We start from the raw sequence: 144,179 nt of genomic DNA, 5'->3' as shown, positions 1-144,179 counted from the left end.
AGGCTTGGTTAATTTCTGTAAATGTTTTGAGCTCCTCTGAGGTGTGTGTTCTGTAAATAGGAGGTATTAATAGCAGCCGTCAGAACTGAAACAAAACTGAATTGAGCTGCAGTCATTTTCCGGGAAAGAAACACAAACACCCATAAAGCATGAAGCCCATACTGGATCTGTCACATTGGTCCTCCTTTAAAAGGCAGCCTGGGTCTCATATAGGACATGGTGACAGCTCAGGCCCTAATCTCAAGTGGGAAAATTCAGGAGACTAGCTGGATTTTCTAACATTTAATTTCCCAGCTGATTACTATGATTAAGAGTCCATCTGGCACAGCCCATTTGTGATGTATGTGTGTGCAGGGAAGTGGGAATCTAGTAAAGGCAAAGATCTAACAGGAAAAAAAAATAAAAAAAAGAAAATGCACAGTAGAGACAGTGCCATTTTAGAGCCCTCCACTAAGATGTTTAAATAGGAATTTCGTCGTATTAGCATTAGTGAGGCCAGTTGGCCATATGTTATAAGAAAGGCAGTTAGAGAGAGAGGGGTTTCTGTTTTCAGGGCTTTTATGTTAGCTTAGTGAGGATTTGGTGATGCCTTTGTCTACCATGGGTCTAGAGGGGCTGTGAACTGCTAAGAAGAAAATCTAGCTCTGGGTTTCAGCAGTAAAATGCCAACATCTCTACCTGCAAACTGCCATCAACTAAGCAGTTGCTGGGGAGACACACAGCTATACTTCTGCACATGGATGGGAGGGTGATAATTTAGGATGGGGGTACCCTGGGGCTCACAATCCGCTTGCTCACATCCCCCCAAAAGGAAGCTCTGAGGAGAGGTTTGAGGCAGCCATGTGTTAGCTCTCATATTGTCATGGCCCCTTCAGGGTAACTGCATTTCCCACATCTATCCAGGGGCAAGTCAATCTTATAAGCACTAATAGGAATTACAGATGTGCAGACACGAAGGTTCTGATGCTCAGCTCAACTCCTGGATGGAATTTCTCATAATTTTTTGTTACCCAGGGGATTCTATGTAAACCTGTTCCAGACAGAGTTTTTATTGTACTTTATTTCTAATCTCCAACCAGGCTTCCCCTTTGGAGGTCAAGCCTCTAAGTCTCCTTGAAAATTCCTACCTCAGAGGTAGGGGCTCCTGTCTCCTGTGGTCATTGCTTTTGCTGGGGACTCCAGGTCCACCAGGAAAACTCATCAGCAACTTGATCTTAATCCCTGGCTGCATGCACACAGGTCACTGAAAAACATCTGGCGGCCCTGACCCTTCCTGTTCATTTACCAAATGTACTGAAAGTGGGGAGGGACTGGAGAACACATTTTTCTTCCTCCCTGGTGACAGAGGGATGAACTAGGTGATAGTCCAGCTTCATGAGGACCTGTGAGTCCTATCTATTTTGCTCATAAAAAGGACCGATGACCTCTGTTCAATGGCTGGAAAGTCTCCATCCCTGTGGGCCATTATGGTAGCTCCTGAGGGCTAAGGGGAAGAAAGCGTCCTCTGCCTCATCTTGGAAATGTGAAAATAGAGTGGGTTTCCCTGCAGGTTGGAATCAATAACAAACTGCCTTGTCTCTGGGGAAGGTGGATTTCATGGCCCACCATATGAGTTCAGCAGAGAAATCTAGATCAATAGGAGTGAGAGAGTCTGTAATATGGTACCTTTAGGCATCTGTATCTGAAAAGGGACTTTTATTTGAATTACTTGGACCTTAGACTGGAGCTTCACCTCCATGTAGGAACAGCAGTCCATTAGTGATCCTTTGAATTTATACTGAGACCTCGTTCACAGTGATAAAGCTTCCTTAGGGCCTAAGGTCTTCTGGTGCCTCTGTTTGTGGCTGAGTGTCTTAAATAAAGGGCAAGTCTGCTACTTTTAAGTCCTGTTCGGCCATAGCTGTCTAACCTTGTAGCGGGAGGGAGCCTGGCAAAGTCAATAAGGTAAGATGGAAAGCATCCACAGCTCATTACAATGGCTTCTCCTCGCCCTTGCTTGCCCTCACTCATCACCAAGAGTTTGTTTCCCAGTCTTCCCAGAAGAAATAGTCATGCCAGTCTTGTCATGTTGCATTGGCCTGAGAGAGGTTTTTGTTGTAAAATATATTGTCTTACTTAGATTCTAAAGAGAATTAGACTTGGGATTAATGGATTTGAGGGTCCTGGCTGCACCAGACTTTCTCTTTTTCTTGATTTTTTGCTTTTAACGGAGGCTTAGCTATCGGCAGGTTTGCGTCTTCCAGTGATGGGTGAAAGGGGATGCGAATTGTTTTGTGTTTTTTTCTACCTTGCTCTAGTAACTTAGATTGTGCCCTAAAGATTGTGTGAATAAAATGTGTCAGACCTGGTTAATGCAAGATAAAAGTCAACCTGAACTCCTTCTTTATTAGCAAGGATGTCCAGAAATGATATAATAATAAAAATATTCTTCTCAGGAATCCAAATATTGATCACAGAGAAGCTGCTGATAGCTTTCTCCCATTGTCATGGGAAAGATAAAGACCTGCCAATACAGAAAAAGTTTGGGATCAGCCAGGAATGGCAAATATTTGGTCTACATTTTATCATCAACCTTCTTCCCCATGGCAGTGATAACTTACTAAGTGCTTATAAAACTCTTTCCTACCAAGATCAGACATGATTTCAGAATACTTCTCACTTTCCAAAAAGCTCCAATCAGTCCGTTAGAGTTGGAGTAAGTGGCTTAATTTTTAAAAATAAAAGTAAAAAATGGTGGCATCTCAACTTCTCATGGTATAATTAAAATGTCTCCAGAAGGAGTTTTGGACTGCATCTGTGATTTTTCCCAGCCTTTTCTGTTTACAAATCATTTAGATGCGAGTCAAGATTTGACTTTCCATTTACCCCACCCATTCTTGTCTACCACCCCAAAAATACCACACCAAAAGAAATGGGAAATATGACCCTGCTTCTATGAGCCATCCATGAGGTGATGTCTGGTTCACATTAAATGTCAGAAATAAATTATTTATGTGAGATGAAAATACAGATGTAATTATATTATGGATTAATTTTACCCAAGAATAGCATCTTAACCATTTGAATGCCCCCCGAGAGACACTAGCGATTTTTAAGTATACATTAATAACCACCTGACTTGTGGATATATAGAAAACATAAATATTTTACATAGGATACTTTGTACTTGATACCCTCTCTTCAAAGCTTGAATTTGTCCTCTCCTCAGCCCTGTCCATGTAGGAAAACAATACAAATTCGGAGAGCACAGACAATTAACTCAGGTAATGGAAAGCTGGGCTTTAGTTTTAGTCTAGATAGTATAAACCATTTTGCAGAATTGTGAGTGAGGCCTGTCATCTGTTGCTTATGATCAGAATGACAGAAACGTGCCAATGGATTGGCATGAATAGAATACATGTCTGGAGACCATTCTCAACCTGAATTGATCTCTGATGCCAGCCCCCAAGATGAGCCATTGGTTGCTTATTCTTTGGGGTTACCCAAGATGGCAGCACTGAAGGCCACATGGCTGGGGTTTTCTATACCTTGGGATTACATGTGATACAAAACAGCTGGCTGACAATGCAGAATGAGGGAAGGGACACCTCCAAATTCCTTCAGCCAGACCTAGAAAAAGGGGAGAAAAATCTGAATTCTAAAGCTGTCATTACAAAAATATACGAGCTTGGGAAAGACACTTAACTTTTCCTCTATGTCAACTCTCTATGCAATGTGGAGTGATAATACCAACTGGACTTGGGAGACAATTGCTGAATGATGTGTAAAGCATTTCACAATCTGGAGCATTAGCTCATAAATGATGGAGGCAGAACATTCTGTTCCTTAACCTGTATGTAGAGTATAAAACTGAATTTTAGGGTGGAGTAAAGGAAGGTCACTTTACACAATGTGAAAAAGATGTATTCTTTCACTTCAAGGCTAGAAGTGAGAGATTTGGATGACAAGTACTTGAGTCTGTTTACACATATATGCAAACATGCCCCAATACCCCTGTTGGAAATAGAAGTTGTGTTACTTTATTCTTTGAGGTGTGTCTGGGTAGCATTTAAATTTTTCAGCCACTGTTAATTTGGTGATTTTTCCTTCTGCATCTCAAAAAACAAAAACAACAACAACAACAAAAAAACCAGGCTTCTTAAGGATTTTCCACTATGTTTTTTAAAACTATATTTTTTCTATCTGAAAGTTATCCAAATGCATTGATGCATCTGGTGCAGTCTCCCTTCCAGTCTGGCCTAGCCATGTTGCTTGTTTCTTTCCTAATAGCTTTCATTTTTCCATGAAGAACTGGTAAGGTTGGAGGGAGGGGAGGTGGTGGTATAATGAAAGGTGTCTCATGTGTTTTCTGTTCTTTAGAGAATTTGAGAAAGCAGTGAGCCAACTTATAATAGAAAGCATTTTCTTTGGCAATCTACATGGGAAAGAATCCTCTATTTTAGGACCATTTGTTGCATCGATCCTGTAAATTAGTTCTTCCTCTCTTTGATCATATAGAATCATGCAGTATCCTAACAAATATGTCTTCACATTAGGGTGAGACAATTCTCTGAATCCCAGCAGGCAGGAAAAATAGGCCAACAGGTGCCTAGGCAGGATTTCCTGGGGTTCAGGCTACTGCATCTTCATGGACAAATGAAAAAATGCAGGTGTCACTGCCCTGCCCCCAGGCCAACCAGGTCACAGGGTAATTGCCCAGTTGCCTGCTGAGATATGCCCACCCTGAGCTTCTCCCTCCAGGTTCATTTTTCATTTTGATTGAGTCATGATGGCTTAGTGCCATAAAACATCTGAGGATATGCTTTGTAGGGAAAAGGTCATAAAAAACTCCAATGATCTCCCCTTCTCTAAAATTGAGGGCTCCTATGTGTAAAGGGTAGGCAAGCAGGGCTAGTTACAGGACAGTGCCTTTCTCTGCAAATGGTAGGAGCCAAATCTCCATCTTGCTAGCTTAAGAGTTGCTTGGCGGCCTTATTTCAACTGAGGCAGCACAGCTTGCTTTAGCCTTGAAGTGTGAAAACCAAATAGAGGTTGGCAGAGGGAAGAGATGGAAGATGCATGGCCTTCTTGGAGCATGAAGAGACACACCCAGTCCTTTGCAGAATGCAAAGACTTTTCCCATCCCTTCACCAGGATCTTGTCCCACGGCCACCTGTCCAAGGATTGCAACTAAATCAGCAGGCTCGATTGGGTGCTCGTCACTGGAGCTTTTCTGTTGTGGCTGGTGGGCAAATGTTGTGAACTTCCCTAATTTGGGAGGGGACTGAGCAGATGGCTCACCTTCCAACTGCCTTGTTGTGCATCTCACTAATCCCACTATCATAGTGAGGCAGGGAAATACACACTCACACACACGCACACACACGTACACACACATGCGAGCAAGCACACACAAACTCACATATAAACACACATATGCACACATACACACAAACACCTGCAAAAACACAAACACACATAAGCATACACACTTGCACACACACAAACATACATCCTCAAATATACATGCATGCACATAGAGGAGACACACACATACAAAGGAACAAACACATTAACACACATGTGCACACATGTAAACACACACACATGCACACATGCAAAGTCACACGTGTAAACCTACATACAGATTCGATTTGGGGGCATATAGTTTGATCCAGTCCTCTGAGCAATTATTTAGGACATTTGTTGTCTGCCTTCTCTCTGTCCTGGGGAAGATTTTAGAAATTCTAATAGGAGAGGCTGAGAAAGGAAAATATTGGCTTCTACAGTACAAACATCCCTGTCCTGAAAGAAAATGTTAATTTTCTTCTAAATCAAATGTTGACATATATCAGCTGCTACTGAAGATGTATCACTGTGGGACAAGCTCTCAGTTCCAGCGGGTGGACATCAGGCTGAAATCCCTCCTCCGAAATGCTAGCTGGTTTCTAACCTAAACAGGTTTGATTTAGGTGTTTTTTGAATAGAGCCAGTTTGTTTTCAAAAAGCTGGTCTCTCTGGGACACCCTGAGTAGAGGAGCAGGATTCAACTTTGTCAAATGCACTGTTTTCTGCAGAAGCCTAGGCCCCTATGCTGTCATCTGCAGTGATGCAGGCTCTGCTTGCATCTGCCAGGGGCACAGGATTTTAACCAAAGATGTGGGAGGGGGAAAAAGTCTAGGGGTATGGAGAAATGAAGGAATCTACAGATGAAAGGAAATTTTCAGTGCTAGATGTTTTACCTACCCCTTTACCCATTGCTCCCAAAATATGCACTATAAATATTCTTTGTTCAACACCTATGTTTTTAAAATCCAAATTAAGATTTCTCTACTTTCCCCCCAACTAATCACACACACACACACACACGCACACAAACACACACACCCTTTTAACTTGTTAAGTTTGAAAGATGATGATATCTACAACCCGTATGCTTTGCCAGAACACACGGTTAAGGCCAAGATTAATGCAGAAGGTTGGTGCAACGTTGCCGCAGAGCAGCGTGATCAGAATACAAGATGGAGCGTAGGGGGAAAGGCCAAGAAATATGTCTGCGCTTGGAGTTTACACAAGTCTCCTTAGCAACTTGTCTGCATTTATTTTTCCCTTAATGTGTGTGGGTTTCTTCCAAACCCTGAGTGAAATGGGAGTTGAGTTTCTGACAGTCCCCTATTTCCCTTCTTCGGGGGCAAAATTGTTTCATTTGGTGAGTGAGGCTTTCTCTTTTTTTACCAGCTCCTTCTCCTCCCTTCCACCCCCCACCCCTCCCATTGAGGGAGCTCTGATCCTTTGCATTGTGACTTTGTGGTCTGTTGGTAGCTTTCCAGAAATCCACCTCTCCGTGGGGGAATGAGAGAGCCTGTTTCTGATGGCTACAGCTGTGCAGATTTCTGCCACAGCCTTGCTGCTTCAAGTGCACGCTCTTGTGTGTGGCACAAGTGTAAATATGCCCGTTATACGCCTAGGTTATAAAATCTGGGAAGAATAACGGCGCTCCTTTCCTCTCTGCTATTTTTCTTTTTCTGTCTTACTCTCCTCCCTTTCTATCTCTCACCAGCCCTCCCCCAACACAAAGACCCTGTAATTCTAATTAGAAGATGAATATAAAGCTATTAGGATAAAACCCTGACTTTTAGGGATTTGATATGTTGGATTTTATGTGGCTGGGCTTGCTGCAGGGGAGACGACCATAAATTCTGCAGTGGTTTTACCTAAAATTGTTTTTACCTTGAAATAGCTCTAGGGGAGTATAGATGCTGCCTCATTGGAGCCGATGCTGAATATAAATCTTCATATTTCGCTTTCTGCCCCCTCCCATTTTAGAGTCTGGGGAAAAAAGAAAAAAGAAACCTAGCCAAAAAAATGTTAAGGTTTGACTTTGGCTCTTTTACAAACAGATGTTGCTTGTCATTCTCTTGTTAAGCAGTCACCAGATTGGATCAAGCAGCAGTTGTGTGTGTGTGTGTGTGTGTGTGTGTGTGTGAGAGAGAGAGAGAGAGAGTTAGGAGGTTGATGGAGGGCTAGAAAGCAAAATAACCAGATCAATATTTGGGACAAGTTGAGAGCAAGAAGGAAGGAAAATAGTCTAATACTTTTTTTCGTTCCCAACTTCAGTTTGGTGAAGAGTATATAAAACCGTCTTCTAGTTGGTTGGTTGTTGTTCCAAACAAAGAGAGAAATGTGGAAATCAATAGACATGGAGAGCCCTAGTTGGAGAAACGCTGACCTGCTGGGTGAAATGCAGAGAGACAGGGGTGTGTGGCTTTTCCTCTGAGTGGATCTGCACCCTGGAGTGAGAAAAAGGTCTTTCTGTTTCAGCTGAACATCTTTTCTTGGGTTTGAAGGTTGCTTCTTTTTATAAGTATCACTGTGGATGTTCCAGGCTCCTCTATAACTTTCCCAGAACAAGACTCCATTGTCATGCAGTCAAAACCCTCAAGAAATACTCACTCTTTACATATTATGTATCTCTTTTCTTGCAGGATTCAATCTTCAAATCTTTCCAAGCCATCCTATCCACCCACTTTCTCATCTAATTGTGAGACACTTTCTCAAGAGCAAAACATAGCATTGAATAGAAAGTGTTAAAGTTGGCTGGTGTCTAGGAAGCATTTATATAGCATATAGTTCACTTCTATTAAAGAGATGACAGTCATCTGATTTTTAAAAATACGTGTCTGATGTTTCTATGTCAGAATCAAGGTCTTGTTATTTTTTCAAATTTCAATTCTCCTCCCCTGCTTTATTAGCAAAATAGCTAGAAAGGAAGTTGTAGGCTGGCATCATTGTTTGCATTTTAAAAAGGAAGAAAAATTGTCATCCTGAGCAAACTTATTCCTTTCAAAAGTGAAAGTAGTATCCCTTAGCCAGCGCACACGATACAACTTGTTACTGGCAAAGTCTCTCTTTTGTTTCATCTAGTGTGTCAAAAGTGAATTTGCCTTCAATTTCTCCCTCTCAAATAGTTGATTTCTGTTATATGCCTGTTTTAAGTGAACATTAAGTGGGTTTAAGATTTTTTTTAATTACGGAAAAGTAAGCTCACTATTCAAATAATCTAAGAGTGTCTTTTGTTTTCATCTGATCTATCTTCTATTATACCATTTTCCATGTCTTTTCTCTTTGGTTGATCTGCACACACTTGCATTTATCATTTTCATAAAATACTGTTTAGTGTGGGAAGGGTGTGGTGGGATGAAGATTATAAATATCCATCAATCTTCAGTGTTCCATTTGCTTGAAAGAAACATGAAAACCATGGCATTGCTTTGCCATTCTCCTCGCTCCGTACTCCCTTCTGGTCAGTTTTTCCTTGTAAAAAAGAATGAGTTCTACCTAAGCTAACTGGTTTTGGTGCCAGAAGCCTCTGCGTCATATCCTTGAGCGCTGCTCCCACTCTGTGGTCTGATATCCTTGTGGCAATGTCACAGGTGGATAAAACGTGGCACGACGATTGGCACCAATGAATTACTCTTGGAGTAACAATTGCTGGATGTGCCTCTTTTGTTGAGGTGATTGGATCTTTTGGCAAAAACCAATGACTGCAAAGGATGAGAGAAACGATCAGAAAAACTGAAAAGCTGTAGGAGACCAAACACTAGTGTCTCCCCTGCTTCAGGGGACACCCACTATCAGAGTGAACGACAAAGGTTAGATTTGAGCAAGCTTGCTTGCTTTTTCTTTCTTTCTTTCTTTCTTTCTTTCTTTCTTTCTTTCTTTCTTTCTTTCTTTCTTTTTTCTTTTTCTTTCTTTCTTTGTTTCTTTCTTTCTTTCTTTTCTTTCCTTTCTTCCTACTTTCTCTTTCTTTCTCTCTTTCCCTCCTTCCTTCCTTCTCTTATTCTTTCCTTCTTTCCTTCTCTTTATTTTTTCTTCATTCTCTGTCTTGCTCTTTCTTTCCTTTCCCTGTCTCTGGCTCTTTTTCTTTTTCTCTCTTTTTTCTTTTCTCTCTCTGTGCCGCTCTCTTTTCTCTTTTTTTCTCCTTCCTTCCTTCCTTCCTTCCTCCTGTCCTTCCCAGATAAAAAAATTTTCTGGTCAAATTGTCCCAACTGTTTGGGACAAAGGAGATCCACTGAGATTTTGTACAGGATGTACATCTTTAAAAAGGAAGGGGGGTAGAGGGCAGGAAATCTTTCCGTTGGTGTCGTTCTGCTGATGTCACCATGGATTCAGTGTTCAAGTCCACAGCCAGGCAAAACTCAAATAAATTTTCCTTTTTGCAAGCAGCTGCACTGTGAGTTCGCCTTCCATTAGTAAAGGGACAATGAAGGAAAGGCAAACCCCGCGTCCAAAACATGGCCAATGAAAGGACACTGGAATGGAAGCCAGGAATCCTGCTGTGGTGGAGAGGCATAGACTCATGAATCCACCACAATCAGATACTTGCTTCTTTTTAACAGTCCTATCAGCCGAGAGAAATAATGACTCCTGAATCATTTCACAGTAAAAAAGTTAAAATGATGTCTCAATGGCACTGCATCATGCCAGGTAATCACTGCCCAATTCATTGATTATTCCTTAAACTATTCTTAACTGTAGATAGCCTATCTCTTCATCATGCTTAGCAACTGAGTGGTTTGGTATAAAACATTTGTACAAAAGTTTGGGAGTATTCCGAGACTTCACATTCCTATTTGATCATTTTTCTGGTAAAATTGTTCTCGAGGTCCAAGGGTAGCCAGGGGAATTCCAGGAAAAATGTGAAGTTACTCATTTGCAGAACCTATTTATTATGCGTAGTTCTGGAAATGAAGTAAACATAATGGTTCCCGATGTTTTTCTAGAAATACTTTTATTTCAGTTTTTGTTTTTCTTTTTACTCTTGTTCTAGTGTTACTTTCAACTTTACAAAAGAATTGGGTGGCAAAAGAAACCAACCGAAAAACAAGTAAAAATTCTTAACCCACTTTAAACTATTGTAAATGTCTTATTTTCCAGACGCGCATGGATGATTTGAAGATATTAGCCTAACAAGATGGAAGCAGGTTTAAAATTTTACATAAGAAGTTACCTTTTTCAGGTAATGGTGTTTTTCTGCAGTTTTCCCAAACCTTTCATTTCCTCAAGTATTGCAAATTTTTAGGACATGCTTGAATGATTTAATTACGGAGAACAACTACATTTTAAACTTAATTTTTTAAAAAAGAAACCAGTTTTATAATTTTCATAGCTAAGGAGTGGAGCAGGCATGGAGTTCAACTCTATGGAGTTTGGAATATTTTTAGAAATGTATTACTGAACAGCACTTGGTTTTTTGGATTTGAATATTAAGCCATAGAGCTACAACTAAATTCTCAGTTTTACCAAACTTCACAGCACGAGCAGGCTCTGAGCAATCATAAGCATTTGAAACTAGCAGGCACTGCCCCTTAACTCTGTCGCTATCTTGGGCATTTGAATTAAAAAATAGAAGTATTACAGGATTGGCTCTAAAAAGCCTACCATGTGTTCTCAATTCCTGGAAGATAGAGCTTATATAAATTGCATAATAACAATATTGATTTTTTTTTTACTTTAGTCATAGATTGGCAATATTATATGGCACTTTATGAAACTATTCCCATGCATATATTCAGTGAGTAGGATTTGATCTTAGCTTTCATGATATAGGCAGTTTCCTTTTAGTGTCATTGAAGGGCTTTATGCCACCTAAAAATGTTTAATAACATAAATAATATATTTGCTTTATAAGTTACATTACTCAGACTTTGTCATTGCTTATCAGCATTAACCCATATTTTACAACTTGTTAATATTACTAAGAGAGCCCACGGATTCTTGCTTAATGAAGCAAGCCAAAATTTCTTCTGAAAAAAACCCCTCATTTTCCTCCTCAACACAAAGAAGATTCTTAAAGGAAGTATTCAATTAATACTTTAAGAGAAATATCTACTCCCAAACAAACCATCCCTTTACTAGGTCAGTATTTGATTTCCTTCTCGTTTTTTTCCTGCAGCCTGGGTATCTTCTGGTTGCTCTTTTATTTTCTAAAATGGAAACTTGGGATTGTTTGGAGGTTAACACTACAAACCATTTGAAATGAAAAACTTCTCTCTGTTCTATATTTGCCAAGGAAAGGGAGAGCTGCCCCCAACCGAAACGCAGCATTGAGCTCCTTTCTGTGGAGGTCAAGAGTGCCATGCAAATTTATGAAAGTGGTGCTATTTGAATGTCTCAGTGTACCACTTTGATAGATCTTAGTCTATTGCTAACAAATATTGTATCATTTTAATAAGCGTGATGATAACAATTCGTTCTCATTACTCTGGGACCGTGGGCTTATTCTGTTCCATTATAATAGGAGCACCTACATCCCCCGCATTCCAGCAATATTTAACAGGGTTCAAAGTGGCCATCCTCAAATACCTCTAGCCCCATGCCTTTGTCAGAGAGACGGAAGGAAAAAAAGCAGCTCAGAGCTTATTTAAAAATCTTTTATTTTAGAAAGGAAATGAACATTTTAAAATAAAATAAGTAAAGACCATCTGGGGGTGACTGATTTGGATACTACTTACTTCCACTTGCTATTGTTGTTTCTTTGGATCTGAAAATTAAGCCACAGAGCTACAACTAGATTCTCAGTTTTGCCAACCTTCACAGCACCAGCAGGCTCTGAGCAATTGTACCACAGCTCACTTGTGATGAAATGGGGAGACAACAAAGTATCTATGAATGGTTATGTCTCAGTTTCTGTTCATCGTACTGTTGGTTTCCTGTTCTCTTTATTTAACATTTTAGGTTGCATACACGAGGGCCTGCTCTTTTCTCTGAATAATTCCTCAATTCAGCTCTTTTTTTATTCCCCTTAGTAGGGCTTCAGTTCATCTCCCAGATTCTTTTTTTTTTTTTTTTTTTGAGACAAAATCTCACTCTGTTGCCTAGGCTGGGGCACAGTGGCACAATCTCGGCTCATTGCAACCTCTGCCTCCCAGGCTCAAGCAAATCTCATGCCTCAGCCTCCAGAGTAGCTGGGATTACAGGTGCACGCCACCATGCCCAGCTAACTTTTTTGTATTTTTAGTAGAGACAGGGTTTCACCCTGTTGGCCAGGCTGGTCTTGAACTCCTGACCTCAAGTGATCTGCCCTCCTTGGGCTCCCAAAGTGCTGGGATTACACACATGAGCCACCAGTGCCTGGCCCCAGATTCTTGAGAAAGGAGTGAATGTCCATTTGTTGAGGCAAATGAGATAATTATTTTGAGAGCCAGGATCCATAATTATAGCTAACAAAAGTTAAAAAGGTCTCTTTTTAGGTTCTGTAAAGGGATGGAGTCATGTGTGTTTCTCAGCATCTAGGACAGGGAGTTATTTAGCTTTCTAATATATGTCCCTGAAGTGCTTAGATTATGCCTGTCTTCAATACAATTCACAAAAGGCGCCATTAATGAAAGTTCATTGTCTTGGATGTTCCCTTCTTATATGTAGAACATTGGCTTTGCAGAAAAAAAATGTTATGTTGACAAACGCAATCATTTTATAAGAAGGTCTCTGAAGCAGATTCATCCCTGTTCTTTCAAACAGTATTGCGGGGGCGGGGGTGGGGTGGGGGGGAGGAGGAGCAACTATGTAATTTCTTCTGTGGTTCAGATTTTATAGAGTACACCCAAACTTGCTCGTTGTTGGTGTTTGAATCAATAATAAGTGTGGGGATGGGATGGGGGTGGGAACAAAAATGCAAACTTTTCCCGAAGATAGCTCTTAATATACCTGAAAATCTACTCTAGAGTGGTTTTCAAAAAAAAAATTCCTACAAATCCGTTGGTAGTACTTGCTAAGTTTATCCTAGTTGTTTTCCAGAATGCAAATAGGAAAATGAAAGTTTCACCATCATTTTTAATGCAATGACGGGTATTTAAAGGAATGAACTTACATTTGGGCTCTCATGTGTTCTTTCTCTCTGCCTACAATTTAAAGAATTTTCTTTATTCTGCTGGTTTGCCGTCTTGGTATCACTTTGCCCAGATTATGTGTTCAGCAGTGGATAAGTGAGTCTTCCTTATATAAACAGTAAAATGATGAGGTTTACCTAAAGTCCGCTGGATTTGTGGAAAAAGTGGAAACCAAGGGAAGCAAGTTGGAGAGAACATAGAAGATGTTGCTTAACTTTTGCTTTTGTGAGAGTGGGACGAAGTCCTTTCCATTTATGGCATAAAACAATTGAATGGTAGACTCTTTCACTGGATTAATGGTTATAACATTTTATTTTCAGACACGTCACACCCCCAAACGAGAGAAGATATTGAGGCCTGTTGCCACAAACCCGTAGATCCGAACTTGTGGTATTAGTCCGCACAAGCTTGTATCTATAGGTATGTGTCTGTTAGGCAATCTCACAGACCTGGGGCTTTGCTTATATGCCATTCAATATCCCTTCAAGTTATTTCATTCTCCTTCTGTTCCCCTTAGTTTCCTTTGAGAGTGATAAAAATGGAAAAGGGGGCTGAGGTGGAGGAAGGAGACCTTTTGTCCTGAAATGAATGAGGTTCTTCAATGATGAATTAATAGGCTGGCCCTCAGTTCCCATATCTCTTGTAACTGGTCTCAGTTGTCAAATTAGAAGGCTGGGCTTGCAGGTGAGGCAGCAAGAATTTGAGTGATTGGAACAACTTACCGTTGAGTGATGAGTAAATAGATAAACAAGGGTTTGTTTTGTTTTCTGTAAGCCTAATTGTTTTCAAAGTTATTATGATATTTTCTGGAAAGTGGCAGATGCGTTTACAGGACCAGTTTCACCGTGATTTGGGATTTTGGGTTTTCCTTTGTTGCAATTCTTCCTCCCCCATTTTCCGCAATAATTTTGCTTCTGAAGATAAGGACTGATAAATCAGAATGGATGTGTTTAACTGCCTAACTATTTATACTTCTATTTATATCCAGCAGTGTAAGAAGGACTTCCTATAAAAAAGAGATCACCTGTTTAGGTCCAAATTCATATTTGGCCGGAGCTGTTTTATAAGTCTTTATCCTGTTTAAAAGGCTGGAATAAAATAATTTTATCCCCTTGCCTCTTAAATGTCACCATTGTGCCAGGATTGAAAAGCTAAACTGACCACAGATCAAAGCAAAACTGGCTATATTTGTTTCATTCCAACAATGTGAGCTGAGGAGTCTGTAAACAGAACTAGAACCCAGGGTGAAAAGTTGATCAGATTTGGATGACTCTAAAACTTTTGCATGCCCTTTTGGTAAAACATAGTGCCAGAAGTTCCCTTAGGATATATGTGTGTGTGTGTGTGTGTGTGTGTGTGTGTGTGTGCACGCACGCGCATGTGTGTGTGTCCTCTTCTAACAAAAAAAGTCAACATGAAGTAGTTAGTGGGTTAACATTAGAGAAAAGTTTGAAATTCAAGTGGATAAACTCTGTCTCCTCTTAAGACCTACTCAGGAATAACTAAAACTCTTTCTTTTATCCAGTATATAGAAATGAGATTTTGCATTTCTGAATTAGGACAGCCTAGATACAGATGACATATGTATAAAGGGTAGAATTTGGAATTCTGTAATTGCTAGACCAAGACGACATTGTTTCCATGCATTTCCTTTGCATAGCACTGAGGAGGGTTGTCTATGGTGCTCAACCCCCTGCTTGCCAAGAAAGCATTGCTTTATTATAGAATGATGGCATATTACAACCCAAAGTGAAAGACTGTCCTCATTGGTGTGTGTTATATAAATTGTTTGCCTAAGGCCTTTATCTACACAAAAAGCAAACAATTTGCTTGGTTAGTTTTATATGCCTCTTTGAAGTGGTTAACTTGGAATGAATAAACTGCTAGCAAGTTAAACCAGTACCTCCACTAGATAAATACTTGTTTGATAACGGCAAAATCACATCTCTACTCATCATCCTTTAACCTGCTGTTAAGTGTACTACTATGGGATTAACGGTGGAGTTCATGGATCCATGGGGACCATGAGCTCCCAGTACTCCCCATACAGGAACAATACTGGCACTGCAAAGTGGCCAGTAGGTGACTGCCAGATTACTGCTTTTAAGGAGGTTTTTAAAAACACATTACCCCGAGAAAAAAAGATTATATAGAGCAGTTGGCCCTTTCAAAGTTTCTAAAAGGCTTCAAATTTTGATTCATCTGGTCAGAAAATATTCTAGTGGAAAGCCCAAAGCCCCTGGACATTGGCCACAAGAAACAGGATATTAAATATTTTACATGATGATGAAATTCAGTATTTTTCCCTCCTTCCATGTTCATGAATGAATGGTTCTGTAGATATTAATTATTCCTTTGAGGCTCCCTCAGAGTGTACCAAATATCCTACAGGAACCATGCAGAAAGTAAAATAATTTCAGAATTTCCCCAGAAAGTCTTGGAAGAAATATTTCAACAGCTATTATTGCATGGAGGAAATAGAATGGGTATAAAGCAAACTAGTTTTATTAAATTTCTCAAATATCACTATCAAAATATATTTAAGATGTAATACCAGGACATGGTTTAGATTTGTTTTCTTAAAACAGGAAAAGAAACTTATTTCAAGAAATGTATTTGATAAAGCAACTCACCCTGCATCATCAGAGTTTGAGGAGGGAGAAGCTGAGATTTAGCTTGAGAAGTTTTCTTATTTATATTTCAAAATTAATAGATGTATTTCTTTACATGGGAAAAATGGTATGTGTATGATAGAATTAATTTTGAATTTTAAACTATATGATTTCTTAGTTTTCCAATGTGCTTACAAATCATTCCTCAATATTTGTTAGGGCCTATGGATCCTTATCTGTTGACTATGGTATTTAATCCCATCAAATGTCACCTAGCCTCTCCAATTAAGATTTTTAAAGCCTCTACTGCCTGTAATAGCACTGATTTTGTACAGAGAAGTCAATGTGAATGACTCTTCAAAGATATTCAAAGATTTATTAGAAACTAACATGGTAGTTAATAAAGTATGAGTTGGAAAAAAGCCACTTTTTACATTTGGCATAGCCATAAGGCTAGAAAAATTATGATTTCTTCATTCTCTCATTCATTCAACAAACCTTTATGAATGTTTACTTTGTGTTCAGCACTTTGCTAAAGGACAAAGATATGACTCTGGCTTCAAAAAACTAATTATCTGATCAGGGGCCCCTTTGAAGAATTGCATATCAGCCATACAGACACATGTTTTAATGAATCCCATGTTTTAATCATAACATTTGTCCAACTTCCAAATGCCTAATCAAATATAGAATATGTTTACTAATGGGGTGTCTCTGCTGTTTCCTAATCTCAGACACTCATAGCATTGTTTGAGGTTTATCCTTACTTCATTTGGAAGATTGCTGCTGGCAGCACTTAAAACCTCGGTGTTTGATAGCGTGAGAGTCTGTTTACACATGTTCAGAGAATGTATGGAAAAATTTTTTTAAGTTAATAAGTACAATAGGTTGTCCCTACCTGAAGATATACTACTATTGTTCGCCTATAAATGCTACTTCTTGTTTTATTTTTCACTTGTACTTTTCGATAAGAATTTTTATGACATCATTCCATATCATAATTGCATGTTGTTATTACATGCCTACAAATATTTACACTAATTATGTAATGAGCCATAATTGCACTAATACATGATAATGGGCTAAAATCAGTGTAAATAAACAAGGAAATTCACAACCAAAAGAGCAGTGTATTGAAAACCATTCGTATTCTAACAGCAGCATCTTTATATCTTTGACCCCCAGAATAAGAATGTGCATGGAAAAAGATCAATTTTTCCATTTCTGGGTATTTAAAAGCCCTCTGAACTGTATGTTGTGGCTGATTGACTAGCACTCTAGCACATGGATCTTATCCTCTCTTTGTTGTGTCTTCCTTTGTCAACACTTACTGCCCTTCCCCTGCCTTGTGTCCCATTCGTAAGGGTTATATATCGTGATTGTGCTTACAGAGTCAGGCACAGTGTCACTGCAAGGTGAGTGAAAAAATTCAAATTAAGAGGAAAGAAAATGAATTATAAATTCTTTTTTGGTCACAGTAAATGTTAAATCTTCTACATAAGTGAGCATCTAGTAGCAGAAGACTCGGAAATACATCTTGAGTTTCCATAGTAGATCTGGGATTTAAGGTTAAACTGGCCAGGTTGAATCCAGCCACTCTGATTTTTTGCCTTCTCTGGAATCTTAATAGCAAATCCATCTTACTGTGAGTGAAATTCTATCATAAGTGGAAGAACAAAGGATTGGACATAGAAATAAAAATGATCATGCCTTAACTGCAAGTTCATTTATACTCCCATTTATCCATTTATGCATATATTCTTCTTTTCATTTGAAAAAGTTTTTTTTGTTTGTTTGTTTTTGTTTTTGTTTTTTTTAATTTCTACATGTGCCATCTACTAGCCATTGCAGATAATACCAGATTGGCAAAGGTGAATTATGGGGTCCCATTTTCACATAGCTTGGGGTCCAGCGAATGAGACAAACAGATAAATTATAATGCAATGACGTGAGAATTAAAGCATAAGTGCATATATGCCTACAATTGTGAGATAATCAGAGGAAGAACTCTTTCAAATGAGGCTTGAAGGATGAATGAGAGGGTTTTTTTTGATAAAACTAACCTCCCAGTCTTTCTCCCAAACTAGGTAGCCTTGAGCTAACAGAGGCAGCCCCCCCCACTACCCCCCACCAAAAAAAGCAGTTTCACCCCATCAAAGCTGCATAAGGAAATAGGGTTGGAAACATTGGAAAAAAATCATTTTTCTCCAGGCTAGTGGAATAGCATGAAGAAACATCAATGCTATGGCATTTGAATCTGTCTTTTGAACACAATCAATGCAGTAGAAGTATCAGGAAGATTCTCAGTGTGCTCAGACGTGCCTCCATCTCTATTTGCCTAGGCTGACCTAGCTCCTTTGTAGCACAGCCTTTACTGGGCAAAACCAGAGTCCAGCTAAGCAATGAGGAGAGGTGGCTTCTGATAGGCCACAGAGCAGTCCTTGACCTGACCAAACTTGAGTTTACATAGAGATGAGAAGTTGCTAAGCTTGTAGGAGCCTATCTCCTGCTCCAGCACCTGCTTGGGACTGAAGATACAGGAAAGATTCAGTTTAAAATTATGAGGCGGGTGGATCACAAGGTCAGGAGTTTGAGACCAGCCTGGCCAACATGGTGAAACCTCGTCTCTACTAAAAATACAAAAATTAGCCAGGCATGGTGACACACTCCTGTAATTCCAGCTACTCAAGAGGCTGAGGCAGAAGAATCACTTGAACCAGGGAGGCAGAAGTTGCAGTGAGCCAAGATCGTGGCACTGTACTCTAGCCTGGGCGACAGAGCAAGACTCTATCTTGGAAAAAAAAAAAATTACAAGTGCAAACAGGGAAATAGGCACATTTTGTAGGTTGTTTAATAGACCGTTGGGGACAGATTTATGTGAAATGCTGAAACAGTCAACTCTGGAAAAAGGAGCACTTTCTAAATATGAGAATTATGTAAAATACATGATAAATATTGTTGGATGGATGTTCAATATAGCTTTTGTGGTATTTCTTAATCCGTATTTTGCTCAGAATCATGTTTTCTATGTCTTTTTGCTGCGTTTTGGTTTAAGCCATTTCTTCTTGTATATCCATCTTTTAGTGATTCAGTTTTTCGGGTTTACCAGAGGAACATTTATTTTTCTAATCTTTTTTTAATTGCCCAAGTTTAAATATTGTTCTACTATTCTATTTCGTCAACAGATATCAGAAGGCATTAAATTGTTCAGAATCACCATTACGTAACATTACTATAATTTCCGTGCACAAATAGTTCAAGAAGGCCAGTCCCAAGTATTTGCTGCCTTCATGTTTGCGTAGTAATCTCAAGCCAAGGTTTTTGTGTTATCTCTTCTATCATCAGACTTTTTGATGTGTTGTCTCTTATGAATGGCCCAAATAGGTGACAGCATGAAAAATCATTATAAGACTAACTTGTAATTTCCCTGTTTAAGAAATGGTAGTTTTCCAGCCATTGTGACTGCATGCTCCCAGGTTGAGGTAGTAGGTTGTATAGTTTAGAATTACATCAAGGGAGATAACTGTACAGCCTCCTAGCTTTCCTTGGGTCTTGCACTAAACAACATGGTGAGAATGATCATGATTCCTCCAGGCCTTTTCTCCCTATGAAAGGTAAGATTGGGTACGATTATTTTATGGTATTTTAGAATTCAAGTTTTGTTTAATCCTTGTACCCATGTTGTATTTTCATATTCTGTTTCCTCAGGTTAGATTTTGTTGTAAGAAAAATGTGAGACTTTGAGGGATTCAGTATATCAGTTGTCCATTGTCACAAAAATGCTGCATAATAAACAACACAAAGCCTCAGTGGCATACAATAAATACATATTTAGCTCATGAGTCTGTGTATCTGTGATTTACACAGGTTTTCTGGTCTTGCCTGGGCTCATTTCTTCTGGCTGTCAGCTCTAAGATGGGGTCACTAGATTGATGGGGGCAGCTCATTTCTGTGCTATGTGTCACATCTGACAACAGATTAGTTCTAGCACATTCTTATGGTAAAGGCAGAGGAATAAGAACAAGGGCAAGCCAAATGACTTAAGGATCTTACAAGCTTCTGCCTGCTTTGTATTTGCTAATATCTCATTGGTCAAAGGAAGCCACATGGCCAGTCCTGAAACCAGAGTGGCCACTACTACAAAGTTTCATGGCAAAGGACATGAACTCAGGAAGGCATTACAAATTGGGGCTGTTTTTTGCAACTGTATTGCACTTTCTTAGATATCATTAAATTGAAAGAATTTTGTACTCTCCACTCAAGGACGTTTCCAAGATAAAGAGCCATGTTTTGGAATTCATATTTTGGGTTTTAGGCTAAGCTGGTCTTTGAATGCAATTTTATATCTCTGTTATTGAGATATACTCTAGCCAACCTCTATGAAAACTTCTATGGAAAAATACCCAAAGACTGGAATAGTAATAATATAGAGATTGATTATCTCAAAGCATAAGCTTGGTCATTTCATAGTGATAACCAATGTCATGAACAACAGACATTTTACCTGTCTTAGATGGGAATCCCACAATCTACAAAGAGCATATGAGCAGCCAAGCCAGCACTCAAATCCAGATCTGTCAATTAGGAAGGAGTTAGTTGTTCCATGTCTGAATACTTTTCAGTAGAAAATGCAGACGGGTAGTCAGAAGGTACATAATGAGGTATTTAGTCCATTTTATTATTTTCTGGTAGTTTAATGTACAAAATATGTCAAACGAAATGGCTATGCAGTCTGTAGACATAGTTTCTCTCTCTCTCTCTTTCTCTCTCTCTCGCAGTTACCTCAAAGAAAAGATGAAATTCTCTGTGTCAGGATTTTGATTCTATGCTCAAATATTTTTATGGTGAATTACCACCAGTGATTGTCATGTTACTAAGAGGTCAAGAATAACTAGCCCCACGTTATAAAGAAGCACAGCTGAAGGTTCGATGTTACTTTTAAACCACCCTGAAACTCTGCAGCAGAACTAGGAGCAAGACTCAAAGGCTGCCGTGCTGTCTTTCTTAGCTCATTCTTTCATTCTTCAGAAGGGACTATGCCGTGCTTTAGAAGATGCTGTCATTACTTTGTGACATTTATTATGAGTTTAACATTAAGCATACTTGTTACCTGTATCTGTGTTGGATGAGTTTGTATATTAAACATCTGTAGCCACTTGACACAGATGAGGACCTACTTAGTACTGTTTATACATTTATAAAGCTTCTTTTTTTCAAAAAAAATCATGTTATCTTTTTCTACAAAACAATAAGATCCTCTCCTTTTCAATGGGATAAACCTGAGTGGGTTTACACATCCATGATTCCCAAGAGCAAGCTAGTGTTTGGGATACCCTGCTTCTGAAGACAAAGTAACCTTACTAGGATTGAATTTCTACTGACTTTAGTAATGAGGTTTTATCTACTAGAGTTTAAATAATGCCTTATATCCTTTTAGAATGGCTATAGTGTCTAGGAGCTCACATTGTTGTGATTTTTAGCCAATAGCTTAAGGTGGGACAAAGAGTTTGATAACTGCAAGGAAAATAAATAATGTTGGAAGCCACTTTAGATACCATCTTAGTGTGAATTTCAGCAGTAGTGGATGGGTAAAGTATTTTCCAAAATAATGTATCCCTTGTCTTCATCTTTGGTGAGTATGTGTTCTATTTCCTCAGGGAAACTCTTCACTGAATTTTATATAATGGACAGTCATTTTTAACCCCATAAATCCCCAAATACATCATTTAGACAAATGGCCATAGTATCTTCTAGGAATTAATCTCAGGGTTTAAGAAGGAAAAGAGGAGGCCAAGGCGGGGTGGACCACTTGAGGTCAGGTGTTCAAGACCAGCCTGGCCATCATGGTGAAATCCCATCTCTACTAAAAAATACAAAAGTTAGCCGGATATGGTGGCGTGCACCTGTAGTCCCAGCTACTTGGGAGGCTGAGGCAGGAGAATCGCTTGAGCCCAGGAGGCGAAGGTTGCGGTGAGCTGAGATCGCACCACTGCACTCGTCTGGGTGACAGAGTGAGACTCTGTCTCAAAAAAAAAAAAAAAAAAGGAAGGAAAAGAAACTTGTAGTGGGATACACTTTTACATATTATCAAGAAATTATATCTCTATGGGTGGTACATATGTTATTTTAATTTTTCAGAATCTCTTAATCCAGCTATTTTCATAGTTCACTGATGAGCTTCGAAACATAGAAACGTTGCTGGCATCTTGACCTTCTTCATCCAGCAAAGAATGTTTTGCTGACCCAATTTAAGGGGACTGGTCATTTAGAATAGTGAGTTTATAAACTTTATTGAAGATGGATCATCTGTGCTCCTTAATTAGCAGGCATAAGATTCTTTCCTAATTGGCTTATTAATAGAGACACTAAAGCTAGCATGTAACAGTGCAACCAGCCCCCTTTTTATACCAGAAATGTATTTACTTCTAAAGACAGTCTTGTGAGGACAAACACTAGCCTTCTCTCTCAGTTGGCTTTGGCATATTGTCTTCTCTGAGCTTTATGAAGATCTAAGGAAAAAGGAGTAAACCAAGTTTTTCTTAATTCAAGCAATATATATTTCCTAAATATTTAATATAAGTTCCAACTACAAATAGAATAACAACCTACGCCACTACTATTCTTTCTAACCAATCCTTCAGGGCAGGTGCTGCTGTTAACGCATGGAACACACTCTAGGGTAGCAAAGTTGTACATAATCAAATGCTTCTTTACTCCAGAAGTCTAAGTACTTAAGCTGAGGATAAGAAATCTGAGGATGGCTTCCCATCTTTACATAAATACATCAAGATCCCCCCTTTAATTGTAGGTTGCACAGCCTATCTTTTTAATATATTTTAGTTCCCTTCACTAATACAGAACCCTTTGATGCAGCACAAAAAAAGTTACATTTTAGAAATAGGGATATTGTGACATTGAGCAGGGTCCTATAGATCTTCCTAATACAATGGTCATTCATTCAACAGAAGCATGCTTGAATCGTGCATGTAAAGAGAATTCACCTGGGGACATGAATACATGAGTGCTGGTACCCAACCTGGTTCTGCCATAGTCAAATCATTTAAACGTCATGACCTCCACTCTTCAAATATGTAAACTCGTGGAATGAAACGGAATAGTTTCTGTGGTACCCATAATGAATATTCTGCAATTCTGGGATTGTCACTCAGTAATCTTTGATTTCTTGAGTAGACTCTTACTTCTTTTTTTCTTTTCTTTTCTTTTTTTTTTTTTTTCTGAGATGGAGTCTCACTCTGTTGTCCAAGGCTGGAATGTAGTGCGATCTCAGCTCACTGCAAGCTCTGCCTCCCGGGTTCACGCCATTCTCCTGCCTCAGCCCCCCAAGTAGCTGGGACTACAGGCGCCCGCCACCATGCCCGGCTAATTTTTTGTATTTTTAGTAGAGATGGGGTTTCACCGTGTTAGCCAGGATGATCTCAATCTCCTGACCTCGTGATCCGCCTGCCTCGGCCTCCCAAGGTGCTGGGATTACAGGCGTGAGCCGCCGCGCCCGGACAACTCTTACTTCTTAGACTACGTATCCTCCTCTCTTATAGCGTGGAAGGGTATTTCCCCAATTCTATCTCTGCACTGTCAAAGGGACATGAGCAGAATAGTAAGGAACACTTTCAGTAATGGTTGCCACATCAAACTACTAACGCTGAAGGCCATATTAAGGCAATGGAAAAAGTAGCCTGAGAAGAAAGTAAATATTAATCCCCTTGTTCGTTCCGTGGTTTGCTGATGACTAAGGTAATAAGAAAAGTAAATTAGTTTCTGCCAAGTTAATGTCTATGATCAGACACTGAATATCATTTTACAGTGTAGATTATCTCAGTGGCGAACAGGAGGGAATGTGTCAAATTCACCACCTCCTTCCCTGGTTCCCATTTGTGCTCTTTCTGAACAAAAATTATGAGCTTCGTGCTCCACCGCCAACTGCAGTATGGAGCACATGAGAGCTTCTGTGGCCCTTCTCAACCCTTTTACATCAGTCACAGAACTCCCACTGTTCTGTGCTAATGCAAAATGCAATAACGTTTAGCATCAGGACATCTCTGAGTCAAGAGGTTAACGGAAAACACATCTCCCATTGTGTTCCTGCAGCTCTGATACTGTTAATGGCGAAAACACCATGGAGACAAATAGATCTCTCTTTATTCAGGAAGCTTTGAGCGAAGAGAAAGTATATATGACATCTTTACAGCATAAGAGCCTCTCTATATGGTGCATTAAGGAGGGTGGAGGAGGGGAGAAGTTCACGTAACATCATGTTTAATATGGCTTGAGCCTTGTCTAGAAGATGGATTCTGTCTTTCATTTTCTTTCTGTTGCCTTAATAAATAGTTCCAGTTCTGGCAGGGGAAAATGAGACTTAACCTCTCAAGATACAAATTCAGGGAAAGAGGACTCTTTGAATAAGCACAGTAGAGACTTCATGGGGTATTTCCTAAAATGTGACCCAAATAAATGTTTGATAACATAGTCACCTCTTTCTGACTTATCCTACTTTGTGCATCTTGCCTTTCTCTTCTGAGTGCTTCAGGTAGAAGGAATGTGGATCAATATATTTGTGAAAAGGAACCAAGGCAAAACAAATCAATACTTTATGATTACACTGAGATTTTTACTTGAAAATTACCTGAAAGTAGACTGTGTGCTCCGTGTGGCCATCTAAAGATCACAAGCAAACACATTTTTGTGATCTTATTATCTGTTCACTTGTGAGGCTATCTCAGGGGAATCTTAGTCAAGATCACTTCTTGTTCCTATAAGACTTTAAAAAGAAATTTGTTTTATAGTTTATAAACTGTGATCAGAAGCTAAAATTAAGATGTCCCATTTCTTCAAGTGCTAAAGACTTTTCTCTCTGTGGTTAAAAAAAAAATTCTGGGTCAGGAATCCATTTTCAGGGTTATCTGCACAGTTCAGATCCCACAAATAATTATCACTTTTTATGTTATATATAGTCTTTGAAACATTTGAGGGATATACATTATTTATTACTGCTAAGTCCTGCTGTCACATGACTGTGAGGGCTTTGATGAGGGGAGTGGGGAAAGAGGAGTGGGACACACATTCAGCTTTTACATTGAATCAAAAACTTTTAGACATGTTTCCAAACCAGGCTGATCACTGCAATTCTGGTGCTCTAATTGTTGATTGAATTGTACCAAGGGCAGCCAGATTTCATGTATCAAAGTTCATCAAGTCCAGAAAAGAAAGACAGCAATTCCAGAATGACTCATTGTTTGATGAATAAGGCCTCAAGTGTTCTGTGGTTGCCATTTTTATATTTGAATAAAATGTATAGGATTCAAATCATAACTTGAATTCCAAATTGGGATGCGTGATGCTCCATGGTGAGCCTGCAGTGTTACAGCAACATACTGCTCCTGCTCAGCTGCCAATAAGCAACTTCAAAACATAAATGGAACATTCGTGGTGTGTGTTCTAAATCCTCGAGGGGCTTAAGAGTCTTTTAATCTATTTGTAGCTTTTTATTATTGAGTAACAAAGTGCTATTGATATACTGGAACCAATCTGCAAAACACATATTGAATGAAGCATAATTAAAGGATAATATATCCCCCGAAGACTGAAGAGAAAGGTGCAAAATGAATTTATGGAAAGTAAACTTTTTATTATTTGCCATGACCAAGAAGCAGAGTTTTCTGGGTAATCAATATAGTTTTTAATAGAATTGCCATGTATGAGATATACAAATGACCAGTTTTTAAAATAAAGAATATATTCTGCTTAAAACTAAAACTTTTGGCCAGGCACGGTGGCTCATACCTGTAACCCCAGCACTTTGGGAGGCTAAGGTGGGTGGATCACCTGAGGTCAGGAGTTCGAGACCAGCCTAGACAACATGGTGAAACCCCGTCTCTACTAAGAATACAAAAATTAGCCAGGCGTGGTGGCAGGCGACTGTAATCCCAGCTACTCAAACTTGGGAGGCTGAGGCAGGAGAATCACTTGAACCTGGGAGGAGGAGGTTGCAGTGAGCCGAGATCATGCCATTGCACTCCAGCCTGGGCGACAAGAGCAAAACTCCGTCTCAAAACAAAAACAAAAACAAAACAACAACAACAACAAAAAAACTGTTTTAAATACAATTTAACATCTCCTAAGATTTGTAAGTTATTCTGAATCCTGTATGCTTCAAGGTCAGTGTTATAAAACCAAATTTATCTTGTATAATTAGTTGACACATAAAAGTACAAATTATAGACCTCACTTGGCAGAATATTGGTTAAACTAGAGTTCACCATTTATGTTCTGTGGCTTAAGTTGGAAGCTTATGTTAACATTGACTGATCTTATCTAATGGGAAAGTGCCAAAATGTTCTGTTGCAAATAAAGCATTACTCTTAACCGATCTATCCAAATGTTTACTTCTGGATATAGCATGTACTTATCCTGTAAGCTTGGGTGGCTCTAAATTCATCCAGCTCTGTTGGCCATTCCCTGCATTGCCAGATCTTTTCTCTATCTTTTTCTATCTGGCTCTACGCTTTCAGAGGCGCACCTTCATGCATTGCCTCAATGGTCTCTTTTGCCCACCAGCTTCCCAGTGTGTTTGGCCCAAGGGAGTCAACAGGGGGAGATCAGAGAGAAAGTGAAGAGAGAGGTTAGGGTACTAAATGCCCCTGACTCGCCTCCTGTAGGCTACAGAGAGGACCTGGCTTTATTCCTTCCTGAGAAGGGCCATCTCTTGCAGTTGCAGCTCTCTCTCTCTGTCCTCTGATAACTACTCCCCCTTCTTGCTCTTTCAGGCCTTTGGGTGTAAGGACTTCCTGCTATTGTTAGTCCTGGGACACTTCACCATCTCTTCTTGCTCCCTCTTAACTCTGTCCAATCTTTACAAATTATCCTTTCACTAAACTTTCCTGTTTCCCCATCTACATGTGTGATTTTCTTGTCTAGAGTCTGATTCACCATCTGAGGTCAACGTAAACGAGATAACAGAAGTTAGTCACTGACTTTTCATCATGTGTGGGAGATGAGGGTTGGAGGAGTAGATATTTATCTTCCCTCTCATACTGTAAGCTCTGGAAGGGCAGAGACCATATCTAATACTGCCTTTATGATTTCTTGCAAAACCTGATGAAGGGCTTAGCTCACAGTGCATGCTCGGTGCACTTGGAGAGTCTCACTGAGTTCTGAAATCCTCAAATTTGTTATAGGCTTAAATAAAATATAAGCTCTTGACTTGGGATGTAGACTTTAAGAAGTCAAGGGCCACATTATTTTTTTTAACAGCATTTCTAATGGAATATAATCTCTCATGATACAACTATCATACTGACTCTGGAAATTCTAACTAAGTAAAACTAGAAAATTTCCTTCCTGGGTTAGGTTGATTTGTGTTTAGCTGATAAGAAATAATTCTCCTTTAAATGTTTAGATCCAGTTTTTCTAATTTTTAATTTAACGTTACCAGCTCATCCCCTACTATTCGTTAGTTTTTCCTATTTCTGTATGTGTGTGTGACTTTCACCTCTTCAGGAATATTGACAATTTTCTGAATATAATCTCAGTAGGGAAAACACATAGGGTGATCAAAGCAGGATTTAAGAACTAGGGAATAAATGACATAGTGACCAGAATAGGTATCTTTACTATTTATTTATTTATTTTGCGACGGAGTGTTGCTCTTATAGCCCAGGCTGGAGTGCAATGGTGCAATCTCGGCTGGCTGCAACCTCCACCTCCCGGGTTCAAGCAATTCTCCCACCTCAGCCTCCCAAGTAGCTGGGATTACAGGCACCTGCCACCACGCCCAGCTAATTTTTGTATTTTTAGTAGAGATGTGTTTTGGCCGTGTTGGCCCAGCTGGCCTCGAACTCCTGACCTCAGGTGATCTGCTTGCCTTGGCCTCCCACAGTGCTGGGATTACAGGCGTGAGCCACCATACCCAGCCTTTAGGGTGTAGACTTTAAGAAGTCAAGGGCCACATTATGTTTTTTTTAACAGCATTTCTAATGGAATATAATCTCTCATGATACAACTATCATACTGACTCTGGAAATTCTTAAGCAAATTCTTATTTCTTAAGGTTCGTATTGCTGAGTCACTTTGACTTTTACCCTAATGCCAAACTTCTGTATACTTCAAGTTTCAGTAATATTTCATATTTTATGTAATACAGAAAATAAAAATGGAAAATACTTTGGTTTGTAAAGCAGTAAGTTGTAAATGTATCATATTCATTTTCTACTCTGTACCTATTCCTGTTTTAATATCTAATTTCTCTGAAATTAGTGAAATTAGGTTAAGAAAACCAGTGAGAGACAACTTGCCTTTTGACTCTCTTAACTGAAAGGAAACTGCCTGTCTAGTTCGAAGAGCAGATTCTTCACTGTTCACATTTTGCAAACAAGAGCATTTCTTTAACAAATGGAGGAGGGCGGAACATTGCCAATTCAGATAAGTTAAACTTTGCATCTCCCTGATAAGTTGAACTGCTTCATGATCATTTTACTAGTCCACTTGGGAAGTGACTGAAGCACTATTAGATAAGTTAAAATGAAAAAAAAAAAAAGTATGGAAAATACTTTTACCAACTGTTTCTTCTTGGCTTCTTGGCAAAGATCAACAGTTATGTTCCCTATCTAGGGACTATCTCTTGTGGGCCAGACCGGATGATCTAATAGGTCTTTATAATCTCTAAATACTGTGACTTTTATCCCCAAGTGAACTACATAGTTTATTTACATAGAAACACTCGCAGGCTTAAGGAAATGCAGTCTGACTAATGCTGAGGAAAGTGAGCCAGGATGACTCAAGTGACCTTTTTTTTTCTAAATAGGTTAAGTAAATTAAACTCATAGACATTCTCTCTCATTCCCCTCCAGCATGTCAATATGTAGATTTTACATGTCAGAATTCCCCAGTAGTGAATTAGTTTTCCTGCCATCAGCGAATTACAACCGGCTTGTCCCTAAACCTTTGTCATACTTCAAGAAAGCTCTTAGATAGAGATTTGGTTTAATTTTTATTTTAATTCCACATTCTATCCCAGGCACATGAAAAATTAAAAATGTTGGGAATGATAGAAAAAAACTGCTAGAAAAATGCAAGCATGATAAGTAAAGCATTTCTACTTTATTAAGAATGTACTTTTGGTGTTCTTTGTTTTGAGACAGAGTCTTCTTCTTTCGCGCAGTGCAGTGGCACGATCTTGGCTCACTGCAACCTCCGCCTCCCAGGTTCAAGCAATTCTCTTGCCTCAGCCTCCTGAGTAGCTGGGACTACAGGCGCCCACCACCACGCCTGGTTAATTTTTTATATTTTTAGTAGAAATGGAGTTCCACCATGTTGGCCAGGCTGGTCTTGAACTCTTGACCTCAAGTAATCCGTCTGCCTTGGCCTCCCAAAGTGCTGGAATTACAGGCATGAGCCACTGTGCCCGGCCTAAGAATGTATTTTTGGGCCATGGGCTACATTTATCTAGACAAATGAAGCATTGGGAGGAATTTCAATATTTTAATAAAAAATTGCTTCCCCAGGACTGTTAGCAAAGACAACTCTGTTAAAAAATTTCAATAGTTTTGGGGGAACAGGTGGTTTTTGGTTACAAGGATAAGTTCTTTAGTGGTGATTTCTGAGATCCTGGTGCACCTGTCACCTGAGCAGTGTACGCTGTACCCAATGTGTGGTCTATTATCTTTCACCCCGGCTCCCACCCTCAAAGACAACTTTTTTAAGAACTCTTTTTTATCCTCTATGGTGTACAAGCATTTTAGGTTTTCCCCATCAGTAATACTTCAAATGGCCTATCTGGGACCAAAAATCAAAGCTGTTTTTATTGTTGGTGTTGATTTAAATTTTTTTTTAATTGAATCTCCTTCATACCTGGCCTTGGGCCTCTTACAAGTAAATACAGGGACAGTCAAAAGGTTTTGCTTCCAGAGGGCTTAGGGCTTCTCAGCTGATTACTTGCCCAACTCTTGCATGCAGTGGTTAAAAGAATGTAGCTAAATTATACTTATTAAGAAGGTATAGATAATCCATATTGTCTATAGATTGTGTTTCTAAGGTAATATAGGATAAACTTCAGGCCACTCTTTATTTTCAGAGGAGGTGTCTGGATGCTGGTCTGTTCTGATGAAAATGATGGTAGCAAGGAATTCTATCTGAGGCTTGGCCCAGCCATCGTGCTCTCTGCTTCCAGAATCCTGATTTATTATTTGGAAATCTCTTCTATTTGAGTACTGAGGAGAAAGCCTTCTAAATATAATGCATTACTTTCTGGCAGCCCGTAGCTTATGGCACGATTGATTATGGTGCTTATCCTTAAGCTAAGGCATTTCTTAAAAGGTGATCGTTTTTCTACTATCTCTGTATAGTACAGCCAACCCTTGAACAACTCTGGAGTTAAAGGCACCAACCCACACACAGTGGACAATCCAAGTATAGCATAACTACTAATAGCCCACTGTTGACTGGAAGCTTTACCAATAACATAAACAGTTGATTAACATATGTTTTGTATGTTATATGTGTTATATACTAGATTCTCACAATAAGGTAAGCTACAGATGAGAAAATGTTTTTAAAAAATCATGAAGAAGAGACAATATATTTACTATTCATTAAGTGGAAGTAGGTCATCATAAAGGTCTTCATTCTTGTCATCTTCACATTGAGTAGGCTGAGGAGAGAGAGGAAGAGGAGGGGTTGGTCTTGCTGTCTCAGGGGTGGCAGAGACAGAAGGAAATCTGCTTATAAGTGGACTCATGAAGTTCAAACCCATGTTGAAGAGTCACCTGTAAATGCTAAAGGCCCCAGTAAGTCACTCCCAACCTCTTCTGTATCAGATGATGATATCTCTCAGGGGCACTTCTGACAATAAATTCAGTATGGACTGTAGTATATATTCCTTTTTTATTTTTATTTTTTGAGACCGCATTTCATTCTATTTCCCAGGCTGGAGTGCAGTGGTGTGGTCAGGGCTCACTGCAGCCTCCAACTCTCAGGCTCAGTGGATCCTCCCACCTCAGCCTCCCAGGTAGCTGGGACTACAGGTGTGCACCACCACGCCCTGCTAATTTTCTTCTTCTTCTTTTTTTTTTTTTTGGAGAGATGGGGTCTCATTTTGTTGCCCAGGCTGATCTTGAATTCTTAGGCTCAAGCAATCCTCTCACCATTGCCTCCCAAAGTGCTGAGATTACAGACGTGAGCCACCACACTCAATAATATATTCCTTATCTTGCAGAGTCTTAAGGTTTATTAAGTGAGAATACCATCCCAATAAACATACTCATTTTGTTAACTTCATTCAGTATCTCATCACACATTCTACCTATGATTTATCTTTTCTAAGTTTTATTTTATTTTAAATTGACAAATAGTTGTATATACTTTTGGAATACAATGGAATGTTTTGACACCTATACATGTGGAATCATCAAATCAGGCTAATTAGCATACTCATCACTTCAGATATTTATGTTATATCTTTAATCTCAGTCACCTTTACATATCATGCTTTGGAATTATCCTAAAACTTGGATTTCTATTGAAAGCTACACTCAAGGTTGAGGATATGTTGTTTGGGCTGTTTGTGTCCTCTGAAGCCTAGGTCAAAGACTAGCCTTTTTCTCTGTTTCCTTCTCCCCTCCCTTAGACAGCTCTTTCTTTTGTTTTCACAGAATACTTTGTTTAAACAACTAACATATCATAGTATATGATACTCAGTGTTGTATATGTCTATTTTGTGATAGTGTTTTGAATTATTTGATTGGATAGACACCATGTTAACCATCTTTTTATTCCCAGGTTGACTCGAATAGGTGCTCAATAAGTGTGTGTTCGCTTGAACAAAATTTTCTTCTGGCAAGCAATTTTTCACAAGTCTATGATTTAGGAAATGTTAATCTCAGGTCTCCTTTATACCCTTCGTGTAAGTTCCGTAGAGGTTTCTTTTAGCACGTACAGAATTTTTACCTTTCATTCTGCTGTTGCTTCAGTGCACATGATCCAATCTGAAACACGTTCAACAGCCAATGACACTAGGCTGCAATTGAGGCTTAGCTTTTGAAAAGTTACCTTAGCATGTTGGGAATCACCAGAAATTAAAGGGTTCATTAAACCATAAATATGTAGAAAATACCTCAGGAAGAAATATTTTAATCTTATCAGTACAGAACTGACGTATTTTCATTACTTATTTTTTTAAAAATTTTAGAGTAATCACATTCAGTTTTCCTGCAACAAAATAAAACTTACTGGGGAGAAATGTCCCTTGTTAAATGACTGGGCCTTGATGTACTCTTTTCTATATTGTTCATTAGATGTAAATAAAACCATCATAGTCATGAAATTGATAAATTGCTTTCTTTGATGTTACTAAGCTTCTACAGTTGTAGCTTCCTACAGAGCTACATCTCTTAGTATAGTTTTTGAAGCTTTTTTAACTAAGAAATACATTTTATGATGATGTTGATAGTGATGGTAATGATGGCAATTTATTTTGTTAGTATTCACTGTGCAAATGAAATAGAGAATAAAGAATGAGTTACTTTTTTTTTCATTTAATCAAAATTGAAAAGTCCTTCAAGTTAAGTGATGTGCCATTATAGTATTAACTGTGTCTAGCAATGTCTATTCAATTTGATTCATTGAATATGTTTATTCTTATGTTTTATTTTGGATTCCTAGGAATAAATTACATCTATGTCTGGGAAGATTTCAATACAGCCCTGCCTAAAAAGTTAATGTTATAATAGTTAATCACACATAAGTTTTCCCAATCGATTTTATTTTGGCCTGTCAAATAATTCTTAATTTACCACTCTTGTTTTCTCTTTTTTCCTATGTCTACTTCCAGTTTTAATCTACCAATAATATGGTCCATTGACAATGTGTTGTACCTTGTTCAGTTTTAACTGCTGTACAGAGGTTACATGTATATGTGCCTCTATCTATACATTATGTATTACATACATATTAAGCATATGAGAAGCACATTTATTCATTCATTCATGTATTAAATAGTACTTTACTGAGCATTTATGCTAGGTGCTTTGGTAAATGCAAGATTGAAATGGTATTTCCTGCCCTCAACGATCTTGAAATGTAGTGTGAGGAATAAAATAATTACAAATACAAATGCATTAACTGCAGTTCCAAAGTGCTATGGTGAATCCAAGGAAGAGACTATTTCCAGTTGTAAAATCAGAGTAGGCTTCATGGAGAAATGTACTTTGAACTGGGGCTTGAAGAACAGGTAAAATTTTGATGGACAGAGATGAGGGGGGCAAAATATTCCACATAAAGAGAAAAGTGCAGACAAGGGACTTGATTAGAGAGAAATAAGACATCTTTGAGAATGCAAATAGTCTATTTGGGCTGAGACATAGTTTGCAAATAGGTTTAGTAGAAGAAAAGGCTTTACAAGTAATCTGAAGTCAGTTCATAGAAGAATTTGAACACCATGTAAAGGTGTTTGAACTTTTGCCAGGTAGCTATGGGGAGCATGTAGGTTGACTAACTGTCTACTTTAGATGATTAATTAGCTTATAAATTGGACAAGACAGGATGTGGAGAGATTAGTTAGGAACTTACAGGCTCAGGTGATCTATGTATCAGTCTGAAATAGAGTGTTGGCAGTGTGTGTAGAAAGAAGGGAATATTTGGCAGATCCTGTCTGTGCAATTGGATTTCAAGTAGATCAATAAGAATAAGAACAATGAAGACTTGTTGAAAGTTGATTAGGTAAATTAATTTATTTTGCATTTAAACAATATGTGTTTGTGAATTTTTGCAGAAATAGTTGGCAGACCAGCAATGGACACAAAAAAGCCAAACTGATTACCGCGATCATAGTTTGGAAGATAAAAACTTCTAAAAGATCAAAAGACTAAGATTGTGGGGTGCTAGTGAAAGCATCATCAAAATAACTTCCCAAGTATTACTGACTAAATAAAGCACAGCTAGAAGAGAGTGATTGGCTGGGGGAATAAGTACGAGTTTTTGTTTTTAGGCCATAAGTAGGAGTTGAATAGACTCAATAGAAGTGCATAGTGGGATATGTGGTAATTAGGAAGGGATTTCCTGAAGGTGAAGCAGTTGGGGATACTGACACTGAAGTTCAGGTTGTGGCTGTGTATACTGATGACTAAAATGGAAAGGAGACAAATATCATTAGCATTGATGAAGCCAGGGTACTGGAGACATCTTCAGTGTAATCAGGATGGAGAAAAAGACCATAAAGTGAAAATAGAACTAAGTTACTTACTAAGTTGCTAATCTTTCAAGAATTCCTTTTATCATTTCAAATGCAAATATCATTATACTTATTTTCTTATTGACTCAAGGTGACAGCCAAGAAGTTCACAATCATTGCGTGTGTTTATAGGTACAGTCAATCCTCATTATCCATAGATTCCATATTGTGAGTTAGCCCACTCACTAAAATGTATTTGAAATCCCCAAATTAATACTTGCAGAGCTTCTGTAATCATTTATGGACATGTGCAGAGTGGTGAAAAATTTGTGTCACCTGATGCCACTGTTCTTTGCATTTGTATGCTTTCTGTTGACGATTTTGCTGTTTAAAACAACTCCCAAGTGTAATGTTGAAGTGCTGGCTAGCGTTCCTAAGCGTAAAAAGGTTGTGATGTGCCTGATGAGGAAAATATGTGGCTAATAAACTTCATTCCAGCATGAGTTACGGGGCTTTTAGCTATGAGTTCATTGTTAATGAATCAACAGTACATATTAAATAAGATGTCTTTAAACAGAAACACACATAAAACAATGTTGTGTATTGATCAGTTGACAAAAATGTGGCCAGAGGCTTTTAGGAAACAAACCCTTTATTTCCCCTAGGAGCAATGCTTTAGTATTCGCTAATTCGCTATTCGCAGTAACCATGTAGAACATAGCTATCGCGAATAACAAGAATGGAGTGCACCTTATTCATTTTGGTTCATGGCAGCTGCCTTCGTTGTTTGGATCCTCACTAAAGTTGAAAACCGAACTCATAAATCTTATTTAATTTTTTATTTTGAAGTAATTTTACACTTATAGACAAGGTGCAAAAATAGTGCAGTGTTCTCATAGAGCCTTCATCTAGCTTCCCCTAAAGTTAACATCTTCATAACCATAGTATGCAAGCCAGGAAGTTAACATGGTTATACTACTACTGACTAATCTACAGACCTCATTAGAATTTCTCAACTTTTCCCATAGATGTCCTTTTTCAGGTCCAGGATCCAAACCAAGATCCCACATTGCATGTAGTGTCACATTTGCCCAGTCTCAATCTGTGACAGTGTCTCAGCTTTTGTCTGGCTTACTACTGGTCAAATATCTTGCAGACTGTCCCTCAGTTTGGGTTTGTCTGATGTTTCCTTGTGATTAGACGGAGATTATTCATTTTTGGCAGAAACACCACCCAAGCGACGATGTGCCCTTTTCAGTGCATCTTCCCAGGGCCGATTATGGCAAGGTGTTGTCTCCTGGGTGATGTAAATTTTGATTACTTGGTTAAAGTTCTGTCTCTCACATTTCTCCACTATAAAGTTACCATTTTTCTCTTTGTAATTAATAAGTGGAATATGATTCTTTAACACCAAAACATTCTACAATATTACTTTTCAATCAATCAGTAAGCACATTATCAGTAGCCAGTTCTGTGCTGAGCACAGCAATAAGGCATAATTTTAAAATGGTATTTATTTTATTTTATTTTTTATGCTTATGGATACATAATGGTTGTACATATTTGTGGGGTGCATATAATATTTTGGTGCAAGCATGCAATGTGTATCACTGATCAGATCTGGTTAATAGTATATCCATCGCCTCAAATATGTATCATTTCTTTGTGTTGGGAACATTCCAAGTCTACTCTTCTAGTTACTTTGAAGTATATAATAAATTATTGTTAACTATAGTCACCCTATTATGCTATTGAGTACTAGGTCTTATTTCTTCTATCTAATTGTATTTTGTACTAATTAATGAACCCCTCTTTATTCCTTCTCCCCACTGTCCTTCTCAGCCTCTGTTAACCGTCATTGTATTTTCTACCTCCATGAGATCATGAATGGGTATTCTTTTGTTCATTGGGAACTGATGGTCTAGTTGGGATAATAGAAATGGCACACAGTAAACAACGTTATACAAGAAAGAAACAGAAAATTACATGTGGCAAATTGTCTGACACAGAATATATGCTATAGGAGTGATCAGGGAAGGCTTTCTGTGGAAAAGTGGAAATTTGTGCCAGACATTGAAGGGAAGATAGGATTTTTTTAGTAGAATTTCATAATTCAGTTAATTCAGGGAAATATATTGAGTACCTCAGCTCCTTAAGGAATCATGCTAGAAGCCAGGGATATATAGATAAAAAATAGAATCTCTACCTTCAAAGAGTTCCCAGTCTGGTGAGAAAGACAGAGATGTCTGTCAGTGGAAAGCAAATATGATAAGTGTTGTGTAGAGATGGGAGAGGAGAGGGCTTTACAGGTGTGGGGGCCAATATTACACCTTAGAGATTAAAAGAAGATAGTCTTCAGGTTATCTAGTCTAACTTTCTGCACTCCAAGAATGCCAAAAAAAATTTCTGTGATGATGTCACTCAATCTATACTTGAAAGCTTCTAGTCATAAGAAGCTAATTTCTCAAGACATCTTATTCTACTGCTTTATGTCTCTCATGGATAGAAAATAATATTTTTTATTGAGCCAAAGTTTACCTCCTCCAAACTTTCACCCATGGGTTTAGTTCCTACCTCCTTAGCTGCAGGGAGGAAATCTACTCAGATAGTCCTTCAAAACACTGACATTGCGTCCTTTCTTGATGTCACTTCTTTCAGGTTAAACATGAATAAATCATATATTATATGTATTTCTTTATAAATCTATATCTATACTATATGTATGATGTCTAGATCCTTCAAAATTCTTCATGTATTTGTCAACTGATACAGAAACCAGAATTGAAAATATTCTTGAGCTGTCCCATCAGTGAAGAACACCATGTAGCTAGCCCCTCCCTTCTTTGAGCCAATGTAAGTCTATTAACTAAGCCTAAGTGTGCATTGGCCATTTTGGAAGCAAAACACTTGACTTTGTTTATCTTTTCCTTGTAAATAATCCATGCCCTCTCACCCTCATCTTGACCTTCCCTCCTGAGAATTTTTTTAGAATAATAATTGTACAGAGTCTTCCCCAACCCAGTTCAGTTGGAGCTTTGAATCTAACATTCAAAATGTATTTATTTCTGTCACATTTCGTGCTCTTCGTTTTGACCTCTTGTTGGAGTTCTCTTTGAACTTTGATCTTGTCATCTGGCATAGCTTTTGTTTCCCCCCATTTTCAATATCTGCAAATTTGATAAGAATGTAATCTATTTTCATCCAAGGCTTTAATAAAATAAACAAGACAGGGGGTCAAGAACAGAGCTCTTGGGCAAACCATGTAGGTCTGGTCATTTCACAATATAAAAAAACTCCTGCCTGTGCTTTTTATTCAGCCCCTGGAGGGAGGAGTGGTGCAGGAAGAATAGGATGTGCTCACTGACAGTGATAAGCCTGACCTAACCAGAGCCCAATGTGGCATGTTGTCCAGCAGCTTCAAATCAGGTTATACTTCGGGGAAGATGGGTCACATTATGTCACATCCAGGAAGAGTCGTTACTGTGACGATGGCAAGTCTATAATGTTTTCCTGCTTACGGAGTTTTTCTCATATTTACAGACTCACAAATATGAAATGATATAAGTTGCCAGTGAAGATTTTGGGCTTAGGGCATGAAAAATTAACAGCAGAATTTAAAGCAAATTATCCTGTTAGTGAAATTCTAGGTGGACTGGAGAAGAAAGTAACCAGAGAGGGGGAAGCTAGTCAGGAAGCTGCTGAAGTTATCCGAGAGGTAAGAAGGCTAAGAGCTTAGACAAAGACAATAGTGAAAAGTAGAGAGATAAAAGACACATGTGGCTCAGAAGAGCTATAGAACATTGTCACTAAAAATGGATTTGAGGAGGCTGCGGGAGGGGCAGATCTAAGATAACTTCCTGCATGTTAAATCTAGAAGAATGAAGGCACAGTGGATGGCAACAAGGAAACTGGTGAGTGGATCTGATTTAGGGCAGGATTAGTTTTATTGTTTTTATGAGTGACTTAATGGTAATAAGAGTTAAACTAACTGGGCCGAGCGCGGTGGCTCACACCTGTAATCCCAGCACTTTGGGAGGCCGAGGCGGGCGGATCACAAGGTCAGGAGATCGAGACCATCCTGGCTAACACGGTGAAACCCCATCTCTACTAAAAAAAAAAAAAAAATTACAAAAAATTAGCCAGGCGCAGTGGCGAGCGCCTGTAGTCCCAGCTACTCAGGAGGCTGAGGCAGGAGGATGGCATGAACCTGGGAGGCAGAGCTGGCGGTGAGCCCAGATCACGCCACTGCACTGCAGCCTAGGTGACAGAGCAAGACTCTGTTTCAAAAAAAAAGAAAAGAGTTAAACTAACTGGTAGATGAGAGCGGGTGTCTGAAGAGTTACCACCTGCTATATTCAAGTAGAAAATTAAATGGCCTGTGTGTGGCATGGCAGAACTATAGGATCACAGTAGCTGTCAGCACCGCTTGGTTTTCTAGCACATAGGTCTATTGCAAGATAATTCATTGATTGAACCAAAGATCACTTAACTTTGCAGATCCATTTCAGATGTTGTAAATAGCAAGTATGATTATACAATCTTGGAAATGGAGTTTGGCTAAATAAGATATGTCTAAATAATGGAATGTGTCGTAGGAATACAATTTTGGACATCTTATTTCACCACCAGCAAGTATTTTGTAAAAGCTATCTACTATTTAAATAGAATAGCCTTTCTACATTTTTTCCAATGGATACGCAATGTATAGTCCTTCTACCCCACACTCCCATACACACACCAAAAATATGAGTGCAAGGAGAGAATGAAAAGATATTAACTTGAAGCCCCATTAATCAGCCTTTGGAGAAGACCCCGTTATTAAGCTCTTGATCATCATCATCACCAGACATTCATTAAGCACCTCATTGTGTTTATGCAAAGTATAGACACATGGGCAAAACCCACATGGGCCTGCCCTCTCTGGGCACATAGACCCTTCATGCAAGAACTCAACAGAAAATAATGTAACATGACCAAATAAAAGTGCTGAAATGAGCCCCTCTTCAATTACATTAGCAGTGCCTCAGCTATCCTATTTTATTAAGGAATGAAATCCCCATATAAGTAAATTTTTCTAAAAACAAGAGCTTACCTACCCAGGCATCACAACAACTTCTGCCTTTTCAGTCTCCATACAAATTTTCTGTGCCTAATGCACTGGGTGGCTACGGGTCACTGTTATGAACTGCCGTTGTTGAATTCAGTGCTCTCAAAAGTCTTTGTCTGCTTTTTGCCTTTCAGTCTGTATTTTGTATTGAGCTGTTGGCAGTTGCTTTTTCTGCTCTTCTTGTGCCTGCTCCCAGCTGCTCTCCCAATTCACTTGTAGTTTGTTACTCCAAAACATCTTTGGGCCAGGGGAAAATGTTAACCAAGATTGTCATAAATTGTAAATGAAATTAGTCAGTTTCCAGTTCTGAGTGGGGCTATAAAGAGAAAGTCATCACTGTATGGTGGAGACTCTCAGGTGCTACTTTGAGTGTTTAAAATGTTTTATTTGCTCACTTCTGCATTCTAGACTGGACTCTGGGAAGTTGAGGTTGAAGAAACACTGACCTCTGGGTAAGGGAGGGCATGTTGCCATGTTGCTCTATTTACACTATTGCAGATTAGGTCACAAATTAATTTAGGGATAGAAAGCAAAGTCTCATATTTGAAAAGTGGAGACTTCTATAATCAATCTGACAAGATAATAATTTAGGGCTGGGCATGGTGGCTCATGCTTATAATCCCAGTGCTTTGGGAGTCTGAGGCGGGAGGATCGCTTGAGCCCAGGAGTTTGAGGCCATTCTGGAAAACATAGTGAGACTTCCATTTCTACAAAAAATATAAAGAATTAGCCAGGCATGGTGGCACATGCCTAAAGTCTCAGCTACTTGAGAGGCTGAGACAAGAGGATCACTTAAGCCTAAGAGGTCGAGGCTACAATGAGCTGTGTTCATGCCACTGTACTTCAGCCTGGGCGACAGAGTGAGACCCTGTCTCAAAAACAAAATTAGCTTAACGTGACGTTATGAAAATAAAGATATTCTATACCGATCTTGAGTGCCTTCTTCAAAATATACACAAACACATAAAATATTTTGTTAATTTCACTGCAGGCCACTTTCTTAAACCAGAGCCAAATGGTTTTCATTTCACTAACTGGGAATACTGTCGTATTCAATGCTTCTGAAAAGTGCTATCCCCAGTAAGTCCCAGCATGGTGCCCAGGAGAGCCAAGCACTGCAGAGGAGGCTAGGCACACCACTCTGGATAGAGACAGAGAAGGGAAAGAGTCACTTTGAAAATCACAACTTTTATTACTGAAAGCATGATTGGCTCACTGCTTCCGGTTTTCTGTTAAGCTTCTTGATGGTTACTTGTGAGTCCTTATCAGTAGTCAGGTGGGCTTTTCATGTGTCCGGCAATATGTAGCTTTCTTTTCTTTCTTTTCTATTTTTAGATTCTTCTAGGTATGTTCATATAGATACTCTCCTTTCTCCATGCCACGTGCTATTTTAAAGAAAACATAGCAAGATTTAAAAATTATGATAACTTCTAGATTGGCTATTTTGAAATGTTATAGAAATGGTTTGATTACAACCCCATTAAAAAGTGGGCAAAGAATGAGCACAGATGCTTCTCAAAAGAAGACATTTGTGTGGCCAAGAAACATGTGAAAAAAAGCTCAACATCACTGATCATTAGAGAAATGGAAATCAAAACCACAATGAGATACCAACTCATGCCAGTCAGAATGGCGATTATTAAAAAGTCAAGAAACAACAGATGCTAATAAGGCTGTGGAGAAATAGGAATGCTTTTACACTGTTGGTGGGAATGTAAATTAGTTCAACCATTGTGGAAGACAGTGTAGTGATTTCTCAAAGACCTAGAACCAGAAATATCATTTGACCCAGCAATCTCATTACTGGGCATACACCCAAAGAACTGTAAATCAATCTATTATAGATACATGCACGCATATGTTCACTGTAGCACTATTCACAATAGCAAGGACATGGAATCAACCCAAATGCCCATCAATGATAGACTGGATAAAGAAAATGTGGTACATATACACATGAAATACTATGTAGCCATAAAAAGGAACAAGATTATGTCCTCTGCAAGGACATGGCTGGAGCTTGAAGCCATTATTCTCAGCAAACTAACACAGGAACAGAAAACCAAACACCGCATGTTATTTATAAGTGGGAGCCGAACAGTGAGAACACATGGACACAGGGAGGGGAACAACACACACTGGGGCCTGTCAGGGTGGTGGGGGGCAGGGGGAGGGTGAGCATCAGGGTAATTAGCTAATACATGCGGGGCTTAATATCTAGGTGATGGGTTGATAGGTGCAGCAACCCATGTTTACCTCTGTAACAAACCTGCCTGTCCTGCACAGGCATCCCTGAACTTAAAATAAAATTAATTTAAAAAAGAGATGGTTGATTAAAACCACCATTCAGATTTCCTTTAGTAATGTCAGCAATAAGAAAATCTATTCTGCTGGAAAATTAGAATAGTGTGTGTATCTCCTTTTATCTGTCTTTAGTACATTTGTGCAGAGTGCCCAAGAACACAACATTCCCATTTTATACACGGTTAAACTAGAACCCAGGGAGGACCAAGGGCTCAATGTCATGCTGGGATATGGATAACAATATGCCGAGGCTGTTTAGAAGGTACAAGACTTGTAGTTTAATTAAGCAAGAGGGGTTTGGTGGCAGCAAATTAAAGTGTACCTACAGAGGAGTAATTTACAAGAGAGGAACAAGTCTAAACAAGTAGATAGGTTTCCAAATTCTAAAGGCAGGTGATAAGTGTGGATATATTAACAAGCAAAGCTGAAAATCACTCTTAGGGATGGGAGATGTTATGCTGTTTGCTGGCACAAGTGGCTCTAGGGCTTTTGGATTGTCATAGCCACATAGAGGTCCAAAGACAAATTCTGCTCCTCAATGAGACAAGAACACAGATACAAAGATTTGCTCATCATTGATCCTACTTAAGGGGCATGCTGAAACTGAACCTAATATTTCTAAGTTCGTTGCACAACTTCTTCCATAAAATTATGAAGTGACTTGCAGTATTTGAAAAGTCTTTCTCTTATCTTAGAAAAATTGTTTCAAAAAAGATGAGAGCATTCAATTCTAAAAAGGATTCTGATAACACCACAAAAAGAAAAAACTTTTGAGAAAGTTTTTTTCCTCCCGAGCAAATGGTTTTTAAATTACTTTTGCAAATGCTTGCATAATCAGTATAGGGAATATAGAGTTATTAGGAAAACATAGCAGGTATTTCCAACACATAGAAGCACAACATGCTTCTCTAGGAAGAGACAAAGATGATATATTTATGTAAAAATTGAATTAAAGCCAAATTTAGAAATTAATCAGTCTCTTCCCCCAAATAAACACCTTAAAAATACTTTCTAGAGCAGTAACAGTCAATATCACCTTGGGATGTTGAGGTGAAATTCATCTTAAATAATAAGATTGCCATTGCAATGGTGATGGGGAAGGGGAGACATGCTATTTATGGATTGGCTACTTTGTGTTTGGGGTTTTGTTTCATTCCACATTTAAACTTCCCAACAACCCCATAATTGAGGAAATGTTATTTCCATTTTACAGATGAGGAAGGCACGGTTTTGAGAAGTTAAGCAGCTTGCCCAGCATCACACAATTATTCATAATGGCAGTGCCAGGATCCAGCGCTGAGCTTTTTTTCCCTAAAGACATAGCTCTTTCCAGTATCACACATTGTCCCCTCCCCACCCTTAACTGAGAGGGTTTTATTATATTTGAAGGAAATTGGGCATTGAGCATAGTTTGATAAGTGACTATTCACCAAACTGAGATACAGATTTTGCCTCGTGAATAGAAATGACAGTTGATTCCATTTATTTCATGAACAAGAAAGGGAAATTCAGCAAGACATTTTCGGCTGAATTCATAAGGTATTTCCTTGCTTTTTAAAAAAAGTTTCACCTTAGTCTCTGTAAAGCTTTTGGCTACAACAGCATTGATTAATAAAAGGTGGTTTGAGGACCCAAAGGCTAAATATATTTGATTCTTTCTCTTTTCATTTTTTTGTTGTTGATTCATATATTGATGGACATAGATTTTTTTTAAGTCCAATGTGCCATTCTCACTCATTCTTATAAGCACATTCTCCTTTTTCTGACATAACATTGATGCAAACATTACCATGTACACATCTAACTTTTTATTATCTATAATAAGGGCCACCAAACTTTATCTGTGATGGGCCAAAGAGTAAATATTTCAGGCTCTGCGGGCCATATGTTCTCTGTTGCAACTACCCAACTTGGCTATCACAGTGAACAAAGCAATGATAGAGAAGAGTAAACAAATGAGCATGACTGTATTCCAATAAAACACAGAGCAGGCTGGATTTGACTCAAGGATGTAGATTGCTCATACCTAATCTAGAATATACAAATTTGTTTACTAACATAAATTAAAAAGCAATCCAGATCCGTCTCTGGATTGTCATGAAGAGTTATTTGCTAGTGTACCCTGGAAGATGGAGAAATTATAAAGCTCACGTGAGGTCTGATATATAATTCATATGCAAAAAACTGCATTTATTTAAAGTATACAGTTGATGAGTTTTAACAGGGCTTACATCCATAAGACCACCACCAATCAAAATACAGACCATCTTCATCATCTCCAAAAGTGTCCTTGAGATCCTTTGCAGTCCATCTCTCCCTCCGGCTCTGGCCCTAGGTAAGCGCTGATCTGATTTTTGTCTCTATACATTTGTATACATTTTCTATAGTTCTGTATAAATGGAGTGAAACAGTATGTACTCTTTTGTGTCTGGTTTCTTTCATTCAGAATACCAATTTTGAGACTCATCCATGTTGTTGCATGTGTTAGTAGTTTGTTCCTTTTTATTGCTGAGTAATATTTCGTTGTAGTGTGGATATATCATGGTTTGTTTATCCATTCACCAGTTGATGGACATTGGGTTGTTTCCAGTTTTTTGATATGCTATCAACATTTGTGTACAAGTCTTTCTGTGTACATATATTTTCATTTCTCTTCAGTAAACTCTAGGAGTTAGGATTATTGGGTCATGTGTTACACGTATATTTAATTTTGTAAGAAACTGCCAGTTGTCCAAAATTGTTTACCATTTTATGTCCCCATAAGATCATACGTGAGTTCCAGTATCTTCAACTTTAAGTTGTCAGTCTATTTTATCTTAGTCATTGTAATAGGTGTGTAGTCATTTCTCATTGTGACTTTAATTTTCATTTCCCTGATGACTAATGATTTTGAGGATATCTTTATGTATGTGTTGACCATTTGTAGATCTTCTTCTGTGAAGTGTTTGTCTGAATCTTTTTCTTTTTTAGTATGCTATTTATCTTATTATTGAGTTTTAAAGAGAGCTTTATATATACAAAACATGTCTGTCATATTGTATGTATTACAAATATTTTCTCTCAATTCCTGTTGTGTATTTTTTCTTAGTAGTGACTTTCAAAGGGCAAAAGTTTCAAATTTTCAGCAAGTCCAATTTATCATTGTTTTCTTATAGTTCTTTGTGTTTGTATCTTATCTTTGTTCAATCTTTGCCTATCCTCAAAGTTGTGAAGATTTTCTTCTATGTTTTTCTCTAAAGGATTTAGAACTTTAGCTTTTACATCAATGTTCATTATTTACTTTAGTTAATTTTTGTGTATGGTATCAGGTAAGGATCAGGATTAATTCTTTTCTATATAGTCATTTAATTGTTCTAACACCATTTGTTGAAATGACTTCCCTCCACCCCCATTGGCATTTTTGTCAAAAAAAAAAATCAATTGACCATGTAAGTGTGAGTCTATTTTTGACTCTTTTCTGTTCCATTGATCTGTTTGTTTATTCTATCTTCAATACCACACTGTCTTTGTTATTGTGCCTATATAGTACATCTTGCAATAAAGTAGTATAAATCCTCCATTCTTTTTGAATTACTTTGAAAATTCTGGAAACTGTGTTTCCATGCAAATTTTAGAATTAACTTGTCCATTTCTTCAACAACAGCAAAAATACATGCTGAAATTTTGATTGGGATTGCTTTGAATTTATGGCCCAATTTGAGAAGAATTAACATCTTAATAATACTGGAGTCTTTCAGTCTATGAGCCTGGTATATCTCTGCATTTCTTCAGACCTTTTAAAACTTCCCCCAGCAATAGTTTGACATTTTCACCGCAAAGGTCTTATACATTTTATTAGTTTCTTGGGGCTGTTGTAACAAATTACTACAATATGGGTTGTTTAAAAACAGCAGAAATTTATTCCTTAGTTTAAGAAGCCAAAAGTCCAAAATCAAAGTGTGGGCTAGGTTGATTCTTTCTGAAAGCTCTGACGGAGAATCTATTCCATGCCTCTGTCCTAACTTCTGGTGTTGTCAGCAATCCTTGACATTCCTCAGCTTATAGACACATCACTACAATCTTTGCCTCTCGCTTCTCATGTTCACATGACCTTCTCCTTCTGCGTTTCAGTGTTTCCTTTTCTGTCTCCTATAAGAACAGTGTCATTAGATTTAGGGCCCATCCTTATTCAAGATAAGACCTTTACCTTAATTACATGCGCAAAAACCTTTTATTCCAAAAAAAAGTTCACATTCTAAGTTCGAGGTAGACATATCTTTTGGGGGACCCAATGCAAATCACTACATTAATATTTTTGAAAATTTACTTCTGAATGTTTTATGTTTTATAACGATAAGTGGATTTTTTTTAGTATTTTATTTCCTTTTATTTGCTGCTACTATTTAAAAATATAATTGACTTGTGTGTATTAATCCTGTGTTTTGGTGTTTTACTAAATGCAGTTATTAGCTCTAGTCATTGTTACGTAGATTCCCTTAAGATGTTCTGGTTACGTGAACAATTATGCAGCTTACAAATAGAGGCAGTTTTACTTCTTTTTCTATTTATGCTTTTCTCTCTCTCTCTTTTTTTTTTTTTTTTTTTTTTTTTTTGCTTCATTACAATGACTAAGATAGCCAGAGCAATGCTGAATAGATGTGTTAAGAGCAGGTGTCTTTGCTTGGTTCTCAATCTTAGGGGAAAATTATATTATAGTTCACCATTAAGTATGAAGATAGCAATATATTTTTTTGTAGAATGTTCTTTATCAGATTGAGAAAATTCCTCTCTGTTCCTGATACGCTGAGAGGTGGGTTTTTTATTTTAAACATCATCAATAGGTGTTGAATTTTATCAAAGTTTTTCTTCATGTATTGAAATAATGATATACTTTTTCTCATTTATTTTATTGATATTATCAAGTATGTTGATTGATTTTTGAATATCAAACCAAAATTACATTCCTGGAATAAACCCTAGTTGGTCAGGTTGTATTTATTTTTTATTTTTTATTTTTTTGGGGGGGACAGAGTCTTGATCTGTCACCCAGGCTGGAGTGCAGTGGTGTGATCTCGGCTCACTGCAACCTCTGCTTCCCAGGTTCAAGCAATTCTACTGCCTCAGCCTCCCGAGTAGCTAGGACTACAGGCATGTGCCACCATGCCCGGCTAATTTTTGTATTTTTAGTAGAGACAGGGTTTCACCATGTTGGCCAGGCTGGTCTCGAACTCCTGAGCTCGTGATCTGCCCACCTGGCCTCCCAAAGTGCTGGGATTACAGGCGTGAGCCACTGTGCCTGGCCAGGATATATTTTTTGTATGTTGTTAGATTTGATTAAAATCTTGTTAAGGATTTTCGCCTCTATGCTCATGCAGAATATTGGTTTATAATTGTTATGTAATTTTTTGCCTGATTTGATAAAAAAAAATAAGTTGTCAAGAATGCCCTGTTCCTCTATTTTTTGAAGAATTTTATAAGACTAGTGTCATTTTTTACTTGAATATTTTGATTCAAATCACCAGCGATACCATTTGAAGCTAAAATTTTCTGTGTGGAAAGGTCTAGATAATGAATTGAATTACCCTAATAAATATAGTGCTATTTAGGTTTTCTGTTATATCTGTGTCAGTTTTAGTAGGTTGTATTTTTCAATGAATTTGTCCATTTTATCTAAGTTACTAACCTAGTTATTTTTGTATATCTAGCCTAGATATTTTCTCCTCTGTGAAACCTTCCCTGACACTACCAACAAAAGTGATTTCTTGTCCTTCGAGTTACTTCTTTACTCAGTATCATTTGTTCTCTCCGTCTTCTGTTGAAGTTTGTTCACATGTCTCTTCCTGTACTAAATTAAGGGCCTAGGCTGGGCGTGGTGGCTCACGCCTGTAATCCTTGCACTTTGGGAGGCCATGGCAGGTGGATCACCTGAGATCAGGAGTTCAAGCCCAGCCTGGCCAACATGGTAAAACCTCATCTCTACTAAAAATACACAAATCAGCTGGGCATGGTGGTGGGTGCCTGTAATCCCAGCTACTCAGGAGGCTGAGGCAGGAGAATCACCAGGAAGCAGAGGTTGCAGTGAGCTGAGATTGCACCACTGCACTCCAGCCTGGGTAACAGAGCAAGACTCTTGTCTCAAAAAAAAAAAAAAGAAGAAAAAAAAAGAAAAAGAAAAAAAAAGTAAGGGCCCTGGAGTTCAATAATTGCGTCTTATACATCTTTGGGTCTTTGCCACCTTGTATGGTGCCTGGCATATAATTAGATTACCCCTTCTCCCAAATGTTTAAATAACCAAATTATTCCACTTAACATTGTCTAATGTATAGTGACCCAGCATGTTTCTAGCTTTCTCAGTAGATTATGAGTATCTTTTATAAAAATAGTATGCATTATTTGTTCTTCATATTCCTTCTATGTCTCACATTATAATAAATTTTAAAAACTGTTAAATTGAATAGATTTGCCAGAAAGTACAGAAAATTAGTATTCTATAAACTCAAAGAGAAGAGGCCAAATAGAAATCTGGAAAGCATTCATCAATAAAGAGAGGAAAAAAACATTGCAAAGTGCTTATTATATACCAGATCTTGTGATAATTCCTTCCCACATTAATCTCCCAAATAATTGGGCAAAGAAGATATTACGGTCCACATTTTACAAATAAAGAATCTGATGTTCACTAAGGTTAAGTACTCTGCCCAAGTTCAGTTATTAAGCAGCAGACTTTGGTTTGAAATCTATATTGAATGATCCCATTATCCACATCCTTGGTCTCAGTTTTACTTTTATGCATTCAGTTTTCCACAAGACACTTGATGGAATTTCCTATACTACCTATAAATTTTGCTATAGTAGAGCATTCTGTGTTCCCTCTGATTGAATGTTACAGGCCCCTCTGTAAATTTAGGAAAGTTCCAAAGTGTTCCCTGGTTACTTGTTCTGCCTCTAGCATGAAATGTACAGAAGTAGCAGAGAAGATCCAAACCAGACTTTGCTCTCAGAGTAGGCTGCATAACTCCCTCTTGTCTTCCCCACTGGTCTACATCAGTCTTTTGTCTACAACCCTGACTTTTTAAAAAATGGTATTGGATGCTACCATTATGGTTATGGTTAATTGGGGGCATCATTGGTGCCTGAGTTTCTACTCAAATAACATAAGGGAAATGAAGAGACCAAGGCCATGATGACTCAAGCAATCTCCATGGCTTGGTGGTAAAGGAGTGAATCCTTCCTTACAGCTGATCTTGCCTTGTATATGTCACATATTGGTCCTGATTAGAAAGGTCTATTGGCTAATTTGTGCAAGACACATTCCTTCTCATTATACCATGATACAGGCCATGTGAAACACCGGATTCAATCTTATAGCCTCTCTGCTGCTGCTAACTAAGAAACTTCTACTTTTAGTGTCTTTTCTCTCTCAACACAAAAATACTCTGTAAGTCACCCAGATCTGGGTTGCCCATGATTACCAGGCTTTTCCCAATTAGAAATGTGACTCATGTTCCATTTTACCAATACATCTCAGGCACAGAACTAGCAAGGAAAGACAAAATTAAAGTTTTTCTGTAATTCCAGCCCATCAATTGAAACAAGATGTTTCTGAACTTTTCCCAATGTGAAGAACAAAAAGTAATAGCATTTTATTTATTTATTTGTGTACAACACTGTGGTCAGGAACTTGTTGCTTCCCCAGGGAAATTGTTTGCAAGCATCACTGAGAAGAGAACTTAACAATTCACATTGATCATTCCCTGTGGTCTGCCATGGCGAGGGTGATACTTTCATGTTTTATAAGCACCAGACAAGAGAGCTGGATCAATTTTCTCTCTCGATATTCTAGTCTCTGTTGGAACGACTCCCTCAGGCATTAGCAGCTCTGGGTTCTTTCTAAAAAATAAAGTAAGTACTCTTAGGTCTGTTTACAGTAAGGGACAAGAAGTCCGAAACGTATCCCTGCCTTTTACGATTCAGAAATCAACATGGGGATCTTTCCTACTTTTAGGCAGTACATACAGCTTCGCTGTGGTCTGTGTGTCAAACTTACTGAGAGGAGGACATTGTGGAGACTTATTGTTAATTAGCAATGCTTATGCATGCAAACCTTGGTCAGATGATGTTGTGTTTGGAGAGAAGAGAGAAGAGAATTGAATAAGTACGTGACCCCTTGGAAGCTGTTTTCAGTTGAGGATTTTGGTGAGTAGCCACTTGAAATCAAGGGAAATTCCATGAATAGTAGGAGCTGGGAAGAAAGGAAGAGGAGGAAGTATCCCACCACTTTTTTCTTCCCATCTAACACCGTGCTTAGGCAAAGCATAGTCCATGTGAGATCTGTCTTATAAAAACTTGCTGAATAAAGCGAATGGAAGTTAAATTTTGGACTTTCTTCCATAATAGCTTCAAATTGTGGTGACTTTGTTGCCTCTAGAGGGCTGGGAAATACATTTCTTTGAGATCCTAGAATCTGAGTGTGTGCTCTACACAGGATGGATAGAACGAGCCTCTGGCAGTTCCATTTTTCCAGAGGCAAAAGCATGCCTGCCACTGGAGCACTCTTGGGTTCCAACAGAGAACCTGTGTCGCCTAAGGAAACGGTGCTTTCTCTTACAAGGTACAATCTTGGCTCCTCTGCTATGAAGCGGGATGTTCCCGGACATGTGCTTCAGAGACCTTCCTACTTAACCAGGATACGAGTTACATTGTTATGCAATTCCTCTGCTGAGGCCCTGTAAAAGGAGTGAGTTAGGACAGATACAGCAAGATATTAGGACAGATTTCCCCCATTATTTAGGCTGCACAATACAGAAGGAAACTTGATTTCAGCAAGACCCAATTCTTAACAGGCTTTTCTACCCACTTTTACCAATAACTTTTCCAAATTTGGTTCAAATTGTGCAGAGAAACAATAAAATTTTTAAAAAGGATAAACTGACTAGTTAAAAGTAAATGGCATTTAATTAAAACAAAGCTTGCAAATTCATGAAAAAACAAAAAGCCATGTGAGGTAAACCTTAGGGCAGCGTACAGTGCCACTGTCCTTTGCAGTTTTGAGTGTATTTCATTTGTACATTGGAAGTAGATATTTGTCATATTATTAACAATTACTGTACTTAATTGTACACTCAGCATTTGGCATCAGAATAATCTTGTGTAGTCACAGGGTTTTCATTTTCTTTCTGTATTTTTTAAGCATGTTTCTGAGTGGTGGTTCACATAAGCTTCCAATTTTAAATAACACAATCCATTTATTTCACTAGGCGTCTTTATTTGCTTAAAGTGAAGAATCACAGATTGTCATTGTGTTGCAAATAAGTCTAACCTTTCTTTCCCTTTACAAAAACAAAAACAAAAAACAAAAAACAAAAAAACCTGTGGATGCTAAAAAAGGGAACTGAAAGAAATAGAAATTCCAGTAATCTTTTATGAACTCTGTTATTAGAGTGAGTAGAACTAAATCTGTGGGGAAAAAAGGAAAAGGAAATGGAAAAGGTGTTTTAGAGCTTTTACTTTAAGCCACTCCAGTGTCCCCTTCTCTGCTTTCTTTCCACTACCCTGACCCATACCTACCCACAGTGAGAACTGAGCCCGCAGGGCAGCTCAGAAGCTGGGAGGAGAGAAAGAGTGAGGATCTGAGTTATTTTTCCTCAGTGCTCTTAAAAGCTCCAGGCAGAAAAGACCCTGCCTGTAGAACCTCCCTTTTGCATTTCTCAGTTGCATCGGAGAAACTCCTAAATTGCATCAGTGATCCTGAAGCTGTTAAAGAATTTTCTGTAGAAGAAAGGAAAGAGAAAGAGAAAGAAAAGGCAAAAACTTAATCATGCCTGGGATCTTTTGAGGTAGAAAAAACTGACGAGAAACAAACTTTCCTTATATTCTGGTGTGTTGGAAAACAGTGGAGGGACTGTTTGCCAAAATGTCTTTGCAGTTCTCAAAGATGGCTGGCCAAATCATAAGAGAATACGCTTCGGTTCGTGTAGTTCTGAGTCCAGCATTGTGAGTAAAGCACAGGTTTCAGCTGTAAAGAAATCTGCTGTCTAGAAACCATGGGAAGTATGTCATCCTCTCTTTTCTTTACCATGTAGAGATCCTTCATGGATATCCTGTTCTTTGAAGAAAATTTTGTTTAGGAAGTAAGAAAAATATAATTAACATGGCCCTAAAGAAGCAAAGCTCTTTATTTTCATTTTCATTTCCTTTTGCTTTTGCATTGAAGAGTTAAGACAACATTTCAGCAGAGAAATGTGGAGAAGGGTAAAGAGAAATCAATAAAGTTATTCTGTGACTTTCCCCAGGAGGGAGCAGTGTTAATCGAGAATGGCTTGCTTGGCTATATATCAAGTCCGAGGAGAGAGCAGCAGTTGATTTTGAAACAGATTTCCCAGCTAGACTGGAAGAGATATAAATAATACTTATCTATCATATACATATAGACATATATATACACACATACACATTACACATACATACACATATATACATACACATGTATACATATAATTTTTACAAGAATGGTGTCTATGTGTGTGTATATACACTATTATAAACATTTAAATATAAATTATATGTATTATATATATGTGTGCGTGTGTGTCTTTGTGTGATTTAAAAAGTAGATAAGAATAATTTCTTCAGATAATTGGTAACACCAGACAAAATTCTTCTAATAATATTTCATATATATTGATCTGGGATCGTTTTACATTTTATAAGTTTCTCTCAAAAGTTTTTTGATTACTAGAGAAGGAAATTAATATGCAAGAGCCTCAAGTGACAGACAATGGAATGGAAACCAGATTTCTTGACCCAAGGCCAGCGAAAGCATCTTGATCCAGGAAATCTTCTAAGGAACCTCTCTGGGTCATTCATGCAGTTACTTTTTCTAGCAATAAACATTACAGAAATTTTGAGCAGGTCTGATTGCAGCAGAGATCATGAGACTGGAGCTGGCTCTGGGGCTGCCCAGTTTTATTGGGCTGTGGCACCATGCTCATTGGAAGCAGTGGTGATTTCTTTGTTGACAAATTCATACAACATAATTGGGTGGGAAGTTGGCTTCGCCATCACAGTGTGGTCTTGAATGAGTTATCTATCTTTTCTGGGCTTCAGTTTTCCTTTCTATGAAATGGGATGAATAATTCTTCTCCCTTCACAACAACATGCTTTCTTGTTGCCCAAAAACCTTGTCTAATTTTCTTGGTTCCATTCAAGCATCGGGAGATGTGTAGATAGCTAAATGGGAATCCCCTTTTCATGACCCAATCTGCTATGATGCATTTCACCATGCTGAGACTCTTCATATCTCTCTTCTCCCATTGTGTATATTCAGACTCTATTTTTTTTCAACATCAGCTAAGAGGCTCTATTTATTTTCTAAATCCAAATTCCCTCTAAATCCTAGCTGTGAAGAAAATATTCTTGTAAGAGAATGGAATCTAGACAGAGAGAGGAACTATGCAATTCTAGAATTTCCCTGGAGGGAACTTGAGAGTTCATCTAGTGTAATCCTCTCATTTTATAGTTGAGGGAGCTAAGGATCTGAGAGGTGAAATGTCTTGTCCAAGGTCACTGTGACAAAGCTAAGTGGAGAACCTATGTCTCTTAACTTGCAGTTCTATATTCCTTCCATTGGGTCATGTGTCTTGGGACCACTAGAACCAGAAATAGAAAATGAAGTTGAAGTAAGCAGACCAGATGAGGATATGTCAGCCTTTGGTTTTCCCCAGGGCCAGATTCCAACTCTGTGTGCATAACTCAGTGGCAGGACTTTAGCATCTTCATGAAGGATGGAAGATTCATACTGAACACTCTTTTTTTACCCCTTCCTGTCCCATTAGACCCAGCCCAGAATCTGGATCTAATTGAGCTCTCACTTTTCCTTATTTTGGACATGGTTGTGCTTGTACTTCATCTTATAGCTCTTAAATTTTATCTTCACATCGACCCACTCATTTTATATTCCACATTTACTGAGAGCTTACTGTGTGCCAGTCATTCTATAATGGGCTAGAGATACAGGGAGACATATCTCTCTGTGTCTTAATTACAATCATAATGCAACATGTCCTGTGCATGGTGTTCTTACAGTGCTGATGGAGTGCTGAGGAAGGGGAGACTGACATCACTGAAAGCAGACAAGGAAGACTGAATGGATCATGTGATAATTCTTCTGCTTTTATTCCTCCGCCCCCTTTATTATCAGGGCAGAGAAGTTCATTTTATGCATTGGTATTTTCTAGGTTAAGCGCTCCCTGTTTTTTTTTTTTTTTTTTTTTTTGGTTGTTTTTGGTTTTGTTTTGTTTTTTTGAGACAGAATCTTGCTCTGTCTGCCAGGCTGGAGTGCAATGGTACAATCTCGGCTCACTGCAACCTCCGCCTCCCAGGTTCAAGCGATTCTCCTGCCTCAGCCTCCTGAGTAGGTGGGATTACAGGCACTTGCCATCGCACCCAGCTAATTTTTGTATTTTTTAGTAGAGACGGGGTTTTGCCATGATGGCCAGGCTGGTCTCGAACTCCTGACCTCAGGCGATCCACCCACCTCGGCCTCGCAAACACTCCCTGTTTTTAACAGAAGAGAACTAACATGTCTAATTCTTCCCTCCCTTCCATGCCCACCGCCAAACTTTAGCTACCTCACCAGTTCTTCATGAATTTCCTTAACGAAGCTAATTTACCTGTACTTCAAATAATTCTTACTGCTCTGTGGAAAGCAAGGCACTGGGGCTCAGACATATATTCATATGTAGAGTAATTGAGGTGAACATTCTGGTCATCAGTTATTTCCTCCTCTAGTTTGGTTCTCCAATCTCTTTTGTCTGTTTACTTTCTTTTTAAAAATGCATTAGGAGACAGACATGATGGTGCTCACCTGTAGTCCCAGCTACTTAGGAGACTGAGGCAGGAGGATCACTTGAGCCCAGGAGTTCAAGGCTGCAGTGAGCTGGGATCACGCCACTCCACTCAAACCTGGGCAGTGAGACCTCATCTCTAAAAGGAATAAAAATAACATTAAAAGACATTGACAGGTAGACTCCTAACTATTTATTAGAAGCACCAAAATCACTGTTCACATACTAAACAGAATCTAAACAACAACCAGATTTTCTTTTTATTTTCAAAGTATGTTTTTTCCTTTCTTACCTTGAAACTTTTCTTACTTTTCCATAAATTATAAGGTGTGGATTTTGGTTAATTCAACTCATGACAGGAAAGGAAAATCATCAATTAAAGATTCCTTTTGTGAGTTCAATCTGTTGATTGGTCTGTGCTCCATAATGCTACAACCTAGATTATATTAAATTTCCGGAAGAGTGCAGAATAAACAATCATTTGTAAAGCACCTGTTATGCAGCAGACATAGTGGTAAGCATTAGTAGAATCAAAATGAACACATGTCCTCATTCAGTACGTGTAAGTATCATGCACAGTTAAGCATATAGACCCATAATCCCGTAAATCAAACTGTCCAGAACTGGGCTAGGTAGTCATGATATCACAGTGAATGTTTAAAGGCTTGGCTGGGTGCAGTGGCTCGCACTGGTAATCCCAGCACTTTAGGAGGCCAAGACCTTAAGATAGTTTGAGGCCCGGGGTTTAAGACCAGCCTGGGCAAAGTAGTGAGACCCTATCCCTACAAAAAGTAAAAACATTCGCTGAGCATGGTGGCGCGTGCCTATAGTCCCAGCTACTTGGCAGGCTGAGGCTGGAGGATTGCGTGGGCCAGTGAGTTTGAGGCTGCAGTGAGCCATGATCATGCCGCTGCACTCCAACCTGGGTAACAGAACAAGATTCTGACTCAAAATAAAAATTAAGACAAAAAATAAAGGCTTAAGAATGTGAAAAATATTTACCCACCTCCCCCAGATTTTGGAGTGCAGGTTGGTTGCAAACTGTAGTTGGTTTGCTCGGTGCTGGCCTGGATTGGAATGTGCAATGGATTTTCACAAAGGGGAAAGCAGCAGACCCCAGAAGGTGAGCCTGGCTGCCTTCGACATAGTTTCTGTGGTATTCACGTCACTGCTATTTGTGGCAGGGAGACTCCTTGAGAAGTGTAGAATGTGCCGAATTTAAAGTCTCTGAGGTAGCAGTTTCCACCTTTAAAATATTTCTTGGCTTCTCCAGAGTGCCCCCTACTCATTGCTCTCTATTTAAATATCAGTGGGAATTCTGACACTACTGCTGCACCTTGGACCCAAAAATATGTCTCAAAATATGTTTCTGTATTCCTTTAATTTTATTTCTGCACACTCAGCACTTTTGACACGCTTATCTATTTTATAAATGCTCAAGTAAACTAATCGCATCTTGTTGAAGCACTTCCTTACTGTGCTGTCATCAGTTAATTATGGGGGAACCAAGATGCACAGGGTATGATTATTATTAATGACACCTCAGATTTACACAAACCCACTCTTTGAATGATTTTGAGGCAGTTCATACATATTAGCTCATTTTTCCTCACAACAGCTAGATTGAATGAAAGACCTAGATTCTATTCTTGGTGCTATAACAACCTTCTTAGGAAAAGTATTTAGTCATTAATTGCCTCAGTTCCCAACTATGAAACAGGAATCATGATATAAAAATATTTGCTTCTCCCTCTCCCTATCCTAAACCTTTAGAATCTTAGTAGCTTAAAAAATGTAAAAATCTGAAGTCTGAAAGTAAAGAAGTGTGTCTTGACTTTTTGAACATTAATAAAAATTTGAACAGCAATATTGGGAGTATGACTGGAAACCCTGAAATCTGAATTATTAGGTTTGGTGCAAAAGTTACAAAGTTTTAAAATTTGGTGCAAAAGTTATAAAAATTTACCATAAATTTTTATGGTAAAAACCACAATTAATTTTGCACCAACCTAAGACAATCTAATTCTACTTAGTGGTGAGTCATTGCCCTATCTACTTCTTGCCTATGTATTGGAAAATACTTAGAGATCCGGAGGTGGTGAGTACTGCAAAAGGAGCCCTATCTTCAAAAGAGCATTAATTTGGTCAGCAAAGATATCCCTAGGAACCATGGCATCAATAAGACCTGATTTGAGATGAGAACAGTCTCAAATCCAGTCCTATTAATGCCATGGTTCCTAGGCATCAATAAGATGTCTCTTTACTCTTCCTCCACCTCTTTTCTTTCCCTCCCAACCACCAGACTATCTGTAGCAGTTTCAAAACAATACAAACAACTCCAGAACAAGTCCCTGGTCTGTATCCTTGCTTGAATATCATCTCTAGGTTCTTGGCCTTACAATCGCAATCTTCAAAAGTTCCAGGGGTGAAAAATATCCCTGTTTGCTTGCCAGCCTAAACCTAATGACTGAATGGCAGGGAACCTAGACTGAAATAGCATTTGGCTCTTAGATGACATCCTCCAGCCAAGAATAATGACTTTTATAATGTCAGGCTCAATCCGCTTAGTGCACAGGTAATAGGCATCTCACCTTAGAGAGGGGAATGGTCTCTCGTTCCCCCTGTCTCTCTTTCTCTCTCTGTTTTCCAATTGTTAGACAGAAGCTTTTCTCCTTCACCTTCTTAAAACCCAAAGGCTGCTAAAATGTACTTCCTACAAATTGGTAGAGTTGGGCCCCAATGCAATCAATAGGCCATAGATTACCTTCCAGAGAGCTTGACAAACCACCTGGGCCCATCAGATAAGCACCAGCTCTTCTGTGGAGTTAGGATGGAAGCCAGGAAAGGTCCTCTGAAACTCAACCAATGAGGTACAAGGAGGCAACAGAATTATTTTATATATTCATATCAATAAATATCACTAAATATATACTGAAGGATTAGCTCAGCATTGATTTCTCCCCTAATATCCTAAGATACTAATGAAAGCATTTTTTTAACTAGGCAAAAATCCAAGTATTTTGCCTGACACTACTTAGCCTGACACTTGGAAAGGATGTGGATTTCGGGTATAAAATCTGCCAGATGATTCCCTTTGAGACCACTTGAGCTATAGAGTGCCTGTACCAAACACTGCCCCCTACTGGTCTAGAGCCTCATTGCTTTAGGAAAAGGGCTTTGCTGACCAACAGGACTAACTTCCTCTTCCTCTTCCTATGATGAGTAGTAAGAAATATTTTTGCCAGTTAGTGAAAGACTCTTGCTGAGGGAATTTAGATCGTCTTTATCTTAAGTACATTTAGAGTAGAATGATGTGTACCCAGCCAGCTTTGCCTTGAGAAATGCCAGCAATCCCCAAAGGATACAGTTTTAGAAACTGTGTTCTAGGTTAACATAATGAATATTATCCCAGCCTAGTACAGATAGTAACATATTTGTAACCAAAGTCAGTCAACGCTAGTGGAAAACAGAATGGAGTCCATGATATTCCCCTGCTTAACTCTATTCAGAGACAAGAACTGCTCAGATAAAGAATAGGATAGAAGCTAGCCTGCCAAGGGTAGCCATTATACATACTTAAATATTCTTTCCTTAGGCAAAATAAAGAATTGCCTAATCTTTCTTCAGAATATACATTATGAAACCCTAGAGTCATTTAGGTCATATGATCATGAACCATTTCTATCTTCTCAACCTCTTTTTCTGAAATGAGGGCACCCTGAGCTGTGTTGCTTATCTCAGATCTGGATTTAGCCACACACTCTAAAGTGTAAGAGCTCTCCCTCCTCATATGTAGCCCAAAATAGTCCTTCACAGCCACGCCACCCTGGACAGTTTATCACTTGACATGACCTCCTACTCTACCGATTGGAGAGATTTCAGACAGAGCTTAACTGGCTTGAAACAGAAACAGCATGACTTCAGAACATATAGGATGAATTAAACAGACCAATGTTCTAGTTTTCAGAAACACAAACGTGACTGTAAGTGGGACCTCAGCCAGAGTACAGTCTTAGAAAATAAGGTTGCAATCCACCATTTATTAAATTCCACGTTTATGTGGCATTTTATGAAGCCTTTTTAAGGGTTATTTAGGCATGAATATTGCTCTCTCAAAATGTTACAATCAAAGCCATCTTAGCATAAAAATGTATTCTGAAACGATTTGGTGAGCTCCTGCTGTGTAACAGGTGCTATGCCATGTACTGGGGATACAGAGAGACCTTGTCACAGCCTCTGTCTTTGTGACCTTAGAGTTGGGAGATGGAGTAGTAAAGTACACAGATTGTGCCAGTACTACGGCATCACTTCCTGTCCTCCAGCTAAAGAAATTTCACTGTCCAGCACAGTGTCTGACATAGAGTTAAGTAGTCAGTAGTTATGTACTAGATAAAATCAGCAAAATGAAAAGAATGAATGAATGCTAAGATAGTGTAAGTATAGGGTGATATGGAAAATACATAGAAGAAGAAACTAAACTAGTTTGAGGAGACTAGCTGCAGAAAGTGACATTTACACTGGGACAGGAGCCAAAGAGTACATTGATGCAAAGGAAAGACCATGAATTAGACCTGAGTTCAAATCCTAGCAGTGCCACCCATGAGCTGGGCAATTCTAACTATTTCAAACCTCATTTTCTGCATCTGTAAAATACTGATGATACCTTTTAAATGCTGTTTTGGGGACCAAATGAGATATTAGTTACCTGTGTCTGACACAGAGAAGACCTTCAATGATATGTATTAGAGGTGTCACAGAGAATGGACTTGCAACATGAAAGCAATGAATATCTAAGTAGTAAGGTTAAGAGCACAAATATTGTAAAGAATGAATAGCAATAATAAGCTTAAAATCATGATGGAAATAAAAGAGAGGTGCTATAGAAGTTTTTAACCCCTAAGCCCAGACAAGGGTGGAGGGAGGCAGATGATTTATAGGAGTTTGCCATCCTCTTCCAATCCATTCCAGAAGGCTTTTGTATTTAGCTTTCAGCTGCAGAACCATGTGGCCCTGCCTGTCCCATTCACAGTATGGTAAATACTTTTTCAGATAATCAGATAATCTTAGGGTATTGTGACTTAACTGCTCAGCATGGATGCTTGATACAGACTATATGTGTGTGTGTGTGCATGCGTGTGTGTGTATGTGTGTTTGTGTATGTTATTTTCTCTGTAAGTTCTTGCCACAATTAGCTTTCATTGCTTTTACCCTGAATATTTTCAAGTATACCAGATTCCTTTCTTCTGTTCTTCCTTCCACCCATGTGCATCAGGCCCCTTCCTGCTACATTCACATAGTTAGATTATTTAACACACATGTACACACCTGCTCTCTGCTGGCTTCAACTCTTTTTAGGTGAGATTTTAGGACATGCCTTGAGATGCATTGGAGTGTCAGATACATTGAATATTAATGCAGGGGAGGAGAAGGGAAAGATGCTAGCAGCTGACTTTTGGTTTGGGTTTTCGGTCCTAATATGAGGCAAGACATGGCAAAAAAAAAAAAAAAAAAAAAGTGTCAAACAAGAGAATGAGAGGGGCCAAAGAAACGAGGTGGTGGTGGCCAGACATGAAAGAAAGTACAAGACAAAAACATTTAAGTTTGAAACAGATAAAATTTGGAGAAGGGAGAACTAGCAGTGTTTAAGATTCCGATGTGGGAGGGAAAGCCATTGATTGGGACTTTGAAACCATGCCAGGAACCAAGAGCCAGGGGTAGTGGCAGAGGGAACGGCCAGGTAGGACAATTAAAACGGAAATCTGGCTCCTTACAACACAGCATGGAGCGGGGCTACAGAATTTGCTGCAGTGGGAGGTGGGGCCAGTCTGGCACAGTCTGTGGGTTTGAAAGGAGCTGGGCGGGTTGGAGAATGCCAGTCAGCCTTTGTAGTTCTGAGCTCAGAGAGGGGGTGACACGTACTGGGCTTCAGGTCAGAAGCCTGGCTTGGGTGGCTTTTGGAGAAATTTTCCCTCTGCTCCCAAACTCTTAAAAGGTGCTCATCACACCACTGGCCTCCAATCACAGCATAAGCACGTGTCCCAAAGGCCGTCCTCCAGCAGAGATTTCGGCAGTGGTACCTGTTGGCTGGCTCATGGGGTCCTTTCCTTTTTCCATTCCCTGGAAGCCGTCAACTGGACTGAATACAACATCTTTGCATCTTTTTCTTCACCCTCCCCACATGCTTGCATCTCCCAGACTCCTAGGGTTAATCCCCAGGACAACCTTGCTTTGAAAGAAAAAATGTGGTGAGCCTACTTGAAGATTTGGATTCCAAGAGGCCTCTGTCTGTCCTGCCTCAGCCAGAGCCAGACAGCCAGCTCAAGGAGATGGGCATTTACAGAGAAAGCAGCAGTAAGTTTTTGTTGTTGTTGTTGTTTGTTTTCAAGGCTTGGTTGTTCTCCAGAATTAGGTCCCTGAAAGCATGGGATTTTCTTTTCCTTTTTTTTTTCTTTCCTTTCTTTTTTATTTTCTTTCTTTCTCAGCAAAAATTAATAATACCCCCTTCTCCCCCTGAGAGTGAGTCATAAAAGCAATTAAACAGTTGCTTCTTCATTGCTGCTCATAACCTGGGTTAAAGTTATCTGAGGTTGATCTGTGTGTGCCTATTCTCAACATTGTAATATTTTAAAATGTATGTGCATTTGTTACAATAATCTGTGCTGATAGTTCTCCTCCAGAATCAATGCTATGTAACTGGCAGATAGATTGTCATTATGCTGAATTTGTCCCAGGACTTGCATAGATATCTTCTTTGGAGGTTTTTGTGCTTATTTGCTGCTCATGAGAGAGAAGGATAGAAAGACTTTGGAAGGAGGGTGTAGTCCAGCAGATTCGGCTTCCTCCCAGCCCATCAGTGACTCCTTCTTCCTGCTCCTCCTTTTCTTCTCCACTTCTATCCCAGTTCAGTTCCTCAGATCCAACCAGAGCCAGCTGTCAATGAAATACCTTCTGCCTTTCTTTTCTATTACAGCGCGGGTTAGACTCTGTCAGGTAGGAAACTACTCCCCATAATCAAACTCATTATGTTTGTGATCTCAGCGTATTTGCAAACTTAGACGTAGACCAGACCATAACACTTACCTTCTCTATTTCTCCCATTCTGGGATTTTTAGCCAAGGTAATAATAACAATAATAATACTGTATTTAGAAGGCCTCTAGCAATATTTCATCTTCTGAGAGTCTTACAGATGTTAACTAATTAATCTTCACAACACTCCATACAAGAGAGGTAAATATTATTACCCATGATAGAAGATACATATATATATATGCTAAGGACAGCAAACTAGTTCACTTATTTATTATGGTTCACTTGATATAGTAACTGGTATTTTTAAAACACCCATCGTAGATACAATAATTAGAGATGTGCTTTTGTTAACAAAGCCACTACCCACTTCTAGCGTACCCTTGGGTACTAAATAATTACCCACTTTGTGTGGTTATCTAGCTCACTAATTACCCACAGAAATTGGGGTCAGGTGTTAACTGCTTGAAATAAGTATCCTCCAAAGACATCGCTGAGTTGTATAGAGAAAATGATGTGTTCGTAGCAAAACTTTCATAAGCTATATATTTGTATATCTTTGTAAGCAGAGTGAATACAGGCAAGGGCAAATTAGCTTATTATGTGAAAATCATGCGGAACTATTGTTGCAAATATAGAGAGGTTTAAAAGAGTCTTGGGAAATCTCGTCCTCTATTTACCCTTCCTTTTGAAAATGGGTGCAATGACATGATTCCCGTAATCTGGCCTTCATATAGAAGTACACTAAGACAATTGATGATTCTGGTTAGGAATGATTCATTTTGGTGTACAGGGAGGCACCCAGTGAGTCAAAGACTTTTTTTTTTTTTTTTAACAGCTCCACCCTTCATGATTATTCTAGCGTGTTTCTTTTTTCTCCATCAGTCTAGTGAAAACACCCTGTTAGCCAAATCTGAAAAAGATTCAAACCTAGTCACCAACTCCTGGCAACCACCTCTTTCTCCTTCCCAATAATGACAAAAAGAAAAAAAAGTATTAAAAAAAATCCAACACTCTCTTTTTGCCTTTAGCTGTTATGCGCTCCTCGCCCTTCCTCTCTACTTCTCTCCTCTCCCTTCTTCCTCTCTCTGTGTCTTCTTCTTATTTGTGCACTTTCTTCTCCCTTTCCTTGGCATCCAGGCGTGCTTCTGCAGGTCTCACAGTCAGAGACAAAGCACAATTGTGTCTGAGTTGAGCACAAAGAAACTATCTTTTAAAAACACTGACTTGGAGGAAACCTGCATCCTCAGATACCTTTCTCCCTTTCCTTGCTATTTACAGAATCTGACATTATATTTAACACCACACTGCCTGTTGTCTGCATGATTCTAGGCAGGAAAATTGGGTTAGAATCATAGCATACCCACTGTGTATATAGATAGGTAGAGACCCTAATTTTTGGCAGATCCATGTCTTAAAGGACCATTGCGTAGCAGAGCTTTAAAAATGAGTGCCAACAGAAATGATAGGAGATGCTCCCCCAGTCAACTTATGATGTCTTCCTTTTTTCTTGTGCCTCTTTTTTTTTGTCATCTGAAATATTACTTGTCATTATTGGGGAACTTGAGGCTGATCGATGAAGTGTATATGTGTCTGTCGGACATTTGAAGAGGAAAAACATGCTTCAGGAATAAGGAAAATGCCTGCAGTGAAAGCAAAGGGTCAGGATGAGCTTCAGTGACTGATGAGTTCATTTCAAAATCCAAGGGCACATAGATGGTAAATTAGTACATATGGCAAATACAGTCAACGAGCAAACCCCAGCCACTGGAAGGAAAGGGAATTTTAGCTCTGTAGTCATCACATGCCGGAACAGAGAGTCTACATATCTTAAATGTAGATCTGAATCATTGCTCTTTTATCTCACTAAATGCTGATTGCAAAGAAATGTTTGGGCATTGTTGACTTTCTGTCCATAAAGAAAAGCCACCAAGATTCACAAAATCCATCACCTGCACTCACACATGCATGTGTGCTTGAAATTCCCCTAGGATGTGAAACAATTAGGCAGAGAACTGCACTGTGGTCTCCGTTCCTCACTTCTTTCCCTCCCTGTTTTTCCTTTTCGAAAATGTGATACCTGATCTCTAGGTCTAGCGGGCTGAGAAATTTTTTGTATTTGTGTAATACAGTGTCTGGCCTTCCCCCTGACCTGCTGATGTATTTTTGGCCTCATTAGTAGTCAGGGAGATGCCTTAGTGCATCCAGCACTGCAAGTCAGGGATGAGACACACTTTACAACAGAGAGAGGGAGCAAGCGAGAGAGGATATTAGAAGAGAGGCTTGTCTCCAAGATATGGAAGGAAGTGAGAAATGACAGGGCTGCAAGCTTTGTATGTAGGAGCCCGGCAGGGCGGGGGAGCGGCGAGGAGAGCCAAGTGGATTCTCAGAAAAGGGGGGAAGCCATCGAAGAGCTAAAGGTGATTAGAGGGGGATATTGATTTCTTATTCTGCCAGAGATTTAGGCAGGCATGCGAGGAATCTGCACCATGGATGGCAAAAGGAGACCCGTTGCCTCCTGTAACCAGACACTCGGGCTTTCCAGGAGCCCAGGGAGCAAGCCGAGAAGAAAGGGGGCAGTGTGGTCTAGGAAATTCAACTTGTCGCTGATTTGTGCCTGATGCCTGCTGTCCGTCAGCAGCCTCCCTTACAATCTTTTTTTCTCTCTCTCCTTTTTTTTCCCTTGCCTTCTCCTTCTTCACCGAAGCCTAGGGGAGCCAGTAAAGATTAAATGTGCTTCTCAAAGGCAGCCACTTCATGCTGCTATGTCGAAAGGGCCATTATTATTATTATATTTTAATAGTAAAAGAGAAAAGGAGAGCGGTTGAGCGAGCGAGAGAGAAGCTAGGTGTGATGATGACAGACTAGCTTTTCTGAGAGGAAAAGGAAAAGGGAAGGGAGAGAAAAAGGAGAGCCTCTGAGCTCAACGGAGGATTGTGCCTGAGGAGAACCTACAGAGGTGAGAAAAAAGTTGTCTTGAAGGTGGGGGTGGGGGGGGATGCTAAACAGACACTGTACAGAGGGGAAAGAGACATAATTTAGCTGTGTTGCTAGCATGATTCCATTTTTAAAGGAGGGGAGGGGGACAGTCTAGAGCTCTAACTGTTTTTAGTTGCATATGGAAATATCTAAAAAATATTTAGCATTTTTTACTAAGTGCATTGAGGCCTCTCCAGTGTCTTCCTGGCTGTGGCTGCTTTGTCATTCTCTCTGACTAGCTAGCCATCTACCTTGCTCAGGCCTGGAATAAAAGAAGAACAAGAAGAAGAAAGAAATGAAATGAAAAACAGAAAGGAAAAGGAGAAGAAACATTTGAAAAAGGGTCATCTTCCCATCTGCCTCCCCTCCTTTTCCTTTCATTTTTGGAGGCGGCACAGGAAAGCCCCACTTCCAGTCTGATGAGGAAAGCAACAATCTATCAGGTACAGAACCAGGGTCTGTCTGCGAAGATGGAGGGGAATTATGCTTCGGATTCCTCTGAAATATTGGCCAAAGGCTTCAAAGAATCCGCAGCGGGAGGTGCGGGGGGAATGTCTCTCCCCAGCCCGCACCCAGCCCTTCCCACTTCGCGTCTACCAAATGACAGCCTGGTGCTCGCTCTTGGTGATTTGGCCTTGACTTCAGCCAAGCAGCTGATGCAGACGAAGGCTCCGTTTGCAGGACTGGCAAAGTGCACGCTAAAGAAATAAGGAAGAAATTTTTCAAAAAGCAGCTCTGGGGAGGTTTCATACTGCCCCCCCCCCTTTTTTTTTAATTTTTAAGTGAATATTTTCCAAATTTGATCAGTTCCAGCCCCTCCCTCCACTCCCACCCAACTGCCCTTTTTTCTCTCGTCAAAGCATAAGCTACAGAGTTACAGTCTCGAGATTTGGTGTATCGCTTCCTGCCCCCGCCTCCCCTCCCCGCCCCCGTTCTCCGTCCTCTATTGAAACACCTCGCCCAGCCTAGCGCACTGAGAGCTCTCATTTCCCCCCCTTGCTCGGGATGGTGCCACAGGAGGCTGTGCGGGCCCCGCTCCGCTTCGAATGGGTGAGTTCAGAACGCTATTCGTATTTACGCTTCTATAGCCTCCGAATCCTACTTCTTGGTCTTCTCCTTTGAAAACCCGATTTCTGTGATTTTTGCATGCGGCATACTTGCCCTGGGGGAAAGAGATGCCTCCTATTTTCCCTTCAGTCATTTGTGCTAGTCGTAAATTAAAGCTTTGAGAAGACACTAAATCCTTATTGTAGACTATGGTTTTAAAAACTTGGGCATTTCTGAGTCTATTCATATTATTTTCCATTTTAGTCAACTATTTTGCCCAAATCTTGAAAGAGTTTTCTCTGATATACTCGTGATTGTATGTGTATGTGCGTGATTTTGTATGCGCCCCCAGATACTGCGTATGTGTGTATGTATGTATTAGGCTTAAATGGAATCTCAATTTTGTGAAGGAAAGGAGCTTAGAGAAGAAATACCATACCACCTGTTTGTTGCACCTTAGTTATGAACCTCGAGCAGAAATTGCCTGTCATTCTTGTTTTGCTTTGTTTTGTCTCAAGAAGGAAAACGTTGTTGCGCTCCTCTCAGTCCCTGAGACCCTAACTTGTGATGTTTACCGTTTAAATCCACGGGTTAGGCTCTTGGGAGCTGCGAGTCGTGCTTTTGCATCCTGGAAATTTGGTGGAATTTTATTCTTTAAAGCAAAACCAAAAGAAAAGAAAGTTTGTCTGAAGTGATTGAGTATACCTCTGAGGTTTTCATTGTTAGATGGGATCAGGTGACCAGAGAGTGGCAGCTCCTGGATTTCTGTTAAAGTAGGTATATATTCTGCTTTAATAGCGTGTTGGCTGCTATGTATATGTATGTATGTTATTGATGCCTGAGGCTTGTGGAACTCATCTGCCTGGTCTATTCCTTGAGAGCAACACGCAGTAGTATACGAGCGTAACAAGAACAGCTCAGTACCTGGTGCTTGACCTCAGAACATCTCAGCTGAAGTCCCAGCATGCCCCATGCCTCCAACTTTCAAACTCCACAGTTAATCTTAAAATTGTGCCCAATTAAAATGGGCATGTGAATATATTATATATTCAGTGTCCACACATGTGTATCATGGATGGCTAGACAGTGAACATACAGACGCAGATAAAGGCAAACTAATAGTTTGGAGTAAAATATTAATTGGTTAAAATTCTATTCTTGCAATTCCACACAAAGGATGGAAGTTATGGTATTGATAAAAATTAAGTTTGACTTTGCAAGATTTTTTAAAAATAAAAGAAGGGATACCACCTCCTTGCTTGGTATCTTTTACAAAATGTTATACTTTATGGATACACAGGTGATAAAGATTGGAAATAAATCTTCTAAATATGTAAAATGAAAGCAACAGCAACAGCAAACACAATTATCGTATTCTTTGAGAGTAACAAATACGGTTTTTCATTTTAAAACTAAGAAAAATTTTATCAGTGCTTAAATTCAATCCAAAAAGGTTTTATAACACCCAAACCGTACATTTAAAATTATCCTTTCTTAAGGTAATGGCTAGCATTACCTAGTTTGTAGTTTGCTTGAGCCGTAACTTTTTATAACTGAATAATTTCAGTGATTTAGATCTGTCTCGTAGTTGGGGAAGAGAAACGGTAACTTACCTTTCCTTTGTTGTGAAAAATTCTAGTATAAAATTTCATTTAAACAATCTTCGTATTATTGGACCAACATTTCTCTTCTATGTTTGAAAAACACCTAAATCAACCCCAATCCAAATGCTGTCTTCTTCTAAAGACTTTATATTGATTGTAGCCTTGTTTTATACATGCAGTTGAAGGTTAGGGAAACTGTTCTTTGCCTGTTGTTGTTTTATTTTTAAGTGTTTATTGCAATTTTAGTCATTAATGCCAAATTGCAATCAAGAAACCATTTTGTATCAGAAAATTGAATTGAGAATATGAACTATGCAACGATTGCACTATGTCTTTTGTTGAAACCTCTCGTGTAGTAATATTCGAATATTACTTTCCAGTCTTTGATAGTTCAAATGTGCTTCAAAAAAAAAGTTATTTGATTGTTGAGTCATCGTTAGTTTATATTCAATGGTTTAATGACTTGCCCTGTCTTAGCTGATGTGTATGCATAGGTATTTGGAAATTATAGCAAGGCATCTTTAACTTACGGATCTATATTACCACATTATTCATATCAAACATTTGTAAAACAGTTGGTGCTTTTTGAAGTTAAAATATATCTGCAGTTTACTCTATGAAAATGTATACGTGGATCAATAAAAACATGCCAGATAAAATTCTTCCGTGATTTTCAATGATAACAGGGTAGTCATTTAATACAAGTGTTTTAGTTTGTATTTCAAGGCACTCTCAGGTTTTTACATGTTTTCAAGTGGATTGCTCATGTTCCGAGGATTTGCTATCGTACAACTGATCACCCAGGCATTTAAAAGTACATAACGACACAAGATTTTATATTTCAGCAGGCAACTGCTTCAGTCAAGGGCAGGTTTCTCAACACCCCTTCTTCCTCACCGAGCCCATCAGTGAAGTTCAGTGAAATGAATAACATAATTGGTGGTTGGTTCAATCACTACCAGTCTAGACTAGCCCAGACGCATCAATTAGAGGGGGCTGTCTTTTAAAGGGAGAGTGCAACCGAAACAAGCAGGGCATTATTGATACTGATCTTTAAAAGTGCAAATCCAGCTTGGCAGATAAGAAAAAAAAAAAAAAAAAAAAACAAGGCGGGGAACTGGGGTGGGGGTGCGTTGCGGGAAGAAAAGAGAAAGAAGTGAACTGGAGCTTTCGGACACAGAAGGACAGGAAGCTTGAGAGAAAAGGAGAGGATAATGAGTGAAATGCAATGCAGCACCTCCTTGGAACACACAGTTACAATTCAGTTCACAGGGCACACTGGCTCACCGTATTTTTAACTAGATTCTCTCCCCACCTCCTTTTTAAAAATTCCTTTTTTGCCTGTTTCCAAAGAAATGCCAGCTCAAAACCAAGGCAGTTGAAAATTTAACAGCTCTAGGAAGCTCTAGTGAGAATAAAGCCAAATAATATGAACCAGCCAAAACTCCTTTTGCAACATTTTTCCCCAAAAGAAAAATACAGAAGATAATTCTTTTCAAGTCTCTAATTCTACCTTAAAAAAAAATGTGTACTAATGAACAGTATTCATTTTAAATCTAGCACCTGGGAACTAATATTATAGGCAAGACACCTTTAGGTAAAGAGCTCATAATTTTCCGTTGAATACAGTAAAATTATAAAGAATGTAACAAAGGCTTTGGTAATTGGGTAGAGGGGCTCTTTGATGAAAAAAAGACAGATGATTTAGAAAGCAAGGGACACATCAACCCTCAGGGAAAGAAAATGTTTGATTGGTATTAATTAAAACACTGCTAATATATTCTAATAAAATCAAATTTAACATTCTAAACTAATCCTCTTGGTATGTCAAAGGAAAAGAAAAGTATTATCTTATTTGCATCTCTGCAATCCAAATGCATTTGCTCATTCAGCAGAATTAATTTTTATCACCAGCCTGTTTAATCTCCTCACAGATTTAGTCAAAGTTATTCTTTCAAACTAGAAAGGATCAGGGTGGGGAATCCATGGAAGGTATTGGAAGACTAGTGACTGTATTTAGTACTGGCTTTATATTTTACGATGTTCTTTCTCTTCATTCGCTGTAATGGGGTGTGGAGGGAAACGGTGAGACCGCAGTGAGAATGATGAACGTTTCATTTTTCCTCTTTCTCTCCTTGTACCTGCCAGATTATTTAAGAATTTCAGCTGCCAAATTATACGAATGCCATTTATTTACGTGACTGGTGTTGGTCTGTTGATTAATGTCTAATGTTTTTCTAATTTCAGACTTTAATTTACCGAAAATTCGTAATGAAAAAGGCTCTTAAGCCAGAAACCAATTGCCTCTTATCGGTTATCCCCAACTGTAGATCTTCTATGAGAAAGTGGGGAAGTGAATGTAAAATTTTATTCACTACAAACTGAGTTCTTTGTTCCTTTTTTATTTAAGTCAAAATTTCTCCAGGAAAATTTCATATTTTTATGAAACAGCAAGTTTTATGTTCTTTATTGTTAAACTCTCACAACTGATAAAATTATCCCGAAATGACATAACCAAAATGCTTCTCCTCTCATTAGTCTACCATGACTATGATATCTTATGTAAATATGTGACTAACGACAAAAAAAAAAAAAATGAATGGGCCATAAATACTGAGGACCATATTTGCGTGTTTCCAAAGTGAGGGGTTCTGCGTCCTATCAAGGAGATGTAAACTACTGACTACACTACTGATGATGCTGGCTTTTTGCTCCATTGCCTTTTCAAGTCTTCAACGTAAAAGAGCAATCGCAGTTCGGTTTCACATGTATTGTTCTATAATCCAGGCAATAAATGCTAATTAGTAATGCTCAAGGATCCGACCATTCAGAGTAATTATCATAATTTACTTCTTCCTTGTTAAAGACATTCCTTGCTGGTTAGGAAAAAAAAAAATTAAATCGTCGTTTTACCATTGCACTGCAGTGGAAATGCACTAGAGAGATGTTCAAGGTATAGTAACACTGTTGCGGTTGCATTCCAAGTCACCGAACTGTGTGTGCCTCTTAGCTTATTACAAATGGAATTGCCACTTAATTTCTAAGAAGAAATTCATGTAAATGCATAAAGTTTGGCATGTAGACCAGGAATACATGATTTTATTTTACAAACCCCAGGGCTCCACCTTCCCGGCCCACCCTCTTCCTAAAACCACTTACTGAGCAGAACAAAGGAAACTGCTAACTATAGAGGCATCATTAAGTGTGAACTGCAACAGCATGATAAAGTATGTGATATGACAACATATTTTATTGCACAAAAGTGCAGATAATTAAATAATTCAATAGTAACCCTGACTAATTAGCAGAAAGATCTTGAAGGAGGAATCAAGAAAATGGATCCAATCACCTTGAATAATATGCTTCGTTCTCCAAGATCACAAATTTATTTTGGTTATTTGATGATTGATTAACTCATATAGAAAGATGAGGACAAAAGCCTGTTTCTCAAAGCAGAGCTTTGATCTGGTGTCCTCTTTAGGACAAATTAATCCTATGTTTTAGAAGTGCTAAATTTAATGTAGGGCTTTCTGTTTTCAGTCAAGGATATAACCTGCCATTCTGCTCAACATTTCTCTATTATCAGTTGATCTAAGAAATTATCAACCCTTAGCTTCTTATATCGCTGCCTCAAAATGTAGATGTAGCCTCATTCACATTTTCTAATGAGTCTCCTGTTTAAGTTTGTTTCTTATTGCTTGAAGCAAATAAATATCATGGGCACAGAGGGAACAGAATAAATAACCGTGCTGTATATTATATATGGTGAAACCCTCCCCCCTTCCTTTATCAAGGTAATATTCCTAGTGTTCATTGTTCATTGGTCCTTTAAGAGAGAGCTTTAGCTTTTACTTGAGGGTTGTAAGCACATTAGAGGAATAATTCCCTTTGGATACTATACAGAAGGAGCCACCTGCAAAATGTTGATGCTGTTATTGAAGTCTCAAGTGGAATCAGCTTTCAAAAAATTAGATATTAGATACATCCGATATAATTTGCAATGTGTAATTATACTAATGTGCATATAGTTGTCTGTTGCTTTACATGTTGCCTACTTGAGTTTTCTTCGTTCCTTTTGCATTTCTCATCATTGAAATGGTTCCTGAGTAGAATCTTTTTAAAATAAGCTTATTTTAAAAAAATTCTTTGTTAATTAATATAGGAATATGAGGACTCTACGATCTGTGTTCTTATGCAAGAATAAATATGTGTGACCTAGATGTTGGAAATTAATTATCTCAAAAATGGTTATCATTGTGGACACTTGCTTAATTTGTAAAATATTTGCTACTCTTGATCGAGTTAGTGTTTTTCCTGACTTTAGACAACTTGAAGTAATTGAGAATATTAGGATAGTAAATGTTATTCATTTGTTTTAAGAAGAAATTCATTTCCTTTGTTGGAATAACAAAATAGAATGCCAGGGAAATGACCTTAGGCAGAGATAATAATTTTAATTTAACCAAAGTAATCAAAACAATAGCAATAATCAACAATTTCTTTTATTGCTTTTCACTGTTTTGCATGGCACGTGTTGAATACTGAAACTCTGCCTTAGGTTATTTATGCACTAACATCAACTTCCCTTTTGACATCTTGACATGATGTCCAAGGTCTACTGATGGTCCCACTGGAGAGCCTCCTTCCAGGGAACTGATCCCTGAAGATCTACCTATTAAGGAATAGCCCAGGCAGAGCAACAGTGAGTTGGTTGGTCAGCCTGGTAGTTGGCTCAGTAGGTGAAGAGGCTCCTGATGCAAATTTAGAGAATCATTACCATCAGGTAACAGAAGGACCCCTAGCAAGGCAATACAAGGGTCTCCATTTATGCTTATGTGTTTGGGAGACAAAAAGGATTCTAAGGGAGGCTTATATTGAGATGATACAAGATATGACTCATTGCAATTGAGTAGGCATAGAGCCCAAAGAAAGCTGATTTGTAGAACAGTTGACTCATAGCAGACACCTAGAATATGGTCATTCACATATTTATACTATCCATTTCTCAAAATTTGTTTTAATGATGGAGTCCCTATTAGAAAAGAAACATTTTGCACGATGTATAGCTACCTAATACCAAAGCAATACAAGGTTTACTTTTCACCTGCTCATGTATTCAAGGATTTGCCATCATTAGATATCCAAATGAGCCACAAAAAATTGTGCGAAATGCTATTCCTTAATACATAACATTTTAATTCATTAAAAAATGAGTTTTACAAACGTGTGTCAAAAGCTTAGCACCCCATCATCCCTGTCAATGTTCACAAAATAATAAATTCTAAAATCTTTAAGATGTATATTTAATTACTCATCCAAGATAAGTTATTGCATGCTTAATCAGAAAAGTACCTATTAACATTTAACACTTAGTTATTTTACAGATTAAAAAACATATTATACCTGCCATCTAGAGAGCCAACATCCTCAGTGTATACAAAGTGTTTAGGGCAAAAAGCAGTGATGTGTCATAGTGTACCCCTTTTGGTGTGCCTGACTTATTAGACATCTCCTTCATTGTGTAAGCATGATGAAGAGGCTGATGAGAAGGTCTTCAGTTAAAGAAACATCTACCTGACAAGTATATTTTATTCATAACAACTTTTTTTAAAAAAAAAGAGAAACATTAATAACAACTCTTCTCAAATACCCTTATCTTTAAAATGCATGGGTTGGATTAGTTGGGCTCTAAATTCTTTTACAGCTTTAAGAATTTTTGAAGCTATTCTAAAGTATGGAGGCATAGGAACAACTCCAGGACCAGTGGATCCGGAGCTCATTTGTTCCAACAGTCGTCCTTCAAAGTTATACTTGATTCCACCTCCACGTTCTGTATTTACTAACATATTTTGCATTGATGCTAAAACAGTAAGGACTGGAGTTCACTTTCAGGAAGGGGCAGTAGCAGAAAAAAAGAACAGCTGAAGAATGAAAAAAGCTACACAGTGGGAGAAGCAAATTCTTGATCTGAGTTCTAAGCGCATTTCTCTCAATTAACATTAACATAGAAGAAACCCCGACAAGCACCTGCCTTTCTATTTTAAGACTATATTCTTTAGGCCTGCCTTCATTTAATTTCTTGCGGTATGGTCGTTTTTTTCCATTGGATTAACTCCTTTGAGTTTCACATTTTTCCTTCCACTTGATTCATTTGAATCATCTTAATATTCCTCTCGGAAGCCTACAATAGTTACATTAACACATCATACTTCCCAAATTAAATCTTAACATGTTCAAAGCCACCTGGAAATTGCCCTACCCCATTTTCTAAAACCACTCAGAATGTGTAATCTCTTCTTGAATTAAGTGAGCCTGCCTTCTCTGGCTTCCAAGTCATTGAATATGCTCCAGGATATGCTTTTTCTTTCTGCATAATCTGTCCTCCCACCTCTTCTACACTGAAAACCTTCTTCCTTATTTCTCTCCTTCCCTCCATCCTTCTCTTTTTTTGTTCTCCTTCCCCCTTCCTTTCTTTCTTTTCCTTTCTTTTCTTTCTCTCTCTCTTTCTTTCTTTCCTTCCTTCCTTCTTTCTTTTTCATTCTTCTTTTTCCTTCTTCCTTCCTTCCCTCCCTGCCTCCATTCCTTCCTTCCTTCCTTCTTTCCTTCCTTCCTTCCATCTTTCCATCTTTCCCTCTTTCTTTTTTTTTCTTTTTTTCTTTCCATACCATGTTCTGTGCCAGGCGCTGGGAATACAAAGACAAATACAAGGAATTGACAACACCTAACAATTCTAGTGACTTCATTCAGCCCTGCATTCTTAAGCGGTTATGTACCCACAGCTATCTTACTTTGTTTTCACTCCTTGGATTTATTTGAATGTGTCCTCAATGTCTTGTGTTCTTTTGTTCTTTCCCTATGTGTCCTGTTTCAGTAAGTTCCCTGTTGGATAAACCTGAAGCTTTTCTTACACAGCATTTTCTCCCAGAGCCATTAGAGTGGTGTCTCACACACACTCAGGCAATGCCATTGCTGACTGATTCTTTAGCAAGGGGAACAATGTAAAACAACGGCATTTTTCTAGTGATGCAGCATTTCATCTGTAGTGAGACTTAGCGTGGTCCACAAAGTATCATTACATTTATTTGTTATTATTAAAGAGTCAATGTGATAACTTTCTGTGACATGTTCTGTTATTTTTTTAGTTGTGTTGATGTGCCTTTCAGCTGTTCCTATAGTCCCCCTCCTCAGGAATGTCTCCCCAGTGCAAGGACAAAGACTGAAGAGACTGCTATATTGATGGACCCTCAAGCCAACTGTGAAGTTGAAACAAAGAAAGTGATCACCTGAAGACACCTCCTCTGCTAAGAAACACCCCTAAATTGTGCAGCTTCTGCCACTAGAACTCTCAGAACAAGAGACAATCTTTTCAAGAAACAGAAAAACTCAATAATGACATCTAGATTTTCATGAGCCAAGAACTTTCCCTTCCTCATGTGTATTCCTCTGTTTGTACCTAAATTCATGTGACATTCATTTTCTTCCTAGTATGGATATGCTTATTAATGCACTTGTTTCAAAATCCCACATTGCACAAATGTGTTAATATTTTAAGAAACAAAATTAATCCTACAAGGAGAATGATTTTTAGCCACACATAGGGTTGGATCTTAAGAGTGACCTACAGAATAAAAAGTACTTTTAAAATAAAGTAGTCAGAGGCTATTCAAAGGGTAAAATAATCATAGTACCACATTGGTCCACTTGACACTAACCAATCGATCATTTTTTTTAAATCAAGAAAGCTAGATTCTATCAGATAAAATCCCTGCTTCTAAAGAGTTTGAATCTAGTTAGAAAAAGTTATAGAAATGTTTGCAAAGTTAAGTAACAGATAGGGTCAGTAGAGGGTAAGATCAAAAACAAAACCAAGCAAAAGATGAGTTCAGGGGAGTTTGCCATCAAGTTGGCAAAACTGACTTACTTAGGGAAGAGAGTTCTAAAAGAGGAAAATATGAGATGAAACTTGAGTGATGTCAAAGATTTAGATAAATGGAAAGGAAGGAGAAAATGGGGTTCTTTAGGTGGTTGTAATTGGAGGAGGAAATGAATACACACATCTTGTTGACTTAAACCCAGACATTCAGCAGCTCTCTATACATATCTGGAAAAGCCTTTGCACAGTCACTTCCTGTCTCTCACCCCAGGTGTTACTTAGAATTATTATCATATTTCCCTTCCTTTAAAGTAAGTAAGGGTGATTGGTGACAATATGGAGAACTATGATTTTTCCATTAACCCAATAATAATTGGTATTTATTGAGTTCTGTTAAGCATTTTACATATTAACTCACTTAAGCCTTTCAACAGCCTTGCAAAAAAGGTATTATTATTCCCATTTTACAGGCAAGAAAACTGAGGTTTAAGTAACTTGCCAAAGTGCCATATACAGGGCTCACATTCAGGATTGCAATGGCAAAGCTCATGATCTAAAGTGCCAAGTTGCAATATGGTAGTCAATGTCACAATTATTACCCCTTTTTATATTCCTTGATATTTTTCCATGGCAAACAAATAGCTATTTAATTTAATAATCACCTAAAACTTTTCAGTCTTCTGGTTAAAATTACACTGGAGTGATAGAATGTATTTTCATGATAGAAATTGGGGGAAAAATGGGGAATGAAGTTTATCAGCATTTCAGACTTTTTTTTTTTTTTGCAAGACTTTGATGAGATTGTTCACTTTTGTCTACATAAAATCCCAAATTCTTGAGAATAAAAAAGGGGGAGGTTTAAGTCACTTGTTGCAATGCCCTTTTTAATAGAGGCAATAAATCTAAAGGCCACAGATTTAGAGTGACTTACAGAAGATCGAACTTTGGGGTGTGGCAGAGTAAGGGATGGAAACCAGGCCCTCCAGTTCACCATCAGTAGCTCTTGCACTAGTCTGCCCTTCCTAAATTAAGTATGCACTTCAATTTGATGAGTGGAAACAGTCTATCTAGGTAGTAACCAGGGAGCTTTGTGCCTAGTAGATTGCTTCTGTTCTGCACTTCTTTGGTTTCCCACCTCAATGTAAAAGTTAGCTAGCAATGAAGTTCAGAAGTTGTCAGTGGTTCATCCCCAAAAGAAGGCATAATGTCCAAAGTTTTATGTGTATAATGTCTTCAATGGTATTTTTAAGTTATTTCAAATTCTTAATTCACCTACATAAATCGTTTCTAACGAGCATCTTCTCAACCAACTTTATGCACAGTGTATGTTTGTAAGTGCTTCTGCATGAATGTTTATACATGACTGTTTCCATAGTACTTATGTTTTTAAAAATATTCAGTCATTTCCTATTACAATCCTCATGTATCCACGTAACTGACTCAAAAATACTTCAGCCATAAAAAGCTAAAACTGAGCAAATCTCATTCTTCTTTTCCATCCCCTTTGCATGTGGCTGGCATATAGTAATGATTAACAATGTGGCCAGCTGAATAACAGAGGTTCAAGACACAATTCTTTCTCAAAGGAGTCAGCTAAGCTGGGTCTACTTATGGACAAACATCTAAATGTGTGGAATATCTGATCTTTGACTATGGCAAATTTCCACTTAGCTAGCTAGCATTGTCAGACTTAGATCTCCTCATGGCTCTGGCCATCCTGTTTTCAGCATGATAATTGTTGGCCACATCTCACATAGTTCTCATTAAGTGAGTTCATAAATAAACAGGGTTTTTTTTTTTTTTAAAAGAGCAGCCGAGCACAAAGTGTGACTTTCTTGACATTTTATGTGACTTTGTCATATGTTCCTAACCCCCAATAAAAGCAATGTTGCATCAACTGTGAATTTGTGTTGATTTCTTGAAAAAGCATGCTCTTATAATTTATTTGTTTTCACTAGTGTATATCAAAGGTAGTTTCAAGATCCACGAGGAACAAGTCAGCTAATGTGATAGGAAAATTTAAATGTAGAGACAACTTCTGAAGTATCCCATGTTACCTTTAAATAAAAGGTACTGTCATCTACCAATTCAGAAACCAAGGTCTGGTCCTTGTCTCTTCCATTTCCACCAGCCATGGTCAATCACTCAGGTAATCTTTTGATTTTTTTTCTCTTTCTGTTATTCAAATATGTCTACTTCTCTCCATCTATGCTACTGCATTAAAGAACAACACTCATTTCTCACCTGGACTACTGTACCATGCCTCCAGTTTTCCTCTCCACACTACGAGGGGGCAGCCAAGGAAATCTCTCTAAACCACAAATATGATTGTATTATTCCACGGCTTCAAACTCTTCACTGGCTTCCCATTGCCCTTGAGATATCATGACACCTAAAGCCCTTCATGCCCTGATCCTGGCTCCAACAGTCCTCTCTGGACTCATCAACTCTTCAGCCCCTCTGTGATTCTAGGCTCCTGACATCCACCTGCCTTTTCTTAATGTTCCCTCTATCTTCTGGGCTTTCTCACACACTTCAGCTTCTACCTAGTAGTTTCTCCACTACACTTTCCAAACTCCATTTCTCATCCTTCACATCCCATCCTAGAAGTCATTTTCTCTGGAAAGTTTTCACCCCAACCTCTACCACTGCTAAGACTAGCTTCCCCACCTAGGCGCTTTCATGTCATTCTGTGCCTACCTCTTATTAGCACTTATCTTCCAGTGTTGTGCCCATATTCGAATATGAGATTCTAGAGCTGCACCATTCAACAAGATAGCCACTCATCATATGTGGCTATTTCAATTTAAATCAATTAATATTAAGTAAAATTAAAAATTTAGTTCCTCAGTTGCATTGTTCACATCTCAAGTTCTCAATAGCCACATGCAACTGGTGGCCACTCTGTTGAACAGCACAGATAGAGAACACGTCTATCACTGAGAAACTTCTATTGGACAGTGCCACTCTGGAAGATAAATGCTATGTTTTGCTTGTTATTTTATCCTCTAGACTTGCAGCCCTTTTTTAACTGGGGTTTGCTATGTGAACCACAGAGAACAAAGATATGATTTGAATGATATTTTCTCAATTCTCCCAAGAATGATATATTAAAAATACAATTTTATATGCAAAGGAAGGAAAATAATTCATTACGTGTAAAGATGCTCAGAGCATTAGGGTTCAATTCTAGCGTAAAACCCTGGTCAGGAAAGTCTACAATAGCCTACCACAATGCTTGGCATCAAAAGTACTTCATAAGTGTCCGCTAAATGAGTATCACATCTGGACCCATAGAGACAGTTAGTTTTATTAATTTTCACCTAGATGTGTAGTCATGTAGGAGACGTGTCTTTAGCTTCCAAAGGGCCCCTTCTCTAGAGAATGTGATAGATAATTTTTTTTAAATTTCATCCTAAGGATAGGTGAATTGTATTGCAGCAAAATATTACCTATTATTTCACTTTCCTTTGATGTTTACACAGACCAAAAGAAGAAGAGAATTGAGCTCTTATAAAGTGAATGAGATGAGCATAAAAATGATTAAAGTAGATAGCTGATTTGATATGCCCTATATCTTTTAGTAATTGGCCAAAGTTTACTAAAAATATTAACTATTTACTGAGCACCTACTACACGCTGGGCACTTTGTTCAGTTTTGAGGATGCAGGAAGGAACAAGATGGACACAATTCTCACAGTAATAATAGATAATATGATTATTTCAGTTCCTTACTGCACTGTATCCAAAGCATGAGTTTTAAACCTTGGCTATACATTGTAACCACCTGGGGAGTTTTGAAAATACTGATACCCGGGACAGATTCTGATTTAATTGGTGTGAGTGTGGCCTGGGAATTTGAATTTTCTAAAGCTCCCCTGGAGATTGGAATGTGCAGCCAAAGTTGAGAACTGTTGACTTATGGGAACATAATCTTAGACTCAGCTCAGAAAATCGAGAGTTTTTGGTATCAATAGTTGATAGCATATTAGAAGGAAAACCATCTGTTTAACACAGTTTTGTTTATTCCTCAGAATGTAAACTGATACTTAACAGTTACTGAGTTGTCCAGGTCAAACAGCCAGGTCATGATTGAGATAAGACCTGACCCCCAGGTTTCTGATTTTAACACAACACTCTTCCTGCTACACTAAACTATCTCAGGGAAGTGGAAAATATAATTATCTTGAAGTCAAGAGACAACCAATATTCACTGTAGTCATAATTTTTAACAGCAAAATTGAATTTGGACAAATTTGAATCCCATATACTCAAATAATTCTGCTACTCTGCTAATCAAATATGAAAATGCAACTCCTTAAAAAATATCCGTATATATATGTATATACATCATATGTATACATATATACGTGTATATATGTATATATATACACGTATATATGTATATATATACACGTATATATGTATATATGTAGATATATGCCCATAAAGAGGGTACAGAGGATGCTCATTTCTGCAGGAATCCTGAGCACATTTTTACAAATTCAAAAATCAATACACACATATTAAACTCCACTAGAAGGATATTTTGCCTTAAAACTTGAATTAATAGCAGAAATGGTAGTGGGAAGACAAAATTAAAAATTGCATTGTACTCCCACATTATCTGTCCCCACCCAACTTATTATATTACATTCCATTCCATTTCATATTTCACAGTACAGGTAAAATTGACACTCTGTCCCCATGAGAAAAGTTCACATTAAAAAATAACCACTATAAAAAATAGTTACTTCTCACAGTTACCACCATGCATCGCTTTTAGATTCTACTCATAGATCAAGAGAATCCTGGAACTCTGTCATCAAATCTGCTCTTCTTCATCCATATAAAACCACATAGTGAAAATGTGCCGTTCCATATTTTAAAGGCATCAAAATAAAACTAATGTCCACATACTTCCTTCAAAATGCATTTCAGTGTTTGAGATTCTACACAGTTGGGAAATTCTTATTTCTATTTTAAATCCCTCACGCTGTAGTTTAATCCCATTTTCTCTTGTTCCCTGTGGAGAGAAAGAACAGCCGGCCTCCATTCTTTTAAACTCAATCCCTTCATGTCCTTAAAGACAACTACCTCCCAGCCTTCTCTGGAATAAATAAGAACAGTTCCCATCAGGAAAGCGTCTCTTTTGGATTGTGCATATTCACTGCCATATCACAGATATTCATGCTCATCACATAATGCTCATAGCTAAAACAAGCCAAGGCCAAGAGCAAAAACAAGCAAATGTATCATTGTTTTCATGAATGAAGTTACAGAACCAATAATAGACACTGAATAAATAGTTGAAAATGATGATCTTCCAATAATTGTGTGCCAAAATTATCATAATTTCTTTTACAAGTATTGGCAATGTGTTGCTTTTAGAGAGGTGAATTAAAAATTAAATGATTAGGTTTCAATTTCCTTTATGCAAGTTCTCCCCATGCCCTGCAATGGAATATTCCATTCAGCATTCCACAGCAGGAGCCACCATTGCTTTGACAAAAATAGATACAGTATTGGAACATTCAGTCAATGGAGTAATCCAATTGTCTGAACATTCTTTTCTGCTTTGTCATTTACATTTTAATAAATCCCAGAATATGTCAAGCTGTATCCAGTCGTACCAAGTGTAGCTAACCACATGCAGTTACCAGATGCAATGAGGGAATCATAACATGCAACTCCTACAATGAATCAACATTTGGTTTGTGTATATTTTTAGGCTCCTACATTTTAAATAGGGATACTTTTAAAAGTGAAAAATAGATATTTTGAAAAATCCGTTAGTATATTCAGCTTTTACAAAGGAAGCTGTGGGCAAAGGGCGCTCTATTTAATTGATCTAGGAATTCTGGCGTCTGCTAACCTCAAGGACACCACTATATATAGATAACAACAATGTGGAATATCAAATTATTATTTTATGCCTATTTCTCTGCCAGTTTACTCTCTCTTCGTTTAGGAGACTCAGATATATATATATACACACACATATATGTATATATATGTGTATATATGTGTATATATATGTATATATATGTATATATGTGTATATATACATATATATACACATATATACATATCATGTATAATATATATATACACACACATATACATATCATGTATAATATATATACACATACATAATATATCATGTATAATATATATATATATATATTTTTTTTTTTAGACGGATCCTTGCTCTGTCGCCCAGGCTGGAGTGCAGTGGCATGATCTCGGCTGACTGCAACCTTCACCTCCTGGGTTCAAGCGATTCTTCTGCCTCAGCCTCCCAAGTAGCTGGGACTACAGGCGTGAGCCACTGCCCCCGGCCTCAATTTTTGTATTTTTAGTAGAGACAGGGTTTCACCATATTGACCAGGCTGATCTCGAACTCCTGACCTCATGATCCACCCGCCTCAGGCTCCCAAAGTGCCAGGATTACAGACATGAGCCACCGTGCCCAGCAGATAATCATATTTTAAAGACATTTGACATTCCATGATGTCAAGACTTCAGGCAAATCAGTCCTAAAAGATGTGTGTGTGTGTGTGTGTGTGTGTGTATTAACCTATATGCATAACTTAGTCCATGCATATATCAGCCACCAAGTTTTTCAACACTTTGAGAAGTTGGTTATCCTGGCTTAAAAGAGCCTAGTGAATTTTTACAATGGGATTAGAGCTGTAATGATGATGAAATGAGCCTCAGCGTGTTGGGTTGGGGATCCCTAAGTGGCAGGTACATGCTTAGAAAGGAGGGTTGTCCAAAGATGAAATTATTAAAACTAGTTTCTCCTAGTAAAAATCACATGGGACATTACACTTCCCTCTGGTTATACCCTTCGTACGTCATTATCTAAGTCACTTAAATTCCCACATTAGATAAGTCCCATTTTAGGTTTTTCCTCTCAACCTTCTGATTATTACCCTTTGGGATAATGACTGCCAAAAGTCCCAGGTTATTTACTGACACCAGGTAAATCTGATTAGGGTTAAACTTGTGGTATACTCAAGGACTAAAAGGAACCACAAAAAAAAATTTGTTTATTTTCTTGCTGGTGCTTAGAGCAGTTTAAATGCTTGCCACAGGGATTGTGAGCAGTGCACCATGATTATTACAGTACCCAGCATTAGGTATTGTGTTGAGAAGGCTATATCGTAGCTTACCAATAGTGGGAGGGAGAAAATTAAAAGTGCAGTAGCACTGTAATACACAAGTATTACAGAGTTTTTTTCTTACTCTGCTCACAGTGTGATAACTGGTAGGTTCAGCGGAAAAGTAGGAATGAGCCAACCGTAGAATAATCACAATATCTAGAAAAGGACCCCTGCAACTTCCCCATGCACTTAGGGCAACAGCAACACTTGCTCTCATAAACTACTATCGTGATTGTAGACTATGGCTTATTCAATGAACTTGAATTAATAAACTAAGCAATCAACATTAGCAAGAGTTTGGGGAGGAATGTTAGACAGTGAAGGTCAGGAGACACATGTTCAAAGTTTCATTTTCATGAATCAAAGGTGCTATGTTCTAGATCTAACTCTATTGATAATTATTTCCTTTACAATTTCTGTAGTCGAGTTAGCTCTTCAGTAAGAAGAGAAACAAGGTAGTTGACTTGTTCTTACTTTACAAAGATTTTGAATGTAAATATGGTATAGTGTTTTGAGAAGGTCTTTAGATTATACACCACTGGCTTTTAAATACCCAGGTTAACAGAGAGGAGCAGGGTGCAGATGTTATAAAAAATGAATATGGTCTTCAGAATATGCCTTAGATGCTCACTTCAGTCAAATTCCCTTTTTAATTCTAGGTTCATATACTTTCACTGATGAAGAAGCCACAAAGGCCATCTTTTGCTTGAATTTCCTGTTAGCTTATAATGGACCACATTCCTGATCAGCAATTCCATCTTTGGACAACTCAGATCATTTGAATACTTTTTCATTCTTTTTTTTTTTAAGTGAGACAGAGTCTCGCTCTGTCACCAGGCTGGAGTGCAGTGGCATAAACTCGGCTCACTGCAAGCTCTGACTCCCTGGTTCAAGTGATGCTTTTGCCTCAGCCTCCTGAGTAGCTGGGATTATAGGCACACACCAACATGCCCAGCTAATTTTCGTTTGTCTGTTTGTTTTTCAGTAGAGACGGGGTTTCACCATGTCGCCCAGGCTGGTCTCAAACTCCTGACCTCAGGTAATCCACCTGCCTCGGCCTCCCAATGTGCTAGGATTACCGGCGTGAGCCGCTGTGCCTGCCGAATACTTTTTCTTAATATTGATTCACAAGGGCATCGTCTTTTATTGTTTCTTATTTTACCCTTAGGAGATATAGTGTAAGTCTATTAAGTCTAATCTCTCTTCTATTTGTCAGTCCTACAGATATTTAAAAGAAGAAATCATGTTCCATCCAGAGTCATTTTTCTCTGGGCTGCACACCCTTAGCACTTTCAGTCATTCCTCCCATGGCACTATTTCACATGCCTTCGTCATTCTTGTGAGTCTCCACACTCCAGTTGGTTTGGTTGCCTTGTTAAATGTGCTACTCTGAATTGAATGCTTTTTTCTAGATGTGGACTGACAAATGGGAAGAAATGCATGATGATCACCTTTAAAAAATTTTTCTCAAGTACTGGATTTCCAGGAATAAAACTCCTATTAATCTTTTTAGCAACCATCTATCAGTATTGATTCATCTTATCTTACTATCTATTAAAACACTTAAGTCTTTTCTATACATGCTGCTGTCAAACTCTATTTCCCTCATCCTAAAATTCAACTCATCATTCCATCTCCCAATATTTTTTTATCCTAAGTAAGACAACTGCTAAATTAGATGTTTTTTTCAGAGTCATCTTATTCAAATGTTTGACTCAAACTTACCCAAAAGAGATCATAAGAAGCTTAGTCAAGTCACATATTGAAGTTAGGATTCCAAATGTCATTCCCCAAAACTATCAGTCTAATAACTAACAAAGAAAGAGGTGAAGTTAGTCGAGCATGGTTAGTATTATTTGTTTTTGTTGGCCTCATATTTACATGTTTTGTTTTGTTTTGTCTTAACAACTACTGATGCTAGGAAGAAGCTGTCTAGATAAATGATGGATAGCCAGAGAAAGTTGATCTGGAATCAATATTTTGCTTCAGGTAATCAAAAAAGGCAACATTCTGTATGTGAATAATTAAGATTACTATAGTGCATACATTGATGTTTTAAATAACTGGATTTTTCTCTTTCTTGCTATCTTATTGGATTGATAATTATCCTTACTTGAAAGAGGAGATTTAGGGTAAGTAGAGTAGGAAATCTTTTGTCTACACTATTTATGGATATTAACGTGTCTATATATCCTCAAAACTTACCTATCCCACAAAATCAAGTAAAAGTAAATGTGATTCAAAAATATGTGTTTTTGGCTTCTCACTGCAGTAACAATCCTCTGTATAAGGGGGGTATGATCTGGCACCTATTCAAGGGACTTATCTACCAAAGTGCCTAAAGAAATTAATAGTAAGGAATTTCAACTCAATTAGAATTCTTAAAATGAATTGAAATTCGTGAAAAAGCAGTTTCACAATCCAGCTCCAGAAGACAGAATTCTTAGCAAGGCTCCAATGTACTATGCTGTTGCATGGTGATGTGTATTGGGTCATTGAAAGCACCCTTTTCATTCCTGCCCTCACTCTTGTGCTGAGAGTTGGCGATTCTTTCTCTGTATTCCATTTGCTTTTGCCCTTCCTTCTTTCCTTTTTCTCTATCTTTCCTTTTCTCATTGGTATTTCATGTTTCTTTTTTCACTGATTTTCTGAAAAGTCATGGTTCTTTCCACTAATTATGATTTTTGTTTTTTGAGATGGAGTCTCGCCCTTTGCCCAGGCTGGAGTGCAATGGCACAATCTCAGCTCAATGCAACCTCCACCTCCTGGGTTCAAGCGATTCTCCTGCCTCAGCCTCCTGAGTAGCTGCGATTACAGGCATGCGCCACAATGCCCTGCTAATTTTTTCTATCTTTAGCAGAGATGGGGTTTCACCATGTTGCCTAGGCTGGTCTTGAAGCCCTGACCTCATGATCTGCCCACCTCGGCCTCCCAAAGTGCTGGGATTACAGGCATAAGCCACCGTGCCCTGCCAATTATGGATTATTTAAGAGCCATTACTGCTTGAATTTGGTGTACATATTTGGCTTTGCTTCTGCTGCTACTATTGTTCCCTTAAAACTTCATTTGAGTAAACCAATGTTAAAATTACTTCTAAAACTTCATGTAGGAAGTCATATGGATTCTGTACTCTCCTTGAAGAAAAGGAAGAAAGAAAGAAAGAAAAGAGCCCTTTCTAGATGGTTTCTATGCTTTTTCCTCGAGTTACTTGTATACTGTCCTCTTTTGCTATCTGGTTTCTTTCACAGGGGAAAAGATTAAATACTTAAAAGCCATCCCAACCCTTCTTTTCTGTTTCAATGAGTATCACTATTCACTTTCACTATTCCCTGCAATATCACTACTCCTGTTCACCAAGTGGTTCTTCAACTAGACTGTGCATCAAAATCACCCTGGAAAGCTGGTGAACCACAGGTTGTTAGATCCCCTCCAGACTTACTGATCCAGCAGGTATGGGATAGAGGCCTGGAATTTACATTTTTTGTAAGTTTCCAGGGGTTGCTGCTGTTGTAGGTCCTGGGACCACACTTTGAGAATCATTGCTCTAATTCCAAACCAGGATTTCATCCTTTCTCAACCATTTCTTCCACGGGATAAATAATCCCAGTTCTCTTAACATTTTTAAAAAATACCATCTATTTGTAGAACTCTTAACATCAGCATAGCTTTTCTTTGAACTGTTTCTGAATCTATCCTTAGCTGGATGGCTAGAACTAGATACAAGGCTGTAGGTAATTCTGATATAATAAAAATACAAACTCCTTATATTTTAGTGATTTCTCCCAAAGAGTTAGAGCAACTCATTTTTATCTATTATTTAGTTTGTCTGCCTAGTATTCATATGATATGATCTCATTTTGGTAAAGGAAATATTTGGGGTAGAATATTGAGCAGATACCATGAAGACATGCAGGACAACACTTGAGCCCAGTTTTCCTGACTCCTCGTTCACAAGTCTTTTTTGTGAAGACTTGAATTTTTGGGGGATTTTTGTAAATTTTAAAATCCGAAGTCCAGTTCAGTTCATTGAATCAAGGTGAACTGCTTCAGCCTACTAATACACTGTTTAAAAAGGAGAAATTTGCTTGATTTTGAGTCCAAATTGTTATTGGCTGTGCTTGATTTAAAGAATTCTCTTCAAACAATATGAAAAACTCAAAGTCTTTTATGTAGACTTTTATTTATTTATTTTTATTTTATTTTATTTTATTTTTGAGACAGAGTCTCGTTCTGTCACCCAGGTTGGAATGCAATGGCATGATCTCAGCTAACTGCAACCTCCGCCGCCCGGGTTCAAGCCGTTCTCCTGTCTCAGCCTTCCAAATAGCTGGGATTAGAGGCACGAGCCACCACACCTTGCTAATTTTCGTATTTTTAGTAGAGATGAGGTTTCACCATGTTGGCCAGGCTGGTCTTGAATTCCTAACCTCAACTGATCCACCTGCCTCAGCCTCCCAAAGTGCTGGGATTACAGGCGTGAGCCACTGCGCCCCACCCCTAGACCTTTATTTTTATGACCACAGGTAATGTCTTTATACTGTGTGGCTTTTAGTTTACTAAGCATATTAATGTGGCTGCAGTGTGTCCCAAAATTTTACCTCTTGTAGTAAAATAGCCTTCTGCCTCTACAAGTTGATTAGGACATTGTTTCATTGTTTCCAATCTTGCTTTCACAAGATAATTAGGAATTTCTACATTTATCATTTGCTTGATTTTATGTACATATTTCCACCTGCAAAAATGAGAAATAGAGATTAGAGGGAAAGCAGTTTCTCCACCTACCAATTTTATTATTTACTTCATCTCAAAGTCCTTTAGCTCCTTAAGCCCCATGGTCCCCTCTCTGCTTTTCTTACATCCTGTCTTGTCTTCCCATCATGAAAAAAAAAATGAAGAGCCTGACAGCTTATAAGGCCATAAAGCTGGATTAGATAGGTTTTTAAGGGTCCTATTGTTTGCCCCTAAACCATTATTGCAAAAGTGAAAGGCTCCAACTGTTCCACTGACACACAAATTGCCATCAGCAAGGTATTAGAAGGAATCTCATTTATTACCACCAAGGAAATAAATAACACCAATGGACTGAGTGTCTTTCATCCAAATTAGACTAACCAAATCAATTCAAATCATTAGAATACATTATATCCAATTAAATATAAATCTGCCTTGTAAATAGCCACTTACCTGCTTGCCCAGAGCAATGTAACGCTTTATGCTAAACTAACAGTTGAAGAAATTATAGAATTGACTGGCAAAATATTTTAATGAGTTGTTACATATTTTATAGTTAATTCATTCAATAAACATTAATTTAGGACCTACTATGTCCTGGGAATACAAAGATGAATAATACATAATCCTTGTCGTCAAGGAACTCACCTCATTAGGGGAAACAGACATGTAAAGAAATGCTGACCCTTAGTAACATTTAGTCTCTGGAAAATTAATGGTGTGAATTTTTTGCCTGATTCAAGCATGGGGGGACAGCGGGAAGATGAAGAGACTAGAGAAAACATCTAGAAGAAAGCAAAAGATGAAAACTTGAGAGAGACTGCATAAAGGATTATGTCCAATGCCTTCCAGTGGACATGGAAATACAGGTTTAAGTTAAGTTGAACATAATGAAGAAGGTAGGCCTGTGTAGGAGTGGTAAACATTGTATTCCAAAGTCAAATAGAAATGACTTTCTGATTATCAAGAAGCTTGAATTACCTGTGATCCCATTCCATCTGTTCTCACGGATAATTATACCAAATACATTAAAATCATATTTGCAGGGGAATCACTAGCAATGGGGGAAACATTCACATTCTTTGACTTATGCTTCTATCCACTAGATAGTCCATTTACTTAAGTAATGATATGCTCTTTCCTTTATATATCAAGCTTTAACTCACCCACATTTAGGTGAAAACATATGTTAAAGACGCACAGGGAGCCACCCACACTTTCCTTAAATAATGGCCCTGTTCTCTTTAAACAATGGCATTTGGTAGGTGGCCAGCTGGACTTAGGCTGGACTATCTGAGATCATGGTACATAGTGAGGACAGACAAGTGTTTGTGCAGTAGAAACTAACTGATCTATACAAGGATTGAATTTACATCTTGAACGCCAAGTCCAAACCAGCTGATTATAGAATCGTACTAGGTAAGAAGATTATCTTTTTCATTTTAGGTTTTCAGTATCTTCTTTGAAAAGGCACATTCCCCACTGAATCTCTTAATTGAGATTAAGTTCTGAGTTTGAGAACCCCCCACCATGGTGGGTCACTGGGGCCTTTTTTAGACCTTTTAGAGAAAAGAAGTTCTACAGTGAAGTATCAAGTTCATTAAATGTACAACCAGGTTGACTCCAGAAATGAAATAATCTTAAAATCAATGCTGACAAAAATGTTATCAGTAGCTTTTGAACCCTAAAAGAAAGTCATATAAAAAACAAGTTACCTTCTTCCTGAGTCATTCATTTTTACCTTTTAAAAAAACTATTTATTTCCATTTTCAGCCCTACTCACCATGCTTCATTGTCTAAGACGTTTTGCAATAATTACAGTCTTATTATTAGCTAATAACCATGAATTCACCTTTTTACCCGATTCTTCAGTTTATACGTTCTGCTCTAGAGAATTTTTAAAATCTTGCTATCAGGTTCTGCATACTGGCATTTCTTGTGTGCGTGCGACCAGCTTTCAATCAGAGCGTTGCTGAGTTCTCATTGGCCCATTTACTTATGGTCTGAATGCCAGTCAGTAATGCCCATTCACAAAAGCATGGGATGAGGCAATCATGCTTGCAGCGAGGAAGTCTCTGTCACGCTTTTTATTTTGTATGTAGTTGATAATCACTTTTTTCTTGCATCTGGCTAAATGTCTGACCATGTGAAGTCCCATGAATACTAAAGAGCAAGTGCCCCAAATATGTGCACATTTTTATTGTATAATTGATGCAAGTGACTGCTCTGTGAATAAAATGTTTGCACATACAGTGACTTTGTGTTGGGCCAGGAGCTATTTACTGGGAGCCAACAGAGGCTCTTTATACAACTGAGGCCCCGGTTGAGCCTCCCTTGTGAAGTCGGACAGAATTTTCTCCAGCATTCTCCCATATGGTAGTGCTCTGCCTAGCCCTTAGCTCTGTCCTGTGTCTCCTCCCTTTAGGGTCTTGAGCTCAGCTACCTGTACCTGTTAGAGAGTACCTGATAGAGTAACGTTTCTCTAACATATTATTTAATAAGCTGGGGTCCTCTCATGGGTATTAGGGCTTTAATAAAGGAAACTCGAAGATTGACAAGACTTCACTGCTCAAGGAAGGATTCTCCAATGATTGATTTTTTTTTTTCTTTGACACCATGGCAGACTTGCAGGGGTGAAGGGAGGAACCCAGGCTAAATCACTCTTATTATATTTTTCAACACAATTTGTCTGGGAAGACTGTTAAGCAGACAAAGCTTATCTTTTGTTCCCGCAGCTCTACTTCCTGCTTTGCTCCAATAACCTGGACACTCTATGCCCTTCTGTTTCTGTCACTTGCCTTCAAACCCAAACCCACTGAAGTTCAATTACAGATGTGCCCAGAAGCAGGTTCTTGCTCCTGTGTCTCCATCATTGTTGTGCCAGCAGAGCTAGAGACATTCATTCCATCCACACAGGAGGACCAGAAAACATGCTACTTTTGAGGAATGTACATGAACAAAAGGATACCAATCGGTATCCTAAAAGGTTCATGTGACAATAGAATCATTAATACAGCGTCTCAGTGTTCCAGATGCACCTTCTTCCTTTGCTTTTTAAATACTTAAGATTTTAATCACTGGAATGGAACTTAGAGGTCATCTATACAACTCCACTTGCCTTCTTCTTCTCCAGTGCAACCTTCAGCCATCCCATTGGTTTTCCTAAGTTCAACTACACCTACGTGTACAAATAGATATCCAGCCCCAGCAAAAGATGCAGAGAGGCTAGCTCCAATCCCTGGCACTTAATTCCATCTAATGAAAGACCAGCTTAGAATTTCCTTAACCAGCTGAGAATTTCCTTTTAGCCAAAATTCTTTCCTTAAATTCTAAATGCAGAAAGTTTAACTGCAAACAAAGATACACTTCTCGGTTAAAGGTTTATGGGTTTTATTTGAGCTACTCAGGACTGATATTAGTGGTATACTCACCATTTCTTCCGTTTTGCCTTGTGTTTAATTTCTTTACTTCTTCAGATTTATTATTTATTCTTTGAGCTATTTCCTTCCCTCCCCCTGGCCTTATGTCTGTCCTGCTTTATCATGTTCTTCTCCAGGCCATCCTTCTTATTGTCTGCCTACTTTATTTTCCACACACACTGAAAATTATTAGCACAGATTCTAGACCACTTCCCACCTTCACGATCCCAGAAACATTTGATTGCAGGGTAAAATGCCTTTAATGGCCATTCTATTCAGTCCCCTGCAGTCAAGTCACTGCTCTGCCCATGAGCAACTGCTATCATCATTTCAAATCTGAATAGAAATATCGACTCCTCAAGAAAGCCTTCTTTGACCTCCTCCCAATTAGATCCTGTCCCTTTGTTTGTGTTCTCATAACTTGCTGTAATGTTTTTCTTTATACCATTCATGGTTTGTATTTGTAATTATGTATTTTGACAATGATTTGGTAAATGCATGCTCCTCCCATAGGACTTTCCTCCAGAGAAGGGAGATGTGTATGGTTTACTCACCACTGCATCCCTACCTCTTAGTTCAAGTGTGGCTCATAATAGGAAAAAATAATAATTCACTCTTATTATTATTACTACTGCATCTATGATCAGCCTTGTTTTTATTATAAAACCAAACCTGGTGATAGGTCAGGGAGTTACAGATTTGCTTTCTCCTTTAGTCACTAATTCATTCATATATTCATTCATATATATTCATATGTATTGTTATCAAACAAATAACAAAAAATATATATATTTCATGATTGCTGTTTAAACCCCTTTTCAAGCAAACAAGGGTGAAACAGCTAAAAACTCTACCGATTGAAGAAACTTGTAATTGTTTGGGGGATAACAGGCAGATACAGAAACATACATGATTCTAATACAAAATAGAAACTGTTCAGTGCTCAAGAGAGCACTTTGAGCTTGGAGGACTGGAGAAAGATTTACAGAGGAAGCAGCCTTTAGCTGAGACTTGGTGGTTATGAGAAACTTGGACAGATGGAGATGGGAAGAAACAGTGTTCTAGATGGAAGCAAGAGTGAGATCAAAAGCTTGTACCTCTATCTGTAGAAAGTCATGTGCATGTATAGTAAACAGTCAATATCTTAGTGATCTCAAAAGGGAGATGGTGCAGAAACTGAAGACTGAAAGCAGGTCCTGGAAGAAATTGAATGTTGGTCATAGGAGCTTAGATTTTTATTCTTAGGCCAGGGTGGAGTCATTGGAGGCCTTTGAGAATGGTGACCTCATCTGAAGTGTGAGTTTGGAAAAGTAATTTAGCACCACTGTGTCTCAGGGTTAAGTTGGCTGTTGTGCTGATGTCGCAGACTCCTGTCTCTGATGTTTGATTCTCTATTCCTTAGTGTCCAAGGGCAGGGACTTTAACCTCGGCTGCTGTGGCCCGAAATCATCTACTAAGTGTCCCTGATACTCACTGCCTGCAGTTTAAAACTCTGCTTATCATTTGCATGTTCTCAACTGACACACTTGATCTTGGTCTCTTTAAATAAATAGACAACTCCTAGCACATCTTTCAAGCCAGGTCTTCTTCCTTCTATTTTCAGATGAGGAAACTGAGGATTGTAAATGGCAGAATTGATTTTCAAACCCAAGTCTTCTGATCCCAGTCTACAGCTCTTTTCTGTCATGAGTTGACAATCTCTGTTAGCTCTAATAAAGGTTAAAAAATAATGAATACAAATCAACCCACAATAATTAAAATTTATTGAATCCTTTCTATGTGCAGACCCTGTTCTAAGTGTTTTTATGTGTATCGAATCACTTAATGACCATAAACATTTTGTGAGGTAGGTACTATTGTTATCCCCCTTTTACAGGTGAGGAAATTGTGATATGAGAATTTAAATAATGTACCAGTCATACTATTAAGTAGAAAAGCCTGGGCAGAAACCCTGGCATCTGATTTCTGAATCTGTGCTTTACTGCTGTGCAACTGCCTCCTAAGTTTAGGGATATACATATGTGAATGCACCTATTCATTTTCCCATATGCAGTGGGTGCTTAATAAATGTTGCCTGAATGTTAGTTTTATCTTTGATTTCAACTGATGTTGTGTGCATCCCACTTGTCTTGCGCCTCAGAACAATTTTGCTATCTGTGATTTGTTCTCCAGATATTCCAACACAGGTGGTCATCCCTAGATTAATGGCTCTACTGCTGTGCATTTATTTCTGGTCCTTCACCCTCTGCAACCCCAGGGGTCTACATTCACTTTCCATCCTGGACTTTCCAGTCAAATTCAAACCTTCCCTGTTCTAGTTAACTACAGATGACATTTGCTCTTCTGTGCTTGCAAAGGCATGGTGACATGTCACATACACACTTTTAGGGTCACATACACACTTTTTGGGGAATGAGTCTTTTATAAACCTATTACTCCTCTACCAGCATTGTATGGGTTTCCAAAGACTATCAGGAAAGATCTTTTGGAATGGCAAGCAACTCACTAAAAATTCATCAAAGCAGTTTAAATTTTTTAAAGAAAAACTAATAGCTGTTGTATATCTACTATGTTATGCTAGGCACTAAGCATTTTCAAATATCATGTTTCTTATTTAGAAATCACAACAATTATGTGAAGAATTATCACTTTATTTTACGGAGCAGAAATCAGGCTCAGAGAAATAAAGGTGCTCGTGGTCAGGACTAAGGAGTTGCGGGACAACAGTACAAATATAGGTGTGTCTGACTTCAAAGTTCAGTCATTTGATTGACAAATATTCATTAAGTGCCTACCATAAGCCAAGTACCTGTTAGGTCTTGGGGATGTGTCAAGAAGCAAGACAGGCATGGCTCCCTCTGTAAAGAGCGCACAATCCAGCAAGAACAGATAACTGCATAAATGATGATGTCAAGTGTGATAAATGCTGGGACAGAAGAAATGCAACTAATATGTCCCTTCTCTGTATTCCAAAGGTAGTAAACAATGTAAGCTTTAATTTTATTTTTTATAAATATACATCACATTTAATAAAGTAATTATTCCCTTCTCTCCGATCTTCAATCTTCACATTCTCACTCTACTAGGGGAGTTTATTTGAACAACTGGGGATCTTAACACTGTGTAACGCACCATGATACCTATGGTTGGAAAATTTAAAAATATAGGTGTGGTGTTAGGCCATTAGAAGCTTAGACAGGACTGCCAGTGGTAATTTGCAAGTTGTGCTAGAAAAGTTTAGGAAAACCTGTAAGAGGGTCCATTTTGGTAACTAAGCCCCTTTTGCATGAATGGTCAGGAAAACCTTGCTAGCATGAGATAGTGCTTTGGCAATGGCAGTGGCAGGCTGTGGGCTGTGAGAGGAGCTTGTGCCCGGTCTTGTTTACAATTTGTCTGAGGCTCCTTGAGCTCAGCCCAGCCAGATGGACTCTTCCTCTCAAATATCAGACCTGATCTCTTCAAATAAAACAGTACAAAGCACATTAAAAGCTTTGATCCAACTGTTCACTTTGCATTTGTGTGTGTTGGGGAAATGGGGACAAAGGAAGGATTTATGAGGCCTTGCTGTGGGTGGCCAGCGCAGACACTGGGTACGTTAGAGGGAGGACGGGAGTGCTTGCTCTGTGGCCAGGCTCGCTGGACCCATGGCCCTAGCCTGCTCGGACGCCCCCGTGTGCTCACCACCTTCCCAGAACTTGCTCTGTGAGCCTCTTCACATTTCAGTCTCCTGGTCATGAAGGGAAAGTTCCTGCGATAGGAGCCCTGACTTAGCTGCTCAATCTTTTTCTCTGCCTCAGGGCAGGTTGGAGTCGGACACCTTTCCTTAGGATTTTTCTGGAAAAGAGGTTTGTCAACATCTCTTGGTGACACTGTCTTCCATTTTCATGAGCACATTGTACCCTTGAATCATTTCACATAGAGTAACTTATTTGATTTACATCGTTCCAAAACAGGTGGTTATGTATACATTCTCTCTCTCTGTCTCTCTCTCTCTCTCACACACACACACACACACACATACACACACACACACACATACACACACACACACAGTACAGACATTTCTATTACACATATTAGAAAACTGGGTGTTTTGATTACAGGAAGGAGGAATCTTTAAGTGACTCCTATTATATACCAGACACTTTCAGCAGATGATCTCATGAATCCTCTCATTCCTATGAAGTAGATAAGATTTGCCCATTTTAAGGATGAAAACTACTGACGCTCAGAGAGTTGAAGAACTCTCTGGTTCATTTGTAATAGATACCTATTATCATATTACCTATTATGAAAACTATGATTACCAAAAGGATGGAGCTAAGATTCAAACTCAAGTCTGTTGATTCCGAGGCCTGTTTGGTTTGCTCTTTGGCCTGCAGTTGCAAAGCTGCACCCCTCACGGGACTTTTGTCCTCTAACTTCTAGCTCAGTGTTCTTTGCTTCTACCAAACCGGTGGTGTCAAGGGACGGCGGCTCTCAGAAAATACTCTTTTATGTCTGTTTTCTTTTATTTGTGTTCAGTAGAGACCGAGAAGATCTCACAGGAAAGCTTCAATACAAGTTTTGAGATCAGTAAATGAAAGGAAATTATATGGACAGAATATGCAATACGTTGAATGAGGATCCAGGAACCTTCTTATGCTTAGGAATGGGGATATAGCAGAACATTGCAGCCTTCTTTTTGCTGAATAGAAAAGCAACTCTGATTGCTTAGTAAATACTTTGAGTGAAGTCTATAGAATCCATGAGTGCTAATATAATATTGGCCTCTTATTTCTCAGCTTCAAGTCACCTTGCCTTCCTCACCCCACCCCACCAGCCCTGCATCCAGATAAAACTGTTGCACATGAAGCATTTGGTCTCTGGATAGTTCCGGGATGGGCGCTAGAGAGAAAAGGAATTTAGAAATTCCATTACAAACACAATACATAAAGCTTAATAAATTTCAGTGATTAATGAATTTAAATGCCCCTTTAAAAATTGATTCTTCCTAGATTTTAAAAACAAATGAAGCATTTTGAAAAATAAAGATAAAACATGATTGTTTCATGTTTCTCAAATAGTATTTAAAAATAGCTAGTCAGTGTGTGTGTGTGTGTGAGAGAGAGAGAGAGAGGGAAAGACTAGGTACTGTAATTTTAATTGCTTGTAATCTAACTTGCCTTTTTGTTCCTTTTTTCTTCCTTTCTTTCTTTTCTTTTTTTGTATCAGTTAATCTGTTGGTTACATTTTCAGCTTTTCTTTGCTTCTGGTTTCATTTTCAGATGAAAAAATGCTAGGCACACAGTGCTGCTGTCTGGTTGCCATGGTGACCACAGCCTATTATCCTGCCTTGTCATTCATCAAGAAAGAATTACACTTGACAGAGGCAGAGGAAAATGCCTGCAGTCTGCAGCATAGGAGGAAAAAAAGCGTTTCTTGTCTTGTATGTATGTAAAAGGTCTTTAATGCCCGTTTAGTTACATGTTTTATTTAGCATTATTTATTACTTGTAAGGACAATAACTGATACCTGCAAAAATACGTCCCCTCCCTCCTAAAGTATTTAACTTGCAATTTGTCCATTTGCCTTGCTTCCCCATTTCAGACATATACCTAGTGTCATGCTCCCACCCACCACCACAAACACCGCTTCCACTCCAGCAATAGAAACAGCCAAATGATTACATCCTCCACGGAGAATGACCACTGCAAAGGTAGCTAAGAGAGCCAGTTTTTCTTCCAAAAGTGTTTTTTTCTAATCAATAGTTCTGTTGACCTGCTATTCTTAAAACTAATGAGTGCCATACATAATCAATGAATAATTGAATACATTAATAAGTTTTGATTAAATTATTTCTCCAAGTGTGCAATGCCCATGAAGTATAGCATCAACAAACTAATGTAAAACTGCAGAGATCTTTCCGTGAGATAATTGAATATAAAATCATGATTGCTTTTTACAAATTTGGATTCATCCCAAATCCATTGTTCTTCAAAGGCAGGAAAAGGTAATTACTTGTTGTTCGACTATTCCTCATCATGTCTATTTGGATTAACCCAAATTATTTCCAAAAATAAATGGTGTAATAACTTTTGTATGTTTAAACATCTAGGCTTTTTTTTTTAAGTCTGATATTTTCCCACCTCATTATTCAACTCTCACAATGGCTGTATCCAGTGGGCAATTTTAAACAACTTTTCTCTTTGGATTTCTTTGCTTTGCTCCCCTTGAATTGTTTGATTTCCTTGTTAAGATGGAGAATGTGGTCGTAAAAGAGGCAGTATTTTAAGTTGAGATCCTCTGAGAGTGTTTTTTAAAATATTTCTGTTTGATCTTTTGTCTCAGTGATCAGAGAAAAGATGGATGGTAATAACACTTCCCCTTGAGCTGTTAGAATACCAGCATTTAGCATAACTGATATTTGTTGCAATTAAGCCATGCTACGTTGAGTGTAAATGGGCAACTACAATGAGGACCACTGGACTTCTGAAGTTCAAGTTCTATTCTGTCTGAAGACAATTTCCTGCCAGAGGTCAAACTTTAGCACACACATGCAGACACAGAAGTCATAGTCCTGCATTGTAAGTGAAACGGAGTTGGACAATTATCTGGTCAGTTTGGGTTTTGAAATGGTTCAGATTCTAACCTTCCCACTACTTCCTTAATTATCTCAACAATTCTGGCAAGAGGAGGTTTGGGGGTGGAAAAAGATAATTCTAAAAGAATTAAATAATTATAGCTGTCAGGAAATCTGTCCTGGATTTTATATATTCCTGCATAATAATTCAAAATCTCTGGATTTTTACCGTATCTAAGATAAGTTCTTTTAAAGCATACCTCACAGCATCTTTTATACGCCCTTGCAGTGTAAACATGTAGAAACCATGGAATGTTTTTCTTTAATCTTGACATTTGGGAGAGCAAAGGAAACAACAAAAAGGAGAAAAGACATGTTGAGTTTAGAATTGTGGCTATTTCTTATTGGTTCTAAACTTTTACTTTAATATTGCAGCAACACCAGTGTTCATTTCCTGTTAAACTCCAAGCCTACCTTTTGATTTTCAAATGTCCCTTAGGCTAATGTTTTCACTGAGGAATGAAATGAACAGGCAGAAACAATTAAGCGAGCAGATACAGTGAAAACGAACACCACACCGCACTTTCACAGAAATGGAAGTGTATGAAGGAATTCTGCCTGGAATTCGATCCCACAGCAACAAAGCTTTTGCTTCTTGTCATTTTTCTTCTGCCTACCCCCAGTGCACACCACTTCCCCTGTATGGGGAAAAAAAGATCTAGGCACACAAAGGAACTCCTAAATACTCACAGGCGTGGGAAATATTTTCTCTGCTTGTTACTAGTACAGGATAATCTCCAAGGAAGAAAATCGAGCTAGATATTCTACACTGCAAATGTCTCCCAAAGCCTGTTAAATGTTCACATATGTCTGTATGAAATTTGTAATATGGATTGTTTATATAGTCCTGATTAGGAGCATGAACATCATTAAAAAGGATACAGTCAGTTTGAGGACAGAAAATTATAAAGTCAGCTAAAACTGTTACCTACCAAAAAAGTACGGACTTTTGTTTTTAACTTAATCATCTGTGGCTCTTTAAAGAAAAAGATACACAAACAGCCAAAAGTGAGTTGTTAAAGAGCCTTCTAAATTCCATCAGGAATTAAAAAAGAAGTAATTAACTCTACCCCAAACAAATCAGCCATCACATGTTGATAGCATTTTTGTCCCTCTATGAAAACTGTATCTTCTTTTTTAGTCCCACACTAAGAGATTTCACATTGCAAGAGCTTGGCATTCCTATTTTTGGATTGACTGTGTTAAAACGGGGTGCTATACTACACAAAGGAGACTGCATACAACATAGCAAGGTAAAGGGGCTTAAGGAAGAGGCATCATTGCATCCATTCTGGGAGAATCTATATTATTATAAGATACAACGCTTGTATGATTGATTCAAGATGAGCTCTGTCTGAACTCAAACTTTATTTCTAAAGACAGTATGCATTTGGAAATTGCCTTGTGAAACTGTCAGAATACAGAAAACACAAAGTTTAAACGTTTTGGATGCCTTCTGTAAGGTAAAGCAGTACCTCAGCAGTGAATCAGGAAGATGGACAGCATCCGTAAGATTATACTGACTGGAAGGCATGATTTTTGTTTTTTATTGAATCCATCCCATAGTATTTTCCTAATAAAACACCTCTTGTAAACCAGGGTCTTTGTATTTTTGTTGTTGTTGTTACAGGATTTTTTTTTAATACCAGTATAATAGTTTCACTCTACAATAGTGAAGATGGGAAGACAGTTGCTAATAAACATAAAACCGGTCATATAATGGCATTACAATGGATTTTTTATTTGAGACTCCAGGATGGGGTAAATTTGTTACCCCAGCAAATAGCTGGTTACATGGAATTGACTTTATATAATAGGGAACATTTCTCTGAAAGAGAAGGCAACTTATATTGGTTAAAACACTAAACACCAACGTACTTCCTCTTTTTTGTTATTTATTCAAAAACGAAACAAATAAGAACATACCTATGTGGTGTCTAGACATCAGATCTTTCTAGTAAACCATCCTTGAAGGTGTTATAATACAGCCCTGAAGCAATGAAAAGGCACAAATGAATTTTCAGCAGTGCATGGAAGATGTAAGTGGAATAGGACAGTTTATCTATCTTATCTGCAGTTATCTACCACTGGCATCACTGAACTAAGAAAATTGAGACCATTTGGTCATCTTGCTTGCCTTTTCAACACAAAAAGATAAATCTTAAATATTCATAGATGTATTTACATATTTGCCAACACAGTTCATTCTTCAGATTATAGTGCTATATTTGTTAAATGTCTAAATGACCTTACGGGGAAAAAAAAAATAGGTAGCAGTAGCAGCAGGGAAAGAGTAATTAAACAGGAAAAACTTCACTAGGATGGGTAGCACTAAACTTTGAAACTAGTCACCACTACAATTTGCAATCCTCTTTTGCTAGAGGTCCATTGTGGCCCCCTAAAAGAGGCTCCCAGAACCTGTGACTGTGACCTTGTTTGGAAAAATGTCTTTTCAGATACAGTTAAGCTAATGATCTCGAGAGGATATCGTCCTGGATAAGGGTGGAGCCTACGCCCAAAAACAAGATTACCTGAAAGAGAAAAGAAAGGGGGAAAACACACAGAGACACAGTCAGGGAGGCCACATGAAGATGGAGGCAGAGACAGGAGTGATGAGCCTGCAAGCCAAGGAATGCCAAGGGCTGCCAGCAGCCACGAGAAGCTGAGAGACACAGAGAACGAGTCCTCTGCCAGAGCCTCCAGAGGGAACTAACCTTGTCAACACCTTGATTTCGGACTTCTGGACTCCAGAACTGTGAGAGAATATATTTCTGTTGTTTTAAGCCATTCATCTTGTAGTAATTGGTTATGATAGCCATGGGAAGCTAACACAGTGTCCTTCAACAATCAAAGCAAAAAAGGGGACCTATTAGCACATGGAGTGCAAGGGAGGAAAGAATGACTGAGCTGTTTGAAAGTGCAGTGGGACGTCATGAGCAACCAGAACTCAGGTCCAAATTCTGCCAGAACTCTCCCTCTGTGTTAGTCTATTCTCACACTGCTAATGAAGACATACCTGAGACTGGCTAATTTACAAAGGAAAGAAGTTCAATTGACTCACAGTTCTGCAGGGCTGCAGGGGGGGACTCAGGAAACTTACAATCATGACGAAAGTGGAAGCAAACACATCCTTCTTCATGTGGCAGCAAGAAGTGCCAAGCCAAAGGCGGAAAAGCCCCTTATAAAACCATCAGGTTTCATGAGAACTCACTCACTATCACGAGCACAGCAGCATGGGGGTAACTGCCCCCACGATTCAATTATCTCCCACCAGGTCCCTACCAAGACACGTGGAGATTATGGGTATTACAATTCAAAATGAGATTTGGGTGGGGACACAGCCAAACCGTATCAGTCTCTTTCCTCTCTGCTTCACTGTCTGTCATTGAAAACTGGCATTCTTCACTTGGCAGCAAACATTGCTGCTAACATCGTTTGAGTTTTTTATTGTATGGCTTCAATCATCTCAGACATACTAACTTGCTTTCATATTTCCAAATTATCTAAAAGAATCTTACTTTCCTAATTTGGGTCATGTCTCACCCTGAACTAACCAACAGAGGCTAAGCTGCCAGGATCTTATAAAAGATGACAGCTCCTAAGGAAACCACTTGAATGGGTGGAGGTGCTGGGAACCCAGGTGTCCATCACATGGGGTCTTTTCTGTCTGTGTTACAATAGCCATTTTTTTAAGGACAACAGTGTGGCATTTGCAAACACATTTGTTTTGTGGACAAGATGTGCAAGTGAATCTGAGCTCTACCGTTTACTGGAAGTGTGACATTAGCAAGTCACTTGGCCTTTCTGAGCTTTCTTATCTTGTAAAAAATGAGGATAGATTGTTTGATAAACACTCTACACCTAGAAGGATCTCAATAATGTTTGTTAATAATGGTCATAGAAGTATGGAACTTAAATGGACCTTAAAGACAGACAAGGTTAATCATCTTATTTTTGCAGATGAGATTTCAGAATTTAAGTTGGTGAGAAAACCAGGGCAAGAATTTAGGTTACTTAACTACCAGATTAGTGTTTCTTTGTTATTTTATATGATCTTCCCCCATCCCTGTGGATATAAAATAAGGTCTCATCCGAAAGGTGTTATTCAACTAAAGAAAAAGCAGCTTTCTTAGAACAGACACTGATATTAGGCTTTAGATTAGATATTAACACAGGGATAAAGGTGTCAAAAAAGAAAGACCAAAGAGTTGTGTTGGGAGTTAAAACGTGAAGGACCCAGTCAAGTGCCTGCAAAATCTTGCCATTTTTGAGCCTATAAACAGTAATTATTTTGAGACAGCATTCACACAAATAAACCATGACGGGTTCAGACCCCTCTAATTATTAAGCCATCTTGTTTACATCCCTCTGTCCTGTGTTTCTTTTCCTTTGGCTATCCTTATTATATAAATAAAAACAGTTAGAAAGAGCCTATTTGCCTCAGTTTGACAATGAGAAAATCAAGAGAAAGGTTTTTCCTTCTTTGGGCCAAGCTTTAGTGCTTGTAAGAACAATTGCTAATATGTCTAGTGACTATAGTTCTGCTCATTTTTATGCTTATAAAAGCCTGATGCTGAATGCCTATGTTTTAAAGTTTTTATAAGATCAACTTTGCTTTCAGATAACCATCCTTCCTCCACCTCACAAAAACTCACAAGCTGCAACCCTTCTGATGTCCACTCCCACACAAACCAGCTTCAGGCCTTTTTCAAGGTAAAGTGCCATATTTATTGTAGCATTTATGAACTTCCTAATCGCCTAACATGTGTAAAACTGCACTAGTGTTTTTATTAGGCTCCTACCTATTTTTATGTGTCACTGATGAAGTGTTTGAATGTTTTGCCCAGTCTCATTTTTGTGCTAAACCTTATGATGTGACTTTTATTGCATGATTTTATGTGGCAGTGGTGATTTTTAGGAATGCATATTTCATATTACCATAGAATTGACTGTATCTTGTTGGGATATGGGTTATATAAGCAAATTCAATAGCCAAATATAATCATACTGTAACCCCTAAAATCTGCATTTTGCAACAGGTAAATGATAACTCAATAATAATTAAATCAACATTAATAATTTCTTTCTGCTTAAGGTTTACATCTTAACTGTATATTGGCCCAGGATTGCTTATGCATTTCATTTTACTTCTCAGTGAGTAGCAAACTACTCACCATTCCCTGGATGCACCAAGTTCTCTTATGGCTCTTAGAACTCAACATTACTTTTGTTTATTAAATTCTCACTTTCCATCTTTGCCAGATTAATTTCTACTAATCATTTAGACTTTGGTTAAAATATCACTTCTTTCAGGAAGTCTTCCTGGCATTTATTTCTTCCTCAGTTTGGTTAAATGCCTCTTATACGTGCTCTCACAGCATTTTGTGCTTAGCTTTATCATAGTTTTTGCTACATTTGGAAGGAATTATTTGTCATTGCTTTTAGATCCCAACTTTCAAGTTAAGAGCTGTGCATTTTAATCCCAAATCTCCATGCCTAGGTCAGTACTGGCATGAAACAGACTCACAGAGTAATATTATCTGAAAATTATCTAAATAAATTAATGAAGATACTATTTCTTGAACTAGTTTATTAGTTTCCTACTTCTAATTAACAAAAATGAGCACAAGTTTGTGGATTAAAACAACAGAAACTATCTTACAGTTCTGGAGGTCAGAATTCTGACATGGATCTCACTGGGCTAAAATCAAGCTGTTGGCATGGCTGCATTGCTTCTGGAAACTCAAGTGAGAAATTCATTTTCTTGCGCTTTTCAGCTTCTAGAGGCCACACATTGTTCAGAATTAATAGATCATATAAGTGTAAATTTATTTTCAGCTCTCAGTTCTTGTCTGGTGGAAGAAGGTGGGTTATCTGAAATGAGACAGAGTAACACCAGATGAGGTTGTGTTTGACCCATAATACAAGGGTGGATGCGGGTGAACTGAGCAGCTGGTAGATGTTTGAGGTGTGTTTGTGTGGTTCATTAATCTATTTGTTCATCTTTACACCAATACCACACTTTTCCAATTTCTATACTTTTTTTGTTTTTATGATATTGTAAATGGTATGTTTATAGTTTCATTTTTCAAGTTTTGATTGCTAGTATGTAGTAAAGCAATTGACTTTTGTATGTAGACATTGTATTCTGCGATAATACTAAATCAGCTTATTAGGATTTTTTAAAAGACTCATTAGAATTTTCTATATATTATGTCACCAGTAATTCAAAAGAGTTTTGCTCTTTTCTTTTCGGTCCTTATGCATTTTGTTTATTTATACTGTCTTATTTTACTGGCTGGGGACCTCTAGTACAAGGATGAGTAAGAGTGCTAAGAATGGACATCCTTGCTTTGTTTCCTAAGGGAAAAGCATTCAGTATTTTATAATTAAATATAATATTATTTCTATTTGTAAAAAATAAGTGGACTTTATCAGATTGAGAAAATTTTCTTCTATATCTAATTTTCTGGTGGTTACTATTATTGTTACTGCTATCATTGTAGTTGGCTGTTGAATTTCATCAAATGCTTTTTCTTCAACTAATGAGATAATCAAGTGATTTTTCATTATTTTATCCTGCCAATATGTTTAATAACATTCATTTTATTTTGAGTGTTAAAACAGCTTTGGATTTCTGGTATAATCCCACTAGGTCATGATGTATTAGCCTTTTTATGTATTGCTGGATTTGGGCTGATCATATTTTCTTGAGGACTTCTGTATCTGTGTTATTGAAATGTATTAATCTGTAATTTTCTTTTTTTGTAATGTATGTGAATGGCTTGGTATCAAGTTAACACTGGCCTCATAAAATGAATTGGGAAGTGTTCCTTTCTTTTATATTTTTGAAAGAGTTTAAATACAGTTTGTATTATTTCTTTCTTAATTGTTTGATAGGCTTTACCAGTGAAGCCGTCTAAGTTTGGAGTTTTCTTGTGGAAAGGTTTTAAAATTATGAATAAATTTGTTAATAGATATAGGGCTATTCTGATTTTTTATTTCTTCTTGTGTTAAGTTTAATAATTTGTATTCTTCAAGAGATTTGTTCTTTTAATGTAAATTGCCAAATTTTTACTCACAAAGTTGTTAATAGTATTCACTTACTGTGTTTCTGGTTTGAGTAATCTATAATAATCTATAATAATATTTCCTTTTTCATTTGTAATATTGATAATTTATATTTTCTCTTTTTTTCTTAATGAGTATAGCTAGGAGGTATCAATTTTATTAATCTTTTTAGAGAATTAACTTTTTTTAGTTTTTCTATTATTTGTCAATTTTCTATTTAAGAAATATCTGCTCTTATCCTTATTATTTCCCTCCTCATTTTTACTTTGGGTTGATTTATCCTTTCTGCTTTAACTCATCTTACAAATTTTGATATGTCATATTTTTTATTTCATTTAGTTCAACATATTTTCTAATTTTCTTTTAATTTTGTATCTGACCTATGTCTTAGTAAGCATTTTAATTAATTTCCAGATATTGAAAGATTTTTCAAATACATTTTGCAATTGATTCTTAATTTAATCCTGTTGTGGTCAGAGAACTTTCTCTAAATGATTTAAATTATTTTAAACATGTCTTATGGCCTAGCACAAGGTTTATCTTGGTGAATGTTTTATGAACACTTGAAAAGAATGTAGATTTTCTGATTGTTGGGAATAGTGTTTTATAAACATACTTAGAATTGTGTTTGTTGATAGGATGATTCGAACCTTCTATATGGTTATTGATTTTACATCTAGTTATTCTGTCAACTGAGATAAGAGTGTTAAAACCTCCAACTATAATTTTGAATTTGTCTATTTCTCTTTTTTGTTCTATTTATTTATGCTTTATGAATTTTGATGCTCTGTTGTTAGATGCATGCACTGTTATGATTACTGTGGCTTCTTTATAATTTGACACTTTTGTCATTATGAAATATCCCTCTTTATTTCTGGTAAAAATAGTTTTCCTGAAGTCTGCTTTGTCTAATATAATTAGAGCTACTCCATCCTTCTTAGAATTAGTGTTTTCATAGTATACCTTTCTCCAATCATTTTCATTTCTAAGCTAAGTATGTCTTTACATTATATGTGAGTCTCTTGTAAATAGCGCATATTTGGCGATGCTTTTTAATAAGGTCTCACACTTTCACCTTTTAGTAAAATATTTGGTTCATTTACATTTAATGTATTTATTAAAATAGTTGGACTAAAGACTTCCATACTGCTGTTTGTTTTATATTTTTCCCATATGTATTTTATTGTTTTTACCCTCTTTTCTGACTAATTTTAGATTATTTCTTACTATTCCATTTTACATCTCCTATTGGTTATATATATATATATATATATATCACTGTATTTTTTAATGTTATTTTTAATGGTTGTTATAGGACTTAGCATATGGATCTTTTACTTATCATAGTCTGCCTTCCATTGATACTAGCCCACTGTTTGTAAAACACAAGGAAATTAAAAGTTTCCCCTCCTGTACTTTTTTTCTATTTTTGTCACACATTTAACTTCTACATATTTAAAGAAACCTCACAATTCATTGGTATTATTTTTTCTTTAAACAATGAATTATCTTTCAAAAAATTAAAAAACAAAAACATATTATATATTTACCTATATAGTGGCTATTCCAAGTGCTTTTTATTCCTTTATGAACTGAATTTCCATCTGAAATTATTTTCCTTCAACCTTAAAAGTTTCCTTTGACATTTCTTGTAACACAGGCCAGCTGGTGACAAATTTTTAGTTCTTTTATTAATTGTTTTGGTCAAAAAAATGTATCATGAAGACTCAGGCACTAAAATATGTCAAAATTTTCTAGCTAATATTCAAAGAAAGCTGTCTAATATCCAATCATGTGTAATTTTACTGAGAAAAATAAATGAAGAAAGCAGAAAAAAAGTAGTTTTATTTTCTCTTCATTTTGGAGTAGTAGTTTTCACTGGATATTGATTGTTGACAGTTTCCTTCTAGCACTTAAAAATTGTCCTTCTATTGTCTTTTCACCTGCATTGTTTTTAATGAGAAGTCAGTAGTTTTTCTTATGATTGTTTTTGCTGTGTGTAATGTGTCTATTTTCTCTGTCTTCTTTTAATAGTTTTCTTACTATTACTGACTTTCAGCTAATGAGTGATGATATGCTTTGGAGTTATTTTCTACAGATTTATCCTTCTTGGAATTTATTAAGCTTTTTTGGATCTCTGAGTGTATAGTTTTTATCAAATCTAGCAAATCTTCAACCACCATCATTTCAAACATTTTTCTGCTCTCCTCCTCTTGTCTCTCCCTCTAGTATGCCAATTCCATGCATGTAATTAGATATTGTCCCAGGTCATTGAGGTTCAGTTAATTTTTTTCCGTCCACTTAACTCTCTGCTTCAGTTTGACTCATTTCTATTTTTCTGTTCACATTCATTGATCTTTTCTTTTGCTGTTAAACTCGTCCAGGGAAATTTTCATTTCATGTATTTTTTAGAGGGGAGAACAAAGTTCTATGATTTGTTTTTTATTCTTCTATTTTATTGCATTATTTTATTTTATTTTATTTTGCGAGATGACATCTTGCTACGTTGACTAGGTGGGTCTAAAACTCCTGGCCTCAAGTGATCCTCCCAGTTTGGCTTCCCAAAGTGCTGAAATTATAGGTGTGAGCCACCACACCCAGCTGAGGATTTTTTTTTCTTTTATGTTCTTTTATAAAATTTCCATTCTCTATTCTATTTCTCTACTTGTTTCCTCACTTTATTCACATTTCCCTTTAAATCTTTAACATAGTAATAGTAGTTGTTTTAAAGTTATTTTCTATTAATTCCATTATCTCTTTCTTTTCTGAGTTTGTTTCTATTCTTCTGCTGTGGTCTTTATACATCAAGTAATTCCTGATTTTGTGCTGAACGTTATAGTTCCTATGGTGTCTGATTTTAGTCTCCTTCTTAATAGAGTGTTTTGTTCCAGAAAGCAGTTAAATTAAACCATCTTGATTCTTTTGAGCCTTAGTAAAATTTTGTTAGAATAGGCCTAGAGTAGCCTTTACTCTAGGGATAAATTTGTCCTTCTAAGGCATGGCCTTTCTGGACTCTCTACTAAGCACTGTGGGTGTTTAGAGAGGTCTCTGCTCTCTAATTGGTGGGAACTTAAATGTCTCTCGGCCTGTGCAGGCTATAGTACTTGTTCTATTCACAGCTCCTCAGTAGTTTTTCTTCCTCTAGTAGCTGTCTTTGCTCAGTAGTTTTTCTATGCTGGACCTCACGTTTTCTTGGCCTGCCCATGTAAAGCTATGTTTCCAGTCAAACACTCAAGGGTCCTCAATATAGATTTCTGAAGCTCCTGCTCTGTACAGCTCCCTTTTATTTGGACCCTGACTCATACGTTCTAGCAAATACTGGAGCTCCAAATTCTGTTCTTTTTCCTCTTAGCCCAAAAAAATGACCACTGTGCTCTGGGTTTCCTCTTCTTCCACTGCAGTTCAGAAAATGCCTCCAAACAGAAAGCCAGGGAGATTGTTGAGCTAACTTTTTTTAGTTTTCTTCACACAGTAATCATTATTTTGCATTGCCTATTGTACGACATCTTAAAATGGTATTTCATGTACTTTGTCCAATTTTATAGTTATTTATGACAGGAAAATTAGTTGCGTATCAGTTACTCTGTCATCATTGGTAAGCAGGTATTTTAATGCAAACCATTTTAGTTGTCAAGTTCTTTGAAGAATAGGTCTGGATGCTTTTCTTCATAATCAGAGATACCACCTTAATAATTGCACTCCAGTAAGTTTTTTGTACATATGTAAGTTAGTTTTAATGTATGTGTATAAATGTGTGTGTGTAGAACATAATGAAGTTTCAGTAATCACATGAGGTAGCAGTCATTTACTTTTATGCATGCAAGTTCCTTGTCAATTTCATGTTTTATGTCAGTATTCCTAGTTTGGATCTTACTTAGCCCTGTGAGAACTGTAGCTAGAAGAACCAAAATGAAAGCATACTTTGTCTATTTTCCTTTAATTCTAAACTACATTACTTTTTAGAGTGTTATTCACCCAAGGTAAAGAATAATTCTGTTGGTGAGAGAGCTAACTAGAGTCAATTATACTGTATTAGACTTGGCAGACTTTACATGAACTGCAATGTAAAAGTAGGTTTGTTTGTTCTCCGTATTCGTATAGTTGATTCAGAAAGAACATTGTTCACAGTATTTGTGAGATGTCAAATGTACTGTTCAAGTCAATGGAACAAAAATGGGTCTATGATTCACATGTAGTTTTATTCAAATAGTAAAAATTTATGTGCATTAACTTGTAAACAAAAATGTGTTCATAAATTTAAGCCAAATTTTATCTGGTACTATTTTGAACTTGATTTCTATAGTACAGATACACATAGCAGTTTTCCTTAAGAGTTCCTCTAGTGTACATTGTAATTAGGCTTTGTATATGTGGAGTCCCTAGTAACATCCTGGTAGACGTGATCAAAACCAAGGCTGCAAATGTATAGACTTCTGTGATAATATAAATACAAATATTTATTGGGTGTCATTTATGTTTCTACTCCCTCAACAGATGCATTTTGAATACCAGGTACTGTGTTAGGTGCTGGAAAAAAACATGATTTTAGGTACATTGTAGAATGTGTTTTAGAGAAAGCCTATGTCTTATCGAGATGTAAATATAAATAACTATTTTCACTATTTACACACTGCATAAACCAAGAATTTGAAAACTCATCTTCCTAACCTCCTATTTCAGGAACACAAAGCCATCAGTCATCCCCCACACACAAAAAAATCACCTAGCCAATGAGAATTTCCTCTTTCAAAAAATTAAAGCAGCATTGGTAGTAGTCATTACTATGTTTTATACCTGCTAACCTTAAGATCAATCTCAGCTGCAAGTGAACGCTGTGGGTTAGGTTTCTTCTTTTTTTAACTTGTGGTTCTTTTTTGTTTGTTTTATTTGATTTTGTTTTTAGGTCATAATTTCCTTGGCCTAAGTAAAGGATGAAGGAGTTTGCTACTTGGGAATCTTTTTACTTAATGCTACATGGAATCAGTCTCAGTTTCTACATAGCTTCTAAGAATTATTGTTAAGAGCTAAGTTAATTTTCTATTGTAGTGGTAATGTATTACATCATATACAATAGAAGATCTCTCAGTGATAGTCTACAGGATTTCTCATCAGATGCATCTGTTAATTAGTTAATTTTTCTAAGGCATTTTCAAAATTGAAGAAAGAAGATAATTCATTTTTAGCAGCATTGGAGTCTCTTTCTTCATGCAGACTGGAAGTATACTTTGAATCATAGTCATAGATTTTATTGCAGCCAGCACTTGAAGCTTGTATGAGAAGCAAGTGCAGATCAATTTTTGTTATTCTCATCTAAAATTACATAAAGCCCGAGTTGTACTCTGGAGATTAACTAGCTTTATCAATAGCAAATGTCTTCCTTCACCTGAGATTAGCGAGAATTCAGACTTGGTCAAGCTACTTTTATATCTGTTCTGCATGGCACTTTCGATAGACAGCATCTTATCAAAAAATATAGATGTGTCCTTGGTATTTAACATTTTTGATGAGAAATTGCATCCAGACATTTTAAATATAAAAACTGTAAGTGTATTAAAAATAACAACTATAGATATGCTATGTATTGCATATTCTTTTCTTTCTCCTGAAATAAATCTTTGATATCTGAGGATGTGTGTATGTAATTAAAAACGGCTACAGACACACAAACACACACACACACACACAGACACACACACACAAATATAAATCTAAGGATTTTAAAATTCTGTTAAGGTTTGTTTTACCCATGAAGCTTCAAATGTCCAAGCTATGTCATATCAAAATGAAAGAAATGCAACTTATCAAAAAGTAATAGGTTTTAGTAATCAATTTCATTCATGAAATTTTATTTGGTTGATTTTTTTACAATATGACCAATTGTTTTGACATGATATAGACATTTTGAAAAAATGTGTTTGCTTGTAATTGTTAAATGATTAACTTTGTATGTAACATATATTAATTTTGTATTTTAAAAAATTCTGGATTCTTAAAAGTTGTTATTTATCCAGCTCCAGCATAAGAACTTTATTTGAAATCAGCTATAGCAGAATGATGCCACACAATTCTTTAGTCTTGAAAGGACAGCTAACAACAGAATTATTTCATTTTAGTGCAAGCAGGAGAGTTTCTCAGAGACAGATGGAGTTCCGTAGAGACTCTCAATGGGTAAGGTCTACTTAGGAATTTAAAAATAAAAATAACAAAAGGGATATTTTCTTCAGAATAACTGAGAAAAATAAAGCTACTTTCTATGAAATCAAAGGAAAGAGCAGGTTAAAAAACATACTAACATAGGATTCTTAATCAGATTTTGTTTAAAAACTACCTGAGCTGAGCATTGTGAGACAGTCACACTAAAGTTATTCATAAACACACAAAAAAGGTACACTTTCTGTGTTTTATTCATATTTCATTTGTTTAATATTTTAGTGTTTTTAAAATATCAATGATTTTGATAATGTTTTAATTTTAAAATAATATTACATATGTTAAATTATATACTAACCTATTTAGTATCTTCAGTCTACTTGGAAACTATGAACAAGAAAATGTGGTTGTTTTAGGGCCCCTTCACTTTAATCTTCAACTTGTGATGAATGTTGTCCAAGTATACTCATAATTTTTTATTTAACCACTATCATACAAATAGTATCTTTAAGCAATAGTTTTTTTAAAAAATTTTACTTATTTTATTTTTAGGAGCTTTCCAATAGTGTTAAAGAAGTAATGACTGTCATTAGTATTTGTGGATCTTCATGTATGGTGGAGGGTAACTAGTTATCCTGATTTGCCTGGGCCTGAAAAGTTTCCTGGAATATGAGGCTTGCAGAGCTAAAATGGGAAGAGTCCCAGGCAAATCAGGACAGGTAATCCCCCTAAATGACAGACACTGACTTAAGTGACTAATACAAGTACCGCTAACATTTATTGAAGTCTTAAATGTCAGGCATGGGGCTAAGCACATTGGGTCTTTTTTTTTATTATTATACCTTAAGTTTTAGGGTACATGTGCGCAACGTGCAGGTTTGTTACATATGTTTACATGTGCCATGTTGTTGTGCTGCGCCCATTAACTCGTCATTTAACATTAGGTATATCTCCTAATGCTATCCCTCCCCGCTACCCCCACCCCACAACAGGCCCTGGTGTGTGATATTCCCCTTCCTGTGTCCATGTGTTCTCATTGTTCAATTCCCACCTATGAGTGAGAACATGCGGTGTTTGGTTTTTGGTCCTTGCGATAGTTTGCTGAGAATGATGATTTCCAGCTTCATCCATATCCCTACAAAGGACATGAACTCATCATTTTTTATGGCTGCATAGTATTCCACGGTATATATGTGCCACATTTTCTTAATCCAGTCTATCATTATTGGACATTTAGGTTGGTTCCAAGTCTTTGCTATTGTGAATAGTGGTGCAATAAACATACATGTGCATGTGTCTTTATAGCAGCATGATTTATAATCCTTTGGGTGTATACCCAGTAATGGGATGGCTGGGTCAAATGGTATTTCTAGTTCTAGATCCCTGAGGAATCGCCACACCATCTTCCACAATGGTTGAACTAGTTTACAGTCCCACCAACAGTGTACAAGGGTTCCTATTTCTCCACCTCCTCTCCAGCACCTGTTGTTCCTGACTTTTTAATGATCGGCATTCTAACTGGTGTGAGATGGTATCTCATTGTGGTTTTGATTTGCATTTCTCTGATGGCCAGTGATGATGAGCATTTTTTCATGTGTCTTTTGGCTGCATAAATGTCTTCTTTTGAGAAGTGTCTGTTCATATCCTTCGCCCAATTTTTGATGGGGTTGTTTGTTTTTTTCTTGTAAATTTGTTGGAGTTCATTGTAGATTCTTGATATTAGCCCTTTGTCAGATGAGTAGACTGCAAAAATTTTCTCCCATTCTGTAGGTTGCCTGTTCACTCTGATGGTAGTTTCTTTTGCTGTGCAGAAGCTCTTTAGTTTAATTAGATCCCATTTGTCAATTTTGGCTTTTGTTGCCATTGCTTTTGATGTTTTAGACATGAAATCCTTGCCCATGCCTATGTCCTGAATGGTATTGCCTAGATTTTCTTCTAGGGTTTTTATGGTTTTAGGTCTAACATTCAAGTCTTTAATCCATCCTGAATTAATTTTTGTATAAGGTGTAAGGAAGGGATCCAGTTTCAGCTTTCTACGTATGGCTAGCCAGTTTTCCCAGCACCATTTATTAAATAGGGAATCCTTTCCCCATTTCTTGTTTTTGTCAGGTTTGTCAACCATCAGATAGTTGTAGATATGCGGCATTATTTCTGAGAGCTCTGTTCTATTCCATTGGTCTATATCTCTCTTTTGGTACCAGTATTGGTTACTGTAGCCTTGTAGTATAGTTTGAAGTCAGGTAGCATTATGCCTCCAGCTTTGTTCTTTTGGCTTAGGATTGACTTGGCAATGTGGGCTCTTTTTTGGTTCCGTATGAACTTTTAAGTAGTCTTTTCCAATTCTGTGAAGAAAGTCATTGGTAGCTTGATGGGGATAGCATTGAGTCCATAAATTACCTTGGGTAGTATGGACATTTTCATGATATTGATTCTTCCTACCCATGAGCATGGAATGTTCTTTTATTTAATCCTCATGACAGTTCTTTGAGGTAGGTGCTAAATTTCATCTCATTTTGTAGATGAGGAAACTGAGTCACAGTCAATTGTAAAACATAGGTTTGATTAACACATGCACATTGAATATACCAGAATATATGTTCTTCTAAACCAGTATTTCTTCTTATGTCTTAGTATGACTTAAACAATATTGTTTTATAGTAGGCTTAATAAGGGATTAGACTTTAAATGTAGACTTTAAAGGGAACTGTTTCAGATATCTACAATGAAAACTATAAAACACTGATTTAAGGAATCACACAAAAAAATTTAAGAAGAAAAAATTTAAGAAATACCCCCAAAATTTAAGAAGACACACAAAAAATTGAAAGAGATTTTATTTTCATAGATTGAAATAATCAATATTATTAAAATATCCATACTACACAAAGCAATCTACAAATTTAATGTAATCTCTATCAAAATATAAATAACATTCTTCACATAAATAGAAAAAAAATTCTAAAATTTATATGGAACCACAAAAGACCCAGAATAGTCACAGCTATCCTAAGCAGAAAGAATAAAACTGGAGGAATCACATTACCTGACTTTAAATTATACTACAGAGCTATAGTAACTAAAACACCATGGTACTGGCTTAAAACTAACACATAGATCAGTGGAACAACATAGAGGATGCAGAGATAACTGCATACATCTACAGTGAACTTCTTTTTGACAAAGGTGCCAAGAACATACATTGGGGAGGGGACAGTCTCTTCAGTAAATGGTGCTGGGAAAACTGGATATCTATATGCAAAAGAATGAAACTAGAACTCTTTCTCTTGCCATATGCAAAAATCAAATCAAAATGGATTAAAGACTTAAATATAAGACTTCAAACTATGAAACTACTAAAATAAAACACTGGGAAAACTCTCCAGGACAATGGACTGTGCAAAGATTTCTTGAATAGTACCCCCACAAACACAAGCAACCAAAGCAAAAATGGACAAATGAGACCACATCACATTAAAAGGCTCCTGCACAGCACAGGAAAATATCAACAAAGTGAAGAGACAATCCACAGAATGGGAGAAAATACTTGCAAACTACCCATCTGACCAAGAATTAGTAACCAGAATATATAAAGAGCTCAAACAGCCCTATCGAAAAAAAATCGAATGACATGATTAAAAAATGGACAAAAGATTTGAATAGACATTTCTCCAAAGAAGACATAAAAATGGCAAACAGGCATATAAAAATTTGTTCAACATCATAATCATCAGAGAAATGCAAATCAAAACTACAATTAGATATCATCTCACCTCAGTTAAAATTACTTATATCCAAAAGACAGGCAATAACAAATGCTGGTGAGGATGTGGAGAAAAGGGAACCCTCACCCACTACTGGTAGGAATGTAAATTAGTACAATCACAGTTTGGAGGTTCCTCAAAAAACTGAAAATAGAGCTCCATTATAATCCAGCAATCCCACTGCTGGGTGTATACCCCAAAGAAAGAAAATTAATATATTGTTCTGATATCTGCACTTCTATGTTTATTGCAGCACTATTCATAATAGCCAAGATTTGGAAGCAACCTAAGTGTCCATCAACCAGTGAATGGATAAAGAAAATGTGGTACATATACATGATGGAGTACTATTCAGCCATGTAAAAGAATGAGATCTTGTTACTTGCAACAACATGGTTGGAACTAAAGATCATTAATGTTAAGTGAAATAAGCCTGCACAGAAAGGCAAACTTTGCATATTCTCACTTATTTGTGGGTGTTAAAAATTAAAACAATTGAACCCATGGAGATAGAGAGTAGAAGGATGGTTACCAGAGGCTGGGAAAGGTAGTGGGAAGAGAGTGTGTGTGTGTGTGTGTGTGTGTGTGTGTGTTTGGGGAATGGGGGCAAGTGGGGAGGATTAATAGGTACAAAAAATAGTTAGAAAGAATGAGTAAGAACTAGTATTTGCTAGCACAACAGGGTAACTATAGTCAAATATAATTTAATAGTACATTTTAAAATAACTGAAAGAATATAATTGGATTGTCTGTAACACAAAGGATAAATGTTTGAGGTGATGGATACCCCATTTACCATGATGTGATTATTATGCATTGCATGCCTGTTTCAAAACATCTCATGTAACCCATAAATATATATACACCTATTATGTACCCATAAAAATTGAAATTAATAAGAGACTTGTTTTAGCATACAGGAGGATCATCCATTGGAACAATGTACCATAACTTTGGTGAAACCGACTCTGTTCTTATAGTATTAAGTCGAACAGAGATGAAAAAAAAAACAGCTGTTTTTAGGAACTTGAGGGCAATTCACCTTGGTGTAGGAAAGTCAAATTTATTTCTAATATTTACTTTGAACATAAGAGACAGAAAAAACCTAAACCATACATTTTACTGGGTTCACTGTGCTTCACTTTTTTTAGGGCTATGAGAGAGGACTTCATGTAGTTGAGGCATGAAGGAAAAGGGGGGATTTGGTGTGCTCTGTGAGAGAGGAGTGAGTCTGGAGAGAAGAATGGCCGGAAGTCACTGAAACAGCTGCATGGGCTGGAGTAAGGGTCATGAAAGCAGCAAATGCTCCTTCAGTGTCTTGCAAGATCCAATAGTCTGAATGTGGTGGTCTGGGGTTCCTCTTCTCTCTCACCTGCCTGTAAGCCTTAGCAGAATCTGATGCTTGAGCATAATATCTAAAAAGTATTATGACTATTATCGTGTGGCTACATGTTAACTCAGTTAAATACTGAATTGGGTGGCAGGATTGACAAGGAAAGTTTTGAGATCCATACAAGGAACAGGGTTTTTCCCAGTCAGGCCTGATAGGAAGTTTGACTCACACTTTTGTAGGTGGGGTTCTCTGCCATGGCTGTCAGATAAGTACAAAGACAAAGAAACAAACTTGGAGAAACACAGGGATGTATTTATCTGTCACCTCTATTCCTTCAAGCCAATTTGACGTTCAAATACTCAAATGCAGATTGTCAGCATTTTTCAAATGAACTACAACAAAGAAGAAATGAATGAATGGACAATGAAATGTGGTATATACATACAATGGAATACCATTCAGCCTTAAAAGGAAGGAAATTCTGACATATGCTACAACATGCATGAATCTTGAAGACATTATGCTAAGTGAAATAAGCCAGTTACGAAAAAGACAAATGCTATATGAGTCCACTTACAGGAGGTACTTACAGTGGTCAAATTCACAAAGACAGAAGGTACAAAGGTGGGTTCCAGGGACCGGGGATGGAAGGAATGGGGAGTTAGTGTTTCATGGGGATTGAGTTTCAGTTTTGCAAAATGAAAAGAGTTGTGGAGATGAATGGTGGTGATGGTTGCACAACAATGGGAATGTACTTAATGCTACCGAACCATACACTCAAAAGTGGTTAAGATGATACACTTTATGCTATGCATATTTTACCACAATTTTGTTTTTTTTTGTTTGTTTGTTTTTTATTTGAGACGAAGTCTCTCTCTTGTCCCCCACGCTGGAGTGCAATGGCGCGATCTCGGCTCACTGCAACTTTTGCCTCCCAGGTTCAAGTGATTCTCCTGCCTCAACCTCCCGAGTAGCTGGGATTACAGGCGTCTGCACCATGCCCGGCTAATTTTTGTATTTTTAATAGAAACAGGATTTCACCATGTTGGCCAGGCTGGTCTTGAACTCTTGACCTCGTGATCTGCCTGCCTCGGCCTCCCAAAGTGCTGGAATTACAGGCGTGAGGCACCGTGCATGGCCCAAATTTTTTTTTTTTTTTTTAATAAGAGAAGAGGCCGGGCATGGTGGGTGGCTCACCTCTGTAATCCCACCACTTTGGGAGGCTGAGGTGGATGGATTACTTGAGGTCAAGGGTTTGAGACGAGCCTGGCCAACATCGTGAAACCCCATCGGTACTAAAGATACAAAAATTAGCTAGGCGTGCTGGCAGGCACCTGTAATCCCAGCTACTCAGGAGGCTGAGACAGGAGAATTGCTTGAACCCAGGGGCAGAAATTGCAGTGAACCGAGATTGTGCCACTGCACTCCAGCCTGGGTGACAGAGCGAGACCCCATCTCGAAAAAAAATAAAATAAAATAAATAAATAAGAGAAGAAAAGAACCCTTAGGCTTTTCTATGTGCACAATTTCCCTCACCATCTAAACAGCCCTTCTATTTTTGTTTTTGCTCTGATAACAGCTCTTACTAAATAGTTAAACAAGTCCTTGATATGACTTGTTCAGGTTTTTCTTCTGTAAAATGGGAATAATCTTTCTTATTATGCAAGTGCTTCTTTTGAGGTATAATTGGACCTTCTCTTAAACATCAGCTGAATAAGACTCATCTCTTCTCTTCTTTATCTGCTTCCACACTCAAAAAATAAAGACGGAAAATTTAATCACAAAGCCAGAATGTGTTACAAGAAGTGCTGCTATGAGTTAGATTTTTCCTGCAGTACTTAGGGCCGATGGAAAGTGACTGCAGGACTGAGATGGATTTACCAGGAAACTACACTGAAACTCATGATATACGCGTCACCAATGATCAGGACATCTTACTAAACTAGTGGCTTTCATGCCCTGCGGAAAGGCCTGGGAAAGTTGTGATTTCCCCAGAATTACTGACTTCACTTCTCAGATACCTTTTACAAAATCCCATGTATGGTAAAGTCTTTGTACCCATATCCCAAACCGTGTCCTTATTTGAGAATCAATCACTGAGGCAATGAGTAGAGGCACCAAGGCAGAGTGTTGAAGAACTCTGAAGCCAGAAAGACTTAGTTATGAATCCCTGCTCTGTCATTCACCAGCTACGGGTCCTTGTCCATGTTACTAAATCTGTTACAGCTTAATGTTTAAAACTTAATGGGGGCCGGGCACGGTGGCTCATGCTTGTAATCCCAGCACTTTGGGAGGCCGAGGCGGGCGGATCACGAGGTCAGGAGATCGAGACCACGGTGAAACCCCATCTCTACTAAAAATACAAAAAATTAGCCCGGCATGGTGGCGGGCGCCTGTAGTCCCAGCTACTCGGAGAGGCTGAGGCAGGAGAATGGCGTGAACCCGGGAGGTGGAGCTTGCAGTGAGCCGAGATCGCGCCACTGCACTCCAGCCTGGGCGACAGAGCGAGACTCCGTCTCAAAAATAAAATAAATAAAATAATAAAATAATAAAATAAAATAAAATTTAATGGTACCAGATCCCAAATAAAAACCTTCCTCTTGGTGGGAACGCAAATTAGTACAGCCATTGTGGAAAACAATATGGAGATTCCTCAGAAAATTAAACATAAAACTACTCTATGATCCAGCATTTTTGCTTATAGATATATATCCAAAGGAAGTGAAATCAGTAAGTCAAAGAGATAGCTACACTCACATGTTTATTGCAGCATTATTCACAATAGTCAGGCTATGGCATCAACTTAAGTATCCATTAATGGACGAATGGATAAAGAAAATGTGGTACATATACACAACGGAATACTATTCAACCTTTAAAAATAAGGAGATTCGGTCATTTGTAACAATGTGAATGAACCTGGAGAGCATAATGCTAAGTGAAATAATCCAGCCACGGAAAGACAAATACCACATGTGCTCATTTATATATGGAACCTAGAAGAGTTGAAGTCATAGATGCAGAGAATAGAAATGATGGTAACCAGGGACTGGGGTGGGAGGTGTTAAAAAAATCTTACTCTGTATCTATAATTTGGACTTTTTTTGTTTTTATTAATGACTCTTAAACATATAAAATCCCCCACTGTATTTTTGGTCTATCTCTCCAGTTCCCTGATACTGTTTTATTCCTTAATTCTTTCCTCATCTTTAAAAAGAACTGTTTGTTTTACTTTTCTTTACCTCTTAGAAAACGTCACCAAAGGTTGTTATGAATCACAGCAGTCTGGCTGGAGAATTGGTCAACATAAAAGTTCCAAATATAATTTATCCCTGGGTGATGTTGTTTGTGAATTATTCATACAATCTGATTAGGAACTTGAGAGCATTTGTAGTCAAATAACAACTTTTCTCCAAATGACGCACAGCACATCCGAGACAGAGCACAGTGATCTCAATTGCCAGACGAGAAACCGAGGCCCAGGAATGCAGAGGGCTTCACCAACGTTGAAAGAGAACCGTGGAACAAAACGTCAAAATGTTTCTACCAGGGCTTAAGACTAAGTAGTGAATCCCCACCTCGTCCCTCTCCTCCTCCTATTTCCTGTAGGATAAATTATTTTAAAGAGAAACACACAGGTGAAAGGAAAACACGCTCTTTGTGGACATGTGGCTAAACCAGATGTCCTAGAAACAGCATTCAAGCTCAGATACAGCAATAACAGCAGAAACCAAATGTGAACTAAAGCCAGTACCTAATCTGCTCTTCTTAACCTGGCATCCAAGGCCTTTCATGAGCCAGCCTCGACCTGGTTTGCCAGCCTTGGCTTGCCCACCGAATTCCCAACTGGAAACTGAAACCCTAAGTAACATTCATACTAAACTCTCTCCAAACTCCCAGCATTTCCACCCTTCTTCTTTTCCTGCCTTACTTATCCTTCCATCTTTGACCTGAGCATCAATGCCACTAGGAGTACTTCCCAGCCTTCTTCCACCCCTCCTTGGGGTTAGATTCCCCTCCCCTGTGTTCCCAGAGTATACTGTGCATATTCCTGTCATTAGTATCTCATACTGTATTAACATTACCTGCTCCCTTGTGGCCCCTTCCCACCACACTGGGAGCTCCTTTAGAGGAAAGACTGTAGCTTGAGTGCTTGGCACACATTAGTTCTTCAATAAATGCATGCTAAGAGAATCAGTATTGTCCAGGTCTCCAAAGAAAAATAACTCTTTGGCCAGGGGAGGTGGTTCACACCTGTAATCCCAGCACTTTGGGAGGCCGAGGTGGGTGGATTGTCTGAGGTCAGGAGTTCGAGACAAACCTGGCCAACATAGTGAAACCCTGTCTCTACTAAAAATACAAAAAATTAGTGGGGCGTGGTGGTGGCCACCTGTAATCCCAGATACTCGGGAGGTTGAGGCAGGAGAATCGCTTGAACCCGGGAGGTAGAGGTTGCAGTGAGCCGAGATCACGCCATTGCACTCCAGCCAGGGCAACGAGAGTGAAACTCCATCTCAAAAAAAAAAAAAAAAAAGAAAAGAAAAAGAAAAAGAACTCTTTGCTTGATTTCTTTTTCTTTTACTAACAGGTAATGAGCTTTGCCCTTGCATGTAGTAAGGCTATGATCTAGCAGACTTGTTCTATGGAATCAGTATGGCTTACCTTAGTAAAAAAAAAAAAAGAATAATAGATTGTTGGACTTGAAAGGACGTTCAAAAGTCATTTATTTTTTACCCCCATCAGCCCCATTGTGAATTTCCTAGAAATTTGAAAAGATTTTAGTAATTAAAGGCCACAAAAGGTAGCAGTCAGCATTAGAAATAAGGACGTGTTAAGCTTAAACAGACTCAAATGGCATGTTCAGATAAGTTTGGTTTTCAAGAATCAAGAACGAAGCTCCCAACTTGTCACCCCTTCCTGTTGAGACATGCGAGTACATAGAAAGTCATGTAATTCATAAGCCTATGATTCATTTACTCTCCATTCATCAGACTGCTGAGTGTCATAAATGTGTTTGATGCCTATTTAAGCTTCCTTTTCTTGACAAGGAAGTTTGTTTTTGGGAGATAACTCATGTACTAAAATCTAGTGACTTACAGGGAAATTCCAAAGCAGACAAGTCAGAGAGGCATGTAAGCTGGTCCCAAAACCTTTTTCCAATATTGGTTAATAATTTAGGAGCTTTGAGGGGAGTAATAGTCTATAGATGACATGGGCTGCTAGTTAATGGACTGAATTACCCAAGAGATCAATGAGCGACACTAGAACTTTGAAGGTTTCCCCAATTCTCCATACAGTCTTGGTTGGCTTCAGATTTATGGCATGAGACTAAAGTGTGTAAAAATGGCCCAAGGATTTTAGAAAGAAAAACACTCAAGTAAAATAGTGGTCATTTTGAAAAGTAGTAAGAATGAATCAATTCAAATCATAAATTGCATTATTGCCTATGCGAAAATCCCATACTAAACCTTTTATTTCCTCTTCTAATTTTTGAATTGTGGTAAAATACACATAACATAAAATTTATCACCTTTACTATTTTTAAATGTATAGTTCAGTTGTACTAAATACATTCATAATGTGCAAACATCACCACCATTCATCTCTATAACTCTTTTTGATGCCAATCTTTTTTTTTTAAAAAAAAGAGTTTTTGTGTGTGTGTGTGTGTGATTTTTTTTTTTTTTTTTGAAACTGAGTCTCACTCTGTCGCCCAGGCTGGAGTGCAGTGGTGCGATCTCAGCTCACTGCAATCTCTGCCTCCCAGGTTCAAGCCATTCTCCTGCCTCAGCCTTCCGAGCAGCTGGGATTACAGGCGAGTGCCACCACACCCAGCTAATTTTTGTGTTTTTAGTAAAGACGGGGTTTCAAATCTTTTAATGTTCTGAAATGACCCTGTACAAGGTAGGGTTGAGGTCTTTCTTTTTATTTCTCTCTATGATAGAGTTCAAGATTAAGAATGCTAAAGTCAGATCTTCAAACGAGAGCATCAGTCAGAAGTTGATGTCAGATTACTAGCTATGACTGAAAAAAACAAATCAAAACAAAACCAACCAAATATCATCATCTAGGAAAAGGCTGTTACTTTAAAATAACTGTGATGTCCAGAACTGAGGTCTGACTCAGGCTTGACTAAGTCAGGAGCGGCAGCGGTCAGACTGATGCTGAAGAGACATCTTAGTTTGCTTGAGCTGCTGTCACAAAATGCCTGAGAGAAGGTAATTTGTAAATAACAGAAATTTATTTCTCACAGTTCTGCAGACTAAGAAGTCCAAGATCAGGCACCACAGGCTTGCTGTCTGGTGAGGTCCTGCTGCCTTGAACGCTGCATCCTTTGCAGAGGACAAACACCGTTTCTTCACAACGCAGAAGGGGTAGAAAGGAAAAAAGAGCCTAGCTAATTTCCTCTAGCCTTTTTATAAAGGTGTTAATCCCATTCATGAAGACAGAGCTCTCATGACCTAATTACCTCCTGAAGGTCCCACTTCTTAATAATGCCACCTTAGGGCTTAAGTTCCAACATAGGAATTTTGGAGGGGACACATCCAAACATTCAACCATAGCAGGAGAGAAAGCACTGTAGCTCATAATAGACTGAACCCAAGGAAAATCAGTAGATTGAGATGAGTTCGAAATTACAACTTGGGATCTCTAGAAACCTAAGAACCCTTCTAATTCTTGAATTACTGCATTCCTGCTTCATGGTGCTCCAACATCTGCTTGAACACTTCTGTATATACAAAACTCTTTGCTTCCTCAGCTTACCCATTATACAGATGGCTCTGACTGTTAGAAGGTTTCTCCTTGTATTGGACCAATATTTATCTGTGTGTTTCTTCCAGCCATGCTTCCTTTTAAAGATATGCACAATAAGTGAAATTCTTTTATCCCACATAACTCGGTGAGTTCGGGGACCCATCTGTGGAGATTTCCATGATTGATGATTCTCTCTAGGTGAAAGCTTCCTGGATCTTTCTACTTCTCCTCATAAAATATAGCTTCTGATACCTCCACTGTCTTGATTGTTTTCCTCTGAAAATCCTTCTGTTTGTCGCTTCATCCTTTAAAGGTGTTAATTAAATAAATGTACAGGCCTCTTCCTGCTCAGATCTTGAAAAATTCGTGGTGGAGTCACATTATTTTTTAAATGAACGTGGACAAATTTTCTTCTATTTCCCAAGCTCTCTCCCTCGTAGCCAACGAATGTGATTTTTCTGTGCTTATCAAATCTAAGTGGCATGTTTGTCAGCATTTGTTTACTAGAAAATTCCATTCTCATTATTTTCTAATTCTTATGGGCTGTTGAGTGAAAGATCTTGCCTTAGACCACATTTAAATCATGACATCAAGTGCAGCCATACAATTCAAGGACAAATAAACCCCAAATAAAAATAAGAAAAAAGGAGACTCTGTATATCATTCGAAAGCAAAATGAAACATCGTTTTTTTATGTGAGTGTAAGTGGAAGTTGACAGAAAATTCAGGATAGGATTAGTGAAGGGGGAAAAGCACTTATTGATTTATTGTTTCACAGAGAAAGCCAGATTGGGTATGTCTGGACCTTGGGTATATACACACACAGAATTAATCAAGAAGAGAATGTACAACTGCATCAATATGTTTTTATTTTTATGGTTATTTATTGAGCTTTATTTGTCTATGCAATAGAGAACAGTCCATAGGCTCCATGGAAAGGTTTGTATGATATATACTGTAGCAGAAAACAGATGGTCATCTGATATCAATAACTGTGTTTAAACAAAGCGGAATTGCTATTAGTGATACCATCAATGATGATGTATTTGGAAAGCGTGGTAAAGGGACTTTCACCCCCTTGGAATATTTTTTCTTTCAGTGTTTGTGATTGTCTACACAACATTGAAAACATCTGCATGTAAACCAAAGCTTTCGGCCCATCATCTGCATGGCCGGCATATGCAATGCCAAACAACTGAGCACTGAGAAAGAAAAATGCAACTGGCTAAATTATTTAGACCAATACAACCAGATCTGAATAATTATTCAAAGGGTTGATTAGTATGGACACCTCGCTGTATCTAGACACAAAATAGAAAATCTAATTCAAGTCACTCTGATCTGTTAAGATCTTACCTGGTTCCTGGTTACTTACAAGAGTACAGTTTGGATGCCTTAATGACATTGCCTGTCATCCCAGCCTCATCTGCAGCTTCTCTTCACTTTATAAACTTGACAATCCAATCATACAGACTATGCACCAATTTAAGAGCCCTTGATGCTTTTTCATGTTTTCAAGCATGTCTTGACTTCTTTGCATTCTACCTGGTATTTTTCTTCCAATTTTTCTGTCTGATAAACTTCTAATCTTCGTATCCATTTTTAAAACCATGCTCAAATACAAACTCCTTGGGGGAAGTCGTTGCTGACTTCTCTATACTAAATTAGTTGTTTCTTCCACTACACTCCAATAGGGCACCTCATGAAAGTTACCATCACACTTTGCATGGGGATCTTTTGTCTGCAGTTGTCTCTTTCTTACTGGACTATGAATACAGTAGGAGACATGCCTTTTTAATCTTTGAGTCCTCTGTACCTAGAATACCGGCTAACTCATAATTGGCATTCCACAGGTTATATTTGAACTAACTGCAGTTTGAACTTCTTCATTGATAGATTTCTATCTAAACAATTTTGGGTTCTTGTTCAACAATTCACTAGAGCTATACAAATGATAGCTAAAGGAATAAATCTCAATTCAATATTGATTGGATTGCATAAATTGAAATAACGTGTTCAATCAACTTTAATTCATTGACTGCATATTTTGCATTTCATGTCTTTTTTCAACTGCATGGAAGACACATTTTTATGGTATTTGAATTATTATTCACAAAATGCGCTTTAATATATTTATAGTTGTGATATGTGGCTTATGAGGATGCCTGAACTCTCTAGGAATTTTCCAGATCTCCTACAATGCATGATGCTAAAAAAATACAGCTAATGTTAAATACCTAGTAACCTTCACAGAAGCTATGTTCATAGCATGAAAAGGTATAAAAGGATTATAGTATGTCCTATTCACCTATTCAATTCCAGGCACTGGAGAATTTTCATCATGTCTTTTTTGCTTTATATTCAAATATTTGGTAAGAAAAAGAAATTTCCCGTTATCATTTTATGTGTAATATTAACTTGAGAAATGTACATGCTTTTATATCTGTAATATATATATTACATATTTTTATGTATAGTTCTTTTGGGTGTGTATATAGATAGATACATATAGATATATATTTACACACACACATAAACATATACATATGCATTTATAGTTAGTGAAACAGAAACAAATAAAACCTAAAGGGAAAACCACTTCATTCCCCCAATCTCACCCACATGCCAAATAATTTTCACTTTTTCACCAAAACTGTCAGTATAAAATGGACACTGTGGAACGAAGGGCAGTACAGACATACTTTCACCAGGCTTAAGGGTATGAGATAATGAAACTAGCTCCTGGGATAAGCATATTTATTGGGTTTGTTATGTATCAAATGTAACAAAAGTAGAGGATCTGAAGAACGCCCTGTGTGGTTCTTTTCACACCCTTTGATCACACAATTCCTCTTTAATTCAGATGCAGTAGAGCTTAAGTGGCTTCATTGATGTGTTAAGTGTGGAATGATTTTTGTATAAAATAAAAAAGGCTCCATTATGTGTCCAGAAAAGCCTGTGTGTGCTTGTTTATTGAGACAGGAAGTCGGTTTCCCACACAGAACAACAGTTCTGCGATGCTGAAGCATTGTGTCTGAAAGAAGAGTAAAGGAAACTTAATTTTCTACCTGGCAGAAATCGGCTTCTGGAGGAAGGGACAGACAATGCGATTGGACTTCAGCTGAATGAGAGGGCTTGATTGATTTTCAGAAAATGTGCCGTGTACAGGGAGGTTGCTCAGAATACTTTTGTTAGGCAAACGCACTTTTCATAGTTGGAGCCTGTTTTTGTACCTGGCTTAAAGTGATGCCTTCCAGTGAATACTTGCCACCCCTCTGAAGTCAGGTGGGGAAAAAAGAAATGCTCTCCCAGAATTGTTCCCTCCTAGATACTGTCTCCAGGTTATTGTTTTGTTATATTTTTCCATTAAGTCGGCTGCCATTTGCTTTTTTTTTTTTTTTTTTTTTTTTTTTTTAGCTTGCTTGGAGAATACTTCTGAGACTTTCCAAGATGAAGTTTATAAATAGTTTAAATATTGAGGCATGGATATAGTTCCTATCTGTTAGAAGTGAATCTTGACCTTGTAAATCCATGGAATAAACCCTATGTTGTGGCCACATGATGAAGAGAAATAAGATGAGAAGCCATATCAATCTCACACTCAAAAGACCAGGCTTTTTTCTTTATACCATGCTGCCTTAAATTATTAATACACAAAGTAGCAAAATTCCAGCCATTCTTCCCATCGCTTATGGAATCCCATGTCCGCTCTCCTGGTTATTGTCATTGTCATCTTCCTCTTCATCCTCTTTATGAACTGTCTGAAGATTGATGCTTCCTAGTTGGGAATAGTTCATAGAGAGTATGTTACATTATTGTTCTACTCAGCAATTTTATAATCTGAAACAGACAATAGTGAAGTGGACCTAAATAAGAAGAATATATAGAGAATAGTGGCCAGGCACAGTCGCTCACGCTTGTAATCCCAGCCCTATGGGAGGCGGAGACAGGGAGATCACAAGGTCATGAGATCGAGACAATCCTGGCCAACATGGTGAAAATATAGTAGATATTTTTGTATCTACTAAAAATACAAAAACCTAGCAGGGCATTGTGGCATGCGCCTATAGTCCCAGCTACTTGGGAGACTGAGGCAGGAGAATCACTTGAACCCGGGAGGCAGAGGTTGCAGTGAGCTGAGATCATGCCACTGCACTCCAGCCTGGGTGTCAGAGCGAGACTGCATCTCAAAAAAAGAAAAGAAAAGAAAAGAAAAGGAAAAAAGAAAAGAAAGAATGTATAGATAATAGGATGAGCTCAGGGAATTTTTCCATTGATAACATTTATCTTACTAATATCTCAGAGTTAAGTCGATTTTCAGGGTGAAGACCTCAGTAAAGAATATAGTGGTTTCACATCCAAGAAAAATTTTGTTAGGCTATGGACACTGTGTGGAGGTGACAGGATTAGAACTGCTATTGGATTGAGGCTTGGTGAGAGTGGATGATCCAGGCAGATTCACATCTCCTCAGCCAATTGCTTAATTTTTCCCCATAGAGTGATTCCTTTTCTGCCCACCTTCCTTACTATTTTTCCAACTTAATATTAATGCAACTTCTACTTCACCTTCCCATCATGCATTGGTGATTTTTTTCCTTAAAATTGATGTCATAATATCCTTTTGATCATTATAAACTTGTTTATAAAAGAATTTCACAGTCAAAGAATTCGACGGAGGGGATAAGTATTGAGACAGGATGAGGAATATTCTTTGAGAAGGTCCCAGACTAATGGTTCAATCACGAAGTTTCTTCTCCTTGGCATGCAGAATGAATTGTTCATTCTTGACTCCTTTATTAGCCTATCCTATTTTATCCCAACTCAGAGTAGCTTAGCCATAGCTGTTATCCTAGGTATTTAATGCTCCTTCTTCATGCATGTCTCACATTCCTCTCATGCATTTCTCATTAAGTCGTCTTTCACCCCCTCCAACTGTTTGTGTAATGCTTGGTATGTGACTGTTGCCGTGTAATAATAGGCCCTAAGTCATGTGACTTTAATTTGTAAGGTCAGACACCATTTTTCCTGCAGAGAATTCATTTTTGTCCTAAAGCTAACTCTTTTACCTCACTATGCTACTGTTTCTGATAACCAAAGATAAAAACTGAACTTTAAAAATCTCTCTTCACCTGTGTTTATATATAAAAAAAAATACTGGACCTTTATCTCCAAAGTCAACAACCCAATGAAAAGATGGTCATATCAGGAATCCATAAGCTGGATTCTGATCCTGGTATTGTAATTGACTTGTCACAGCTCCAGTCCAGTTGCTTCAGCTCCCTGATCTTCAATTTATTTATCAGAAAATTGTCCTTCCTCTCTCTCTTTTGCCTCCTTCCCTCCTTCTTCCCATCTTTCCCTTCTTCTTTCCTCTTTCTTTCCTCCCTCTCTTCCTTCCCTCCTTTTTTCCTTCTTTTTTTGACAGAGTGCAAGAAATTCTACCCCCCAAATATGGCACCTTGGCATGCTGAGTATTTTAAGCTGAAGGAAACAAAGAAATCCACAGAAGCAGAAAGGTCTTTCTGACCTCTCTTGAAGACCCTCATGTGACAGGTGTCCTGCCCTACATCCAGAGAGAAGGAATGTTCCACAGACAGACTAAGAAGAATCTGAAGAATCAGGCCTTACTAAGTGCACTCCAGGTAATCTTTAAGTCATACCCCCTTTTTGTCCAATCATGCCTCTGCATTCATCATCAAACCTAAGCATAAAAATACAGTTTCTCCTGGGTCTTAGGGTCTTCGTTTTTGAAGACTTGTGTCACATAAAACAAGAATTAAATACGTTTGTTATGCTTTTCTGTTGATAATCTGTCTTTTGTTATAAAGGTATCAGCCATCAACCTTGTGATGGATAAAGCAAGATATTATTTTTTCTCCTCTATACTTTCTTTCTTTTTTCCTTTCTTCCTTTTTCTTTCTTCCTTTCTTCCCTTTTCTTTCTCTCTGTTCCTCCCTTCCTTTCTTCCTGCCTCCTCTTTTCCAAACTTTCTCCCTTTTCCTTTCTTCCCTTTAATTTACATTTACTAAACTTCTCCATTCTCAAGGAGAGAGCAACAAACAAATACAAATTTTGTCAATGAAAAATAAATTAATTTTTAAAAATGAAACATTAAAATAACAGCACAAGGCTATTGTAGTTAAATGAACAAATAAAAAGGAATAAACTTTGTATGCATTTGTAGAGCACTATATAAAACTATGATATTATTGTTATGGGAGAATGAAATTCCTAGAGAGATCCGATGATGTAGAGATTAAAAACTTGGGCTTTGAGATTACTAGAGAAACCTGAGTTTCAACTCTACTAGCTGAGTGACCATGGGCACATTACTTAAGTTTCCAAGTCTAAATTTCCTTAGCAGTGAAATACAGTGTGCTAATAAAAGTATGTAACTCAAAGGGCTGTTGCAAAGATTGAATGACATTTTATACGTAAGATGCTAAGCACAAATGCCTAACATATAATAAATGCTAAAAATGATAGCTATTATTATTCTTATCATTGTTTGTTAGGTAAGGCAGAGTAACTTACGCTGTTGTCATTTTTGTTATGTAAAATAACAATAGTAATCTCAGAGGAAGCAAAGGTTGGTGGGGTTGGGGGAATCAGGACTTCTCCTGAGAACTGTCCATTTCCTCTAGAGAAAGGAATTCATGGAAGGAGAGATGGGACTATACCTAGTAGAAGCACAATAGGGTGGTGGTTAAGGCTGACCCTCTCACTTGCTGATCGCCAACCTCTTCTATCACCTTCTGAAGACCTTTTTATCAGTTCCTTACTGAGTTTGTCCAGTATTACCTCTTAGAGTCCCTTGGCCAGAGGTTTCTCTTAGAAACATCAGCTGACGGCTTGAAAGTCTCGCTCTTTTTCCTCTATCTGTCAAAATTCTATTTATTCTTCATGGCCCGGTTTAAATATCAACTTTTCATGCGGCCTTTCTGGGCTGCCCTAAAATGCCATTCAGAACACCTACTCTGTGTTCCCACTGCACTCTTAGCAACCAGTAAAGCGCAATTGTGTTAGAGAGAGTGGGCAAATCCCTCTGTGCAATAGCGATAATAATCTGTCTCTCGTATTAGACCGCGAGCTCTTCGAGGGGAGGAACTGCACTGCCTTCAGCTTTGGATCCTCTGTCTTAGTCACTTGTGCCTCCTACCTTTTAAAACTAGCCAAATGAAATTGCATTGTTTGCATGGAATTGAATCCTATGAAGAAAAAAGCAATGGGTGTGATCTTCTAACTCTTTTAAGGTCTGGGCGGAGCTGACCTAGGAGTATACAGCCAAGGAAAGGGCTCAAGCGCTCTGACTTCCAGCTCAAATCCTTACCTTCATTATAAGCTCCCTCTGGATCCCAGAGGCCCTCCATGACTGAGGAGGTGGCTCTGGGTTCCTCAAAACTGAAGTTCAAGATAACTCACTTGCAATATTTGGATGAGTGCCTTGATGACATAGACTCTAGAGATCATGAGGCAATGAGAATGTTTCACTTAGCTTATTTTTTGCCTTGTGCTTATCAGGACATTCACATGGCTGGAGTTAGAAAAGGGTGTGGAACCTATATTTGGCTAAATGCAATGAAGAAATTCCTTGGCTAAAAAAGAAAACAATCTTTCCTTTCTTAAAAATTTAAGTTGATGTAAAAAAAAAATCTTTGCAGTGCAAGATAGAGTTTCTTTTTCCTTTTCTCTCTGTCTTGGGGACCTTATCTGATTTTAATCATTATTCAAATCATATGATTTGAAACAGCTGAAGCTTTTTTTTTTCCCTGGGGGAAAAAAAAAAGAAATCTTCAGTTGCAACTATTGCAGCTATCTACCTACTCTACTCCCCTCCTCCAGGGTAGCATGGGCTATCAAATGTAAATGTTGAGGATTATGAATTTTACCTTTAAAATGCTTCAATGCCCTGCAGAGTTTTCTCAGCATTTTTCAAGTCTTGTTAACCATAATACATCTAGTTCTTGATTATCTACAAAAAAGGGAAATGAACAGTGGCACAGATAATCCAAAACAGAAAAACAATCAAAATGTTTCTTATATTTTACTTTGGAATGCTTTGTATGGCTTTTGGGGGGTTCCAATTTTTCTTCCCAGTGATATTCTGCTCAGGAAAAAGTTAAAATGAGTTTGCATTCCCTAAGCCCGCACTGGGGGATGTGGCCCAGCCACATGCTGGGTGGCGGGGAGAAGGCAGCCCGAAAAATAAGGGAAAAGAATTCCACTGATAATCTAGAAGTGGAAATGCTCCTATGAATAACTAAGGACTGACCAGAATATAATTCAGTTTTATAAATTTGTGTGGACAATTTTTTGGTCCACATTAAAAAAAAATCTAGTTATCCTCTCTAGAAGAGTTAAAACTGGTATCAAAGAGAACTTTGGTATCAAAAATAAAAGACCTCAACGTTCTTTACTTCTCACAGCCCAGTGGCGCTGGCACTGTGTGAAGGAGTCAGGATCTGTTGCTGGGGCCAAGAGGACTCAGTTCTCAGCTAATGTGCTCCAGCTGCATCCTTCAACCTTCTGCAATTGAACATGTGTAGATTTATAAAATGCCAGGCTATGTACTACTGTCCCATCTACCATGGTAGTTACAATTATCATTCCTGTTTTACAGATGAGAAAACTAAGGCTCATACAGGCTCATTATTAATTTAAGTTCACAAAGCTACTCACTGTGAGCAGCTAACTTTGAGCTCAGGACTATCTCACTCAGTTTGGATAACTAAGTTAAGAGTCAGAAGTTAAGGGGTATCAAGCTTTTCATTATTTGAATGTTTTCCTGGTTTCCCCTCATTGTTCTTAGAAAGTAAATTCAATTAAATATTTATGAGCTCTGACTACTAGGTTGCTCATATGTACATACGTATAATATGTATGTGTGCGTGTGTATGTGTGTGTGTGTGTATATATATCATGATATTGTGTCACAAGAAAAAATCTAATAATATTTAGATATAATCTCTGCCCTCTGGAATTTTCAGTTTAAAATAGAAACCAGATGAATAGACTAGAATGAGAAACCACGTGACTATACAGTAAGGCAGAATGAGACAAGTAGATATAAAAAATGGCAGGGCAGGGTCAAATCACATCAGGATGGGAACAAAAAACAAGAGATTTCAGAAAGGCTAATGAATGACCGAATGGAAGTCAGTGGGCAATTGCAATTTCAATGTGCTGCGTGTGACGTGAGTAAGGAACCAAGTGCACACTGCTATTGAGATGGGCCTTAACAACTGGATACCATTTTGTTGACAGCTCTGATGTAGATGGGATGGAATTCCAAGTATTGGGAATACTTCTGGCAGGTAAAGTAAAGAGCACACCAGATGTGTTCAGAGAACCTCGAGTTGATCTGAAAAGAGAATCTGCTCAAGGAGAAAAAATGCAAGCGAAAATGAAAATAGTAACAACAAAAAAACAAAATAGCCTCATAATCTTGTCATAAAAAAATCGGAGCTAGGGACAGAAACGAGAAAGAGAAGAGAAGAGAGAAGGAAGCCATTTTTAAAACCCCTCATGTTTTCACATGTTTTAGAAAATTGAAATACTCACCTAGTAATTTGGTATAAAACGATGGGCACATTTTTCAATAATTCCAGTACTGGAAGGAGAGGAAAAGAATAGGTAACAAAAACAAATATATTAGTCCAAGGCCACCCTATTGTTCAAGTGGATCCCTAAAAACTCAGGGGTCCTAACTCCTACTCCAGTGATCAGCTACTAGCTAGGCCAGCTTTCGGGTATGACATTAGCAGCAAGGCCTAGCTTCTGGGAAGCCTCAGAGTAGCTTCTGGGAAGAAAGTAGGGATTCCAGGATGTTTACAAAATGTAACTCAAGTATTATGTGTCTTCAATTTGTTCTGGAAGTTTCCACACTCATCTTAGCTAAATCACATTCCTTTTCCCTTGCAGACTTTTCTGTCTGTCCTTGATTTCTTCTTCGACATCTTCTCTTCCCCCATTATCTTTTACTCTATCAAACCTGATTTTACCCCCGGTATAAAAATGCAAAAGCCATAGTTGTTGACTCCTACACACCCTTAGCATTTGCTGGGTCTTTGTCTCTTTAGACTCTGGAGCCTTAGATATCTCTAGGCCCCATCCTAGCTCCTATGAGCAATTTCACATCACTATGGATGTGACCTGTATGAAACTGGCTATGGTACTCTGGGTTTTCAATGAACAATTCTATTTCTCTTCCTGTAGTGGATGCTGTGGAGCACTACCTCCTTGAGGACCAAGGCACTCCAGCTGCCAGGAATATTGGCTGCTAACCTCACACAGCTGAGCCTTCCATGAAAATTGCTCTCTGCCAAAGAGAACTTCCTAGTCCAAGGTCATGTCTACTCTCCAGAGGTAACTTTTAACTAATGTCTGTCCAGAGCGTTTGCCACAATGTTAGACAACTGCAAACAGCTATCAGAGCTCCAGAGCACCCCAAGGGATCTGGGTAGCCCTTTCTTGTACATGCCCCACTGCCCAGCTTCTCCCTTTGCCCAGTCCTGCTTCCTTCACTCTGTGAGTATCATCCCTGAGAGCACCCCTGATAACTCCCTACATGCAAATCTCCACCTCAGAGTCAATTTCCAGGGAACAGTCTCAATACCCTATATTTATTGTGGCTTGTATGTTGTTACTGTTGTAACCTGCCTTGTAATGAAAGAAAAAAAATTACAGTCTTTGAAGGGGTCAGGGATCAAGGTTTTGGTAGCCTCTGTACAACAGAATTCATTGAGTCAGGCCTGTAGCCTAGTCCAGCCATTTTCTTACCTCTTGACCTTGTTAAGTAATGTATCATTCCTATGTACTGGTTTCCTCTGGTTCAAATGGATAATAACCTATATGATGGAGTGATGGGGGAGAAAAATGAACAGATGGTTAAACATCCCTAAAAGACCATTACGTACTGTGAAAAGACTTAAATTCTGTGGTGAAGTCTCTAAAATCTTAATCCCCATAGACTGAGATTCTACAGAGTCCACTTCCTTGGAAATAGTTTTGAAAATATCCTTTGCTTCACTTTCTGTGGATTATGCAACCACAGAATTCCTCCGGGGACTCAGCCACACCCCAAATCTTAGCCTAAATCACCGAGTTTGACACAGATTCATAAGAATTTGGCAAGCAGCTTACCCACATTTTCTATCAAATTGAATCCAAATGTTGCCTAGGTTGGATGAGAGTTCAGTCAAGAAAAGGAGGCCCAGGCCGATGGACTGCTAAATAGTGATATTCGAAACCCAAATGAGTTTGGCTTGGCTTTAAGACTAGGAGGAAAGCTTTGAACCATAGCATATGATATAAGCCCTGGTCCAACTCAAAACCCTTTTTACTTTTTTTGGTTGTTGTTTCAGAAATGCACTGACCCTCCACTCTAGAGGACACTATGCTCATTCCAAATGCTAAGGTTAGTCCTAGGAAACTGCAGGCGCCTGTAGGGTCAAAGTAGAGTGGGGAAGCTGGTTCTTATCACCTGTTCCTTTACTTCCCTCTAGAACAGAGCAAACTTCAACAAGATGGGGTGGGATAGTAGTGTTTGAAAGGACTGGAAGAACTACTAATTCAGGCTCCTGTGAAGAATCCAATCACCAGTGGGCTTTGTGTTGAGGCTGTGATTGAATTCTCCCTCTTTACAGAGAAGGTGTTGGCCTCCTGCTTCCTGTAATAGTGGCTATGACTAACTCATGTAGCAGGGGATACAATTATAAAACAGAGAAAGTTAGATTTTGCTGCTCACATAAGTTTTCTGTCACAACTTCTCCTTAATTATCCTTTTTATTTAACTTTTGTATTAGGTTTGGGGTACATACGCAGGTTTGTTATATAGGTAAACTCGTGTCATGGGAGTTTTTTGTACAGACTTTCATAATCTGTATTGTACCCAATAGTTATTTTGTTCTACTCCTCTCCCTGTACCCGCCCTCCCCGCTCAAGCAGGCCCCAATGTCTGTTGTTCCCTTCTTTGTGTTCATGAGTTCTCATCATGAATTTAGCTCCCAGTTATGAGTGAGAACATGCAGTATTTGGTTTTCTGTTGCTGTGTTAGTTTGCTAAGGAATAATAGCCTCCAGCTCCATCCATGTTCCTGCAAAAGATATTATCTCATTCTTAAATAATTATCCTTTTCCTTCTCCTTTTTCCCCTTCTCCTTTTCCCCCTTCTCCTTTTCCTCTACCTCTTCTTCTTCCTAATCTTCTTTTCCTTTCCTCCCTCCTCCTCCTCCCCCCAACCCTCTTTCAACCTCTTTTTCTCCCTAAGAACCTTCACACTCTCCACTGTCTTCAGGCCTCATCGATTGCTCCTCCAAAATCCCCCATTACACCAGCACCCCACCCCTGGGAAGACTTTCCCAAGCAGCATCACCCTCTCTCTACCCCCACCCTACACAATCATCTTCACCCCAACCCTCTCCACACTCTTGCACCTCCCATCACCACTAGGATTTGTCTCTCAGAGGTCTTGTCTCCTAAGGCCCTAGCTGCCTAGATAAACCAATATGTTAATACACATGGGAAAACTCACGATAAAGCCAATATTAAAATATAGTATGTTTGAGTCTTGGCTTTGTCACTCCCAGGCCATATAACATTGGGTAAGAAGTTTAGACTTTTTAAACTTCCATTTCTTCACCTCTAAAATACAGCTAAGAAAGATTCAACATACAGGATCTCAGTTTACATTTAGCTTCCACTGAAAAACATCTCTTGATCTTCCAAAATAAGATTAAATGCCCCTTGTCTATGTTCCTATGTCATTCTCTCAATTCACTTGTCATAAACTTGTCACTTGCATCCTAATTCCCAGTATACTTCCTGATTCTTACTACAGACTCCTGAGGGCAAGACGTATGGTTGATCCGCCTTGAAGCCCAGTGGCTAACACAATGTCTAGCACGTAGCTGGTACTAAAATAAGGGCATTAAATGAATGGGCCACCTCTGGAAGCATTTATAAATAGTGGAAATTGTTTCTCCCAGATGGCATATTTATATTGGAACAGTGTCCTTTTTAAATCATGCCTTTGCTGGAGAAGAGACCATAATGGAAATATCAGGTGCAGGAAGATGTTTTGGTGTCACTCAAATAGCTCCATGTAGGTGGCCTCTTGCTCTCTCCAAACATCCAGCTGGCTCTGGGCCCGTGCACCTGAAGGGAGATATCTGAGACTCAGAACACTTCCTGTTTCATTTCAGTGACATCAACTTGGCTCCGTTTTCACCTCCAAGCTGGGATCAAATGTTCCCCAAGTGCAGAGAGTTAAGGAGAGATGTCTCATTCTCTCCTTTGACCTCCTCCCTTATTCCCCTCTTATTATGTTTTTCATAAAACTTGAATGAGATTCCCAGAGAAAAGCCGTGTCCTTTGGTCAGGCCAGCAGCCTCCCCAACTGTGGTCTCTGGCACGTCTCTAAAAAAGGTCAAAATGGGGATAGAAAGTTCTTGATGAAGTGCTTGAGCACTTACGTTAATGGGAGAAGAGATAAAGAGGGAAACACGGGGGGTGTGGGATGTGTGAGACTGCATGTTCACAGGGAAAAGTAATGTTGTGTAGAAAGCCTGCCACTGCTAATGAACCTGGTAAGAGGACAGGAAGGAAAGGGATTATTTCTGTTATGCCTTTTGGGAGACAATTTTCCATGTGTCTTACATTTTTACATCTAGCAGGTGCTGACAGTCCTTGTGCTGGGCTCTCTTTTTAAGGATGTTTCCATAGTGGAAACATATATGGAAAAACGGAGCTGGGCTGGAGCATAGGGCAGGTGCACTTAGGGTCCATTATGCAAGATTTGGGTTTTCTGTACTCAGGGCTTCTCTCTCATAAGCCACCCCACAGTATGTGCAGTTATCTCCTGGCTCTCTTCACATTGTTCTGTGGGAATTGGGGCTTGGAAGGTCAAAGCAAATATGCTAATACTCATATTGCTTGCTGTGCTGTGAGTAAAGTCCATTGCCTCTGACCCAGGAATCTTGTGTCTTCTGCCAGCATCCATGAATCTGTCAGGTTATCTTGTGAGCTTACAAGTAGTATAAAGTTTCAGCCCTTCACAGTTCTTGACCAAGCTCTGTTCTGTCTGCCTAAAGGCAGCCTGTGAAAGAATTCTGCCTTTACAGGTCTACGTGAGCCCTATCTCCTATGAGAAAAGGAGAAGAGGGAAGAGAGAAAAAGAGCACATAGTTACTGAGTGTCCCCTGTATGCCAAGCCATGCTGGGCTGAGCTGAGCTTCTCCTACATTATCTCATTTAATCCTCATAACACCCTAGGAGTAGATATCATCCTACCTCTTTCGTAGATGAAGAGTCCCAGGCCCAATAAAGTGAAGTGACTTGCCAAGATCACTTGCAGAGTGTGAGGTTTAAACCTAAGCCCATCTGTCAAGAGAGCTACTGATCTTTCTGTTATATCATTCTAGGAAGTCCTTTATTTTCTGCGTATTGAATAGATGACCAATCCAAGATAACAAGAGAGTTGCTAGCAAGTCTCAAATCATTTCCCTAACCACTCTGTTATCTGCTCTATGATTTTTCCCACTTATATCCCTGGACATATTCCTTAGCTTAATGAGCACTTCTTCATTTTTGTAGTCTTTTGCCTTTCCTTTTCTAGGACCCCAGCCTCCAGCCAATGTTACTCCTTTTGCTTAGCCTTGGACTTCTTGACTCTTGCTATTGCTCTAGGATTTTTTTTTGGAAGGGGGGGTCTATTCAGAAAGAAAGATGGGAGGCCCTTTCTCTGATATCACCATAGAATGAATAACACTGTCCAGACGTCACAGTTCTAAAGAATTCTTCTTTGGTTTTCAGATGTGACTGGAGTGATTTGCACCCAGATGCCTAGACTCGCCATCTGCTCAAAGACTGCTCAGAAAGCCCTCCCATGCATTCCCCCGCTGCATACCAGCCCACTCTGCCTGCAGCTGCTGTCTGCAGGACTTCATATCTGCGCCACACTGTTTAAAAGCTGTGCTTCAAGAAATCACAAAAACATTTTCCTGCACCTACTACACAGCCTAAGTGCGGCATAAGTTGACCTTGCTTGCTAAGAAATGGGGCAAGAAATGCTTTTTTGTGTGTGTCATGTCTGTTTGATTTTCAATTAAGGGAGGAAAGCATTAGGCAGATGGAATGTACATGTGAGGATGAGGAGACAGAAAACAAGTAGCGCTTTCCATCAAGATGGAGGGTTTTCTGGGGTCGCTGGCTCTTGAATGTCACTCCTGATTTCTCTTTCCAAGGCACTGTATCACCAGCCTACTGAGATTGTGTGGGAGCTTTCATGGGGGTTGTATTTCACTAATGAAAATAAATTTTGTGCATAATCTGAATGTTTATGTTTCTTTATAGAATAGACTTAGTTTAGCAATAAGTTAATAATACGGACGTAACTCTAATTCTCTGAGGAAAAAATTTGCTCCCCCACCTTCCATTCCTGCAACATCATCAAAGTACTCACAACAAGAATGAACCAATTAGCAACATTTACTAGCACTGCCTAGACTCAGTGTAAGCAAATTTTGAAATGAAAAGGAAAGCATAATGGGACATTCTTATGGTTTACATATTTGTCTCCTCCAAAACTCATGTTGAAATTTAGACTCCAATGTAGTACCATTGAGGGATGGGGCCTTTAAGAGGTAATTGGGTCATAAGGATCCTACCCTTATGAATGAATCAATCCATTCAGGAATTAATGGGTTGGTGGATTAGTGGATGAATAGGTTATCATGAGAGTGGGACTGGTGGCTTTACAAAAGAGGAAGAGAGACCTTAGCTAGCACTCAGCCCCCTTGCCATGTAATTTCCAGCACCACCTCAGGACTCTGCAGAGTCCCTGCCTCCGGCAAGAAGGTCCTCACTAGATGTGGTCCCCTGATCTTGGACTTAGCCTCCATAGCTGTAAGAAATAAATTTCCTTTCTTAATAAATTGCCCAGTTTTAAGTATTCTGTTACAAGCAATAGAAAATAGACTAGGACACACATAGACCTTGCTTTATGGAGTTCATAACTTTGCAGAGGAAGACAATGATTCATGAAAAAGAAATAACCTACATCAGACGGTAGGTGAAAAGACACACGTGAGCAGCACAAAGTGCTACCGAAGTTGTGAAAAAGCTATAATTAGTCTCCTAGTTACCAAGACTCTATATTGTGGAGTTATCTTCACACCCCAAACCTAATTCACTCCCACACAGGTTCCTTCAAAATGCCTTTTGCAGCCTCCTCTTTCTTTGTTCCATGCCTAATAGCATCACCTTACTTTAAGTCTTTATCAATTTATATTTAAATTGTTAAAACTTTTTACTTGTCTCCTTGCCACTGGCCACTTCCCACTGGAACTCATGTGGAGCAAAAATTAAACTTCCAAAAGCACCACTTCGATCCTTTTCCTTCCCTATTCAAACACTTCCCTGGATGCCAATTTCCAACTGAAATAAAGTCAAAACTTGAGGATTGGCATGAAAGAAGGATCCAGGTTTGTGCTGACCTGGGCTTGGTCCTAGGATGGTGGGAAAAAGAAAGAAAAAAATGAGCAAGTCAAGCAAGACTTGATGGTTGGAATACAGGAGCTGAGAGAAGGTAGCATTACCAAGAATTTTGAGCTTGAACCTAGAAGACTGGAAGATGAGCAAAAGGCAGAAATAGAGAAGTGCACATTTAGAAGATGTGTTGAGGTGAAAAGACTCAGGGCTTTTGCAATATCACCTACCACTGAGTATGCACTTAGAGGGACATAGGAGGGACAGCATAGATGCTTGCTGAGCAAATAAATAAAGGAATGAATGAATAAGCCTCCTATTTGCATTATGTCCATGGTTTCACTTTATAATAACCTTAGTTGGGGGTTCTTATTATTATCACAATTTTACTGATATCTAAACCAAGACTCAGAGAGGTTACACAATTCTCCCAATATCCTCCGGTAAATGAGAGGCAGTGCTGAGATGTGAAGCCAGGTCAGCTCGATGTTGCAGTCCATCTAGCACGTTTTGCCCTCTGGAAGCATCTAATTGTGCAGCACCTGGAGACGCGGAGCTGTGGGACACTTTTGCAAAAGGCGATTGTTTATCATCAAAGCTGCAGGAGACACTAGAGGAATGTTGCAGAGGACAAAAAAGTAGACATTCTGGACCTCAGCAATGGGAAGTTTTGGAGATAGAGGAAGCGGAACCCTTGAAGGGAATAGAAGAGAAGACCTAACAAAAGAAGAATCGTGGAACAAAAAGAGAAAGGAGATTTGTCAGCAAATATGTGATTAACAACATGAAAAGCTACAGAAATAGTCTTAACAGGAGCAGTGAGGCAGCCTGGTTTGAACGGAAGGAAAGAGCCTGGACCACAGCAGATAGGCTGTGTTAGAACCACCCTTCTGTTTGAAGCTTGAGCACAGAGGGGAGAAAAAGTAACTTTTTTTCACTTACTGCAAGGGACATGGTGGACGCTCCCATAATAAAAGACAGATTAACAAGAGAAAAGCATAACAAATTTATTTTAAAAGTTTTTTGTGGCCGGGCAAGGTGGCTCACGCCTGTAATCCCAGCACTGTGGGAGGCCGAGACGGGCGGATCACGAGGTCAGGAGATCGAGACCATCTTGGCTAACACGGTGAAACCCCGTTTCTACTAAAAATAGAAAAAATTAGCTGGGCGTGTCGGCGGGCGCCTGTAGTCCCAGCTACTCAGGAGGCTGAGGCAGGAGAATGGCGTGAACCCGGGAGGCGGAGCTTGCAGTGAGCTGAGATCGCGCCACTGCACTCCAACCTGGGGGACACAGCGAGACTCCGTCTCAAAAAAAAAAAAAAAAAGTTTTTTGTGACTCAGGAGGCTTCAGAAATTTAAAAAACCCAAAGATCCAGGGAAAACTTTGTATTTTTATGGTAAATCTGGTGAAAGAAGTGTGAAGAAATGTGATTGGACAACAGAAAGGGGCAGGGCCTGATGGTAATAAACTGTGGGGGGTGGGAGCGTGTTGCTCAGAGAGGCGTATTTGTTCAGACGCTTCTTGGCCTCTCCGTGCAGCGTTTCTTTCCTCCGGATACAGGGCAGTTCATCTCTCACATGAGGGTCTTACGATCTACTGGCAGGAAAGGTAAGACAGAGAATTCCTTTATGTTTGGCTCTCGCACAGAAATGTGGTGGAAGGTCAGAGAGACCTTGCTTCCTAGGCCCTCTGAATCTGCTTCAGCTCAAAGGGCTTTGGGGTAGTGTTTTCTGACCCCCAACAAGCAAGCTGCCTAAATGACTTGAAATTTATTATTTGTGTTTATCACATGGTGATAATATCCATTTGGCAGGATTAAATGTGATAATGCTATCATATAGCAAATAGCATCTAACATTTACAAGGCACCAGGCAACAGCCTAAGCCCTCAACACATACTATTTCACTTAATCCATACAACTCTGTTGGGTAGATTTTGTTGGAGTCAGCTTGTTTGCAGCTGAGGAGACACAGGTTCAGAGAATTTAAGTAATTTACTTAAGGTCACACAGCTTGTGAGTAGCAGGGCTGAAATTTAAACCCAACCATTCTGCTCCCAGAAGCTATGCTCTTCACCATCATGCTATGCTAAATTGTGTTAAACAAATTATCCATAAATATTATTGCCTTTCCTCTCAAGAACACGTGAGCTACATTAATTTTTTTAAAGTAGGTAGATTATAAATATTTAAACCAGAGGTGAACAAACAACAGTCCATAGTCCCCAAATCTGGCCTACCACCTGTTTTATTGTATGACCTGCAAGCTAAGAATGGTTTTCACATTTTTTAATGATTTAGAAAAATTAAAAAATACTGTTTTGAGACGCATGAAAATTATAGTGAAATTCAAATTTTAGTGTCCATAAATAAAGTTTTATTGAAACACATTCTTTTTTTTTTACATATTATTTATGCCATTTTTGCCCCATAAGAGCAAAACTGAATACTTGTCAGGGGAACTACAAAGTCTAAAATATTTAATATCTGGCCCTTTACAGAAAAACTTTACCAACCTCCTGATACAACCAAAAACTTTCTTTGGCTAATGGAAGACAAGCGATTTAAGGGCTTGAATTTCTCAGGAAATTCTTCACCCCTCCTGGCGCCCCATCCTCTCATATTCTCCACGGGCTGCACGCGCACCTGCACTTCATTAGAGAACGGTCATGGGGAGGAAATAAATCTCCGACAGAGTAGTTTGTTGCATTTCTTGGGTGGAGAAAGAAGGCAGGAGAAGGCTTGCTGGGTAGGGTGAAGGTGAGGCTTTCTTCTCAGTCCTGAATTACAGCCAGATGAGTGTTCCCCTGTTTCATCTCCAGAATTATAACTTTTAATAAGCATGGAAGTGCAGGAGCTCAGCACTGTGGAGGAGACATAATGGCCAAGTCACATCACAGGTGTCTTCTCTCTGGGGCTGATCCATGATCAGCAAAGCAACCAGCTCAGCCCCCTTCCCAGTGTCTATTTGCTTTCTCAGGCTTACGGTGACGAATTCACTGGGAAGTGGCAAAGCCTCGGGGGCTTTTGCACAGAGCCAGGAGCCAGTCGCTTGGGTTCTGTGTGGAGCTTTGTCAGCGACCTTCCAGCCTGTTGGTGGCAAGTCAATTGCTCTCTTTCTGCCTTACTTAGCATAATTAAACTGAAGATAGTTTACCAAAGTCAGTGTGTTCAGGCATCCAGCCTATAAGATATTAAGCAACAGAATGACAACAGCAAGGATGTGTAGGCTTTCTAAAATTTTCAAAATTTTTTTCTAAAATTGTGGCAAAATATATATAACCTAAAATTTACCATTTTAATCATCTTTAAGTGTACAGGTCTGTAGCACTAAATACATTCACAGTGTTGTGAAACCATCCATCTCCAGAACTATTTCATCTTGCAAAACTGAAACTCTGTATCGATTAAACACTCCCAATCACTCTCTCCTTCCAGTCTCTGGCAACCATCTTTCTGCTTTCGGTCTCTGAATTTGACTACTCTAGGTACCTCCTATAAGTGGAATCATACAGTATCTGTCCTTTTGTGACTGGCTCATGCCACTTAGTATGTCTTTGACATTCATCCATGTTGTAACATGTATCAGAATTTCCTTTTTTTTTTTTTTTTTTTTTTTTTTGAGACGGAGTCTCCCTCTGCTGTCCAGGCTGAAGTGCAGTGGCGCAATCTCAGCAAACTGCAACCTCAGCCTCCCAAGGTCAAGTGATTCTCCTGCCTCAGCCTTCCGAGTAGCTGGGATTACAGGGGCCCGCCACCACGCCCTGCTAATTTTTGTATTTTCGGTAGAGACGAAGTTTCACCATGTTAGTGAGGCTGGTCTCGAACTCCTAACCTCAAGTGATCCACCAGCCTCAGCCTCCCAAAGTGCTGGGATCACAGGCAAAAGCCACCACACCCAGCCGAATTTCCTTCTTTTTAAAGGCTGAATAATATTCCATTACGTATACATGCCACATTTTGTTTATTCATTCATCCATTGATGGACACATGGGTTGCTTCCATCTGTTGGCTGTTGTGAGTAATGCTGCTATGAACGTGAGTGTATGCGTGTCTGTTTGAGCCCCCGCTTTCAATTCTTTTGGGTATATGCCCAGGAGCAGAATTGTTTTATCATATGGTAATTCTATTTGTAATTTTTTGAGGAAGCTTCATACTGTTTTTGGTAGCGTTTCTGTGGAACATATAAGGCCAGGAGGAGTGGCAGCCTAGCTGAGTAGATAGGCGCCAGATCCTAGACTTTGAGCTTTATTAGGGATGTGATTAGAAGACTTTGCAAGTTTATCCCTTGGACCAGTCCTTAGTACATATAATTGTTTGTTGAATTGATTTTAATCTAGTACAACAATGATTTATGTTTCTTTTCTTCTCAGACTTTGGCTCCTCCTTTCTTTTTGTTTTCTGTTTTTGTTTTTACCACTTCGTTCTAATCTGACAATAGTGGTTTTCCTTTTATTTTTACTAGAGATACATCTCAGATATAGAAGAACATAAATAACGCTGGGCCATGAGTTTAGACAAAAACAAAACAGAAAGTGAACTCATCCAAGAAAATAATGAAGCTACCTACATAGGTTAGGCTCAGTTGCACTTCCAAATGTGTTTTAAATTAAGTCATCTCAACCGTGACTACAAGTTCAAAATATTCAAAGCAACCTTATTGGAATTGGAACAAGGCATATTTAGTTTCCTCTGAAGGATTTTTTTTAAGTGTAGTTAATAGCAGAGCTCTGAAATGTAAAAATACAGGAAAAGAAAGCCCATATGCAAATTACTCTCCTAGTAAATGGCATTAAAACTTGCCAACTTTCAGAAGTTGTGATCACTTGGTAAAATCTCACTTATACGAAAGTGCTTATGTAGCAACTGCATTTGTGTGAGTAAGGCCAATCAAGTGGAAGTGAGCGGAAGAATTTGGAGCAATCTAAACAAATATTCAGAGTCCATAGACTCAGATAGGTTTTGCCTTTATTTTACTCACAATATGTACAGGCAAACGTGGTTGCCTAGTTCCGCAAGAGGACAAAATAGAAGCAATAATTTACAAGCGAGTTGCAAAAAGAGAGTTGGCTAAAATCAGGCACAAGGGCTAAATCTGAAAAAAAAAAAAAAAAAAAATACTACTGAATTTATAAGGAGGAGATAGTAAAAACAGGAAAGATATGCAAACCCTAAAAGAAAACACTGGCACAGCATGAAGAGTATCCTTGAATTATTTGACCAGGAAATCGACTCTTTCCCATCTCAACAGCCTCCAGTGCATCTCCACAGGAAGGCGTAGAATCCAAATTGTTGCTCATAATGATTTCTTCCATCATTATGGTTATACCTTAAACAGTTGGGCCACAAAGTAGTAAAAATGAACTACTCTGGAAAATTCACATCTGCAGAGATAACTGGATCTTATGATGCCATGATGCCAGTTAAATGAGGTATCAGATCACAGTATCTAATCTTAGCATCATTTTGTTTGTTTGTTTGTTTGTTTGAGACTGAGTCTTGCTCTATTGCCCAGGCTGGAGCACACTGGCCTGATTTTGGCTCACTGCAACCTCCACCTCCTGGGTTCAAGTGATTCTTGTGCCTCAGCCTCCCGAGTAGCTGGGATTACAGGCACCTGCCACCAGACCCGACTAATCTTTGTACTTTTAGTAGAGACAGGGTTTCACCATGTTGGCCAGGCTGGTCTCGAACTCCTGACCTCAAGTGATCATCCTGCCTCGGCCTCCCAAAGTGCTGGGATTACAGGCATGAGTCACT

At 38.3% G+C, this 144,179-nt stretch overlaps 1 protein-coding gene and 1 long non-coding RNA gene across 4 annotated transcripts; both read left to right on the top strand.

Moving 5' to 3' along the window:
* Positions 1-37,551: 37,551 nt before the first annotated feature.
* Positions 37,552-50,279, top strand: BLID (BH3-like motif containing, cell death inducer). The gene is given in 4 exon segments (XM_032165898.1): positions 37,552-37,648; positions 37,748-37,872; positions 49,945-50,095; positions 50,098-50,279. Coding segments are annotated over 4 exon segments (555 nt in total).
* Positions 50,280-64,448: 14,169 nt separating this feature from the next.
* Positions 64,449-137,243, top strand: LOC116477083 (uncharacterized). 3 transcript variants are annotated; one of them, XR_004250340.3, is made up of 7 exons: positions 64,449-65,449; positions 99,321-99,619; positions 101,486-101,577; positions 127,361-127,577; positions 132,151-132,300; positions 133,299-133,351; positions 136,746-137,243. It is a non-coding gene; the product is annotated as an uncharacterized LOC116477083 (long non-coding RNA). The 3 variants fall into 3 exon arrangements; XR_004371227.2 differs by lacking the exon at positions 133,299-133,351; XR_004250339.3 differs by lacking the exons at positions 99,321-99,619; positions 101,486-101,577; positions 133,299-133,351.
* The last annotated feature ends 6,936 nt before the right edge of the window (positions 137,244-144,179 follow it).

Source organism: Hylobates moloch, unplaced genomic scaffold (genome assembly GCF_009828535.3).
Source record: "Hylobates moloch isolate HMO894 unplaced genomic scaffold, HMol_V3 SCAFFOLD_11, whole genome shotgun sequence".
NCBI lineage: Eukaryota > Metazoa > Chordata > Mammalia > Primates > Hylobatidae > Hylobates > Hylobates moloch.
This window is presented reverse-complemented; position numbering and strand designations above follow the sequence as displayed.